Source organism: Diadema antillarum, unplaced genomic scaffold (assembly GCF_040938485.1).
Source record: "Diadema antillarum isolate AM-2024a unplaced genomic scaffold, OU_Dant_1.0 seq00001161_RagTag, whole genome shotgun sequence".
Classification (NCBI taxonomy): domain Eukaryota; kingdom Metazoa; phylum Echinodermata; class Echinoidea; order Diadematoida; family Diadematidae; genus Diadema; species Diadema antillarum.
In genome coordinates this window covers 638089-782267 of record NW_027271970.1, presented here as the reverse complement: position 1 = coordinate 782267, position 144179 = coordinate 638089, and the positions used below count along the sequence as shown (strand labels likewise).

At 38.0% G+C, this 144179-nt stretch overlaps 6 protein-coding genes across 6 annotated transcripts; 4 read left to right on the top strand and 2 right to left on the bottom strand.

Annotated features, from left to right (window-relative positions):
* Positions 1-21565: 21565 nt before the first annotated feature.
* LOC139744347 (NADH dehydrogenase [ubiquinone] iron-sulfur protein 5-like) lies at positions 21566-26428 on the top strand. The gene is made up of 3 exons (XM_071654789.1): positions 21566-21649; positions 23570-23775; positions 25420-26428. Exons 2-3 carry the CDS (start codon positions 23572-23574, stop codon positions 25501-25503), a joined length of 288 nt encoding a protein of 95 aa, XP_071510890.1. The 5' UTR covers positions 21566-21649; positions 23570-23571; the 3' UTR covers positions 25504-26428.
* Positions 26429-44330: 17902 nt separating this feature from the next.
* Positions 44331-73339, top strand: LOC139744346 (ras-related protein Rab-23-like). Its single transcript, XM_071654788.1, has 5 exons — positions 44331-44663; positions 46860-46945; positions 56225-56381; positions 70822-70988; positions 72089-73339. The coding sequence occupies exons 1-5, from the start codon at positions 44509-44511 to the stop codon at positions 72238-72240; spliced, it is 717 nt and encodes a 238-aa protein (XP_071510889.1). The 5' UTR covers positions 44331-44508; the 3' UTR covers positions 72241-73339.
* An 18333-nt stretch (positions 73340-91672) lies between these two features.
* On the bottom strand, positions 91673-94673 carry LOC139744330 (BAG family molecular chaperone regulator 2-like). Its single transcript, XM_071654771.1, has 2 exons — positions 94295-94673; positions 91673-93493 (listed from the first exon to the last, which is right to left on the bottom strand). Exons 1-2 carry the CDS (start codon positions 94671-94673, stop codon positions 93120-93122), a joined length of 753 nt encoding a protein of 250 aa, XP_071510872.1. The 3' UTR covers positions 91673-93119.
* A 2801-nt stretch (positions 94674-97474) lies between these two features.
* On the top strand, positions 97475-111293 carry LOC139744345 (ubiquitin carboxyl-terminal hydrolase 14-like). Its single transcript, XM_071654786.1, has 13 exons — positions 97475-97544; positions 100261-100436; positions 101504-101608; positions 103039-103142; positions 104112-104304; positions 105163-105308; positions 106110-106224; positions 106447-106512; positions 107421-107513; positions 108051-108176; positions 108873-108960; positions 110063-110170; positions 110937-111293. Exons 1-13 carry the CDS (start codon positions 97529-97531, stop codon positions 111095-111097), a joined length of 1497 nt encoding a protein of 498 aa, XP_071510887.1. The 5' UTR covers positions 97475-97528; the 3' UTR covers positions 111098-111293.
* Positions 111294-119451: 8158 nt separating this feature from the next.
* On the bottom strand, positions 119452-122506 carry LOC139744344 (ankyrin repeat domain-containing protein 66-like). Its single transcript, XM_071654785.1, has 3 exons — positions 122368-122506; positions 120610-120838; positions 119452-119623 (listed from the first exon to the last, which is right to left on the bottom strand). Exons 1-3 carry the CDS (start codon positions 122504-122506, stop codon positions 119452-119454), a joined length of 540 nt encoding a protein of 179 aa, XP_071510886.1.
* A 7712-nt stretch (positions 122507-130218) lies between these two features.
* On the top strand, positions 130219-141657 carry LOC139744343 (vacuolar protein sorting-associated protein 28 homolog). Its single transcript, XM_071654784.1, has 7 exons — positions 130219-130353; positions 134436-134470; positions 135083-135210; positions 136075-136177; positions 137406-137507; positions 138998-139143; positions 140609-141657. Exons 1-7 carry the CDS (start codon positions 130320-130322, stop codon positions 140733-140735), a joined length of 675 nt encoding a protein of 224 aa, XP_071510885.1. The 5' UTR covers positions 130219-130319; the 3' UTR covers positions 140736-141657.
* Positions 141658-144179: the final 2522 nt, after the last annotated feature.

The window sequence follows — 144179 nt, the reverse complement described above, 5'->3', positions numbered from 1 at the left end:
CGATTTTATCAAAAACTGAAAAAACCCCTCACAATTAGTGTATGAACATTATATACAGAAGTAACATGGTATCAGACACACCTCCGAAAGCTGGTGCCTGGTAAGAAAAAAAAATGATGATAGATAAGTGCTATCAATAATAATATGAAGATCAAAATACGACGAGATGCAAGTTACGCCATTAAAGCAAGATTGGTATGATATTTGAGTCATTGATCTAATATGCTGTAAAGTGAAATAATAATCTGTTTTTGCTCACCAAGGAAACCTGCGAAGAGCCGACAGACATCGAGTGCCGAGCGAAGTACACTCGGGTTCCCGCCAATGAAACAATGCAACTTCTCGCTGTCGCTTGCACGTTAGCGGGCGGACTTGCGTGCGTCAATTCCCAACAGAGTTCCGGTGATAATTTCACCTGTTTTGATTATGAAGTGCGACTACTGTGTCCACAAGGTAATTCTTTGCATTGCGGTGCCTCTAAAATTGAGATGTTTACTTAGCATATCAGACAGCTTTTACAGATTCCCGTTTTTTAGAGACACTTTCGAACATGTCTGAAAAATCATACGTAATAATGAAGGAAAAACCACCGAAATAACTTCATATGAATATGTCCAAAAAGATAAGCAACAGTTGATTGTCACTCACAAACACTGCTTACGTCATGTTGAACTCTGATATTATATCAATCGTATAGTTTACGTAATTCGCGGTCATCATTCAAAGCAGACTACCTAAAGTTACTCCCTTGAAATTTTGATTCCGAGTAATAGCGATCGGATAATCAACATTGACCAGCTCCACTATTGGGTCATAACTAATTGCTACATCTGTGTCATTAAAGTGTCTCATATTAACATTATGACATGATTATCAAGCGTAAATCACCATCATGGACTTTGATAGGATTAGTATTAAGATGATCAGAAAGTACTAGTATATCATGTTTTCCTAGTAAAGTCACGGACATTGAAATTATACAAGGAAAGCACAAAAACGTGTAGTGTTTGGATTAGAAGAATATGGCATTTGCTATGTTGAAATGTCGAAAGTTTAGTATGTTTACCACCAACACTTCAAATGTCAAAGTGTTTTTATTTTATTTTATTTTTTTTTAACTTCGAGCTACGGATTTTCATGATACGTGCATGGTAGCTGTGTCATGGTCTTTTTTAATTGACCCATAGGCTTCATTTCAGCGATACCTTCTGGAGTTCATGGTCAAACTGGTAACAAAATAATTCGTGCACACATTGACATAATATATCAAATTTGCGTGTGTGTGTGTGTGTGTGTGTGTGTGTGCGTGTGTGTGTGTGTATGTGTGTGTGCGTTTGTCTGTGTGCTTGTGTCTAAACTCGTATACAGAACCTTTGTACTGGACGGAATGGTTCGATGTGGACAAAAGTGCGAGTGACGGACAAAATGAGGAATTTTCAACTCACCTTCAACTCGTGAGTGTTTTGAATCATATCCTATGATTTTATGTTTAGATTTTTCCCTTTCTCGTATCCAATGTTAGTACATATTATACGTATGTAATAAATATACATATATATACAAATTATATACACGATATTTATAACATTCTGTGAAGAGTTTCATCGAAAAACAATTTAGACGCCATTTTAAGCATCTAACATCAGAGAGAGCAAAATTAAACCTTTTCAATGATACGTCACGTGTTACAGTAGTAGGAATACTCTTGCACTTATTATGATTACAATTTTCCCATGATTATTTCCTCATCTTATTTTTGTTTGTTTGTTTCTTTGTTTTTTTGGCAACTTTAATCTCAGATATATCACATTAAGAAGAATGGGGTTAACTCGCTATACCTATATATAGGCCTATAATGATATAAAATAAGAATGGGGTTAACTCGCTATACCTATTAGGCCTATAAGAATGGGGTTAACTCGCTATACCTATATATAGGCCTATAATGATATTATATATAATATATTATATATATATATATATATTTAATCCAGAATGAAGGTTTCTTTTTACACTATATTGAAGAAAAAACGAGTATGTGATAGATTTTAATAAGATATTAAATGTTGTACTTGAAAACTGGTAGTCTTCATGTTTTTGAAATTACATTATTTCTTTTTCCCAATAGTCATCTTAATGACTGATGAAAAAAAAAGTAAATCTTTTGAACAACACTTGCTTAGTGTAGCGGAATATGGGGTATCCAGCCATCTTCTAAGATGAGAAATGAACAGAACAAAACAAAACAGAACAAAACAAAACAGAAAACTTGTTATGCGACACACTTAATTTGCATAGATACGTGAGTGTGACCTGTATCACCGTTCATACGAAGGTACATTTCGATTTCAGCGATGGACTACGTAAATTTCGCCTGCATTGATGTGCGTCACACATTGCTCAGGCCAAGACCCCCGTCCAATACTGAACGAAAGCTGACACGCGTTTTGCAAGGCGCGCCCATTTCGATCTTGTTTTAGTTCACAGACAATGAAATTTTGATTTAAACCGTGAATTTGATCGAAATTGTCTTTATGAATTTGGAACATTTTGTCTCACTAAACTTAACTACAGAAGTGTTTAACGTAAAGAACAACAACAAAAACTGACGTGGGTGTCGTTAATCTCTATCTTCAGAGTAACACAAAGCTGTGCTCGGCTCCCCTCTTCGCCCAGTGTCGGGAAGTGGGGTCAAAGGTCATCTGGACGCCTACCTCAAATCGTCTCTCCTATCCGTACGTCTGTACGACCGACGGACTCGTGTGTCTTACGGCAGAGAACAGCGTTTGCCATGACTACGAGGTCCGCTATGCCTGTCCTTATAATGAAGGTGTGGATTTTTTAATTTGTTCTTCTATGCATTAGTACAATGATATACCTGGAGACAACATATATAACAACATAACTGTTCTTTGCAAAAGCTCATGAGAAACTTGATTGCACGAAGTACAAATACTATTCTATTTTGATTTTAGGGTATACAAGTATAATTAATTTGTAATTCATAATAGTGATTTATTCCAAAATTTGGGCGACGCGCATGCAAATGCGTTATCTCCTATTGATGACGATGAGGTTTGCAGGAATAATGTATCCAGGGAGCTACATTTAACGAGATGTAAGTCTTTACATTTCAGAAATGTAATTTGGGGCTTGAACTGTAATTGCTTTGTAAACGATCAGTTATGCTGTAAGAACTTTTCAGGGGACATTATTTTCAGGAGCATTATTTTGCTCTGACAGATTTGTTGGACAAATTTGCTCTCAGCCAATCAGTTGCAAGGATTTGAGTAGCTTATAACAGCTTGACAGAAAAAAAAAAACGCTTCATGAAATGCCCCCCCCCCCCCGTATACTAACGCCTATATTATCTTATGCAGATTACAATTAGCAACTCATATATCTACGTGTATATACAAAATCGTTTGTATAGGTCTATTCCATGAGTCATTGTGTCCTACGCACATTATCTTTTGGTTCTCCATATAATTGTTGATACGACTGTGGAGCAGTGAAGTCATCCGGTGAATACTGGGATCTCAGCGGCCGAACCTCTGTCGGCGGACCTGACCCTGCCGACTGCTCGATCCACACCACCAACCTGGTATACTCGAACACAGGGAGAGCTAATACGAGTAACCCCGGCTTGAGCTTCACTGACGCACCTGACCAGGTTCGGCCTTTCATTACCACTAGAAATCAAGCTATTTCAATGACAGTGTTCCTCAGAAGGAGTATACAACTTCTATTTAAAGCCGCTCTTTAACTTGACAGTCGTATGAGTTTCTTTTTGAATTTTTTTCTTCCTCATTTTTTCATTTTTTTTCATTCCTCGTCTGTTTTTCACCTCTTTGTAGTATTGAGTTTAGTTTTGTCTAGAATTATTCGTCATTTTCTTGCCTTTTTCATTACTCGCCTTGTGTTTAACACACTTGTCATTCCTCGTTCCTTTTTTCCTCAATTTTCCCTTTTTTATAAGGATTCTTCTAAATAGAATTAAATATCGTCATTTTGGAAGGTTTTTCTCCTTCATTGTTTTCTTCTTCTTGTCTATAAATGTCTTCCTCCTTTGTCTTTTAGTGAGGATGTCTGTCACATTATGTCTGCCTTTCTGTCGATCCTCAATCCTGCCCATCATCCCAGACTTTTTCTTTCCTCTTACAAGAAGTTTTAGATATTTTTTTTGAAAGGAGAGAACGAAGGAGGGTAAGTAGGTAGAAGAAGGAAAATGATAGGAAGGGAAGAAGGAATAAGAAATGAGAAGAAGAGGAATCGAAAATAGAAGGGAGGAAAGATACCAAATTTCAACCGTAAAATGTCTTTGCGTCTGCATCTATAACATTATTTCTTGAAGACAATGTATGGCGTGATACTCCTGCGATTGCGTTTTTGACCGTTATGCAGGTTAGCCAGAAATGCGCCGTGACAACCAGCGGCACGGCGGGCATCGACCTGGGGGATTTCTCCGGCGAGTGTTTGTCGAAGATCGGCTGGTGTCAGGATGGCATGACCGTATCCATGTGGCTACGGCAGTTCAGCGATGCCAGCGGAGGAGACGTCGTGCTCTTCGGCAGTGGCGGGGAAGGAATCTCGGCATCCGACTACGACGCGTCGAACGGATTTGTCTTCACTCAAATGAGTACGAAGGTGGGGTACACACTATCAAGTACGTCACTCTTTTTTCCTATTTTTTATTTATTGCAGTTAATGGTTAATGCAGGTATCGTACAAACTCCAGTTGGACCTATACCTGTGCTTTGATTACAACAGTTATAGGATAGAAAGAACTTCTTTTTTTCGGGGAGAAAAGGATAAACAATTTTGATACCTCTGCGACCGTTTGTGTCTCTACTGCTTCCACTGTGGTTAAACAACTTATCTGGAAATAGAGCGGGCTTGCTTGGATACCAAAGCTACAAGTGTGTGCCATGAACATGACCAATAACAAGATGGCTTAGTATTGAGTTCGTTATTCCGAAGTTGCGTTATTCCGAATGTTCCCTAATCCATTAAATAAAAAAATAAAGTTCGTGATTTTAAAGAAAAGTAAAGGTTCTTTATTCCGATTCATTTGTTCTCACTTTTTTTTTTCATTTTCAATTTTATGAACCTTATAATATTCGGATTAACGAATCAACTGACTGACGACCCTTATTTCAAGGAAGCAATAAATGTTTGTAGGGACAAACGGCTTGAGCCTAGGGTCATCCCACGAGACCCGACACCCACGAGTCATACAACCCACGAGTTCAACATTGAAAATAAATCCATAAGTCATACAGGCCACGAGTTATACAGCCCATGAATTCGACAACTATTATAGGTGAGCAAAACCCACGAGTACGACACTAGGCTAAAACGTCCGAGGAGACCGAAGTTGTATCACCGAGCTTAATGTGTCGATCTTGTTGACATTTTTTTTTTTTTTTGGGGGGGGGGGGGGGAGTAGTGTGGAACTCGTATAGGCTTTGTTTTCTAAGTGTCCTATATTACTCATGGGCTTGATAAATCGTGGGCTGTATGATTCGTGGTGTCGAACTCGTCACGTGCACCCTGCAGCCTCTCCCCACCCCCACCCCGAAGGACTTCATGCGATGATGATTAGGTGTCTTGCTTTAGCAAATTTTACCTTCCCAAGAGAAATAGATGGAAACTCAGAAAAATAAAACACATTGGAGAGCAAAAAAAAAAAAAAAAATCCACAATAAAACCACGCTGGGGTAGATCAACTTCTATCATTTTTACAAACATAAAAGAACACAAACAAGCAAAGGAGTGACAAAAGACAAATAATCTACCAGTAAATTTCTCTATCGACCTTTTATCTTTTTCCCTTTATCGACATATTCATCTATCCCTCTATCTTTATCTATCTATATATATCATCTGTCCATCTATCTATCTATCTATCTATCTGTCTATCTCTATCTATGTATCTAATCTATCTATCTTTCTATCATCTATCTATCTATCCATCTATCTATCTATCTTTCTATCATCTATCTATCTTTATAGATATATATACATATACATATATATATTATATATATATATATATATATATATATATATATATTCATCTTCCTATCTATCATCTATCAATCTTTATAATAACATGTCTTTCTATCTATCTACCTATCTACCTACCTACGGTGTAAGTCTGCTATCTTTCTCTCTATTCATCTCTTTCTTCCTTTTCTGTCCTCATGCCAATTTCTTCATAAATTGTTTCATGCTCTTGTACTTGGTATCGTAATTCCAGAATTACGTCGTGAACTTCAGGAGCGACAACCTTGTTAGGACCATACCCGAGTTCAGCGCCGAACTTTCGAACGGAGAATGGCACCACGTGACCCTCACTTTCGATGACGCCACAGGGGGCAACATTTACATCGACGGCGAACTTAAAGGTGAGCAGAAGATAGCCATTCATTTTGCCATATATAGTTGCTCGTAAAAATATGTTACGTGCATACCTCTTCATTTCAGTGCTTTGTCTATAGCTCTTTCATTGGATTATCATCCTAAGGTTGTTTAGCGTATCAGAGAGAAGAGAAATTTTACGGCCAAGAATATTACAGCAGAAAATGAAATGTGTGTCTTTATTTTCATCTTTATTTTCCATGCATTTTCATTCTATTCAAAGAAAAAAAGGAAAATAAACTGTTGGTAGAATAATTTAGATGAAATATCAAAGGATATAAAATTGCAGTAAGAATTTGACCGTCAATTGCAAGATGAAATTAATATAATTATATACCATTCTCTGTATGTACAACGTGGAAACATTGTTACACGCAAAATTCGCATGTGAGCTATGTTTCCTCTTAAGTAAAGAAGGATACTTGAAATGAACGTATAAGAAAATAATGACAGATGTAGGTAGAGACCTGCATGGTTTATTAAGTAAAGTAACATTTCGTCGTCATCAAAGTGATGCACTGAACAAAGAAAAGAGTATACTGTCTTACTATATAAGTTATTAAAACTTCTGAAACGTTTAACGGTGATGAGTATCCATGTGTTATCATTCGCTGTCGCAGGTAGCACGGATGCACCAGTGGAGGAGTTAAACGGTCAAGACAGTCTCAGTAGCTTCATTCTCGGTGCATCAAACAAAGATACAAACTTTGCCGACGCGGCCTACAGCGACGTGAAGTTCTTCTATACAACACTATCTGGGGACGAGGTTGCGTCACTCTATTACTGCGGCGTGACGAGTAAGACGTCACTACATTCTGCTGTGTAAAATATATCAAAATGGTATATTCGTGAAAAAGTTTGTGATTGGTTGCATTTCAACAAAGTGAAATTCACAGTCTGCATTTATGGCACAAAGCTGGCTACGAAAATATTGCGTAATCATGAATTATTGCATGAGAAACAATGTTACGAGCACACAGCTAGGTTACACAATGTATGTCCCATGAATAAAGAATTATCCTCCGCTCTGCCATGTAATATTGTCGAATTTTGAGCGTCTTACCCCTCATAAAGGGAGCACGGTTTTTGGAGAGATTTTTTTTAAAAGTTCATCTTGGCTAGTCAATTGGAAATCTACCACTAAATGTTTAAGTTGACTTTACGAAAACAAAGAAATACGGGGATTATTTTCCACACTGTTTGTTATTTTCAATTCTATCTATCATATCATAGAGTCGACTTTCAAGATGGAAAAGAAAACTTCACTTTGAACAATTATAATTTGGTATCGAGACTATACATTTTGTAAACAATAGTGAATCGTGTCATTACTCATGTTACTGGAAACGAGGTTATTAACTGTAGTGATATACGAAACGTCACGCGATGTATGTTACGTGATGTACGCAAAGTAAATCTATTGGGATCATCTTTTTACAGCTCACTGCTTGCTCACCTGTAGAAACAATTAGGAAAACACATATTAGAAATGATGACAGAGACACGCGCATAACGCGCATCAAGTTATTCCGGCTACATTTTGTTCGGGAATAGGTAATTCCCTGGCGTGAATATTTGGTAGAGTGGCTATACAGTTGGTATGTCGAGAGTGGGGTGGACAGAGGATTACAAGAAATCATAGTTCAAGAAATGATATCAGGAAGCAAAAATTTCATCAAAATCATGTTTGCCGTTCTTAACTTTACTTCTTTGTTGTTGTTGTTGTTGTTGTGTTCGTTTGTTGTCGTAATTTTGAATGTCAAGCCATGGAGCCCGAGGTTTTATCCATTACACGAATAAGCGGCTACTGCGACGCAGACCTAGTATTGACCTGTGATGTCAAAGGTCATCCCATAACTGACATCGTGTGGTCACGGACTCAGAGCATCACTCCGCCAATGACCGTCGAGGTTCTATCCAATAGCTCTGACGACATCGAGATAACCAATCAGAGGTCGGCTTGCGTCACAACCTCCAATCTACGCGTGACCGGATTCGCCCTTTGGCCAATGGCTAATGGGACCACGTTCATATGTTCTGGCCAATACCATGACAAATCGTCCATGAATACGACCGTCGTGCATTTGCGTATGTATTTTCAATTTCATGTCATACTTTGATCTCCCTAATGCTATTAATTATTGCATCATTACAGAAATTCAACTTTCTTTGCAGCTACATTTTTGTAAAGTTGTACGAAAAGAGCAAATAAAACGTTTTATAATTTTCCAAAAGAAAATCATGATCTTATTAATAATCTACTATATATATACATGTTGTATATATATATATATATATATATATATATATATATATATATATTATATGATTACATATAATACCAAACGCACAGCAAAATACTTGGTGAGGATTGGAGAAAGGACGTCACCAATTTTCAATGCAATTTTGTCCTTTGCCACGATAATTGTGCAATGATAAGACGGCGGGAGTAAAAACTGCGCTATTGATTTCTTATTTTGTATCTTACTTCAGAGGACGTACTGACAGAGCCTTATATCACGGGACACTACAATTTTACCCACCTTTTTTACTGGATGGAATGCGACCTCACTTTCACTGGTCTGGAGCCCAATGTCACGTGGGAAACACCGGAGGGCGCTTTTCTATCGGCGTCAGTGGATGAGTATGACATAATGACGGAAGTGCCAACGACAGGGAGTTTGGTGTCGACGTTAATCATCAATTCCACTGACTCTTCTCGCTTTGACGGAATGTACACCTGTACGGCGGCGTGTGGATACCAGCAGGTGTCGAACAGCACTAATGTCCAATACGGTAAAGGCATTATCTCTACATTTTTTTTTTATCTTACATTGTATTCCATGTTAAAGAGTCACAGTAGGAATAGTGGGAGTCTTAGTGCTCTCGTATTTTTTTTTTTTTTTTTTTGAGGGGGAAGGGGGTGTCAGCTTTGGGAAACTTTCTAGAGTTTGTCCGAATTAGAGATCTCGGTGGAGTGAAATCGAGGGAAAATGGGAAGAAACTGAGGACAGCGCTACGTTATAAAGCCTAGCTGTATGATTAGCGAAGATAACACTAGCATAGGGACTTCGGAACGAATTGTATTTGTGTCAGGAGGGGGGGGGGGGGGGGGTAATAAGAAGTGATGTCAAGGGGCAATGCTCAGAATCAGCAGTGAAACGCTGGAGACACTTATTAGTGTTCTGGGGTGTTTCAGCAATTTAGTCAGAGACTGACAAGTTTCAGCAATTTAGTCAGAGACTGACAAGTTGTCAGTCTCTGACAAATTCAGTAAAGTCCTTGGTTTTGATTGGCTGAGATGTTCTGGTCACTGACTGTTACCATGGTGATTGTCAGAGACTGACAACTTGTAAGCGCTGACAACTTTCATGAAACGGTACCCTGAGATATTGAAGGAAGGTCATCTATGTCTCATTTTATGCAGTGGACGCGTTTAATCTGACACACATCGTGGGATACTATGATACCACTCTCCTGTTTTACTGGATGGAATGCGCGTTGTCCTTCGTGGGTCCCATACCACATATCGTCTGGGTGAACCCGAATGGCGGTGAGATAGAGAATGGTGATGGGGACTACAACGTCACACTAACAGTGACCAATCAAAACTTGGTGGTGGGCATGACAATCGACTCAACAAACTACGCCCTCTACGATGGCACATACACATGTAAAGTGGTGTCGGGATATCGGAAGAAATATTATGCCGTCACCGTCGAGTATGGTAAATGTTAAATCATAACAATTATATCATGTAAATATTATTGAATTTTATGAGTATAACAGAGTACGAATCATGAGACATCGAATTTTCGAGTATCATACTTCACTACGTTTTGTGGTCTTGTTTATCCCACTTTAAAGAGGTTTTGAATAGGCCCTACCTATCTAAGAATATGAAGAGTTTGTTTGCAAAAACCGATGTCCATTTTTGAAGATTTTGAAGTACGGTCTCTGTCATAAAGTACAAAATAATACCTTTTTGAATGTAATATTGGTCACTACATATAAATGTACAATTTTGAAGTTATGGTCAAAAGAAGCAAAAATTTTCTTATTATTCTCCTTATTTTTCTTGACCTTTAATCGCAAATATCTCCATTTGGCAAATATGTACTTATCGGTTTTTGCAAACAAACTCTTCATATGTTACAAAAATATGTGCGAACTAGATTACACTTCTCTCGGAGCACAAACAAAATTTGAAGTTGCTCATTGCCACAATTTTGCAATAAATGTCATTGTGGATAGTGTGATGAAGACTAATTCGATATTGTTAAAGAATTTCAAGCTTCAACACTTCATTTCCGTTTGTCTCTTTCTGAACTCAGTTCACTCACTACCTGAGCCAAGCGTAGAGGGACACTACAACTTCACCCATCTGTTTTATTGGATGGAGTGCACACTCGCCTTCACAGATGTCCAGCCCACTGTCATGTGGATAACACCAGAAGGCGCTAACGTGACGACAAGTGCGGGCGACTACGACCTGACTCTCGACATGAAGAGCGACAGTTTTGTTTCCGTGTTGAAGATCCATTCGACGAACTATAGCCTCTATGATGGAACTTATACCTGTATGGCTGTACGAGGACTGCAGACAGTGGAAAGTGATGTCACCATAGAGTATGGTGAGTGTCTGGACCTTGCATCAGTTTGAAAAAAGAAATAGACATAAAAATTATGCAACTTTTTCTGTAGTATGATAATAACATTATTAACGCGATATTATCTACTGAAGTCAAAAATACATTAGCTATTGTGTATTTCATTGCCTTCATCTTCGGGTTTCAGTTTACATAAAGTATGTGGTGTTTCCAAACAATGGAAATCTTTAAAAATCATGACCTATTACCCCCTCATTTCACCATTGTATCGTCCTGTTCTGCCAATAGAAAAAACAACAACAACAAAGGAAAATATTGACATCGAATTCTTTGAATTATCATTATAAACTCTCCACATATTAATTTCTGTAATGTGAAAAAAAGGAAACCATTGACATGGAGAAAAACGATTATTTAGTATGAAAATGCTTTCCCCTGTGAATACAGCTTACACGGACGACCTGTTCATTAACGTAACACAAGGGTTTACTCTCGGTGATGACGTACGTGTCACGTGTTCAGCGCTCGACGGGGGGTCTGTGAGTGACATAACATGGACCAAGATGATCGACCAATGTGAGTATAATTTTATCATTTTCTTTTTAATTTTGTGTCTATCTTGCTTTCATAAATCAATATTATTGGTGCCTATGCGTGGCATAACAGACTATCAATAAATCGGACACTTTTATTGGCTGTAAATAGCATGCCTTCATCTCCTCATTATGAAAAGAAGTGGAGCGCTTTATTTAGGATGTAAACCCTCTTATCTTTGCAACTCTCTATAAATCAGAGTTCACAAGTCACTTAGCGAATAAACGACAGTCAGTTGACTTGTCGCCACAAACGGAAGTTAACATTTGAAAGGCAGTCAGTCCGCAGCGTGAGCGAAAACGCACGTATTTATTCAAGTCGTATGCACGGCTGAGCGGTGCTTGCATACGTAATGAGCAGATACATGGTCATGAATAAATCCGTGTAGAACGAGTATTTCTTGTCAGTTTTCGACGCTTTTAATATCGACTGAAAGAGAAACATTAGCAAATATGCTTATGATCAAAATAAAACGGAAAATAAGAATATAGAATATCAAAATCTCTCTCGAATTCGGTATTGTATTCAAAAATATTCCTTCACGTTTGACGCCAAAAAAATAACCTGAAATCTTTCATGCCCCTCTAAAGTATGGTGAAGACTATGTCCGCTAAAGTATATAGTATCACAATAAGGGCAAGTTTTCTCATCTTCATTTCAATACGGGTCAGGAACTAGCAAAATTCAGAGACATGTCTAGCGTCGAGTTTAAAAAGATTATCCTCGCGTTCGCACCGGAATTCCGGGTCTGTGATTGGTCGAAATCTGTCGCAAGACGCGGCGTGTCGCATTGCGTAGTATCCATTGGCTGCTGACTCAATGCTGTGAGTTCAAAAACTGTGTATCAGATAAAAGTGCCATTGATAGGAGTAATAGCTGAATAGTGTACAATTGAGTTGGAGGTAATTTGAAAATGAAAGCCTATATTAGTTTCATGAAATCCATGATTTTTTTAAATGTTAGTTTCCAGATTGTGATCGAATTTTCACTCTCTATACAAAACTTGAACTTTACACAGGAACCAATGATGTGTATGTGAGTGTGCACTTACAATGACCCTGAACAATAGACCTGGCTACCACCTGTCCCGAGCTCTGCTGCAAGGCACATGAATGCTTTATCAATTATTCATGTGGATTGCCCTGAGCACTGCTAGTCTGAATTCTTGACACAGGGCGAAATGCATGAACATGAAAGAAGTAAGCACATGTGTCCATGTGCTTGCACAAACCACATTTCAGAATGAAAAAAGACTAGCTGCGATAGTGGAATTCCTCATGAAGCATTCCAATCCTGGTTATTGTCCACGACCATTGTCTGGGTATCAACAACACACTCCACGCGCGTTCATTCACTACCCCACTTCCGGTAAGAAAACATAATTTGCCTTGTTTTCAACATGAAAATTCACAACCTAAAAAATGGTGCCCCTCTTCGTTTTTCAATTGATCATACTCGCTCAAGTTTCACGATTGTGAAATCGAAGAAATTACGGAGATCTATTTTCAATACCAGTCAGGAACTAGCAAAACATCAAACTATGATCTAAATGCTTCTTGAACACAGGCAAAATAATCGTTTACTTTGATGCTAAAATGGACTACTATATTGAGATCAAAAATAGGGAAATTAGGTATCAAATTAATGAGCATAATCAGCTCTATAACCTACCCAACCATCCTGGGTCAAACAATGCACTGCAAAAGCTATGAAAGCTGTTGTTGCGACCTCTGCAAAAACTCTCGCAAAGTATCGCGAAGTCTCGTCAGTCTCAAGGGCACAAACTGCGCAAACGTGATTCTGAATAAAATTGTCGTTCGTGCCTCATTATCGCACGCGCTGCGGACTGACTGAAGGCAATACTTTGAGGCCCAGTTTCCTGACCCTTATAAGCTCTTCTTCACACATCGAACTGACTGAAAAACACGTGACTAGGCTATAACAGGAAAAACTGCTGAAATCAAAATACAATAATTATACTATCGGATTCACTAAGAATTGTTCGGCATAAACCGAACTGACCCTCAACACATTATTCAAACAATAATGTAAAACAGCGAATCACCTTCATTCAGATTAAGTTGACACATTATACTTCTGTGTTATGGTCTGCTACACAAAGATCATAGCTCTTGGTCCCAATTTTGGCTCCAGTTTACTTGACGTCACAATCGTATAACAACCGGCTCTCTGAATGTATATACGATCTACCCTTCCCATCCAGTACTTGTTATGTTTCTTGCTTAATACAATTCAGCGCACTTCACTCCCGTCATACAAAATGACATCATCAAAGTGACCGAGGTCAGAGGTCAAGGGGATTTCACGAGTCATCTACACATCTCGCTGTTCTCCCGGCTGGACGAGGGGACGTACAGGTGCGCCGTGAACGGAGGGTCAAATGCGCGGCGGATAACGGTGGCTGCCCCCGCAGGTAAGATGACAGTCTATAGAGTGTGACGAGATGTACTTTCTTGTCATCTTCTGACATAATCGCATGACATGTCAGTCTGTGTGTATTTTGTAGTTGTTCAGAGTTGTCGTCGTCGTTGTTGTCGTCATCATTGTCGTTGTCGTCATTGTTGTTATTGTTGTTGTTGTTGTTGTTGTTGTTGTTGTTGTTGTTGTTGACGTTGTTTTGTATCAACGAGCCTGCAGCTAGAGTGCTGAAGGAAGACATGCAACGACGCGGCCAAATCACAGAAGGGTAATTCTACGTTAAACTAATCTTTTCATCACTTATTTTGTTCCCATGTGTGTGCATTCCCTTTAGAATTTTTGTCGTCAACTAAGAGGACAATTCGTTTGGCTTCGTAAATGCTCATTCCTTAGACTCTCAACTTTTGACTGCACTTGGACAGCGATTCGAGGAGTTGGTCTCTCCTTTGTCTTCTTCCTCATCTAGTGAAGGAGATCTACTATTATTGCGTTAGCAGGTTTATAGGCGATTAATTGCCCTCTTTATCTCTAGCCACAGCGGGAGAAGCAAATGGACCAGTTAAGTCTTTTTGACGTTCTAAAAGGCACTAACGCCAGCTATGACGATGAAAACATTTTTAGACGGCTAACTAGGTACTTGCGGTGTGTTCACATCTTAACCTGCTAACCTCAAGTCCCGTCTCTTATTACAGCTGAAAGGTTGCCTATATACTGGATGAGGCTAATCTTTACGCATAAATGACGTTCATAATATGTTGGCAGGTGATTGGTCGACCCACAATTAGCAGGTGCAGCATTATTCCAACGGAATTACGTCGTAAGTTGACGATAAAATTCCGCAAAGGCATACACGGCATTTTGTGTAGATAGATCAGTTTACTTTGTGTAGATAGATGCCAATCGCTGCATCAAGCTCTTCAATCTGATTGATGACGTAACTGTCAAACGACTGGTGACAAGATCGTAGGAAGAGAGACCACCGAGGGACCATTGGCGGCGTCTGTGTCAACTAGATGATATTCTAGTTCAATCTACAAACTGGTCAGCTGTTGGTGGCGCTTTCGCGTCGTGACGTTTACGGCGACGGCCGCGGCTGTGCCTCCACAATCTTTTCAAACAGAATGATGCCTCATCAGCACGACGTCATTCAACTTTCCGTGCAACAAAAGCTTTGGAAAACGTTTGGTAAGTGATTTATGCCACAATAGAAACATGGGGGGGGGGGGCATACTCAAATAAAGAAATTTTCGAGACTTTTTTCTTCTATTTCTATCTTTTCGGGCACGAAAATTATGATGTTGCCCCCTCCCCCAGGGTTCTCATTTGGGTGGGGCCAAAATACACAAAATTAGCTCACTTTCAATAAAGTCACATTTTCATCTCTTTAAGATAGGTACAGGTAGATTTTGACCAAATTTTAAAGGAATGGTACAGTACTGGTGGAGATGAGAATTGGGCTTTTAACTTTGTGCGAGATACCAAGAAAACACTTATGATATAGTACAGAGCATACCATTTTAAGAGGAATTCAAAGTTTATTTGATGAAAATCTGGTTTGGAATGACTGAAACATCCAAAACATCCAAAAACAAAGTAAAACAAAGCGATCGTGATAAAGTGTGGGTCCCACACTTTATTAGAATCGCTCTTTTTTGGATATCTCAGCCATTCAAAACCAATTTTTATCAAATAAACGTTGAATTCCTCATAGAATTACATGCTCTTTCATATTTCATAAGAGGTTTCTCATTATCTCACCAAAAAATAAAGTTAGAAACCCGAAATTAGGTCTCAACCACAACTATAAGATCCCTGCAGATATCATTACGGGGGGGGGGGGGGGTTCATAGTACTAGTATGTACAAAAGGCAATATTATTGTATTATGGTTTCCTATAGGGGGCCCTACGGTGGGGCACAACAATATCCCTGCACCAATAAAATAGTGAGCTAATCGTTTTCTTATCTTACATTGGGGTTTTAGCTTCTTTTTGAATAGAACTTTCTTGAGTTTGACCAAAGTTGGCAGGAATCAGTAGGGGGGGGGGGGGGGGTTCACGGTTTCACGGTATCACGGTTGAAAAGCTCCATCCGGAACATCACTCAACGTTGATAGCGGTCTGTGAGGGAACGGTATCTAATCGAGCTGCGTGCTCTTTAGCTTTTGTTTGAATATCATTGAGTTCTTGATGGAAATTAATGAGTGGGGGAGGGAGTTCCAATCTTTGGCAGATTTGGGGAAAAAAGACTGTTTGAAGCAGTTGGTCTTGCTAAAAGGAACCTCAAGGGAGAGCGGGTGAGATCTTCTTGGGGCTAGGAGGGTGTTGTCCAAGGGCCTGCAGCAATCCCGCATCCCAAGGTTTTAGAATTAACTTGCGTTTTGCATAATATAGGTTTTCCCGGTCAATTTCATACTTTTGTCACTCAAATTCATTAATGTGCATTCAAATTCACGCAGCGCACGCACGCGAAAATATTCGGGCATTCAAATTCAGAATCCGAGCGATCAATTTCATTTATGGGCGTTCTGTTTCGTTTTCGTGAAATCAAATTCACGATTGGGCATTCAATTTCAAAATGCGAGCACCGACTTTCCTACTCGGGCATTCAAATTCATGCGATTGTCACGTGCTAGTCCCAATGAGCTTGTTTGGAGCGTTCAAATTCATTTTTAGGCGATCAAGTTCCTACTTCGTGCAATCAATTTAACGAGGAAAATGGAGTAGACTTTTAAGAAAGGAAAAAGGGCCAACACAACCAATGAAGGCTTGCATATAGTGTAATTATGATTGTGTACGGGTTCTACATTGTTCTCTGTTCATGTACTCTTTGTTTTTTTATCTCAATAAATTTCAAATTGTGATGTCCAATTAGTAGTGCATCCAAACAACACAACGGCAATTCAATCATATTTCTTGATGATACTGCATGCTGTCAACGTCCCAACACCAATCCCATAATGACAATTCATCAAAGACAAACTGACACACAATGATCTCATATAATCCCGCAAAAGTGAATTAATAAGACAGCAATACACAACAAACAAGACGTATAAAATGTTCATGTATCAGTGTCAATAATTATAGTCGAAATTTTTTTTTTTCTTCGAAAGTGTCAACCAACCCTCCGTATCATGCTCGTCTGTAGGTCTATACAGTGCCTAATGTTTGTTTGTTTGTTTCATTTTCCATCAAAAAAGATGGCTGGATAACCCATATTCAGCAGTGCTGCAATAGCTGGTCTTCCAGGGGTCCAGTTGGATGTTCTGCTCTCTGCGGTGAATAAATGAAGTGGGATCTTTTACGTGCATGCGTTGTGACTCTCTCACACATGGAACCTCCATTTTATGTCCAATCCGAGGGACATGTGCCTGTATATTCCTTTTTGCTGAGCGCGAGTTAAAAATTGTCAATGAACAGGTTGACCTCTACTGCAAAATAAATAATCATCATAAATCCCAATATATTCAAAGCCAAATGAGAAACACGTGCATACACGGCCCCAAACTAAGTAAATTCAGGACTTCTTTTAAATTGAATGCAGTTATTTGGAACATGGTTGCCTATTCACGAATTTGAATGACCGACGAGATTCCGTCGCCAGCTTGACATGAATTTGAATGCTCATTGATGAAATGCGTGCTCCTCTCTTAAATTTGAATGCTCCGATAGTGAATTTGAATGTTCCGATAGTGAATTTGAATGCTCCGACAGTGAATTTGAATGCTCGGATAGTGAATTCGAATGACCGGATTTTGAATTTGATTGCTGATTCAGCGCTGCGAGCGTGGAATGCGTGAAATCGAATGCTCGGAATAGGAACTTGAATGACAAAAGTATGAAATTGACCGGGAAAACCTATACTAGTAGTTGTCATTTGTGTCATTAGAATAATGATCAATCGAACAGACCCCAATCGCACGACAGAAAAATAATACTAGAGTACGGTGCTATTAGGGGTCTAGGGCCCTGGACCCTTCCATGACCCTCACCCGTATCCTAATCCTGAACCTAATCCTAACCCTTACCCAAGTTAATACTCTAACCATGCGTAGTTAGACGGGGAGGGGGGGGGGGGGGGGAGAGCCGCGATTTAATATTATATACCTCATAAGTGAGATTCGTATCACTGATTGGTCAAAAGTATATCACATGACAAGGTGTAGTTCCGTCTATCTTGCCTTAGGGTTTTCATGTAAGTGATAGAAAGGCAAAACCCTCGTGATAGAAAGGCAAAACCCTCGTGATAGAATTCGTAAACCCTCCGCGACTTTTGTACACATAACAAGTACACTAGACTTCGCGCGCGGTGTCCGCAACCCCTCCACCCAAAGACGTTCACTACGCGCATCGTATAAACGCATGCAAAATCATCGCACAGCAGGCATGTTTCAACTTGGCATGGTGATCGAGCGCTCCTCCGTGATTTGAAGTGAGCTGGATCAAAGATCGTACACTTTGCAATTAGGATTTCTTAGGATCCCGAAGCAGAGACAAATCTCAGCATGTTGGAAATATCAAATTAAAACACGAGCGACGGGAAACTGGATGTATACTGTAATTTACTGCCATGATTTTATGCAGGAGCTCGCCGAAGGCCGTGTGAGTGTACCGTGCGTACTGGGTAGTCTACGAAACGCACGAAAACCATGCAAGCAAGCGCAGGCTGTGGCCTGGGGCCGTATTCTGAGAGCTAATCAAGTGTCTGATTAGCACTTAATTAGCGAATTGGTATTCTGAGAGCATGATTAAGTAGGGGGTTTATTAACTACCATGACAACAAGCGTTTTGGCGGGAAGGACCTACGCATTTGCGCGTATCAATGCGCGTGCACCTCTGAGAGGACTTAATCACAGAGTTAATTACGAATCGGTATTCTGAGGGTGTAATTAAGTATGAAAGTTAATGGAAAACTTAATGATACCAAAGAGTGTCATTAACTACTCCGATATCACGCATTACATCGTGTTTTCTCTGCCACAACGATGCTTACCGTCTTCGGTAACCGAGGAGCGGTTGAATCTTGTTTTCATGGTATCCGTAGAATTCAGAGAAAAAAAGAAATATAGCCGATCTTCGAGGAATTTTGTCATTTTATGTGAGCAAAGAGGTTGAGATCTTCGCGTGCGTAGGTGAGGGGTTGTAATCAAATACCGGAGTGTGCGCACGGAGCTTGGGTTGTAATTACAGGGGGCGTGCAGGAGCGCGCATTGAGGGCATAGTTGCGCGTGTAGTCATCATTTTGGCTTCTAACAACGCCTCTGATTGGATGGAATAACAATTAGATGGGAGGGACCTAAGATAATTACAGGGGACTTAATCATACCTTAATTACGTCCTCAGAATACCGATTTTGCCCATGATTAAGGGCCTATTAACTTCACGACTTAATCACGAAGTTAATTACAGACTTAATTACGACCTCAGAATACCACCCCTGATTTTTAGGGCTAACGTTTAGGCCAAATTTACAACTACTTCGTATTTGTCTAGCCCTAGATCTTGGTTAAGTCTTAAACGCGGATGAGGTATATAAAACAAATATTAACTGCTCTGTATTCGGATGGTGGAGGAAATTATCACTCCCTCGGTGCTTTTCATACCGACCCTTCCATCACCCCTCGGCTAATGCCTCGGGGTGATAGAAGGGTCGGTATGAAAAGCACCTCGGGAATGATAATTTCCACCATCATCCTCATGAGCAGTCAATATTTGTATACTAGTAACCTATGGTGGTATTCTGAAAATCTTCCTAAGTTTCTTCCTAAGTTTCTTCCTAAGTCAGAAACTTAGGAAGTGCCTAGGAAAGACAAAATTGGTATTCTGAAATTTCTTCCTAGGCACTTCTTAATGCAAATTAGGCCATCCTTATTCCCGCCCACGTCCTTTCCTAAGCCAATACGAAATGCCGTATCATAAGGAACTAACCGATGTCTGCCAATGACAATCGCATATTACTATGACGTAGGGTCAAATATACGAGTGCGCGGCATGTCCCCTTTCTCACGCTCATTTCGCGCATCAAAGTACATGTGCGCGCAATGACTGACAAGCGCGCCTATCACGATGCTGGCAGTTTGCTATTCTTAACAACGCACTTAGGACAGGGGTGGAGCTTTCCTAAATATTTTCCTAAATTTCTTTCCTAAGTGCATTTCAGAATACCAACTTCTTCCTAAGTCAGAAATTTGCATATTCCCTCCCCCTTCCTAAGTTTCTTCCTAAGTCTACTTAGGAAGAAACTTAGGAAGATTTTCAGAATACCACTTAGGAAAAAGTCCTGACTTAGGAAGAAATTTCTTCCTAGGAAGGATTTCAGAATACCACCCCTAGTACCAGTGCCGTATATTAAGAGAGTCTGGCCAACTCGGTTTTTGGCTTACGTGCTTTGAAGCCTGTGATTGGTCAAAAGCTGGTCCCGTGATCTACAGGCGCCATGTCGTTACTGAAGTGCGCTCATACGCAATGCCCATTGTTAACTGCCCCTTATTTGGCTTGGTTATTTTGTTACGTCTGAGCGTACACGCTAATCCTGTGACGCGTAATACGCGCGGTAACGACATGGCGTCCAAATTAGCAGTTGGCCAGACTCTCTTAAAGCCCAAACAAAGTTCTGGCAGGCCTGCAAAAGTTGTCAAATTTCGCTCCCAAATGTGAACGTATGCTTAGGAAATGTGCAGGATAACGATGTTGTTACAAGATATTCGATGGGTAACGACGAAAATGCGAAATATTAACCAAAAAGGTTCAGTCTCAGAACTTACCCGAACGGGGTCAGGCTAAACTCGGACTCGGGGATAACTCGGCTTCGCTTTGACGGCGGGATGAGTTGTAATGGTTGTCCCTCTAATGGGAGCCGCCTGTATAAACTAGCGCTTCGTGTTCTGGCTACTCGCAGTAATGGTCCGAGTTGCTACAACGCGCGCATCAAAAACCTCTTTTGCGCGCAAGCAAAATTAGTGTGCGCCTATCAATCAAAGGCCGTTGATAAACAACAACAAAAACTCCAACGACCGCGCGTCTCAGCAACTGAGGACCGCGCGCTGTCATTTTTGTTTCAAGTGTTTTGTACAGGATTACTAGTACGTTAGCACGCACTTTCCTGTCCATTCAGTTAGGCCTCATTTGGTACTTTGCAGTGGCCAGTAGAATGTGGCGATCACTTACTGCGTGTGAATTGTCTGAAGTAGGGTCGAATTTTTCCCGAGACCGAGTTAGTCTGGAGCCTTCTGGAATAAAAGTCGGTTTTCCTACTATTATTATTTTTCTCAAAATACTCCAAATCGACTCATCATTCCGACAAACCGCGTCAGCCAGGTAAGTTTCTTAGTGGACTCTTTCGATATATTGCAAGTAAAAATGAAATGGTGCTAGACGGGTTCTCCAGCACTTACCGAAACTTAGTTTTCACTTTAATATACGGCACTGCCTAGTACTAGATCAAAGTTGTATAGCGCCACCTTGTGCCTGCAGATCGGACATTCGAGATTGGCAAATTCGCAAAAACGGGAGCGGATTACGGAGATGAACTGAGCTGAGGGATCAAGTTTTCGACCGGAAACACATCTCTCGGGGAAAATCAGTAAGTCCTACTCGCTGGCAGCGTGTTTGAAATCTATTTAAACGCTGATGGTATCATTTAGCTGCTCGATAGGCTGTTTAGTTTTCATACCCACGACTTCATGAAGTTCATGTCCAAACTCATCCACACACAGAACCAGTGCAGTTCAGATTTTCATAGTCCCACATGTTCCTTCAGATGTCAGAATAGGATAGATCTGGAACGGTAACTGCGCGCTGCGTAGAGGCACGAAATCGACATGTCACACTCACAGATCTCAAGCAAGCAGATTCAGCTCAGTTCCACTTCCTCAGGTCGGGGCAGGCCACTTTGTTAATGTGAGACAATACACCAATATACACAATTTTGCACTGTATGAGCTCTTACACATGTACCCGAGATGTACGCACTTTGACTTATTTAGATCTGACTGGAGTAAAAGTAAAACCAATTTACCGGCAAATTGATAGCCCTTAGAAATTTCGGTCACCCTCAAGAATCCGACCTGGACACTTATCACTAATCACAAGCCAGCAAATTCTCTTGTCACAACACATCTATACCACATCATTTCACATACTGGCACTGTCGCTCACAACAGGAAAGTGTGTTATTCACCTCCAAAAATCCATCTAACGGTTAGATCTAAGTTGTAAGATCCCAAATTTAGCCATCAAAAATGCAGAATGCAGAATCGGCGCAACTTTTCTAAAGCTTGCATGACTTATTAAAGTCCTATCTTAAGAATCAGGGTTGCTGAAAAAGTGCCTAAAATGAAGAAATATTGCGTTCTGTTACAAGATTTTTTGCTTATCGCAATCTCAGGAACAGTGTGATGGTATCCTCAAAAACACAAAGAAAATCAAAATCTCTGTACGTGCCGATGCGGTGACTATTTGTAATATGTACAAGGGTTGAATGCAAGTGCTGACTTGCCAGAATTCGAACACCAACAGGGGCTTTAACATCCCCGCTGCAACCTTTCGCCAACAAGGTATGGTGTGGCGCATTTTTCAGCGGCCTTGAAAGCGTATAGTGCACGTCCAAATTCTGGAGAGGCCAGACGGATTCTGGTGGATTATTAAGGTGATGATATTTTGGGATTTTGTGAAATTTTATGATGTATTTAACAAAATCAACATTGAGCTAAAAATAGTTTGATATATTTAACATACATTGTTGTAGATGTGATTTTGTATAATTTATTATTTGAGTTGAACAAATATTGCAGAAAAGCTTCTAAAAGTGTCCGAAAACTGGTGGCTTTACTCTACACAGAGAGGAAATGAAACATGCACATTACAATCAAGACTTTTCTCAACTCAAGAAAAGGCCCCTCAAAAAAAAAAAAAAAGGCAAATAAAAGTAATATTATTGAAAAATGCACCCTAAATCAATGATGTAAGCTTACACGAGTTACATACATTTCTATCTACACTGTAACGTTAGTGTGGTAGGCAGATACAATGTGACTAATACTTCTGAACAACAACATACATTAGTAGATGTGTAAATCATAGATTTATTTAAGTAGACTGAAAATGATCTGCTCTAATGATCTGCACCCAGATGGATCAGATAAAGTAAGCGATCATGATATACAATCCACAATTATTGTCATCTGAGTGCTCTAAGTGTGAATTAGTTTGATAGGACTAGAATGAAGACTGTGTTCGTGCACTGTCAAAAACACAGCTTTGCTGTAAAAGACTCGGATAGGTAATGTGTAGCTGTGATTTTTCCCATGACATAATCCGCAGGTGCATGGGAAAGTATTGCAAGAGATGAAACAATTACCTTCTGTGACCATACATCTCCTCATGATTGCTTAAAAGCATGCATTTAAGGCAATACCGTGTACCATTGTATTTTCATATGCATTTACCCAAATTATTCTGTATTTTCTTTGCCTTGTTTCAAAATGTTCTTTTGTGTCCCAAGAAATGCCGCTGTTCAGGATTTACGAGTTTGACAAGTACTATACCACACATCAGGGTGTAGACTATGGAGGGCTGCCTGATCCCAAGTGCAAGAATTACGAAGCAGACTTCCTCAGGTGTGCGGCCAAAATCGGGGCGCTGCGGGCGGAGAAGGAGTGCAGTATAGAGATCGAAGACTTCAGAGAATGCGTGACGGGATCAAAGAGGGTAAGACCCTTACCAACGCTGTGTGGCATGGTATATCATGAGTAACGCTGGTTGTGTCCCTCGCTGAGGAAGAAGCTGTTACAGTTAAAAAACTGCAAAGAAAAGGAAGAAAACAAATATACCATAAGGATTTAGGCTAGCCCAGTGTTGTGTGAACATGAAAGCAGGGTTGTCAAATTGTGTCAAGACCCCGAGGCCCATGAAAATGGTGAAACAATACGTGTATGCTCTTTAAGAATGTTCTTCCAGAATGCCTCTAGCAACATAAGCAGTGAAGGACAGTAAATCAGTGGGACCAAAAAAGAAAAAAAGACAAAGATATAAGGGAACGATGGGTGATTACTGTCTACTTTCTTCCCTTTTTTTATTCATTGAAGAATCGATGATTTGACCAAACCCATTCATTTTACCAAAAGCGTATTGAAGGATGTACAATGAAATGAAAGCACCGTTTGCGTGGTCTTATACGCAAACACCTTCTTCTACCTGTTGAGGACGAGCTGATTTTGCTACAACACGCATTTTCCTTAGACACTTGCTCGAGTATACTCAGGACTCGTCCTCAACGTGTTAAAGATGAAAAATTGATCCTTCCTTCCATCGCACCGTCAGTATCAATGCATTTGAGCACTGGTTAAAGCAATATTTCACAAACCACTTCATTTTTATCACAGTGTATGCCTTATGGCATGCAAGCCTGAACAATACATGTGGCATTTTTTTTTTTTTTTTCAGAATTTTGTCACTGAAATTTAAATAACATGTACAATGTTTTCCTGATAGATATGAATGTATACTTGTATACAAGTGCACTCCTGTTATAAGGAACATGGTATAACTAAGTAGAAATTCAGGCCGCAACATTATCCACTCTTTGAATTTTCATTGTTTATTTGTTCAGTTATAACGAAATTTTGATTTAACGAAAAAAAAAATGTCAGTCCCGAGGACTTCGTTATAACGAGAGTCCACTGTAATTTTATTGTCTATACAGTCGACTTGTGATATCAGTCATAACTGAGAAGATTGCTTGATGCAGACTTCCTTAATATGTTAATATTTCTTGTTAGATTTGCAAAGAGGTATGTATTTAGAGTCTGAGGTTTGATTTCGATGAAGAAATCGTCTTTACCATTTGATGAATTAGCTAGAGACAAAAGACGTTCCCATATTTATTTGATGTGTCACAGCATTGTTTTCATGTGGATGTAGTTCAAAAACGAAAAGCAGTGTGAAGTACTAGTGAAGTAAGGTCAAAGGTCAACTGGATGTACATACATAAACACACACACACCACTACCACCACCACCTGTGATAATTACTGTATATTTTGCAAGTCTAAATTTTCGCGAATCGAGAATTCCCGACGATTTCGCGAGTGGTTAAATTCGCGATCGTGAAGTCCTGTACTGAACGGAGAAATGTTTACGCGTACATCACATTCATATCAGGATCAGAGTCAATATTTTCGTGTGTTTTTAATTTCGCGAATAGCAGCTGACACGCGAAATTCGGGAAAATAAAAACCTCGCGAAATATTCGGCGTATACAGTACATCAGTGCCCGAATAAGATTACACATCTGTCAGATTTCTAACCATTTCTTCTTCCCCTTTTTTCTCTTGACTATTCTTTGTACTTCCAGTTGGACAGGATAAGGACCATCATGAAACGTCGAGACCAGCTTGTCAAGGAAGGGAAATACACGCCGCCTCCAAAACAAAATTGATCATTGATTAGTTGCATATCTTAGATTAGACAAAGATTTTTATGATGTCCACCATCACTCCATCTCCTCTTCAATCATATTTATAAGTCCCGTAGAAAACCAGGGAATCCATGATAAGTGGAGATGAAGGAATGGAAATATAGAGTCGAGTGTGCTTTGCAGATGAGTTCCAAAAGGAAGGCATGTTTTTGGACATGGGGTGACTCGGCAAGCAAAGGCACAGACTCATACTGTCATAAGTTTATGTAAATACTTCGTTACAGTTGTGTGGAAGGTACAAATGCATCGAGTGCTTGGGGTTTCATGAACCTACTTCTAAAAAGCAAACAAATGCCTGGTTTCATTATGTCAAGAGCCATGCCATCATGAGATGTTGTGACTCAAACTTTATCTTGTCCAATTTTTTAAAAGTTGCCAATATTCGTTCTAATTATTCTTCCTTCTACAAAACTCTACCTGGAGTAATTCAGCCTTCAGCTGCAAGAATTCAACCTTTTCCCTCATTATCACAAGTTGGCATAATGTAAAATATAAACTGTATATTTCTGTGTACAGTGTATTTCAGTTCATTCAATATGATGGGATCATCTCTTCAAGTTGGTCAAATACCCATCTTTAAGAATATGATGTGACTCCGTGTATATGATGAGGACACTGTAGGTGTTCCTGTGCCAAGTGATATGTCTAATTGTGTTTCAACATGTGAAGTGTTCAATAATAGACATAAAGCACTGGAACTGTTTTTACCATTGTGAGTGATTTCATTGTAACTGTTCTATGAAGTGTCCCAATAAACTTTGTGCACTGGCATTTGAACAGTCATGCATACATGTCTGACAGAGGTCATCTCACTTTCAGTAGTTCGTCTGATTGAGAGTACCAAATTTTCCTTTAAAGGACAAGTTCACCTTCATAGACATGTGGATTGAGTGAAGGCAACAATATTAGTAGAACACATCAGTGAAAGTTTGGGGAAAATCCGACTATCTGTTCAAAAGTTATGAATTTTTAAAATATCTGTGCAATTGCTGCTGGAGGAGAAGACTACTACAGTGTATGATGTCACATGCGTACAACGATACAGTGTATAAGGAAAATAAAAAGAGAATTTCACAAAACTTGACTTTTTGAATAAAGTGCACATTTCTTCGACTTGTTACTGACTTATATGTTAGGGGTAATATTATTACCCCTGACTTCTGAAAGAGAGAAGTCGAATGTTCTTTTATTAAGTGAGAAAAGTGAGAGTATCTACTTTCTTTATATAGTTGTACTCATATGACATCACAAGCTATAGTAGTCTTCTCATTCAGCCGTGACTGAGCAGAAACTTCAAAAATTCATAACTTTTGAACGGATTGTTCGATTTTGCTCAAACTCTCATTGATGCGTTCTATTAATATTGCTGCATTCACTCAACCCACATGTCTATAAAGGTGAACTTGTCCTTTAAGTTTGAAAAGATGTAGCAAGCTTTTACTAAATGAATGTAGACTCCTTGATGTTCAGGTAATAGCTGTCCTAATCATGTCACATGTACTATCTAGCACATGATGATGTAAATGATCAGAAGCTAGTTCTCAAAAATCATCTTGTAATGCAATTCTAGTATTGCAGTGTACAAGGTCATGTTTGGGTTCTATCCAGCTACTTTAGTTCCAGTGCATGGATGAGTTTAAATGTGCAGGACTGGTATAGCGCATGGGAAGATAACAATGTCTTTATGTGTGTGTATGTGAGTGACATGTTAATATGAAACCCATGTCACTTTCAAGTAGTCTCCAGTGGAATAAAATCAAAGATGTGCTTTCCAGTACTGAAATTGGACAAAAAGCAAACTTATGGCAAATGCATCACATTTCTTTTTTCTCAGACAGAGACATATTCAGAATGGAGACAAATAGGGAATGGCCCATGGCCTCACAAACATTTGTTTCATTCCATAGAACTTCATTCAATTTCATATTTCTAAAATCTTTTACATGAATTCAAAATGATAACAACTGTGTATCCTTCAGAACATTCATTTGTTTAGGAGTTAAAACATTTCAGGAATGAGGACTGTAATGGGAAAGGGGATTATAGAGGATCAGTATTAAAGGGACTGTACACTACTGGTTGAAAGTGGGGAGTCATGTTTTGAACATTCCTTAGTGAGATAGTGAGAAACCTCTTATGAAATATGAAAGAGCATGTAATTTTAAGAAGGATTCAACGCTTATTTGATGAAAATTGGTTTTCAAATGGCTGAGATATAACAAAAGTTATAATAATAAAAGGCGACAGGCCATGCCTTTGATTAGGATCTCTTTGTTCCACCTTGTTTTTGGATATCTCGGCCATTTCAAAACCGATTTTCATCAAATAAACTTTTGATACCCCTTAGGATTGCATGCTCTTTGACATCTCGTAGAGTGGTTTCTGAATATCTCGCAAAACGTTAAAAGCTAAATCCTCACCTCAACCAGAACTGTACAAACCCTTTAAGACAAGAATTTACTGGGAATGACAATTACACGTATCACATGATGTGACAAAATATAACTGCTTACGCGCGTTGAACTTTAAAGCTCCATAACATCCTAAAGTTGTTGCTTTTTTTTTTGAGCTTTTATATCAATTTTTGCTATCCTGTATTTATTTTGACATCCCTCTTGCTAGGTCTAACACATTCTTACATGTGTAAAGCATACATATATAAAGCAAGTTTCCTGTACAAATAGTTCACACAAGTTATTTTCTTAATCAAGGGCTTATGAGATGTGTAAGAGGCAGAGAACTTCTCAAATGTGAAACCGGTGAATTGTGTATGTTGTTATGTGCTTATTGTTTTTTGCTTGTTTCTGTGTGTGGTTGTTTTGTTTTGTTTTTGTTTTTGTTTTTGTTTTTGGTTTTTGTTTTTTGTTTTTTGTTTTTTGTTTTGTTTTGTTTTGTTTTGTTTTGGTTTTTTTTTTTTGGTTTTTTTTGGTTTTTTTTTTTTTTTTTTTTTTTTTGGGGGGGGGGGGAGTTGTTGCTAATGGCTAGAATATGCATGTACAGGTGAAGTTCCCCCCCCCCATACATGTTGATTCAATGAATGTCGAAAGATTGGTGATATGCGTGGGTAAAGTTTGAGGAAAATCAGGCAACACATTCAAAAGTTAAGCTTTAGAATATTTGTTTTTAAATTATTTTTCATTCTTTCCTTCCTTTTGACATAATTTGCTTATATTCACAATACACAAAATAATAATATACTCACAAATGATTACATCATAGGGCGCATCATCATCGCTACAGAATACATTGAAAAATCTAATTTGTTGAAAATAGTCCCTCAGTATTTTACTCAATTCAATGTTTTCCCTCAATCATCAAAAACAAAAGAAGAGATATATCATTTTGTCAATGTCAACCAGCTTATATTTAAGTTGTATTCGAAATTAAAGAAGATACTTGAAATCATATCCCCATACCCCCCTAAAAGAGGCGTATCAGTGTTGGCCTACATATTCCTTTCATCAGTTTACCTAGACACTCCCAATGGACAAAAAACAAACAAAAAACAAACATATCTGCACAAACAAAAACAAAACAAAGATTTTATTCTTTTTTTGAATAAGAAAAGATTGAATGGTTTTGGCTCATTCCATAGGCTGCCCTCTGTTGACAGGAACCCAAACAATTTATGATGTCACTGTCAATGATACTAAAATAGAAAAAGATGATTGATGGCGGACATTGAAAGAGTACTTGATGCAGCTCTTCTAGAGCAAATAAATTTACATCTGTATGACAAATGGACGGAATGTGTACATTCCGTGAAAATTAATGCTTTTAAAGAGGAAATCCAGTCCAAATATAAGGTAGTCTGATAAAAAAGAGTAAAATTTCATGAGTTCAACAGTAAAAAATTGCGATTGAAATTGGATGAAAAATAAGGAAGTTATGGAATTTTGAAGTCTTAATAATTTCTCCGAAACAGTTCTTGTACAATTTTCCATTGATCGTCTCAAAAAAAAAGGAGAAAATGATGAAAATTCAATGTTTCTGTCATTGAAGTCTAAAACACGACGTTATTCCTGGTTGAATAACTTCAAAATAGTGATCGGTTAGATATATGAGGATTTGAGCCTCGGGCATAATTGCGTTTGATGAAAAACTGGAAATTTGAAAATTTTATATATAAACTATATGCAGGGCTCGACACTAACAGCGGCCTGGTGGCCTGGGGCCACCAAAAATGAACGTCGGGCCACCAAATTTCAGAAAAGGGCAAATTTGGTGGCCCACTTCGGGCCACCAGAATTTTTTGAAAAGTGTGTCAATAAATTTGTAACTTTTTGCGCCGGAAATGCATAAATGCATGCAGTGAGTGTGCGACTTATTTTAAAAAATGGGCTTTTATCAATTTTTTTTTTTTTTCGGGCCACCAAATTTTTCTCTCGGGCCACCAAAATTTTGAAATTGATGATTTTGGTGGCCCCATCGGGCCACCGAAAAATAAAGTTAGTGTCGAGCCCTGCTATATGGCAAGTTGTGAGGGAATGACACACTCACTTTGCCATTTGCATATTCATATTGACTGCTCAAGAACAGTTTCCCCCCAAAATAGCGAAACTTCAAAATGTCAAAACTTCCTTATTTTTCATCCGATCTCGATCAAATTTATACCATTGAACTCGTAATATTTTACTCTTTCTTATCAGACTCACTCATATTTGGACTGGATTTCCCCTTCAAGATCTTTTTCATTATATCAGAGTTATATTATTGCAGACCTTTCATCAAGCGAGAGCAGCACCTGGAATTGGAAACAATTTTCACAGACAGTTCAAACATTTTGACACAGTTTGAACAATTTTCATCAATCTAGCCTTTGCAGAACCTTTGACTAATTCTTGTACACTCTTGTACACCGAATCCACCTTAGGTAAACTCCCCTTTGAATTGTGTATTTTTAGGCACTTCATGTGATGAGTTGTTGCCAAGTGGGATGTTTGAAAAAAAAACACATTCATGAATTGTCATCAAAACAAAATAGAATGTGTTTCAATTCATATAACTCTTGAGAGAGACAAGAATGAAGGTGTGAAAGGCAGGAAAATTGGTTTGAAATATGAAAGAATTAATTGGGGTTTTTTTCCTCTCTCTCTCAGATGATATGCAGGTATCAAAGCCAACCTCCTGAAAGTAGAATGGGATGTATTCATGATTTTTCATCATTCCAGAACACAGCTGGAATCTTTTGAAGAGCAAAACACAAAGCCTAATCAGTCCATGTATTTAGGGCCGTACAAACTGGATCATACCGCTCCAGAAAAGTTACATAATTGCATACATCAATTTTAAGAACAAGTATGATTTGCAGCCTCCGTCTCTGACAACATTGAGAATTTTGTCATCGCATATTACTTTTCTCTTTTTTTGGGGGGGGGGGGGAGGGGGCTCTTTTGAAATGAAGACAAAGATTTCATTTACTTGTCCATGTTGTTCTGCTTTTGGATGAGTAATATACTACTAAATGTAATTTGTGAATGAGCAGTGAAGGAAGATGCAAAATTAATACAATACAATTATGAAGAAAATTAATGGGAAACCTCTCACCTGCTTGAGTTCCTGTTCATATTATATTTTCCCCTCCACCTCAATATTTCTTTGTCTTTATTATTATCATCATTATCAACATCATCATTTTCATTACACATTGACATAATAGAGTTGTGGACTTTTTTCTTGTTTATTTCTGGGGGAGGGGGTGGCAGTGCATAGAAGCGATACAAGATGATGCGATCGATTACTTGTTAACCGGCGATAGTCACGTGACAGATCATCGGAACGGAATGTCCGACTATCGGAGCAGTTGACTGAAGAGACGAGCCGCTTGGAAAAGTCGGGATTTTACGCTGTTCGTTGAGGTAATATCACTGAATTACTCTTGATTTGTGCTCTGTTTGATCCTTTGCATGACAACATAATCCTACATGCAGCTGTGATTATGACGAGGTCTGCATACCGAGTTGAAAATAGGCTGAGCAAGTATGGGCGGATTCGTTCGCCAGTAGGCAGTGGTATGCGTAAGCTGCAATCGGCAGCGCAAGTGGCTAAATTGCTAGTTGGGGCTCGTGTGGCCAGCAAGTGGAGTGAATTGAATGGAAGGTGGTATTCGCCCTGTGGCTTAGCTCTATGACGTGCATTGTGATTGTGAGCATGTGGAGGTGGTAGATCGCCCGTAAGTTTCTTCTTTCTGTGTTTCTAAACGATACAAATATGTCGAGGTAATAAAGTCCAAAATCACCTCGCTTAACTTTGTTACTCCACAACATGCCCTTAAAAACCACGTATTTCCTGAGTGTGTGTAGTGTATTTAGTGCGCGAGATAACGGTAATGGGTGGAAACATTTTGGCGTCGCCGTTCCATGACAACTCTCCAGCTGTGCTGTGTGTATGCGGCCAGGAGAGGGGCAGTGCAACGGACCGTGCCGTGCGTGCTATGTACAACCACACAGGTGCGGTAGGTAGTGCCGTGCCCAACTTGACCAAAGTTCGATCCTTGTTATTAAATTCTCATGAAGTTGTTGAATATACTGGAGCCTGTCATTATTGCTCAAGCTATTGTGAATCCATTTGATCTGTGTTTGTGTGTGTGAACACTTGTGCAGATATCCAAGTTAATCATGGAGATTTTGCAATAGACATCTACACATACACTTGAACTTGGCGGTTCTAGACGGAAAGTCTTGTCTGAAAGATCCGTCTGTGCGGAGGAGTCTTTTATTTTTTTGATGTTTTTGCTCTCCTCACGTACATTGTCGTTCTGTCTTTCAAATCATATTACCTCAACGCTTTTACAGTATTGACGTTGTGCATTTTAACTCTCAATGTTGCTTTTGAGCAGTTTGCCCAGGCCTCCCTTTGATTTTCCCTCTTTTGGAAAAATTCGCATTATGTTTTAATAATATTCATAAGCAAGATTGAAATACATGTAAACTTGAAATGAAGAAGAGAAAAAAAAGTCCATTGTTGATTCCATCACTAGTCATCTGTATTTTTTTTTTTGGGGGGGGGGGAAGTTATGTAAATTCAAGTACTTTCATTGAATTTGCACCATTTGTTGAGGTGTTGCTTTATGTTGGCTTGTTTTATTCTAACAGATGTTTCTTTAAAATACACTGTGTATGTACCAGGAAGGTGAAGTTCCTCTGTAATTGTTTATTTGTTTGTTTACCAGGCTAAATAGCAGTGTGAATGTGTGTGTGTGTGTGTGTGTGTGTGTGTGTGTTTGTGTTATGTGTTTTTTTTTTTTTTTTGGGGGGGGGGGGAGATAGAGCAATTCTTTATCAATGCTTTGTTCAAACAAGTGGACCTCTAAATTGGAATCCAAGTGATGGCAATGGTATATCGAGATAAATCTGTAGACACAAGGAAAAAGTTGGTCATTTTGTGTGTCCTGGTGCAGAACGCAATCTATTCAGTGTATTAAAGATATTGGCATACTTAAGAATGACATTGGCAACACTGTTTATCAAAGTAGCCTATAAATGACGTCTGGAAAACAATGATACACAATGTATAATGTACATACAGATGTACCGTAAAATGCATGCTGTTAAATTGATTCATTGTGTCAAGGAATAACTTAAACAGGAAAGGAAAACAGATCTTTTCTTTTCTTTTTTTCCACTGGCTTTAAAAAAACCACCTGGTGGTGGCATTTTGTCTTCATATATTAAAGGTAATGTGATTGGCACAAACTCCAGTTCTGCTCTGTTGTCAAGCTTCATGCCGATGAGCACAAATAGTCCTTGTACATGCATGCACAGTCTCATATTTCTGGGCTTTCATACCAAATTATATGTGGAAAAAAAAAGGAAAGGGAAATCAAGTCTGTCTGAATAAGGCCAGGTTCCAGCAGAGGTGGATAAAGTCATTGTTAAAGGAACCTTGATGTGTTGAGATACCCCATAAATGTTTCAGCAGAGCACAAAACACAAAAATGTAAATAAAAAAAACCAAACTAAATGTATTACATGTAGTGAACAACATGCTGCAAAATGTTTACTGGTATTTTGACAAGATTCCATGTTCTGTCAAAGTTTAATAGATCTGATGCTTGTAGAAACGTGATATTCTACTAATCGCAGGTCGGCATTCCAAGATCAGCCTTAATATTTGATCCTCTACATCATGCATGCCCTTTAATGTTACAGTAGCTTCCAAGAGTTCATGTGAAAGCCAATCCACTGTGTACACAAAGTGCATGGCTACTGCACATGCCACACAGACCGGTCTGTCGTATCAAGTTCCAAACAATCCGAACAACGATTAGGATTGATCAGCCTCTCAATTTTCTCTCTCAGTCTATTTTTCTCCCTCTCCCTCACTCTCTCTTTTCCCTTTTTGTCTGTCTGTCTGTCTGTCTCCCTCTCTATGTCTGTTTTAATCTTCTTCTCGATGTGTATCTTTAACTCAATCTCTTCATCTGTCTGTTTATTATCCCACTCTCCAATGTCTTCGCTCTTTCTGTCTTCGTCTCGCTTTGTCTTGATCTCTGCAACAACCTCTCAAGAGTATGATCTTTTTGTACCGTCTGGGCGCTGGCTGGGCTGGGATGTCTCCTGGGATTACTGATACAATGTAGTTTGTTGTAGCTTCAAAATGCACTTTCTCTTTTCAATTTCTTCATGGAAAGCATCCCCTTAAAGGTAGGGGATACCTTTTACAGACCTCCCGAAATGCAGCAAAACATTAAATATGAACCTCAGGGGACTTGCTTAGGCCACTGCTTAGAAATTTGGAAGTCAACAGTTATCTAAAATTTGAATAATGCACAAAACTCAACTTCTCAGTAGTTCTGTGTGTCAGCCACACTTAAGCCTTTTTGTTGCATTTTTCTGTATTTGTGATCTATACACAAATCTAAAAGTACAAGAGCTGGTGTAATAACATATAGAGTGCGTGGCAAGAATGTATATAGAAATGTTAGTAAGTGTTTATGAACTTTCTTCACAAAATATACATGATGGACACACATGCAGTACATGGGTCTGCAAAGGTAGCCTAGTAATGTACTGGAATTTACGGTGAGCCCCGAAAACAATTCAATTCAAAATCTAACGGTCAAAAAAATGTACTAAATGTTACCTTCCACTTTCAATACTTTATGGGAGTTTCTAATATGATACTCTCTTCAACATACCACTGTATTTATACAACTCTTCATTTAAGGCGTGCAAATGGGATTCCCTACCTTTAAGTTTCCATTTTGATATCTCCTATTATGGTCTTGTACTCTTTTTATTTATTGCACACTTTCCGATGTGCTTGGTTTATGAAGTCTGTTGCCATGGAGATGACTTCCAATCCTTCTTCCATTTTGAATGCAATTCAACTTCATTTGAAGTGTAATGTACCAAAATAGAGTCAAAGCCAGTGAAGGTGACAACAGAAAACAAACAGACAAACAGTGAACCTTGAATATTTGGACTGGAAGTTTATCCCAAACATCTTTGCTGATGATGATTGATAACCGCAAGACTGACTCTAATACTTGGGGTAACTAAATCCACCTTGTATCAGTACGTTCTATGTGTGTCACAGTGTAAAGCATCTAGCTTTTAACCCATTGATGGTTTGATTCGGCTACAATGCGCAATTTTGTGTGAGTTATCCTATTGTTTGTTACTAATTACTTATCTTAAAGGGGAAGGCTAGTAACTGATCAGTGGGAATCAGTGGAAATGCTGGGAGATGATTGTTCCAATCCTTATGGGATTCATTCCAGAGTTCATTGTCATTGTTGTGTGAAAATGATTTGCTTCAGAATGGTCTCATATTCAAGTAATGTGCAGTTTAATGCTTCCAGGTTAGTGTCCCTGGTCAGTGACGGAGCATTAATCTGCACATTACTTGAATATGGGACCGTTCTGAAGCAAATCATTTTCACAAAACAATAGATATACAATGAACTCTTGAATGAATCCCATAAGGATTGGAACAATCATCTCCCAGCATTTCCACTGATTCCCACTGATCAGTTACTAGCCTTCCCCTTTAAGATATTTATGTTTTTAAGTTTTAATGGAAATGTAATTTTATTTTTTGTAAATTGATAGTCTTGTTTATTTTGTGTCTTGCCTATAATTGATTTGTGTAGTTTTATGTAGTTTTTATATGCTTTGTATCTACAATGATGTATCATGTACACTTATTTTTATTGCACTGACTAACTGAAAAACAGCAGTGGCTGATGTTAGTACCGTGAGTAAATAAAATGAATGAATAAAAAAATGAATGATTTCCCGTAGACGCCTGCCCGAGTATACTCGGCCTGCCCGAGTATACTCGGGGACTCGTCCTCAACTCTTGAGCATTCTCTTTACTGAATGCGATACCTTACCACTGAGCTTTAGTACATGCATGTACAATGTAGGTTAAACATTCTCTACCATCTACATAGCGTGTGTATGTTTTAACATCTCTCTATCCATTGCCATTTTTTGCTGTGTGTTTTAAAGTCACTCCTCAGCTTTTCACTGTCCAATGTTATATCAAGTATGGTGCATTTATGCTATTTCAGGCAACAGCATGATATGCACACAAATACACTGTATACATGTCGTACATACAGTGTAATGTACAGTGTATGGTCTCTTTGGGTTGTGTGATGTCTACACATTTGTCCAGTGCATTCTCCCACTTGGTATCGTCTGTGAAACAATTACGGTACTGAGGAATCTATCAAATTCTACCAAAGATAGTCCTATCTTCAGAAAAGAAAGAAAAATAGGAATATTGAAAGTGGATTGCAAATTTATGCATATAATTGAGAATTTTTCTGTGGAAGCCAGCAAGTTCTCAAAAGCTGTCAGAAAATTTAAAAGACTTTAATAATGTTCACCTCATGTCCTATAAAACCTGTACATCAGCAAGTGAAAGTGTATACATGTAAAGAGCTGAATTGTGCAGTTTGTATCCTCTATTTGTTGCAATTACATGTATGAATATCACAGTGGACAATAGGGTTTGATTTAAAAAAAAAATAATATCATTGGTTTGGAAAGATATATTGTATTAAAGAGCGCTAATGACATAGGGTTAGTGTAGCCTTAATGCCATTATCTTCCTCAAATGACGATATGTTGATGTGACTTTGACCTCTGAAATATAGTTTCCGAGGACTCCTCACAAAACAAAGTCTAATCAATGTTGTCATCATGACATGGTACCAGGTATGCTTGTATGTTCTTCAAATGCTGGCAGCTGAAAATGAAACAAACCAAAAACAAACTACAATTTACACTTTGTACAGTGTATGTGTATCATTGTATTTTGTCTGACAGTGTGAAATAAATGCAAGTGTTATTGGTGAAAGAAAAATAAAAATAAAACAAAGCAATAACACACCAGCACATTTTGGATGAGCTTCATTCAGTAATCTGTATATGGATTAGAGAATAACCACCAAGTTTTAGTACCTCCCTGACCTCATCACAATCTACGTTTTGTAGTTCTCCATTTCCTGTCTTCGCCAAGATCATCTCGTTTTATTAGACCCAACTGCACATATTTCAGTCTTTGAGCCATCTCCCTTTCCACACTCTCTCCCTCTCTTTCTCTCCCTTTCTTGCTCTCTCTCCGGACTAATCAGTCTTGGAGTGCCGTAATCACTAGTGACCAGTTTAATATCAGTCATAGTGCCGCTGCCTTTGGCCTATTGTAGTAGGGGGGGGGGGGGGCAGTCTGGCCATGGGTAATGGGTTTCATGTCCAAAGCTGAAGTATGATTTGCTGCCACTTTATTTCAGAAAAGGGACTTGCATACAATGTATCTGTGAGGTACAGTAGACATTTGTAATGTACATTTTTGCTAGAAAGTGGGGGCTGGCCAAGTCCCATCGCTGCCAAAGATCATTGGGTTTTCCCCGTTCTTCATGAGAGGGGCCATATTAAAAGTCCTCGTGAGTGAAATGCAAAGTATAGGTACAGCATATTTCTGTAATGTTTAGTGAAAGATATGCTGTGAGATCTATAAAAAATTTACAATTGTATGTCTACCGTGAAATAATTATTGCACTTGGCCAGTTTACTTTTAAAAGGACATTTCTCCTGAGCACCTACATATGTAGTATTTAAGTTGTGCAGCTAAGTTGTTCCTGTTATAATTTAGGACATCCAGAATTCATTTTTAATGTATTCTACTAGGTAGTCACTGCCATGTTAGGCAAGCCATAGGAAAGCTCTTTGTTTGTCACCCAGACTTAGAGCAGTCTTCACTCCTGTACAATGTACACAGTATGTTTAAATGCACTATTGATAAAAGTTGTTTTTCTATTATGTTATGAAACCAAACTCTTGTGTTGAAGGGTAGATGACTTTTGTTATTTGAGCGGTTTTATGAAACATTCAGTGTACTGTAGAGATGGTTTTAAAGTTTCACTAAATATTATGTACAATAGACATTTTCATAACTGACATGTTGAGACACTGATCAGGTGTCATATATTTTTATTACTCATTGGCCTTGATTTGTCATAATTTGCAGAGTAATAATTGTTTATATTAAAATGTGGTATACGTGTAGCCCCAAATTCCGATCATTCCTTTTTTAACTCTTATTCTGTTTAATATACATGTACATGTACAAATGTATAAAACTCATTATATTTTTTCACTTCTGAATACTTCTGTGTGGGATATACATATTTTTCTATTTTGATAGTACAATGAGGGATGATTTTTGTTTGTGTTTTGTTTTGTTTTGTTTGTTTTTCTGTCAAGATAAAAATCCTCTAGACAGTCAGCCAAGTCAAAATGGATCGAAAAAAGATGCTACAAATGTACATGTAATACAGTGTATGTACTGCATGGTCATTCAGTAGAACGGCTTATTATGAGGTACAAGGTACTGTAGACTTAACGCTTTCGTAATCTTTACCTGATTATTAGGTTGCAGAAGGTGAGAGAAGGGAGTTTGACCAATTGCAATATTGTGTAGCATAGTGGTACATGTGTATACATGCAGCACTAAAAAAAGCTTGTGGGGTATAGATCTGTTTGATGACTGGTTGCATTTGTTCATCCGTCATCCCTGGTTTCACGTCAGTGATTCCAGGCAGGATTAATGGTTTGTCTTCTCCTGAGGTAGAGAAGGGTACTTGAATTCCAGCGTCTTTTGTGTTCCTTGGCCATCAGGGTGGTGCAGTGTGAGCACTTGTTATTCTTTGCTTTGTCCTTCCTTTTACCCCCCTCGGGTGTTGCGGAAGATGTCATAATATCACTTTATGCATACTGTAAAGTGTGGGGGGGGGGGGGAGGGGTGCAGGATAGTGATAGGGGACACTTGGGGAACAAACGGTAGTGACCTCGTAGCAGCCATGTGTAAGGGAGGAGGGATTGAGTGGGACCATGGACCTACAGTACGTGGATACGTAGGTCCATGGTGGGACTAATAAGGGACTGTGGTTGACTGGATGCTGTGTGATACTCTCAGCTTGCATTGCTTTGACAGTACTTCTTTTACCCCCCCCCCCCCCCCCCCCCCCCATATCCCTTTAAACTGACAGTTAAAACTTGTGATACTGTAAAACACTATATTTTTGCAGCATGAAATTTTCACGAATTGGAGCCGACGGCCTTCTCCACAGCGTGAAAATTTGGCGAGTTGCCTCTAACATTCAATGTGTTTATAGTGCAGACAAGAACTTGCATGTGCATTTTAGTTTCACAAATCTTGGCTCTCGTGAAATCTGCGAAATCAAAATGGCTGTGAATATTCCTCGTTTTACAGTATTCTGGATAGAAGATGTGACATACACTTGTTGTATTGGTGATAGTTGCTTGGCAACCTGTACGTACATGTACCTAAAACTACCTGAAATATGGCCAGAAATTCTGACTGCCTTGGAATTATTTCAAACCAAGTTCACACCAAGTATGCTGCCTTGATTTACAGATGACAATAGGCTTTTTTTAATATACACCCTACAGAAATTGTGATTTTATTTAAAAATTGTCTTCTGCTTTATCTTGTATACTGCAGCCAAGGTGGTAATGTACGCAGCTGTAGTTGCAATTTGGTGATTCTGGCATGAGCCAAACTCTGACTACATTTTAGGACTGGCATCATGGTAGGGCTATTCTTCATTGTAAGTGTAGTACCATCAATGTCAAAATGTTTTAAACCCTACCCTCAGAACACCGAGATAAAAGTCAGAAATGTAAACAAAATAAATTATGAACAGGAGATTGCATTTAGAATGGTCACCATTCAGATGAGAATGCATCAATGGCCCTTCCGTCACAGGGGTCGCATTTAACTTTTTTTTTAACTAGCCAGGCGGACTACTTAGAATCAAGTTTGATACTGAAGCGATTTTTTGGCTAGCCAGACGGACTAGTAACTTCAGAATTTTATGATTTTTAGCTAGTCCGATGTGATTTTGGGTGGCCAATGGCCAGGGGACCATCGCCAATTTCGAACCCTGCAAAAACTAAGTTTCACTCATCAGTAACATTGATTTTACAACAACAACAAAAAAAGAGGAAAAAGGAAATTTAAAATAATAGACCTCAGGGGAAAAAAAGCCATCAGTACAGTTCTTTTGCTGAACAGTTCACTCAGTCATTGCTTTGCTGTTGACTCATTGATTTAATGGACTTGTATGAAGTCACTTGAATGGGTGCATGTATACCTTTCCCTTTTGTTATAGAAAGAACATCTAGTGCAATTACTTTTAGAGTGCCAGAAGTGGAAATTTAGTTTGTCTCTAAGACAAAAAACAAAAATGAAAATGAAATGGGTATAGCCTGATTTCTGCAAAGCCATAAAAATTGGTTCCATGTACAGTGTACTATTAAATCACCATGCTATTGAGACAAAAACATATTACTATTCAAGTGCGGGAACATAATGGTTCGGTTCTGATAATTGCCTCGTCACAATCCTGCCCCCAAGAAGTTATTCAGGTCGAAAAAACAAGGTATTTGTCATCTACAGTGGTCATTGACACTCATCATACGCCGGGATAATGTAAATCGTCGTCTTAAAAACCATATTGATCGGACTAAAGGCTCTTCCTCCACCTATTCAAGTGGAGGGCCGGATCAATAGATGAGGGAAGTTCTAGCCATGCCTGGCGTGCTTATCCACCTTTTGGTGTGCAGAATACAATGGATGGCTACTTTTAGCTTCATTAGAATGGAAAAGTGCATTCTTTACACTAAATTGACTTTGTGGATTCCTTTCATCGACGAGCACTCCTCCCTCCAGAACTCATCACTCAATGGTTTTCACACTGGATGGAGAATGCAGTGTGTGTGATTCCTTCTCTCTCATATTAAAAAGAGGTTTTCACCAATATGAGAAGAGGTTTTCATCAGTCTGGTTTCCCATTAACATCAAGTGTCTTGTAGTGTACTTTACACCTTTATAATGAGAATGATAAAAACAGTAATGACAAAACACGCTTTTAAATGGTAATATTGAGTATTTTACGAGTTCAAATGAAGATGAATCTGTATGAAGCAAAAGTGCACTATTGGGCAAGCAGTACAATACAGTGTACAATTGTACATCTATACAATGATGTACATACGACCACACGGTTTTGGACTTTGTGCAAAGTCAACTTCAGACCATTTCCTCCACTCTTCATAGTTTATTTCTTTTCCTTATGAAGACACTCTTCCAAAATTTTCTACATATTTACAAAATTTGGAAAAACATTGTGAATATTTGAACCTCAAGTTACATGTATGGTGTATAAAACAATGAACCCCCTCAGGTGAAACAAAAAATGCGGTTAAGAGAAACCAACAAAATAAATCAGTCACCAGGTTGTATCTTACATTTCATGAAATAAAACATTGATATTTTTATAGAACCATGATGCTGTCTTAGAGGACTAGCTGCATGTATTATTATTATTATTTTTTTTAGTAGATCCTAAAGTTGTTATCCTTGTTACAGTAACAAATTTATGAAACTATCTGTGTAATACATGTAGGGAGATACCATTAGGAAAAAGTATTGATGAAAGAATCTTGGAATGCTTCAACCAAGAGGTGTCAAAGAGAGGAGATTATACACGTTGTACCTCGCCAAGGCTGATGTTGAGGAATTAGACCCATCCAAGATAACGTAATGAACCCCCTTGTAGGCATGGGTCAAGCATTCAGGAATACTCATGCTACCAAAGGCAACATCCATTGTGCTTTAAGGTGCAGTTCAAAAATTAACACACAGTGTTTTGAAGAAATGAAGGTAACCTTGCCTTCAATAGGCAAACAATCTCCAGAAAACACTATCTTTGCATCTTTGGTATTAAAAAGAAAATACTTGTTTTTGGTCTGTTGATGTTCTTGATTAGCAAAATGGATCTACTGTAGATTTATTCCTTCTTTTGAATAACAAATCTTCGGAGACCTTATAGAAAAAAAAATCAATTTACAGTCAAACCTGTCTATAGCGGCCACCCAAGGGATACGGGAAAAGTGGCCGTTATAGACAGGTGGCCGCTATAAACAGGTAATCCAACTTTGTGTGCATTGCCTACATGTACATGTATCATTGTTGTATATACATGTACATTTATGTGTGTACGTATGCACACGTGTGTATCATGCATAGAACAATGCCGGTGTTTATGAAATTGTTGCACAGTACACTAGATAGCCTGTGCACAGTCATGAATTAGTGCATTATTGTGACTGAATAAGTGATGAATGCAACGGTGGCGATCACTGAATGTTGCCCAGAAATGACTTGCACGGCTAAAAAGCAGAAAAACACCCTGAATTATCAGCTCGGCTACGGCTCCATTGGGTTTTTGGCCGCTATAGACAGGTTAAAATCTACCGCGGGAAACAAAATTTGTGGCCGCTGGCCGCGTTAGACAGGTGGCCGCTATACACAGGGTCTTTAACATGGCTTTTCTCTCGGGGGGATTTTTCAGTGGCCGCTATAGACAGGTGGCCGCTATAGAGAGGTGGCCGCTAAGGCAGGTTTGACTGTAGTTTAGAAAAAAATGAAAAAGATGTTGTCAGTTGTGACTTCACATTTAGTGTAAACCCTTGAAGTAAAAGGTCAGTAAATCTAAATGCCCATCTTGTGGTTTATTTTCTGTATAGCTATTGTACATGTACACATACACTGTATGTGTGTGCTCCAAAGTGATGTAGGAACTTATCTTCTTTTTTTTTATTCATTTTTTTTTTTTCAAAATAAGAAATTATGTCTCAACCCCAGTATCCTGTTCTTTACTGATAGAAGACATTGAAATCCACCCTTTTGTCTGTGTGTGTGTGTGTGTGTGTGTGTTTGTACTGTACATTGTATGTTTGTATGTGCAGTTGTGAATGTAAAGTCACTGTGTACACAAAGCAGCTGTAATGCATTACCGTTATGATGCAGTCTGCATTCTGTGTGAGGAGTGGAGTGAGGTGGCCGTAGATCGTTAGCACAAATAGTCTCAAAATTCTTGATCTTAGTGGCGAAAGTTTCCCCTAAAGAACACACAAGGGAGCTCGTGCAGCTTAATGGCGGCTGTCTTTGTCCTTGGTCAGGGCATAAATGAACATATGCAAAGTGGTACTTTACAACTTAGCTGAATTAGCGTGTGGTTCCTTTTTTTTTTCTTGCTGTTATTGTTGGTGTTGTTGGTTTTTTTGTTTTGTTTTGTTTTGTTTTTTTTTGCCTGCATTGTGTATACGGTGTACAAGTGGATGCAGGTGGGCAACATTGTTGTAATCTCAAGATTTCCCTGAAGAGATGATACCATTTCTTTTGCACAGAAAATGCATATCTCTGTATCTCTGTTATAAATGGATCTCTCTCAGTCCCTCTGGTATTAGCATACTACATGTATGTATTTGTATGAAGATTCCTTCTTATATTGTATGTATGCACAATTGGTATACACATGTACATTAGATTTATTTGAGCTGCAAAGCTGTTTCATATATATACTGCATTTCTATCAAACATTAGACAATGACAAGTGAAATATTAAGTAGCTACCATGGCAATAGCTAGGAGGAAACCAATGAGCCATGAACATTGTTGATGTGGCAGTGGTATAGCAGCAATGTAATGCACAAAATACACTATACTTGTACACTCACTGTATAAGACCATGATACAGTATATCTATGCATTCTTGTGCCATCTCTTCGTCAGGTATGTAGAATTAATTTGTGTTACAAAAATGCCACTTGAGGATAACCCATGTAATACGCATTTATCCAAACATAGCAAGGTCTACATTAATCAATTCTTACATTCTTTTTTATATTATCCAATGTACAAACTTGTACATAAAGCTACAGCACTTTACAGTGTAGTAATCTTCTCTTTGTTACTTTGCAGGTAAGAGAAGTCTACATTGTTTGAGCTGTTTAATACTGTCATTTGTAGTCAATACAGTTGTACAACAAATTCATTATGTTTGCTTGATACATGCACTTTTGCTTGATTATTGCTATCCTGTGTGTGCATAGTGTTTGTGTGTGTGTGTGTGCTTTGCCAATTTCAATGAACTTTTCTTGTTTGTTTATAAATTCTTTAACAGATAAGTTGCATTTTTATTTAAATGAAATTCAACTTGCCGGACAAAAAAAAAAAAAAAAAGACTGCAAAATGTTCCATGCTGACGTTGACCTTTCTAGATTCTGTACCTACAAAACTTGTGTAAAGAGTACTCAACAACTACAAGTACACTCAATTGCATGTATTGAGGAATGATTAGATAGTACATGATGGTTTGTTCATTTTTCACTGATGCTTTAAGTTATTTTTCCTTTATACAGACAATTTGGCCAAGAGCTAGACAGCAGCTTTAAAGTCACATGAGGAAGGGCAACCTGTTTGTTTGTGACAGGTGATATTCTCCACTGTGCAGCCCTTTGGAGAAAAAAGTACCTCACAGTGCTGGTAGACCAATCAGAGCGGAGCACGCTTGACCTCCCAGAAACTTTTAGCCAATCAGGGACTTGCCTGAACTGAACTGAAATATTAAACCAAATCACAATGAAGGAGGAGGACATAGAGATAGCCATCAAGGTGGTGATCGTCGGCAATGGAGCGGTGGGGAAGTCGAGCATGATCCAGAGGTACTGTAAAGGCATTTTCACAAAGGACTACAAGAAAACAATAGGTGTGGACTTCCTTGAAAGACAAATAGAGTGAGTATACCAGTGCATCAGTTGGAATTTTCCAGTCTGTGGCATAGAAAAGGGACTTGTATTTCCTATCTGCCTTTTTTCCCCAGTATCAGTCATGTATCATTTTTTTTGTGTGTGTGTATTTGATTCAGTTCAGTTTGTTCAATTCTAACAACCATAAATAATGTACAACTGCAAGTTGTTTGCCAAGACATTGCAAGTTTTCTTCTTTTTTTTTTGTATTAAAGGATGTGTATGGTATACATGTTTGCCCATGTCTATGAGGAAATCATAGAGTATTTCTTGGAAGATGCTTACCCTGAGCAGAAACTGCTTTTCTACAAATGAAAATGTGGGATATCAATCAGGAGAGAGTACATGAAAGAATACATTATCTCTCTTGTGATACCCTTTGTAGTCTCAGTTTACTACAAATTGTATACTTTGGGCAGAGCTGTAGTTCAGCTGCTGCTATTAAAAATGGGTATAAAACATTTCCTCAGTATTTTTTTTTTTTGGTTTCTTTTTATACACTGTATTTGATTTGACAAATACATGTATTGCTTCAAGCATTATGAAGTAATGATGATGAAGATGATGATGCTAGTACATATGTACATGTACAGTAGTAATTATGATAATGATGATGATAAAGATGATGATTACATATACTCAAAATCACAACAACTTTCTGCAATTTCCACACTGGTATATATATCAGGAAGCAGCTTCTGTTTTTGTTTTTGTTTTCACGTTTTGATTTGTCCATTCCTTCATATATTTGGTGTAGATCCAACATTTTTGTGGACAAATATGAATCTAACCTTCCCAGTCACTGTAAAGCTATATACCAGGGAGAAACCTGATGTGTACACAGCAAAGGGACCCTGCTGTAAGCCATAAAAGTTCTTGTTACATGCAAAGGTCAAAGGTCATTCTCTGTGACCTCACAACTCTCCACTGATCCTTCAATCATGTGTGGTGGTGGCAGGAAACAAATCCTGTTTGTGCTTCTAGAGTACACTGTAATTCTATACTGAGTAATATATCGTACTCTGGGTTTGGGAGTGGGCAGGTGTGAGTACACTAGTAAACCGGTATGGCGAGGGCTATCGTTCTGTATTAAATGAGGAAAACCTTTGAGTCAAGAAAAAAGCATACATTTAATTTCTTTTTTTATCAATGGTCTGTTATTAAACCATTAAAGTTGTGTCAAAATCAGAAGTCAATTTTTATTCCTATTTGAAGTTAAATGTCAACCACACAATCGCAGACCGATATAGCAACCTGCATCCTTATAGTATATCATCCCCTACAATGAAGAACAAACACAACCATCTGAAAGGCAGTCAAATACTGTATGCAAAAAATGAATAGTTGCATACATACTTGCAGTTTTATGATAGTAGAGTCTAGAAATGATATGCTTTTATGCCATGCCAGCAGGGAGTACACTGTCATCTGAAAGCAGTTCTGATGTTTGCAGACTACTGTGTAGATGAATAATGATCTGTCTCTGCTGTATCTCTTTTTATTTTCTCATACCACTTTCTTCCTCTCCCTACTCCCTCATCCGTCTTCCTCCTGCATGCATCCGTCTTCTTTCCTGTTAAAGGTATTGTTTGTCATTGGGAGCAGTGGTTTAAAAGATGTGACAAGTTATCACATTTGATCCATACTGTATGTGGGTGGGTCAGTTGTATCACAAAGCATCATAGATTTCGCCCGAGCAGTGGTTTAAAAGATGTGACAAGTTATCACATTTGATCCATACTGTATGTGGGTGGGTCAGTTGTATCACAAGGCATCATAGATTTCGCAATGAAGCCTAAGATTAAATAGGAGATTTCACTATTTTTCTCAATAAACCACAACTGTGTAGACAGTTTATTCTAGAAACAACTTTTGTTCACATTTTATGTTACAATATTCATCATTGATTATACTGATTAACAATTTAACTTTGGTTGTTTCTATCCCTAACTCACATTTTAGAACTATTTTGAAGCACTAAAGCCGGGTTTTTGTTTCATCTGCAAATGGTGAATGTTGCCTTTAAACTCCTCTCTGTGCCACCCTTTCCTCGCTCCATCTCGCAATACACATATTTATTGTCAAGTGTATCAGTTATTGGGCTCACGTCGTGACTGTATACGTTTAATATTCAAGACGGAGTGGAGTGTTGATCAACTTGATGCCTTAATTTCCCCTTCGCAGATTCAATGATGAGGATGTGAGACTGATGTTGTGGGATACAGCTGGTCAGGAGGAGTTTGATGCCATTACCAAATCATATTACCGAGGTGAGCTATCTCCCCCTCCCTACTCTCTTTTCTCCATCTCACTATCTACTTTAGAATATATCTCTCTCTCTCTCATCTCTTCATCTCTTCTCTCTATTCCTTCCATGTCTATCTTTTTCCTCTCTGTCCTAATATATACTTCCTCCCCTTTTCTTTCTTTTCTCTCTCTCTACCCCTCTCTCTCTCTTCTCCCTACATCTTTATTTGTTCTTCAATCTTTCCTTTCCTTTCTCTTCTGTCCATCTTTATTTTCTCTTTACTCTTCTTTCTATATCTCTTATTCTTTTTTTTTAATCTTTTTCTGCCTCTTCCCACTTCCTCTTTCCTTTTTTTCTCTTCACTCCTTCTCTGTCTTCTCTTCCTCTCTCTTCTTTCCTCTCTCTATATCTCCCATTCTATTCCTCTCTTTTTCTTTCTCTCTTCACTCTCCTTTCCTTGTTCTTCTCTCCATCTTTATCTTTCCTCCTGTCTTCTTTCTGAGATCTCCATATCTTTTTCTGTGTTTTTCTATCTCTCCTCACTTCCTCTCCATTTTTTTTAAATCTCCTCTTTGGCCCGAATTCGCAAAGGTGCTTTAAATTTAAACCATGGTTTATGTAAACCACTCTTCTGTGAAAGTACAAGTGACAGATTGTGTACACCAACATACTACATCCAGTAAACAAATGCATGTTTAAAATAAACGCATGTCAAAGGTATGCCTATTCCACACTTATTTTAGATCATGGTCTAAATTTATACCATGGTCTAAGTTTAAACCACCTTCGTGAATTCAGCCCTCTGTGCCTCTATCTTCTTCCTCCATCTCTCTCATTTTTTTCCATCTCTTCCTATATGATATCTCCTCTCCATCTCTTCCTGAGTACATGCTTCTCTCTCTTTTTCTGTTTCTCATTCTCTCTCTCTTCTCTTTCTATAATGCTCTCTCCCGTCTTTCTCTCTCCCTCTCCCTCATCTCGCATCTCTCTCTCCTCCTTCATCCTCCTGTTCCATTACCAGCGTTGACAGGTAGGCGGAAGATGAAGCCGAGTGTGGAGACTCTCCTATTTGGTTACCGATTCCAGCGAGGTAGAAATTTATTAAAGTGATGCGCAGTGACAAGATGTGTCTGAGCCACTGGCAGCTTCTTGTCATATTGAGTTTTGAGCTCGTGAAAAGAAGTTGATGTTTGATTTCATAACATCACAGTACATGCATGTTGGCTTCCAAGGCTGAATGTTAATGCCTTTGTAGTTGGGAAATTGTTTTCAGGGTTTGGTAGAATTGAGCGCTTTATTTATTTTGTTTTAAACTAATGCTCACATCAGATGGGCAAATTAGTTGCAGAGTTTTCATCACGTCCATATAAACTTTAAAAAGATGAATTTTAAAGATGAATTTTGCTCTAAAATTTTCACATTCACCATTTTTTCAGTGTATACTGTAGTATACAAAAAAAAAAAAAATCACATTTGAATTGTAACTTGTAGACAAAGATCTTAAAGGATTATGAATATTGAAGATGAAAGGTGAGCTCAGGCATGATAGAAAGGGAAGTAAGAAGGCAAGAATTAAACAATGTAATATTTCATTTCTATATGTTGTTTTTTTTCTTGGGGTACAAACATCTGAAAACAATGAAAATGTCACTTAGTATTTTACCATTTCCATAACAAGGCCTGAAACTTTAAGAGCAAATAATACCAACATGTCACTGATATCAAGGAAGGATTACTGTTTAGTCGATTGCACTATGATGGATGCCATTTGATGTTTTTGCTCAAATTGTTTTGAGATGGAAATATACCACAAAAGAAACATTTAAACTTCATCAGAGAATCTAACATTGTGGAAATCAATTAACTCAGTGATGAGATCAAATGTTTCTGCTTCAGTGGTTCCGTCTGTTGCCATGAATAATTTTTGTTTCCCACCGTAATTTGATTTCTTGCCTAGCGTTCTTGTCACGAAGAGTGTAAACACATTGTGGTCTCTTCTTGCATGTCACCACGCATCCCCAAATGTTTAAAGGTATGGCGCATATCACCATGCGTTCCCAAATGTTTATTAAAGGAATGGTATAGGTGTAGATGGTATAGGGTGCATCAGTGGCAAATTCATCATGTACCGGTATTCTAAAGCTGGATTTGAAACTTATGTGTACAGTAGAATCAGTGGAGTGAAATTATCAATTTTGCCCCATTTTTCCCCCAATTTTGCCCCATTTTTCAAAAGGGGCAATGAAGTCTTCTGCCTTGAGATAATTGACAGTGATACAGGCTTGGCTCAAAGCTGCAGGAAGAAAAACTCAATGAAAATTTGACTGGCCATCATCTGATTGATCAAAAATCATCTCTAACTGGACATGGTATTTGATTTAATGAAAAATGCAAAACCGTTCAAATTTCTCTCGCATCGATAGCCGTGCATGAAGTTCAGTTTCAGGGTATATGTGCAAGTTTAGACTTTAATCAGTAAAAGTCAGGGCGACAGGATGGATGAATTTCAGCAAAATTTGACTCAAAAATTATAATGAGGAAAGTTCAAGTTTGTTTTTGTTTTATTTGTTTTGTTTATTTTGTTTTGTTTTGTTTTGTTTTGTTTTGTTTTGTTTTGTTTTGTTTTGTTTTGTTTTGTTTTGTTTTGTTTTGTTTTAACCATAGGTTGGTATTGGTCACACCCACAATATTAGAATGCAAATTTGCGGAGGTGGATCCTGTCAACTCCTTGCTTTGTACACAGAGAGATCATCAAAATGATTGACATTTTGCTGAGTTTAATAGCACTTGCAATAATCTTTTTGCCTTTCAAGTCATACAAAGTTGTAATTGGTGGATTATTGAAAACATCTGAAAGGATTATTATGAAGGGTACAAGTTTTTCTTTAGGATTTCATGTCAAGAGAAGGGGATGTGTAGTGAAGATTTGTGGGTAAACAGTGAATCAGTGAGATTCTGTGGTCTTTATATTTGCATTTAGTTTGCTATGTACTGATTTATTGCTATTTTGTGAAAACGTGAAATCCTGGAACGACATACATATCTTTCTAAATTTTTTATCCAATTTTGATGAAATACAATATTTCATCAGGACCATTACTCCATTTGTTCTATTCATCAAGCCAACTGGAGTGTGGTATTGGATTGCAAATTAGCAGACTACATGTAGTTTATACAGTACCTGCAGAACTACACGTTGTACAGTGCAAGTGATTCTAATAGAAGAAGAGCAAAACAGCCAAAGTGCATAGACTCTCCATAGATCTTGAGGTAGAGCCCACAAAACCACATACGACAGCTGTGTGCACTATGCCTTTAATAACAATATTCATGCAACTGATCCAACAAAATGCTCGAAGTACAATGAAGCAAGGTTGGGAAATGTCATTGTACATGCACATTAGGTAGTGATGTTTTGGGGGTTTTTTATATTGATACATCGCACTAAATATCATTATCTTTTAGCGATCAAACTCAGTGCTGCCTAGCTAAACTGATAGTGCTTTTTTTTACTCACCACACTTTATTTTTACAAGTACAGACCTGGTGTACATGTATTCCTAGTGATCCAGAGTTTATTCTCCTTACTTGACACACAGCATTAATTCTGGGAGTTATCATTGCATAATGTCAAAGCATGCTTCAAATTTGATCACATGCTACAATGTTGTTGCGCTACTTGTTTCATCTCTAGTCCCTGGGGGAAAGAGAGAGAGAAAAAAAAAATGTTTAACCTTCAGTGCGTACATGTAGATTCTCATTTCACTTTTATCCATATTGCTACATCCATCTCCTCATCTCTGCTTTTTTGCCCTTCATGTTTTCCTTCTCTGGTCGTCTTTTTTTTGCCATCAATCACTCTTTCCTACCTTCCTGCCCACCAGTCATCATTCCTCTTTCTTTTTTCAATCATTTATCCTCAACAGACTCGGATATTCTTCGAATTGATACTGTTACGGTCCCAGAGTTAGGCAAATTGGGACTCCACTTGAAAGTTGGTAGGGCAAGTCTTATGGGCGGACACATTAACTGAGAACATTGTGGTTCTTCCTTTCCCCTTACCACGGACGAGCCCCCTAGAGTTTATCACCCCCAAGTAGACTCCCTGTCCCCAGACCAGACCACAAATGGTCGTTGGTAACGGTCACTGTAGAAGACAGTCATTGTATACAAGAAGGTGATGAATGATGCTTTGATAATGTAAGAAATTAAGAGTGAGTGTTGAGGAGTATGTCTTGGGACGCTGACTGGAGTAAAAGGCAGTCTAGGAATGAGCACTGGCGTGTGATAGTTATGTGATCTTGCGAGCTGGAATAAAACACTACTTTTGAGACATGAACCATGGAAATGACTAGTTGCCTGGTTTCTTCTTGTGTCCCTTAGAGTTTAACTCTAACTGTCTTGGGTACCAACTCGGCGGTCCCAACAATGGTGGCAGCGGTAAAGCAGTGATTATTTAATTTCGGGAAGACGCCATATCGAAGCGACATGGCAAGTTTGCATGTTGTGAGGAAGGGAAGAGCTAGGACAAGGCAATAGCCGGCGACTTGCTTGAACTATGATTACCAGTATGAGATTTGCTAAATAACTCTCAACTCAAGGACATTGAACACGATGAAGGCCCTAACTCTCATACTGTTGATGGCATCAGTAGCTCTTGTAGCAGCCCATGCCCACAAGCGAATGAAATTATCGGAAAAAGGATCAATGGTTATCGCAAGTGTTTTCTGTGACACTGTGATCAGAGAAAAGGAGATGGGGAGACATGGCCTTCTTGGGAAAACATTACCAAAGTCAACACAGAACTCTTCCTCTCTTGGAAGTCATTTGAAAGCATTTGGATACGATGGTAGCAAATTCAACTTCGTCATCAAGGATTTCATGATCCAAGGCGAGGACGTCAGTCATGGAGATAGCACTGATGGAGGCAAGCTAGTGGCGACGGGTTCGATGATGACAACAACTTCTGCTGAGCTACTTCAAGTCTGGTTGCTGAGTATGGCAGGCGCTGGCAGGAACATGGACGGATCATATCATAACTTCGTCATCGCGACTAAGGATACATCTTTGTTGGACAGGGAGCACATCGGATAGACCCGGCACATATCACCATGGCAACGAGGATGCAGCGACCATATACGACCATCCACATGACTAGCGACTATGAGTGCGACAGAGAATCAAGACAGCCAAGAATCGAACACTGGGGCCAAGAATATACCTCATACAGGCACATGAAGGTCTAACATTGGACTCGGAAACTGGTATTGTATGTGCTCATTCTCCGTCAATTATTGTTTGGACCAAAAAGTTATTGTCATTATGTTTCACATCATTATACACTCAACCCTGGTGTTGTAGCTTAACTGCACACATATCTTTAATGCAAGCAAACATTTGTGGAGTTCCTTTCGTTCTATGACTGTGTGCTATTGTCAGTTTATGTTAGTTTTCGATATTCTGTAGAAACTGCATGAAAGATTTTGCGCATAAGGTTAACAATGAAAAATGGTGAAATCGGCACGATGAAGATGAAATTGAAACCCACTTGTCAGGGTTGTCAATAAGATGATGATGAAGGTGCCTAAAATGAAGAATAAGAGGAATAATTCAATGATGCGCATTGTTGTTCAGATGTGTATGTTGTTAGTGGTAACTTGCCCTGCGACTCCGACAAAGTCGCCATAGCTGAAATTTTCAGGCAGCAATGATCCAACTTGTAACAGCATACATATAGGAATATAGCGACAGTTTATCGAAAACATAGCGAGAGGAGTGTTTACACAGTTTAAATGGAGGGTAAGTCTTTCATGTCGATCACACAAAACTCTGGAAGATACGCATTAATCGATCACCGTTGATCACGGTTTGGCAATAGTTGAAAACTTTTCCCGATTTTTAACGAATTTTGTGGGTGTAAGGAGGCTATATTGCCCTGCGTCTCAGAAAAAGACGTCTCGCTGGATTGAATTTCAGGCAGCAATTGGTCCCTGGTCGTACGAAATTTGTTAGATAGTGGCCGAAGTTGCTTTATTTGTCGTAACACGTAAACTGAACGATTTGTTACTAGAAAGATTTAAATGTTCAGCTGTTTGTGATTAGACAGATTAAGTCTCAGCCAAAAGTGGTTCACCACGATAGATTGAAGCCGTACCTTAGCAATAACTTTCCATATTGGGTTCCCAAAGTACAAGTACACGTAGAGGTTCGCATAGTATATCATTTGACTTAAGCTTATATTTGTGTGTATACTTGTAAATAGAGTTAAGATTATCAGTCGGCTCTGATAAACAACATTTTAACCTTGTTTTAGCTTTATCATGCCAAAGTACTGCAGAAAGACTATGAGTGATGGAGAACTGTAAGGAGAACTAACACGTTGGTTTTATTGGCTCTCCCTCCCTTCGCCCACTGCACACTTTTTTTTCTCTCTCTCAGTCAATGGACTGCAAAGGGTCACAGGGGCCATGGCAAATGTTTTACGATGTTTGGAGGATTTCTCTTTTTTTTTTCTTTCTTTCTTTCTGCCGCCTCTGATTGTTGTGACTGCCATTATCGTTGCGTTATGTGATTGTGGACGCTGTAAGAATGCATTTTTGTTTACTGCTTGATTAATGTCTTTTCGGTGACTAAGATACTGTAGTAGTATCGTAGTCATGATCGCTGTATGTGCCATGAGAACAGTAAGTCCTGTTCAAAATGTTTGTTGTGTAATTTTTTTTTATTACCTACAGCCAATAAGCGATGTATAATTCATGAGCCTACAGGAAAACGAACATGTATCCATTTTTTTTTTTTTGCTTTTGTTGCTGTTGAGGCAGTCTTTTCCCCTCTCTTCCCCCTTCCTCTCCCTTTCTATTTCTACCTCTGTCTCCCCCATTCTCTATGTAAATAGGTATTTCTTCCACTCGCTCATTAGCTGTGCCATTTTTTTCGCATTGTGATTATATGAATGTAATTTGACGTTTTTACCAATGCTGTGTTGTATGTTAAAAGAAATCGTCTTGCCTTTGTTTGATTATCCATCTTGTAAAATGGATGGTACAGGCATTCTAGTTTACAAACCCTGATGGAGGTGCTCCGTATTGTGTATTAGTACAGTCTTTTCTTTTAATTGTTTTTATTGCAAAGACGCTGCTCCCTTCCTTTCCTCGGATTTTTCAATGTATTCTTCACCAATTCATCTCACTCTGTTTGTATTTCTATCTCTCGTTCAGTTCTTCCACTTCTTTGCTCTCTTTGCTGAAAACCATCCTTTTCTTTATTGTAGCAGCACTATTATAATTTGCTGATGTGTTTCATTTTGTTTTAGCTTGGGCACGAGCGTTGTTACAATGTAGAGTTACTCGTTTTGTTGATGTACATACAAACTGTTGTTACTGATGCGCATGACACATGTTGGATACTTGGAGTTTTTATTTCGGAGAAATGGGTTTCCTCTTTAATTTTACCGCTCAGTTCCCTCCGCTTCTCTCCCTTCCTTTCCTCTAGCTCCCCTCCTCTGTTTCTCTCTCTCTCTCTCTTGTTCCTTTCTCAATGTTTTTCCTCTATTGAGCATTTGATTAGTCCACAAGGGGTGCGTTCACTGACCAATCAGATTAGCTAATTCCACTCTCCTTGGCATGAGCCTGCACAGTATAGGAGGTTACATGAGGTCAGACTTGAGGCATGTGCCTGCTCCATAAACTTGGGAAAGATAACTCTGAGATGTATTTTGATAATGTCCAGCTACATAATTCCGTCATCTGCATGGTTTGTGCCCGACTTCTGGTCTGAGTAATAAATAAGGAATTCTAGTAGGCGGGTGACCATAGACGGTCGGCACCTGTCTGCACTGTCTATCATGCATTTGGTGTGGTCATTATTATGTTGTTTTTAAAGTGATTTTGTTTCCTGTCTCCAATAGGGGAGATGCAATTCCGTGCCATTTTTTTTTCTTCAGCCGGTGTTAGTGCTCTTTGTTTCATTTTCCAGTTTGTTGTTAAATATCATGAAGTGTGAGTATGTGTAAGCTTATACATGTACGTAGAATAGTTAGTATAGATTTTCGTATCTGTTGTCAGAGTTAGCATAGATTTTTATGAAACATATGTCTCTCTTGTATTGGGGTCATTGTGTCTCGACTTCTTTTCTGTTCCCTTTTTTTCAAAACTTTTTGGAGTAGGTTCGTCAATGTTTAAAAAAAAAAACATATTTCGTTATGATTTGACATTTATTTACAATTTCATTTAATTGGAAGGTTCTTTGGGGTCAAAAATTTGATGTATCGTTAACACATTTCTCTCTCGCATTCTGGTATTGCGGACAATACCTCTTTTTCAAAGGGGGGAAGAGTGTTACGGTCCCAGAGTTAGGCAAATTGGGACTCCACTTGAAAGTTGGTAGGGCAAGTCTTATGGGCGGACACATTAACTGAGAACATTGTTTGTATCTGTGGTTCTTCCTTTCCCCTTACCACGGACGAGCCCCCTAGAGTTTATCACCCCCAAGTAGACTCCCTGTCCCCAGACCAGACCACAAATGGTCGTTGGTAACGGTCACTGTAGAAGACAGTCATTGTATACAAGAAGGTGATGAATGATGCTTTGATAATGTAAGAAATTAAGAGTGAGTGTTGAGGAGTATATCTTGGGACGCTGACTGGAGTAAAAGGCAGTCTAGGAATGAGCACTGGCGTGTGATAGTTATGTGATCTTGCGAGCTGGAATAAAACACTACTTTTGAGACATGAACCATGGAAATGACTAGTTGCCTGGTTTCTTCTTGTGTCCCTTAGAGTTTAACTCTAACTGTCTTGGGTACCAACTCGGCGGTCCCAACAATACATTTTTATCTGACCACCATCCCCACCCTTCATGGTACAATGTAGCTCTTTCATTGTACATTAAAATATTTCATACAAAGGAGCAACTTGTTCAGTATTATTTTGTTTGTTTGTTTGTTTGTTTGTTTGTTTGTTTTTTGCATATAAAAATGTAGACTCTTCTGCACAATAAATTGTGGAGTGTATCACAGAGTGGTCAAGTACCATGTAGTATGTTTACACCAGTCATGTAGTATAAAGACTTTTCTTTATCCAAAAAGTTAAGACAGTGTAGTTTTGAAATATTGCATAATCTGTTTATTTACCTAACTTGATTTTGCAGAAGTAATTTGTCCAACTTTCCTCATTTCTGAAACCCCACATATGAATTGTTGCCATCAGAATTTATTTTTTAGGGGGTTTCAGGGTCTGCAGAGTTTGGCAGCTCTGTTACAAAACCGTGATGATTTGATATCCCTCGATTTGTGTACATCGCAGGTGCCCAGGCCGGTGTATTAGTCTTCTCAACGGTGGACAGAGATTCATTCGAAGCCATCGACAAGTGGAGGGCAAAGGTCGAGGAAGAAGTTGGTAACATTCCATTGGTTCTCGTCCAGAACAAGATAGACCTTGTGGAGCAAGCCGTACTAGAACCGTGAGTAGATTTTATAGTCCTGGATGCAAGTAATATGAAAGTTCATGACGAAAGTCATTTATAGAGACAAGGTTAAAACATCTTTTTTTTTTTTCTCCCAATATGTACATTGTATGATTCATTGGCTCGCCCTGCATGTCTGCTTTTTTTATTCCAGTTTCTATGGCTGCATTTATCTAAAAATTTTCAGAGGCAGAATCACGATCCTAAACACGTTTGAGGCATTTTCGGGGGTTATATAAATGCAAACTGTGTTTTCAAACGCATTTAGAAACGCCATTTTTGAAATGCCATTCAAAGGGCGTTTTGAAATGCGTTTGAAACCATGATCGCCTTTCCTGCGATGCTGTTTTGAAATGCGTTTATATCTTAATGGTCAACTCCCAGCTGTTTCCACGGTTGTGTTTTCTACCCATTACTTGTGTGAATGATGAGGCATGTTTGGTGGTATGCAGTTGACCTTTACTTCCTGGGTCGGACGGCACAAAGCAGCTGCGCAGTGACAACACTTGATTCGCGATTGTATGATGGTTAGAAATGCTGCACCCTGAGGATCGCGTTTCAAACCACATTCGCAAACACCATTCCAAACACGTTTTGAAGCATGATTCTCTCTCTCAAGTTAGATTTTATAAACACAGCCTTTGAAAGGGACAGTGTGAGGCTATGTTTTGCTTCCATCCACATTGTGCAATAAGCTTGATCACAGTACGTGTGAATTTCATTTTGTTTGACAAATTAGCAAACTTTTATGAAGGAAGTTAAGGGAACAAAAGGTATTTTTCTGACGAAACCCATGAGCGGGCCCCTTAACTATAGGTTGTGATCAATGTGATACTACTGTGATGTGCATCTGTTCTTGTGTGTTTTATCTGATAGTCCTCTGGGCCTCTTAAATGAGGATGTCAGGTTCTTTTTGTTTTTGGTTGTCCGTCCATGTCGTCCTTCTACGCATCTGTCCATCTGTTCATCTTCCAACCAGCCTTCTATCTGCTATAGCATGTTTATATCTATCCAGCTTTAATTCTGCTGTTTACATCAAAGTCAATATACCATTGGCCAGAATGTCACCAAACTTGGAGTCATATCGTGGTACAAATTTTGTGTGTACGTCTATGATAGGCAGCCTCATGGATCTGATGAGATTTATGAAAACAATCCTCTGAACTGAAGGGGTCAAGGGTTAAGGGTCAAGGGTCAAGGCTAGATTAAGATCTCAACTATCAATGCAGTCCCTCAGGAAACATTTGATGTGAGGCTATCAAACACAGCTGCATAATGTAGTACTGCAGAGAGAAATAAGAAATTCTGAAGGGGGGGGGGGGAATTCATTCAAACAGGATACAGAATGCATACATGAGGCAAAGCATCTACTTAAAGATAGTGTTTCTCTCTTTCATATTTATTGTTACCTTTTTTCATTGGTATAGAAGTAGATCACTTAGAATATTATTGTGCCCATAATTTGTATGGAGCCACTGGTAAAAATTTAATTTAATGGCTCTTCTTAAACAGAAACCACACAAAACATACATTACATTGCTGTGACTTCTTTTTTAAGGCAGTCTAGAAAAAATTGCAATGGAGGGAAAAGGGAAAAAAATAGCGCTGAAGGAACAATTTCTTGTGGTTATGTCCATGCTCTGTATATTTAGTTTAATCTTGAAAATGTGGGACATGCAGAGTGCACTCTACTGATTTCCAATTGTCACTGACACAGATTGATACAATTTTAGTCAAAAAGGGAAGAGTCTGCAAATAGAGGCTGTAGACATACAATTCTCAGCTACTGCTCTCCGCCTCACTAGAAATTGTTGAAGCCTTCTTTCAAAAGAACTTTGCTCTGCAAAGGGTTCATGCGGAGATGAGCAAAGCTCAAACCCGACTTAAAGGGATGGTACAGTTTTGGTTGAGATGGGGCTTCAGGTTTTCAACGTTTCTTGATGTTTATTCTGAGATAATGAAAAACCTCTTCTGAAATACAAAAGAGCATGCAATTATAAGAGGAATTCAAGATTTATTTGATGAAAATTGGTTTTGAAATGGCTGAGATACCCAAAACAAAGCAATCCTAATAAAAGGTGGGACCCATATTTTATTAGGATCACTTTGTTATACTTTTTTTTTATATATCTCAGCCATTTCAAAACTGATTTTCATCAAATAATCTCTGAATTCCTCTTGATGGAATTGTATGCTCTTTAAAATTTCATAGAGGATTACGTAAAAGGTTAAAAGCTGAATACTCACCTCAACCAATACTCTACCATCCCTTTAAAGCTCAAACAAAACTGCTGAGGCTGGACAGTGTACAGGTGAATTTCTCTAATTAGAAATGACTCGTGCACAGCAAGTCCAGACTGGAGTATTGATTTGTTGTCCTCAGCTACGGCGAGGCCCGCCGCCGTCGTCTGTTTACTCTTCTTCCTCTCGTCGAGACATTGAATACCCCCGCCTTGTGGGGTTTGTGGGGGCGGAGCATTTCTCCGGTCTTGAGTCAGATGCAGCGACAGTTTGCTTACCAGTAGTGTATGTGATGTGACTTCAGCGCATATAATCATGAGTAGCATGGCATAATTAGATGATGTCACTAATGCACATTCAACTTTATTTATTTATTTATTTATATTCAGTTTTCTTTACCCAGGGTAGCCCCATCAAAGGTTTACACACTGTTATCCTAGGGGGCCCTGCAACAGAATGATGAAATATAACAGTTCAACAAACACAAAATAACAAATCAAGGACATTCCTTTTTACATCATAACATCAACACAATATCAATACTCTATATAAATGAAGAAATGCAAAATTTATCTTTGGCAATAATAATACACAAACTCACATTATTTGAACAAAAAAAATAATACCTTAACATTAAACAGGAATATCAAAAATACCCGAATTCTACCCCAAGTGAGGTATGTATGCTGTTACGTTACTTTGATATGTTATTACCTGTGGAGGAACAATATCTTTTCATGTACAACAAGAACGTGTACTACCATGATGTGTCAGGGTTTGGTGATATGACACTGACTATACAAAAAATTGTATATTATGCAAACTGAATGCTGTTGGTATTATTGAAATGTCTGTTTTATATGGAACACATGAATTTAATGGCTTTAATGTTTGGAGGTTTATGAGGTTCTGGAAAAAAAAAGACACTGTGAATTTGAATACAATGATTGATTGGCCTGTTTTGATCTCCAGTCGACTGTGCAGTGTTCTACATGGAGGTTTGCAATTATTGGAACTATTGCAAGTACAGGTAAATTGTACCTTGGCAAGAATAATGAAATGTGCACTGCTGATTAATAGTTTGATATTCAGCCGTTGTTATGGAAACCATGAGTCTGGTATTATTTGCAGGTGTCATTATAAAGAGCCTTTTGAAATGGGTCCCAGAAATTCATAGCATTATTAAACAGGGCAATAATGATTGTAATCTGTATAAATATAACATGTACAAGTGTTAAGCTTTAGAATGCAGTTTACAATATATTTGTTCTTTTTCCCTTCATTGTTTTGTTTTAAATTCACGTATTTTGATATTCACATGTGGCCATTTTTACAATCAGTGGTGTAAAACACAGTATTGGCACTAATTGGTGTATAACTTTCTTATACACTGACAGATATGCATTATTTTTTCTCATAAACTTACCACCCATAGTGTCTACCTTGGGTACCTTAATGAACTTTCCTCTCTTTTTCTTTCAGATGTGGCAGGCACTTACATGCTTGAAATCCAACACTTTTGGTGTACTCACTCTGACATAGTATTTTTGTCAGAGCTAGCAAATTAAATTGTTTATTCCTTTTCATTATTTTTGTTGCTGTTGTGATAGACAGGTATCCAACATTAAGAACTATTATGTTTACCAGGTTCTGCTTTGTCTTCTTTAAATACTGAAATTGTCCAAACTTTATGTTTCGGAGGTGACATTTTCCGTTAACAATTAACCCCTCTTTTGAGTTGGCTCTTGTTCACAATTATAAAATTCAACTTTGCTAATTTCCATCAAAACAGAATAGTAATCAATCTGACTTAACTTTGATCCAAAGATTATTTAATTCAAATAACTTATCATTTTTTGGTGAGCGTTTATAAATTTATGTAACTTTTCCGTTAACATTTCTGTCACCTCCGAGACATCAGATTTATGTATTTGATTTTTTTATTCTTGACATCAGTTATACATTACATTTGCAAAAATGTAACATATCCCCTCACATTATCTCTGAAGGAAGGTAGTAGAAATATAGCCTATTGTTTTCATTTCAGAGCAATTTAAAATTTTCCGTTAACACTTGTCACCTCCGAAACAATTGTCACCTCCGAAACAACAAGCATATTATATTTGATAATTTCTCGAAGACAAAGCAATTTTGTTTGATTCTGTCCAATTGACAGGAATCTCTTTTGGATGACAATAGTAATATGGCAACAGGAAGTGAGAATTTTCTAGAGATTGATAAAAGATCCAATAAAAACTAAAAATTACTGTTTCGGAGGTGACAAAACACTGTTAACAAGATTTTTTGTTCATTTCTGTTGAAGAGAAACCATATCATGTACACCAATGGTTTCATTTATTTTAGTAACATAAGTCTCAAAGTGGAGAAATCAACTACAACGCTCTCACTCTTTTTTTTATCACTAGACTGTACGTTTTAGGGCTAATTTACATTTTTTCACTTTTTTTAACAATGAGAATGCACAAAATACACCCATCTGTTGTATATATAATATTGTAATCAAGATCAATTCTCCTGCTTTAGTTAAGTAAACATATAGATGCTTTCATCTTAGAAGCTTGATTTCCAACAAGCAATTTAGTTGTGAAGATTTACCAATCACAGCTTTCCATGTAGGTTGCTTTTTCTTGTGTTTCGGAGGTGACATCGTTTGTTAACACCATATTGTTACGTGATAGTGAAAGGCAAGACTTCAGTTCCTTTTCACTACCTATTAACATTTTCTAATACATTTAATATCTACAAAATCATCACAACAGAAGTGACTTTTGTATACATAGCTCTCCAGAATTCCCTTGATACCAAAGTGATACATGTGGCAGTTCATGCATGCCCTAGTCCACAATTTAAAAAAAAAAAAGAATGTAAAAAAAAAATCATCAAATAATCAAACTCCACAAAAAGGCCACATGCCTATAGCTTGTGCACAACTTGTTCTTGAATTCTTAGTTGTTTTATTTCCATGTACAATATGGTAATCATAAAGAAAATTATGTGATTTTTTTTTTTTTTATATGACAATAGTTATTACATTTTCCAAGTTGAACCAACTGTTTATGACACTGTATATTTTAAGATTATTGAAGTTATGTGACAACTAAAGTGAACAGAGGAACAAGTCCCCAGGACTGGAAAGGGAAATATCAAAAAAACAAGATTTGTAGTTCTATTTCAGTATAATTTTGATGAGGTGTTTACCTTGTTTTGTTATTATGTTTTGTCTTAGAATTTGGCTTTAAGTACTGGAATTTCAAGGAAATGAAAATGGTTTCGGGCAAGTCCAAGCTATTTTGCACCAGTAACGCGTGGGACATCACAAGAAGATTTAGCCCTACATTGCACTGTTAAGATTGAAACTTCATATGTTGAGTTGCTTTTGATAGCTAGTAGGTATCTTCATTCAAAACAATAGAAATTATGAGAATAACGCGTTCAGTATTTAATTTATGCAAATTTATTCTCCAGTAACGCGTGGGACCACAAAAATTGTCCTTTTTTTCTTCTTTTACTTTTATCTCAATTATTGTGAAAATACTTGGTATACTATAAAATCATTACAAACATCTTTTTCTACAACAATTACTGTACCTGAAACAAAACATTTCAGAAAAAATCATGAAACTGTTTTCTCTCAAGGTCAATTATAAAAAGATAGGTATAGTAACGCGTGGGACAAGTAACGCGTGGGACATTTTTGTCACTATGAATATTGTGATGTGAATTGCACATTTGCTCAGAGAAACTTTAATATGGGGTACTAATTATCTAAATAGATGTATTTCTAATAAATTCTTGCAAATTCAAATGATTTAGACCCACCGGAACAATAGATATAATAAAAAATATGAAATGCCTGTGTTATTCTTTATTTTTTGACATTTGACTTTGAATGTGACCTTGAAAATAGCATGTAATGATCTTTTGTGAATTATTTATCCAAAGTGGTACTTTTCACCAAATTTCAAGTCAGAATTCAGAAAATTGCAAAAAATCCCTCAATAATGTACACATTTCCCATAGAAGACTAAGATTTAGTACACTTCCATTGACTTGTACACAAATTGTCCCACGCGTTACTAAATTTAATTGAAAATTGCAAGTATGAGATTTATCAGACTAACTTTTTATCTCTTGGATATGATTAGGTCCATTGTGAATTTGGTCTTTTGAAAGTTTCAGGTCAATCAAATCATTAACTTTTATGCAAATGAGAAATAATGACCTAAAAAAGTAACGCATGGGACATGCTAATTTTGGCCCATCCCTCATTTGCATATTTAATCAGTTGAGAAACTGAAAATCACAGTCATGATAACTTGTTAGTCAGACTTAAGGTCACCATACTTATTTTCATAAAAACTTGTAAAAATTGAAAGATATATTTTAAAATGCAGAATTTTTGAATGTCCCATGCGTTACTCTAAATTTTAATTTATGCAGAGTAATTGATTTATTGCTGGTTATGCAGAAGGATTTTTACTTTTTCTTTTTGAAATTCATGTATTTTAACTTCTTAGCTTTAAAATGATACCAAGTTTATGTAGATTGACCCATTTTGAATTTTCAGTCTTGTGTGATCAAATAGCTTGGACTTGCCCTTTCTTAAAGGACAAGTCCACTTCATATATATGTGGATTGAGTGAATGCAACAACATTAGTAGAACACATCATTGAAAGTTTGGGGGAAATTGGATAATCCATTCAAAAGTTATGGGTTTTTTAAGTATCTGCGCAATCACTGCTGGATGAGACGACTACGACAGTGTATGATGTCACATGCATACAACGATATAAGGAAAATATAAGTGAATTTCACAAAACTTTACTTTTTGAAAAAGTGCACATTTCTTCAACTTGCTACTGATGTATTTTAGGGCAATGTTATTTACTCTGCCTTCCAAAAGAGAGAAGTCATGTGTTCTTTTGTTATGCAAGAAAAGTGAAAATACAGTATGTTGAATTTTCTTGATACTTTCTCTATATCCTTGTACACATGTGACATCACAAGCTATAGAAGTCTTCTCATTCAGCTTTGACTGAGCAGAAACTTAAAAAATCCATAACTCTGGAACGGATTGCCTTACTTTCCTCAAACTCTCACTGATGTGTTTGACTAATATTGCTGTATCTACTCAACCCTCCTGTCTATTGAGGCGAGCTTGTCCTTTTCCAGTTTCGGTCTCTTATAGGTTTATTTGAGACCAGTTTGTGTCCGGGACCTTCTGTGAAGTTGATGGGGAAAATTACTGAACAAAAACAAATTTTCCCCTCAAGATCACAGAAAAGCATTATGCTGCTCTCTTCAGCTGGGAAACACAAACTGTTCTCTTTACCCAACTGTAAAAACCTGTTAAAGATTAGTATGAATTACAATCTCAAACAAAATATGAGCTGGTATCCATTATCATGAAAGAGAATTACCAAACAAAATAACATGTAAGAACTGAAAGAAAGACATGAAAATTAAAGCCACGACGAAAGACATGAATGTTCACTAAATAGTTAACACCTGAGGAAGTTGGGTTGTCTCTGTGTTGTGTCACCTCAAAAACAATAAAACGTTTTTTCTTATGTTATACTTTTTACTCTCAAAAGTGACTGTTAAATATGCATGATTTGCAGGTAATTTTCAATCAATTCAGAATGATACGTAAAATATATTTTAGTAATGTCAACAGTTTAAATGAATCTGGTGTATAGAAAATTTATCCCAGATGAACCAAACACCTTTCACCAGTATTATAACATTTGTATGGTGACTATCAAGGATGATGAATTCATGAACATCCTTGAATTAATCTATTTATAAAACTATGTGCAAACAAAAACGTACACAAGTCAAATAAGATTTTTTGCTTTTGGTATTCATACCGTATGTCCCCGCCAAAAAATTACAGTGGTACCCTCCGCAACGATAACTTTAAAGATAGTGAATCAATCTAAAATACAATTTGAGGGATTGAAACTATAACTCATTGCCCACACCTTACAGAAAACCCCATTCAATTTGCTTCAGAGGTCAAAGAGAATTGAGGATTTTTGTAGAGCATGTGAGGAATCCCTTCCCTCCAAGTTCTGCATGTGTTTACACATTAATATGCAGTTCCAAGAGCATCCAAGTGCTGAACTTGGAAGAATCAGACTCCTGACATCCTTTATAACAATCCACATTTCTTTGAGATCACTTAACCAAATTGACTGGGGCTTTCTGCAAAATAGAGCTAAGATGTTATAATTTAAGACCCCAAAGTAGAATTTAGCTGATTTAATCATATTGGGTGCTATCAATGCAAAAGTCTAATTGTAAATTTTTTGGGGGGGACATACTATATGAATACTTGAACACAATGTTAACATTGAATGTCACCTCCGAAACAAAGTTATTCTTCCCTGGTGTTGTGGACTAAAATGTGCAGAGAGCAAAGAAACATTACTAAAATGATCTTACACCCTCATTTCAATTTAAGGTAGAAAATGGAATGCCATGTTTCTTCAGGTTACAATATCTAGCTTATGTCCGTCATATTCTTACTGTAAATAAATATTTTAACACAATGTTAACATTGAATGTCACCTCCGAAACGAACTGATTATTCCCTGGTGTTGTGGAATAAAATATTCTGAGAGCAAAGAAACATTACTAAAATGATCTCACACCCTCATCTCAAGTTAAGGTAGAAAATGGAATGCCATGTTTCTTCAGATTACGGGCAAGTCCAAGATAACACGCGCGTTACGTATGGGACATTCAGAGACTTTTATGACCTGAAAAATAGTGTTAATGGCTTTTGACCATATTAAACTTTATCATGGTGATTGATATCTAGGAGAAGTATGATCATGCAAAAAATGGAGAAAAATGACCTTCACATTTATATTCTAGAAGAGAAAATATGTGCCGTTACGTATGGGACCAGAAAATTTTTGTTTTTTTGAACATTTTTTTCAACCTCAAAACTCTCTGAAAGTATTTCATTCTACAACTTGTAACTCACTGTGATGAAAGTCACAACACTCAAGATTATCACAGGTAAGTTTCGTGTCATTAGGTAAAAAGTTCTAATTACAGGTTCTAATTAAAGACAGACATGACGTGTTACGTATGGGACAGTTACGTATGGGACAGTTTGTCCCCCATTCATTTAGTGTGTGAAGAACCATGTTTATGGGTATTTTGCATAATTATTGAAGTAAAATCAGTTGAAACTACTCAAATACTGATCCAGATTGTCAAGGAAACAATATTTCCCAAATATTCACCATCCTAATCATATTCAATCATATTTTTATATTTTTATGACCAACCTGAGTATGCATGCCCCTTGTCCCCCATTCGTTTAGTGTGTAGAGAGACTTGTTTATGGGTATTTTGCAAAATAATTTTGCAAAATACCCATAAACAAATTTTTGCATAATTATTGAAATGGAATCAGTTGACACTACTCAAATACTGATCCAGATTGACAAGGGAACAATATTCCCCAAACATTTACCATCATAATCATATTTAATCATATTCTATATTTCTATGACCAACCTGAGTATGTATGCCCTATTTTTATCAGGATAGTTACTACTGAAAACTTGAATAGTTGAAGGTGTTTACTTCCATTGATGATGGGCAGTTTGCCATTTCGTTTCAATAAAAAACAACTTGACACAAGAAATATTAATTTTTATAAATAAGCAATACCTGCTGTATGGAACCCCAGTGATCGAGTAGATTACCCATGAATTTTGTCGTGGCTATTATTGAAACCTGAATAAGGACAATTTGTGTATCACTTGCAATAAAAAAAAAAATCATTTTACTTTATATTCTGTTTAAATATTTATATCACAACCATTTCAACTTGGATCTCCATCACTTAACTTTGAATTCCTCTAGTCTTAGGATTGTATGCTCTTTAGTAATTCATATAATTAGTTTCCAATCATCTCATTAAATGTTGAAAACTGAATCCCCATTTCCACAAAAAACTATACCATCCCTTTAATGCTGATTTTTCATTGTGTAATTTGCCATTTTCCCCTCCCCCTTTCTGAAAATTGTTCAGTCAAGTACATGTATTGTTTAAAGTGTCTATAACTCAAAAAGTAGCTACAATGTTGGGATGCTTTCTTCAGGATGATTGACCATTTGTGTACTGAGAGACCTTCCCAGCTAGCTACATGCATTCACATGCATTATGTATGAGGATGTCCCATACGTAACGCATTTGTCCCATACGTAACATTATTTCAATGCCTAATAAAAAATATTCCTTTTACTGTTTTTTCTTTTTTCTATGGTATTTAATTTCTCTAAACAATAAATTAGAACTTTCCAAAAGGGCATTAATATAACCTTAGCAATTTCAGAAAAAACCTAAAAAAATGACCTCAATTTGTTACGTATGGGACATGTCATGATAGGACACGAGCTAATTTGCATAATCATTTGCATAATCCCTAAATTTTCATACCAAGTTAAACTATTTGATGAACTTCTTATGTCCACATATTAATCAAATATCATTTGCTTTCCTTGGAATTAATATGAATTTTTATAAATGTCCCATACGTAACGCTGTGTTTCACATTTATGCAAATGAAGCCCTTGAAATTTGCATAAATTTACGTAATATAATTTTTTCCTCCATGGAAATCAAAACTTCAACTCATAAGCTTCAAAATGATACCAAACATGTCAATATTGAGCAAAGATGAAATTTTGCCTTCTGAGGGGACCTTATCTTGGACTTGCCCTTACAATATTTAGCTTACATCCTTCGTCCAAATGGAAGGCAAACTACCGGTACCCATGCTAATTAATGAACTGTAAAAAAACACTTGTTCTGTGTGGTTTATCTGCTTGAAACAGGAGTTGATTTCTTGTTCTCGAGTTATAATTATTAAAGACATTGATAAAAAGAAGAAGTTTTTGTGTTATTGTCACTTATTCTCAAAAAAAGTGAGTGTTAATATTAATGTCACCTCCGAAACATTCTAATATGTTAACTGTCACCTCCGAAACATCCATGTGTGAAAAATCCAAGTTTTAAAGAAATGATTGGAATTTCATTTAACCTACATAGGAAGGTAGCCCTTCTTAAAGACTTGTTATAGTAAGAGTTTGACCTGGCCTGCCCTCCAATAAATAGTTAAAATCTTAAAAATTGCATGTCAATTGGTATTTTTAGCAAAAATTTATAAATCTCATGTATTTTCTTAAAAATTCACTTTATATTCAACCCCAAATAGTTTTGATTCACAAACCATATATTGTTGTTAACCATATAAACTTTGCATGGTGAAGTTTGACTACAGAGTTTTGTCAATATGGTGCAATTCATGAAAGCAAAATTTTGCTTAAATTTACTTCAGGTGCCAGGGTTTTCCTTAAATTACACCAATAACCCTTCAGCTTTAAGGTCTGAAATGTTATTTTTTCAAAAATTTGAATATTTTCAAACAAGAATCAAACAGAATAATGAAAAAATATTTTGTTTGAAATTTTGACCCACCGAGTACAAAAGTTACACCACTGATTGTAAAAAAGGCCATGTAGCATGTTGCCAGAACTACCCATTTTGGTGAAATTATTGTGCAGGTTAGATGTGAATCACACATTTTATTTTCACACACTCTCTGATGTAAAGATAAAAAGCCATACTGCCCTCCACAAATCAAGAGAAAAAAATATGGAAGCTGAAGCATAAAGAATACAGATTTCACCTTGTTCGTTCTTTTGTGTCAGGGCGATCAAGCTGCATGCTTTTTTTGTTTCCCTAATGGGCATGCATGGAAACTCAAATTTGAATATCAACAAGCTATGGTCATATTTGGCATTTTATGCCATGACCAGCTTCAGGTTAATCAGATATATCTTGATTGATAGAAAGATGGAGACAAGATATGGAACTTGGGCAGCTTGATGAATTTGGAGGCATTTGAGAGCCTTTCCCTGAGTCCTGATAGGATTTATTGGATGAGGGTAGACAATGCCATGAAGCCGAGTCCATCAGACAGTGACTAGGTATAATACTCCGGAGTCTCTGAATCCACTCCTCCCACTCTGTGGCATTAGTTGTTGTTGTTTTTTTTTTTTTCTATCTTCTCTGGAGATAATTATTTCTCCCCAATACAGAGAAATTGCAGGCTTTGTAACTCATCATGCAGTGGCAATAAAGAGCACACCCCATCTCAGAGCTCATCACTCAGTAGCCTTCCTTCCAGGACCTTGTGCTGTTTTTTCCCCCTCTACTTCTACATACAAATAGTATTTTAATGTCAATAAATTCATGTTTCTGAAAGTTTTTTTTTTTTTTAATATCTATTGTGTGCAACAGACCAACTGTTTGGTTTCTATGAGAGGAAAGTAGCCTTTGATAGATTTAAGAAAAAAACAACAATCGACATTTAAAGGTAAAAATGAATTTCTGTGAAGAGAAAAACAACAACTTGCAGACAGGAAGCAAGACTAGTCACTGACTTCTGTTCACTAATGCTGTATAATCCTGATTGTCAATGATGATGGTATTCATTCTGCAATGAATCAATATAGGGACACTAATGTTTAATGAATGTAGTGCTTTGCAAGTGACAAGTCATGTCTACAATTGTATATCATAATTCATATCCCCTGAAGGTACAATTGTTGTAGTGTATAATGTTGTTACAGCTGTTCTTTCCACACATTACTGATGCAAGAGTGTATCATCCAAATCGTACAGCGTACAATAGCACATCAGTTGTTGCGCAGTATTCACACACACTTTATGTATCATGTACACGTGTGTTCATTCTGACATTGGATCTTCTGTGTCAATACATGCTGTTTGGATTGGTGTGAAATTACCAGAAAACATGCATGTTGACAATTACAATGCCAATCAAAATGCAATTGATGTTTCTGTTTTTTTGCGGGGGGTTGAAAATCAGCGGGTCTTCATCTGCAGTGTACAATGAAACTTCCAGTTTAGATACATTGTATTTATAGTACAAAGGTGACCCCCTTTTTGTCATAGTGCAGACTTCCCTATACACACAGATGTCTCCAAATTAATGAATTCATACATGTGTTGAGTTGCTTTTGTTACAACTGATTGACAAATTTCCCTACATCAATGAAAGGCAATTTGTCAGTCAGTTGTAATATACTGATGTGGTTTCTTGGTTGTCAATGGTATTGGTATGTGGTTGTCGATGGTGTAGCAGGTCAAAAATGATAAAGAACATGAGGGAAGAAATATATATGTAAAGATGAGGGGAGACTTGAAACATACTAGTTATTATCTTGGAGATGCATAAGATACTTTCATAATTTAATCATTTTTTCTTATGTACAGTTTGGTTTTACCAATAGTACAGCATTTTTCAAGAGAATGTCTTCATTATTGCTAGGACACTATAATTATCTAAACACAGCTACAAGATACTTCTTTTCATCAGCCTGTTTTTGAGTTGTTTAAATTTATGTATTAAAGCAAAGTGAGTCACTATAATTTTTAATTTGTCTCTGTCAGTTTTGTGAAATAAGTGAAGCAATTTTTTTTTTAATGAGAATTTGTTCTCCCAATTTTTTCTTTTTATGGAGCTGTTCGTGGCCCTGATTTCTAGCAATAAATCTTCAGAATTGATAACAGTCATGATCAATTGTGATTAGAGGTGGCTGATCTGTCATTTCCTGTGGTCGCCGGCCCAATGCAGTGATCGTTGGGATCCTCATCCATCAGCCAGTGTAGGGATGAAGAGAGATGAAAAGCTCCCTCTATAGTTCTAAGGGCCTTAGGGTATTGATGAATTTCAATTTTGATACATGTCATTGCTAGAACAGCAGACATGATGAAGCCTCCAGAGAGCTGTACAGAAACAGACACAGCCGACACAAGAATAAAGATGTGTGCCTCTCTAGGGATGTTTGTCCTTATGTCGCTGTGTGTATCGTTTGCCCTCATGTTAATGCTTACTATGTGTTTCAGTGTGTCTTTCTCTTTTTGTATTGTATGTTTGTGTTTTCCTCTTGTTTTGTGATATCAACATCAAGGACCTGTATGTTTTCATACTTCACTCTGCGAGGTGACTGTCATAATATTATCAATGTACAATGACTTCAGTATGTATTAACAGCGTCTCTTTCTTTTTGTCTTTCATCTCTCTCTCTCTTATTCTTTTGATGCAATGCTGTATGTAGGGAGGAGGCAGAGGCGTTGGCGAAGCGAATGAAGCTACGGTTCTACCGCACCTCCGTGAAGGAGAACCTGAACGTGGAAGACGTGTTCCGGTACCTGACGGAGAAGTACATCGAACGCACGCGGTCGGCGGAGCCGGAGGACAACGCGACGCTAAGCGCTAAGATCGGTGAGGCGCACTGAGATGGAGACATGTTTCACAGATTTCTTTGTAGTGTAGAGTTTCAATTCAATGCTGTGCTCGTCCAGACAGCTGCTTCACTAAGCTCAAATATTCTAAGTTCAATTTAATTGATCTTTGGGACTACATGGTATCAATCAGTCCTCAGAAGTTTAGGTGCTGGTTTACTGAGACATTTGGGAATCTTGCCACGTTTTGAAACACAGCTTAACCTGTTGAGGACAAGTCCCGAGTATACTCGGGCATTTGTCTATGGAAAATGCGTGTCTTAGCAAAATTAGTCTGTTCTCAACGGGTTAAATGTCTTGTCATATCCTTCCCAACTACATCTGTAGATCTGATCTCGGACTGAATCAGTCCCAACTTTGGGTTCATTGTTTGGTTTGATTTCCCATGTTAGTGAAACAGGGCCCAGGTCAGCAACCTATCATGGGTATTTTCTATAAGAACAGGGTCTTAGTTTTGTGATTAAAGTATTCCCCCCCCCCTCCCCCATGTGATGGTAATGCAGTAGCATGATTTTTTGTTGTTGTTTGCTCAAGGATGTTAAAGTGAAAAGCACAGAGAAGAAAGAGGGCTTATCACTAATGATGATCAGTGCATGACCATTTCAGAAAAGTTGAGGAGTCTGACCACAATAAAATCCAACTCCATTCTTGTTAATATGAGAAATTTGTGATTGAAACTGCTATAAAACAAAGAAAAATGATAAACAAAATAAGCTGTATCTTAATCATAACTTCAAGAATATTCCTTGTAAAATATTAAATGCAACAAGTGAAATATCACTGGATGGTTTTGTTTTACTTTATCTGATTGTGGATTGATTATCTGAATGATTAAAATTGATTAAAATGTTTGAAAATGGCACTTAACTTTTATCGCAATCAAATTCTTCATGTGGCTTGATTATTGTTGCATATGAATACAATTGCTTCACATCTGACAGAGTAGTACATTCTCGCTGCATTATTGATTAAAACTGCATTCTGGTACATCTGTTAGAGTAGTCTATATTCAAACTTTTATCTGTATTTTATGCTTTGAGTGAATTCTGGTTGTGTCGCTTTATTTCAATCAAATTCTAGGCATTTTCAACACCACCGGTCCGTCCGCAACCTCGCAGCAGACCGAAAGCAACGGTAACGACAATGGCAGTGCCAACCAGACGATACAACTGAAGCCCGTCAAGCAGCGAACAAAGGGAAAGAAAAATGCCTTCAGGTGTACGATACTGTGAATAGAGGGGCCAGGCGTAGCGTAGTGCAAAATTAGTGATTCGTTTTTATATCTATTGTCAGCCACAAAAGAGATGTACTTAAATAAAAGAGAAAAAAAAGTATAAGATTTAATAAACATATTTTGTATGTGAGGCTGAGATATTGGTACATCCCCAGGGATGGACAATAGAGGGCAGCCTTCATGTTTGAAGAAGAGAGCCCTTTGTTCTGGTAATGTGGCCAGCTTTAATAGGCAAAGGTGCCACGTAGTCACCCAAGTTGCACAGCCCCGCCCCATGGATGCACGGGGTTGCTATGGGATTTTCTGTGCCAATCAGCATTCACAGCACACGAAGGGTTAATCGAGTGCAGGCATGGAGATACAATGAGGAACTACATGTACTAGTCATAAAAATGCTAGCCATACTCTGAATGCAATGAAAGCTCTAGCACAGAATATTGAATGGTAAGGGATAGTTCTGAAATGTTTAACAACTTCCAATACACAGGAAGGTGCATTTTTTATTGTCATTATACTTTTTTATTTGCTTTTTTTTTCGTCACAGTGGTATGAAACCAAAGCTCAATATTTTTGTGATCTGATTAATGTACATGGCTGTGTGTGTCCTCATACCTCCTTGTTCTGTGCAGAGTAGATGACGAACAGTTTCTGAATTGAATCTCTTTCCAGTGATGTCCAACTCAAGGTAATAGACGATAAACCTATTAAACCAGTCGAGAGCTGAGCTGGGGAATGACTGTGTGTTGAAGTTCTGTAGCTGCGGGCAGAAACGTATGCATGGCCCCCAGCATAAAGAGCGCCCTCTACATGCTGTTCCCGTGCTCTTGTGCAGTGCTGCTCTTCACGTCAATAAAACTGAGAGCGTTTGATGTAGATGTTTTTTTTTTCTTTTTAACCACTGTCTCAACTCGTTCTACAGGTTTGCGAAGGTACAGCATGGGCCCATTTTGCTAGTTAGCCTGCATCAAACGATAGTTATGAATACTTTCTTTCTCATAATCCAGTTTGTGTATTCCCACCTACTGTTTGTTGTAGATATCGCCTAGTGTACAAAAGTTTGCAGTCTCAGAACTTTTTTAAGTTATTCTGGATTTGATCATGTCATAAATTTCAATGTCAATTTCATCTTAAGACCTAGAAATGGAAATGAATATTGCTTATTGCTTTACAATGTGCGTATGTAGGTGTCTGGTTCAAATCAGACTGGAATAGCCATGGCACTGGATACAATGTAGCACAGGCTTGGTGTTCTCCTTTTGTTGGGTATGCATTAATGTAATCATTTACACCGGAGGAACTTTACAAGATTTTTCATGCATTTTTTTTTTGTTTTGTTTGAAATCCCAGTATAAGAGAAGTCTGGTCTTGATCGGTGAAATATTTACACCAAAGTGGAATCAAGATTGTGCCATTTGGTCTCTTTACTTGTATGGAAGACAGTGCGAAACCATAATGTCATATGGAAAAAAAAAAATCTGTGTGTAATAATGTGGGATTCTATGCAGGTAGGCTGCATTTAGCATTGACAGAAAGATTTGATCGACAAGCTGGGTCCCTATAGCGTGTCCTGAGAACGTTAATTATATCAGTACTTTGAATGTGTGAGAGGTTACCCTTGTGGTGAATTTTCACACAAAGAATGTTGCAAGCACTTTAAAATGTTGGGATCCTGCCATGTTAAGTTCTCAGTCTGCCTTTTAGTAGTATTCTTGAGATCTACTACAGAAGTACTTTAGGAAACACCTTGATGAGCAAACCTTCAAATTGAACCTTGCATTTTGAATTAAGCATCAAAGCAACCTGTATTCTTTTGAACTGCCGAACATTGATTCATTGTACAGTATGTCCCCAAAAAAAATTACAATCGGATTTTCGCATTGATACCTTACAATATGATTGAACCATCTAAATGCTACATCAGGGTCTTAAAATATAATATCTGAGCTATATTATGCAGAAAACCCCATTCAATTTAGTTGAGTGGTCACAGAGATATGTGGATCATTGTAATGCATGTCATCTTCCAAGTTAGGCACTTGGATGCTCTTGGAACTGCATAATGTGTGAACACCATGGACGGAACTTGTGGAGGGAAGGGATTCCTGACATGCTCTACAAAATTCCTCATTTCTCTTTGACCACTGAAGCAAATCGGATGGGGTTTTCTGTAAGATGTGGGTAATAAGTTATAATTTCATACTCTCAAATTGTATTTGGATTGATTCACTATTTGTAGAGTATCATTGTGGAGAATCCCGCTGTAATTTTTTGGGGGGACATACGGTGGATGCTGCTGACTTGTGTCATAAATTAATTGACATTGAAAGTGGCATAGTGCGCTGAACATAATTATCCTCTGCCTGTCATCTGCAACATTTAAAGTTTCCTTGATGCATTAAACAACGACAAAAAAATGTGCCTGAAGAGATGTATTTGCTAAATCTCCCTTGATTAAGAGGGATTAATAAAAGTCCCTTTGTGTAAGAGTGGATTAATGGATAACTATTACCAGTAATAACTGGCAGATTTTTTTTTTTCATATTCCCCCTCCCCTCCCCCCCCCCCCCCCCCCCCCCAGTATTGTTATCTCCCTTCCATGCAATTCTGTTGTAGGGTTCTTGTTAAAAATTTAGATATGGACATGTGTGGTCTGAGCACACTATGAAATGATTGTACACTGTAGCTTTACATCAGTTTAGAGAAGACACATGTGGGTCACATTCTAAGTTACTGAACAATATATGGGTTGTTGCTGATCCATTTATCTACAAATGATCTAAATATTGGTACTTGAATGTTTTTATGTGAGGACATTCCTTAACTACTTTTGTAACATTGCACTATCCATGTCATTTGATTATTGTAGTTAATGAACTTACAGATACCATGAAGATGCTGAACTAACTTTTATATTGCTGTATTCAACGATTGATTTTGTATTCAAACTTTTTTGTCCTCCGCAAGCTTCTATGAAATAAATGCAGTTGATTGAATTTGAGATTTGTGGAGAGAAAAGAGTGCTCGGTATTCGCTTTTCAAACCGTCCATGTTTAATGTTACCAATTGAATGAGTCTAACCGTAGTCTAAGCAGTGGCATTGGTAGAAATGGTGTGAGTTTTATCTGAGCACTTTGGTTGAGAGTCTGTCCAAACTTTTATTTCCTCTGCTTATGCAAGCCGAGTGTGCAAAGCAGTTGGCGCTGTCAAAGTCGCTGGGACGTTAATTTTCCATTTTCCATGCTGAATTTCATCAGTAGAACTCACAAAATTAGAAGCATAACCATACTTTTCTCTTGGCCTTTCAACCATGTTGCATAGAATGTAGCTTACAGTAAAAGTAGACATTTTGGCACATTTCATGTGGCATAAAAGTGTAGCGGGGAAAAAAAAACCTCACACAAATATTTTTGCTTGTCATACATATGAACTATTGGATATATTGATTTTGCGGAATCAAAAACACGCAAAAGTCATCTTACCCGGCTTACATGAAGCACGAAATATTTTGCGAAAATTTCCACTTAGACAGTATTTGGTGATAAGTGTGTGTACTCCACGTACAGTATCCTTTAGTCTCCCTTGTGGTTCCACCTTTTGATTTGGCATAAAGCCCTAGTAGTTTCAGTAGGGCAGATTTATTTTACAATTGTCACAACTTATGATACAGTTACACAGTGCAACATGAAACATGCACTTTTTATTTGGAAATGTGTTTTTGGATATAGATACATTTATCAGTTGACAGAACCTCCCAAAAGAGGATGTTTTGGTGTTTCAGAAATGGAGTATATCAGGTCAAAGCATTTTCAGCAATTGGTCAATGTATTGTAAAAGCGGAAATTCTCGCGATGTTGAAATTTTTGTGCATTTCGCTTGACCAGAAGCCAGAGCGAAAATAAAAACACGCAAATATTTTTGCATGTCATATGTTCCACTTATACATGTCTTGATTCTGCGGAATTAAAAACATGCGAAAACTCATCTTACCCAGCAGAGAGCACAGAAAAATTACTTGTGTGAAAATAACGACTTTTACAGTAAGCGGTGAATCTCTCAAAGAAAATGATAGCCAGTGTATGTTAGCTTCTAGAACCCGTTAATTGATGGACGGGCGCGTTGTCTGCGAGACTGTTTGTAGGAGGACTTCTTGAGATGATGTAGGATTCTAACAATCAAATGAATGCACAAGGACTAATTTTGTTCTCCATATGACATGGTATATTAGTACATTTGATGCAGTTATTTAAATATGGAGTGTGCTGAGCTCCATATTATTGGTACAGAAATATCAAAATAAATATTTTTTTTATCCAAGTACCCCCCCCCCCCAAATTGTATTGACATTAACATGAATGAATTGTCAAGGAGTGGCATTCCTTTGTTGAATGAAGTAGATTTTGCTATTTATGTACATCTCTATATCCTACCCGTAGATTGTATGTATAGTATTTAGTCCTCCATTTAAACACGAAATACATCTGTACTGTATATCCAATATATCGTACATTATTATTACCAATTGTATCGCTCCCGGGTTTTTGATTTGCGCAGGTGTGTAAAGGACACGCGAGTGTTCGTGGTGGTGGGCTTTTTTTTTGTGTGTGTATTTTTTTGTGAGCCTGGTTAGCTCACCAAGGTTTTTTGTTTTTCGAGTTTTGTTCATCTTGAAAGGTGGAGATTGTTACTGTGTGGTCCTTGTAGATAGAGAGCATTAATATATGTATTTCATGCAGTAGCAAAGAAAACACACAAAATGAAAATGAAAGGGTAAAGAAAGGACAATTTTCTTGTATTTACAGCATTCAGGTTCAAAGTTCTGCACATCAGACATTCGCTTTAAAGAGGCACGAACAGTAGGCCTATGTTTTGACATGTATGTAAAAGGTCATAAGACTGACGGAAGTCCAGAATTTTTCTTGCTTAGTATCAAGAAGTGGAGTATCCAAAGCTGTTCAGCAATGGAGTTGCTCTCAGTTCATGATGGATTTCAAGCTTCTAGACCAGCTAGCAATGTCATGTCAATCAAAAGCAGGTAACTGGTTCACGGCCTTCTCTAACCAACCAATCAATTCATTTGATTGCTGACTTTGTGAATGTTTTGCCTGCATGCCCCTCTGTTGCACGAGTTTAGGAAGTGACAGTTTGAAATATGTGGTTGAGGGCTATGTTCCTGGTTGTTGAAACTTTGATGTCAAAAATGCTCTAACAAAGGCATTTTTAGCTCACCTGAGCCAAAGGCTCAAGTGAGCTATTGCGATCGCCCTTCGTCCGGCGTCCATCGTGGGTCGTCCGTCGTGCGTCGTGCGTCGTGCGTAAACTTTGTACATTTTCATCTTCTTCTTGAAAACCCCAAGACCGATTTTCATCAAACTTGGCAGGTAGCATCCCTAGGGAGTTAGAAACTCAATTTGTTAAAATGGGCACCATGCCCCACCCAGGGGGCCCCCCAGGGGGGCCCAAACCCCCCCAAAATTAAGGAATCTGTAAAAACCTTCTTCTCTAGAACCAGAAGTGATAGAGCTAAGTTAATACTATGAGTTAGTACATTGATGACTGTAGTTTCAAGTTTGTTCATGGCAGAATCAGGGGTGCCCCCCTTGGGACCCAGGGGAGGGGGGTGGGGAAGGGTTCTAATGGGGCCTAAATTGTACATTTTCATCTTCTTCTTGAGAACCCCATGACCCATTTTCACCAAACTTGGCAGGTAACATACCTAGGGGGTTAGGAACTCAATTTGTGAAAATGGGCACCATGCCCCACCCAGGGGGCCCCCAGGGGGCCCAAACCCCCCAAAATTAAGGAATCCGCAAAAATCTTCTTCTCTAGAACCAGAAGTGATAGAGCTAAGTTAATACTATGAGTTAGTACATTGATGACTGTAGTTTCAAGTTTGTTCATGGCAGAATCAGGGGTGCCCCTCTTGGGACCCAGGGGAGGGGGTGAGGAGGGGTCCTAATGGGGCCTTAATTGTACATTTTCATCTTCTTCTTGAGAACCCCATGACCCATTTTCACCAAACTTGGCAGGTAGCATCCCTAGGGGGTTAGGATCTCAATTTGTTAAAATGGGCACCATGCCCCACCCAGGGGGCCCCCAGGGGTCCCAAACCCCCTAAATGAAGGAATCTTTATAAATCTTCTCTAGAATCAGAAGTTATAGAGCTGAGATATTACTATGAGTGAGTACATTAATGACTGTAGTTTCAAGTTTGTTCATAGGAGATCCAGGGGTGCCCCTCTTGGGTAGGGGGGGGGGGGGGAGGTGGTTGGAAGGGTCCAAATGGGGGCCTGAATTGTACATTTTCATCTTCTTCCTGAAAACCTCATGATGGATTTTTGTCAAACTTGGCAGGTAGCATCCCTAGGGGGTCAGGATCTCAATTTATCAAAATGGGCACCATGCCCCACCCAGAGGGCCCCATGGGGCCCCAATCCCCCCAAATTAAGGAATCTTAAAAAAATTGGGCCCTTATTGTACATTTTCATCTTCTACTTGAGAATGCCTGGTCAAATTTTGGTAGAGCTGTGAATAATTTAGATTAGTGACTGCGTGAAAGGTGAACTTGCGATACTCAGGTGAGCGCTAGACCCGCGGGTCTCTTGTTCATTTGTGACAATTATCAGAGGAAGTATATGCCTGTAAAACTATGCTGGAATGGATAGCTATGATAACTAGCCATTGGTACCATGATGACTTGGTCCAGTTGAACTTAGCCTATAATTTAGGCAGAGGATGCAGCTATTGTCTTTGCTGTTATGCCAAATGTCTGATGCACAATACTATTGTCTTTGGTAAGCGATACATCTGATGCGGCGAGACTACAAACAGAGGAACCACCCACTGCCTATATCCACTCGTCTTGCTTTATTCGTTTTCTTGCTTTGTTCGCCTATGAATCAGTGGCAGTTTTCATTTGAAAAACTGCAACCGATTCATCTTCAATGGCAAGAAAACAATGGCTAAAGCAAGACGAGTGGATATAGGCAATGGATGCTTTACTCTTCGTAGTTTGCCGCATTAGACGTATCACTTAGCAAAGACAATAGTCTCTCCACATCAGACATTTAGAGTGACAGTAAAGACCACAGTTGCATCCTCCACCTAGATTATAGGCAAATGTGAACCGTGCTGAAAATTTGTGTCTTCTGAATCAAATGAAGATGAGTTATATTTTACAAAGGTGGACAAATAACAGGAAGTCCAGGAACAGTTGCAACAGTTTACTGTATGCCACATGGGCCAAAGATATGTGTAACATTGAATACTACCGTGTAAACGCAGGTTAAATGAGCTGCTGTCCGTCATGAAATTCTCAAAGTGCTACGCGTTTGGTTTCATTTGGAAGGTAGTTTCTAATTGAAACAAAGAAATGCAAATTGTCATATGTTAATTGGATCTAGGTGTGACAAGTTTACTCAGTGTCATAAGAAGTGATTGCTTTGCATACTGATCCACTACTGTAAAAGTGGAAATTTTCGCAGTGTTGAAATTTTTTCGCATTTTGGGCAACCAGAAACTAGCGCGAAAATAAAAGCACATGTCAAATTGAATATTTTTGCATGCCATGTGTTCGGTAGTTGATGTCTTGATTCCGCGGAATTAAAAACATGCGAAACTCTTCTTACCCGGCCGAATGCGAAAAATTAGTTGCGCGAGAATATCCACTTTTACAGTAACTGCTTCCTGTGCTCACTATAGGGAAAAATAATGAAAAATGATAAATGTATGCATAGATTTTTTTTTTCTTTATACAGGCAAACATTGTTACACTAAACATGGATTGCGATAGATTTCATTAGTACGAGATGAGATTGCCGGTAAAATTGTAATTTTTTTCCTAATGTACTTTGTCCATTTTAACAAGATTTTGTTTTATGAGAAAATTCTTGATGTGCCCAGTATCTCGCTATAATGGGGTATGCCCTTATTTTCTTATGTATTCAAGCAGCACAGTGAGGAAGGAATGGGTTTGTAAACCACATACAGTGTAGGAATGTCTAATGTTGGGAACAAATTTCTTTGCCTATTGACTTCAAAATTGTCCATCGCATTGACGTATGCACAATTATGTCTCTTTATGTGAGATCAAACTTCCATCAGTTTTTGACATTTTTCTTTTTATGATAGAAAAAAAAACAATTATAGAAAGAAATGAACTACTGTAGGAGAGTCAACCAGGCCCTATGAAAATATACACATTAATTTTTCCCCGCAAGAAATTTCATGTAGACCTTTAATACACATGACCAACTATTTCCGTATTAAATGTAATGGATTGTTTATGATGGTGAGGGTATTCGTGGACTTGTGATAAACCCTTATCGGAGGGTTTCATCCTATGAAATGCACCTTTGAATGAATTGTGTAAGTTAACTCGTATCAATCATATTATGTATGTTTCTTGTATAATTGAACACACCTTCTTTTGTATAAATACCAATTTTATTATTATGATCATTTACCAAAATTCTGTCGATATATACATTGTGTAAAATAAATGAAAATGGAGATACAATTCAAACAGAAAAATTTGTTTGCTTCGATCACTTCCATCACTGACCTTGCGTTATATTAATGGAAAAATGGAGAGAATGTTGACGTGTTGTTATGGATTAAGCTGCGTTTACACGAATCCAGCACGGGTCACGGAAGAAGGTTTTTTGCTATTGTGCGCCAAAAAGAACATGTCTGGTTATCATCTCCGATAATGATTTTGTCACAAAATTATTCTTCTATTGTTGATTTTATGCAATTTTGTTGCTTTTGATTTTGACATAAGAATAACATTTTGGGTGATTTTGTACCGAATTACTGATTTTTTTTTTTTACAGAACCAAACATGGCTCCTTTTGGCGTACCATAGCAAAAACCCGGCCTGTTGCCGTACCATGCTTGGTGTAAATGCGCGATTAATGTAAAGGGAAAATTTTTACAGTGTGGACATTTCCACCATGCTTGGTGTAAATGCGCGATTAATGTAAAGGGAAAATTTTTACAGTGTGGACATTTCAGTGCATTTCGGCACAACAGGAAACTAGTAAAAAAACATACAAACATAAAATTTGCTTGCTATATATAATAATACAAGTTTAAATTTTGATTCCGCAGAACTAAAAACATGCAAATTTTTTCATCTTACCTGGACAAGCGTGAAAAATCACTCACCTTGAAATTACCACTTTTACAGTAGATCATTTGTTTGATGTATGTTTGGTATGCAAGGAAGAAATACATTGTATATCAAAAGGAGCAGTAACCTGATCATGTTGTTGATCAGGCAAATTAGTGAAAAAAATGTTTTCTGTCAAAATCAAGTTTGGGTAAATTCAAGGGTAACAGAGACAGACGCTTAAAACAAGGGTCCTAGCTTTTCTTAAAGGACAAGTTCACCTTCATAAACATAAGAATTGAGAAAATGCAACAATATTAGTAGAACACATCAGTGAAAGTTTGAGGAAAATTGGACAATCGATGCAAAAGTTATGAATTTTTAAAAGTTTTGTGTTGGAACCGCTGGATGAGGAGACTACTACAGCTTGTGAGTCATATGCGTACAACAGTATAAAGAAAATGTAAAAGAAAATTCAACATATTTTCACTTTTTTCGCATAATTGAAGAGCACTTGACTTGCCTCTTTCTAAAGGCAGGGGGAATAATATTACCCATAACATTTTGTCGGTAACGAGTCAGGGGAATGTGTACTTTTTTCAAAAGATGGAATTTTGTGAAATTCTCTTTATATTTTCCTTATATAGTTGTACGCATGTGACATCTAAGTTATTCATACACTGCAGTAGTCTTCTCATCCAGCGGGTACTGCACAAAAACTTCAAAAATTCATAACTTTTGAACGGATTGTCTGATTTTCCTCAAACTTTCAATGATGTGTTCTACTAATATTGCTACATTCTCTCAATCCTTATGTTTATGAAGGTGAACTTGTCCTTTAAGCTATCACATCCTGTATACGCTGTTATTTTCGCGTACAAATATTTTCGTGAATGACAAGGTCATAGACTTTTTGCGAATCGACGCCGACGCTTATGTTAATGCTCTATTTACAAGGCGCACAGAGACATTTTTGCGTGTTGTTAAATTCGCGATCCAACTGTGATTCCCGAAATTCGCCGAAATTAAACCGTCACTAAAATAAGACCTTATACAGTGGATAGAAGATGACATCATTACTGGCAGTTTTAGAGAATGTAGAAAATAAAAACATGAAATAAAAGAACTCTGTTGATTTTCAACTATCCTCCTCATGACACATGGATGAAAATTAATACATTTATTTTGTAGTTTTTTTGTTCCCCTGATTGTCAGCCACTGCACACTCATATATCAAGATTTGCTTGAAGAGTTTGTTTGCAAAAACCGATAAGTCTATATTTGTCAAATGGAGATATTTGCCATTAAAGGTCAAGAAAAACAAAGAGAATAATAAGAAAATTTTTGCTTCTTTTGACCATAACTTTAAAAATGTACCTTTATATGTAGTGACCAATATATCATTTAAAAGGTATTATTTTGTACTTTATGACAGAGACCGTACTTCAAAATCTTCAAAAATGGATTTATTGGTTTTTGCAAACAAACTCTTCAATTATATGGAACATTAAACTTCTCCTTAACCAGAACACTGCCCATTAACTACCTACGTTTGTAGAATGTGACGTAGATAAAATATGACATAGATAAAATGTGACCTGCATCATACACACACACACACACACACACACACACACACACACACACATGCGTACTCGCACATCACTGCCAATATCTGGAGTACTGGTACCATGATGCTGCTACACTCACTGTATTTCTTGCAATCTCAAAAATGTGAGACTCACGCTGTTACAGCTTCATTCTTGTTGAAACATGTTTATTACTTTCACTGTGCATCGCTCTGCACCAAAATACTTTGACATATTAATACGATTCACAAATGCAACATTGCACACGAAAGACCAAGGTCCTGTCTGTATACATGAGATTCAAGCAAAGCAGAAGAGCAGTTTAGAATATCTCCTGAAGGCAAAGAGAGTTGGCTAGATATTTAACATCTCTGTCAGTCTGAGAACGAAAAAAAGAATGACTGAAAACTTTGAGATATGCTCAAAGCCACTGGCTCAAATTCAAAATGATATACATTGTATAAGACAAATGCATCAAATACTGTAAAACATGATATATTCGCGGCATGAATTTTTTGCGAATTGGAGCCGACGGCTTTTTTTGCGGAATGAAATTTTCGCGAAATGCCACTGGCATTCAATGCATATAGTGTAGACAAGAATTTTCGCGTGCATTTTAATTTCGCGAATCTTGGCGCTCGCGAAATTCGCGAAATTAAAATGCACGCGAACATTCCTCGTTTTACAGTATACTAACTTATTTGATGCATTTGTGTAGCCACTTATTGTTACTATCTACAAGAGCCTCACGATTCTCTGATTCAAGCATGAAGTAATTTTTGCAACTGAGTTTTCTTCAGAAGTTGTAACACAGATACAAAATATGTATATATCACACTCCAATTCTTACATTAATCAATAAAAAGCATTCAACCATGACAATATTCGCAGTAACTTACATTCACCTGCTGTACTAGCATACTGCACTAGCGATGGAGGTCATGAGATGGTCACATGGGCGGATTTCCCAACTTAACTGCACCATACGTCACAAAATCACATTCCCATGACAAAATCTTCCGAAAACAGTTAACAAAAAGCAGGATATAAAATGCTTTTGAAACATCTCTTCCATGGTTACAATGTATGCTATATAGCAGACATGTTTATGGGAAAAACAAGCAATTGAAACTTGTAACTCCCTTAACTCAGTAAATTCTTAAATTCTGCTCAGTGGTAGAAAGATCACAATGTTTGCACTATGAATTTTAGCACACAGCTGTTGGACACTAGCATGAAGGAAATGAAGAGCAGAGGGGACAGCTTACCCATTAGCACGGCGATTTCATGCTGTCACCATGGCAACAGCATCCCACCTCACTACAATCTCACAGGATTGAATTTATTAAAAGTACTCTGCATATTGACATAGCTTGACTCATGAGGTTACACTGAGAGTGTTTTAACATCAAGTGGTGGAAATTTGCACCTTAAATTCCAAGGCCAGTTTGATTACACAAAAAAAAAGAGAAAAAAAAAATCCATATCGAGGGAAAGAGAGAGAGGATGGCTAGAATAATAAGTTTGTTGTGAATGCAGACCTGTGTAGTTGCATACCCACATGTTGGCATTAAAAAGTCCTTAGAAATTTGTGACACATTCACATATAATGTAAAACCAGAAACACTCAAGGCATGTAATTTTCGCGAATTAGAGGCGATGGTCTTTTTCACTGCATGAAACTTGCACGCATTGCCACTGGCATTCAATGCATTGTGTTGACAAAACCTTTCACGGGTGCATTTAACATTCATAAATCTTGGCTCCTCACAAAACTTGTGACAGTTTCATGCTTACAAATATTTCTTGTTTTACAGTACATATCTCCTGAAGAGATTTCTGAATCAGAGTAACATCAGAAAGACGCCAATATCAAAATTCAAATCGGTTAAATTCATCACTTTTTATACTATCAGCAAATATGGCACTCAAAAGATAAGGTAAATGATTGGGATTAATACCAGAGGGTGCAAAGCAAGAAAGTGACCCTTTCTAGAAAAATCTGTCATAGCTCTGCAGAATACCTCAAAGAAAATACAGTCTTTGACAGCCACTGAACTGGCCTGATTTTTTTTTTTTCACGCTACATATTAATCATGGAGCTCTTGAGAAAGACTAGATGTACAAACTGTACAAAGTATGATCAGATTAATAAGCACACACAAACACAACCAAGCACACATGGTGCCAATACATTGATGGTTTCCTTTTAATAGAACTGGAGACAAAGGGCTGATTGGCTTATTAAAGAGGTTTCTGTCAACATCTTCTTCAATCACCTACCTAATATCTTAACATTCAGAACTACCCCCCCCCCCCCCCCCCCGCAAACACACACCCTCTCTCTACCTCTCTTCTTACTTTCTTTCTCTCTATCAAGGAATAAGAAAAGATACCTAAAACACTACTACAGGAATATTGCCTTCTCTTATTTTCTATTTATTTCTACGATATACGTGTAATATATAATGTATGCCAAAGGAAACCTCATGAAACAAGTTTCTTCCAAATCTAATGGTGTGTTCATCCTGTTCAAACTTATTTATTGGATTACTGCCCCACCCCCCCCCCCCCCAAAAAAAAAAAAAATAGTGCTAGGTATTATTTTAAGAAATTACATTTCAAAGGGTATTCAACATTATCATTGTACTGATCAAAATGTTTGTGCTGTTTTACCATGCAGCATTTTACTATGACACATTCAAACCCCTTTCAGATCTGCTTAAATTGTTTTGTAGGGCAAGTCTTGTTCACTTTATGTCCCGCCCCCCTTTCACAGAGTTGATGAAATCTGTATATTCTTCAGATACTGTAGATTCAGATTAAGTGAAATTCTCTAGCAAAATCCCCCCCCCCAAAAAAAATGTTGTTTAATAATCTTAAATCGCTGCAGTATTTATTAGTACAAAACTAAGTGCAAGCCCATATCATCCCCTCTCCTCCTTATGCCCCTACCCCTATAAAAATTCATTATTACATACATATGTAACATAAACTTTAACCTTTTTATGATTATGCTGTACATCTATATAACACATACCATAGTAAAGTTATTCTTGCCTATTGAAAAATATATTCTCAACTAATATCAACTCTCATCCAAATACATGTACATCAAATTGAATTTATAGATTTAAGACAAAACATATCCAGTACTGATGAAAGAGGGAAAAGGACAGAAAGATAGACGGCATGTTGCATATAACTGACTTCCACTCAATAATGCGTAAATGTTGGTTCTAAACTATGACATAGCCCATATCAAAGTTTTGGTCTTATTCAACTAAAAACATGGCTTTTTGACACCAAGGTGACTTTGATGGACAAAAATAATTCATAAAGCTCAATCAAAACAAACTGAATATTTCCTACACATGAGTTGCAATAATGAGGTAACATAAAAAAGAGTTATGTATATGCTATACATATGAAAGTTGATATCCTTTAACACTTGACCTTACTCATCTTACAGGTCTTGAATTCAGAGTTGGTTTGCAGATTAATCTACATGTTGTACCTTGTTACCAACTGCATAATTATGTACAGCACAATTTCTATGCTACTGTACAATGTATATTACATACACTCCTCGTACATTATATTGTACAAGTATGTACCATGTAGGTCAGTTTCTTCCTATCGTTTATCACATGTGTTACCTAGATGTTAATCAAGGCAAACTTTTTGATTGTATAATGTATGAATCACCACTGTTAAGATACCATTCTACATGTATGAACGCTGTATAGATTTAAGATACATACAATCAACCTAGACTGATGAAAAATCACCACCAAGTCGCCTCAAAATGCTAGTGATGAGTCTGAGAATCAAAACTTTGTAGTGCTTTGTTTGACTCCAGGTGGGTATATTCACAAGGAATTTTCAGAGGAAATCAATCTCTGGCAAAAAAAAAAAAGAAAAAGAAAGAAGAAAATAACAATTACTACCTTTCTGTGTATATCCAATGTCATAACTTGCTAAATACAGTCAACTTCGGATACCTCAAATTCGTCGGGACTGAAGAAAATGGTTTGAGGTACGCGAAATTCGAGGTACGCGTACATACGTCGAATTTTCTTCGACTTATCCGACGTTTATCGATGTTCAACATGGTATCTGTTATAGTGCCTACCGATTGTTTACATGCTTGTCAATTGGAATTGAATTAACTTTTATATGAATGAATTGAATGAAAATCGGAATTGAAATCAAAATTTCAGAAATGAAGATTTTGGTGGCCCTATCGTGCCACCAAAAAAAGTCGGATGTTTGCCTTTACGTTTGAAAATGAACAGTGGTAACAATCAACTCCGTACGATGGTAAGATAAGTGTCGGATGTTTCCTTATAAAGAAAAGAAGATGATGGGGCAGAGCGTAGTGCTATCGTAAGCACTCCATTGGCAAGAGTGCTATGTGCATACCGTGTACGTATGTAGGTAGGTGTTGGGAATTTTTCTTGTCAGCTGTGTACCTGGTATTTCTTTGGGCGCGCGATTGTTCTGGTCGGGAATATTTACAGTCAAGTGTGAATTAAAGATTTGTGACATGTCTTCTTCGCTGTCCACGCGCGCTTAATCGGAGATGCTGAGTGATGTTTGCAATTTTGATTCGAGCTACATGCTGGGAAAAACAATAAGTTAATTAAGATCGGGACAGTAGATTTCACTTCGAGGTAACCGAACTTCGAGTTATTTTCTTCGAGCTACGCGAATTTTAATACACGGAAACTCCATAGGAACAATCGGGACTTTCATTTTGCCCCCGAGGTAAGTGATATTCGGCTTATCCGACGTCGAGGTATCCGAAGTTGACTGTATACACAAAAACTCCTGTAACTTTTTAAAGCAGTACTGCATAATAATATCATGTCAAAGATAATTCAACCAAGAGTAAATGCATCCATTTGAGGAATATTCAAATCATGTGGGATAGAATTCAAGCAGATAAATATCAATTTGATTTTTGTTTAAAAACTGAGCACTGCTGGCACACTGGAAGAGACTGCTGGGGGAGACATGTATACTATTGTTACTTAAAGGGGCATAGTCCCGGTAGTGTAGAGGGCGCTGTTGATGATACTGCCGATCACCGTTAGCATTGATACGAAGATTACCGAAGTTGAGCTGTCATCAAGAGTAAAGTGCGTAGCTGTTGCCAAGTAACGTTGCCTTCGTTGTCTTCTCTGCGCATCGCGCAGTCTGCAGTAATGCCAGTGTGCATGCATAAGAGAATGTGCTTGTTATTATGACATCACAAATGAAGTTTGCTAAAGCTGTCATCCCCCTAAGCCGAATCATGAGCCGAACTGTGATCACAGGGTTCTTGTTAATAGCCGGTTACCGGTTATTTTTACCGGCTGTAACGCCGATCGTAACCGCCTGTGGCTTCATTGAAAAAAAAAAAAAAGAACAAGAAAAAAATACATAAAAATAAAAATAAAGAAAAAATAGTTTCAATTCGAAACTGCACGCGCGCGCAGTAGTGCACACTGCCACTACTGTGCCCGCTCGATTTGTACGCGAGTCGGTACGTACTCGTACGAGCTGGCATGAAACGAGCGCTATACTATCTGAAGCGGGAAGACTCGGAAACAAACATGTTTGAGTCCCGTCGTTATCCTTCTTTATCGCTTATTATCTGTGACGAATAACCGAGTACTGTTCCTCCCAATTTTCTTCTTTACCACATAACATAATCATAGTCATTCCATTTCCTTTTCGCGAGGTTCCATTTCTTGACTTGCCGCTTTCAAACACGCGACAAACGGAACATCAAAAACAAAATTAACGCTATCCATGTCTCGTTCCCGTTTTGCAGAGTAGTTCATGTTTTCTCCTAAACCACGCGATAGGAGGACACAGAAATACCTGCCGATGTTTCTACTAATTTATTGATAAAATCATTCGATTTTGTTTTTCGCGAGATACGCGTGCGTGATATTCATTTTAGCATCTTACGGAGCTGTATGTTTTCCTTATTCATTTCCGAATGTGAAAGCAAACATCCGCTATTTATTTTAGTATCTAACTGAGCCGATTGATACCGTTAATCATTTCCAAATGTAAAAGCATCAATCTGTTATTTATTTTAGCATCGTAAGGAGCAGAATATTACCGTTATTCATTTCTAAATTTAAAAGCAAACATCCGACATTTATTTCATTATCGTACGGAGCCGAAAATTACTGCTGTCCACTTCCGAAAGTGAAATGAATCATCTGACAATTAAGTATTGTATACGGAGCCGAATTTTACTGTTTTTCATTTTTGAACGTCAAGGCAGACATCAGACATTTACTTTACCATCAAACGCAGCTGAATGTTACTGTTATTCATTTCAAAATGTAAAAGCAAATAATAGACATTTATTTTAGCATCCTCCGGAGCCGAATGTTATTGCGTTTTACTTTCGAAAGAAAAAGCAAACATACGACATTTATTTAATCATCGTACGGAGTTGAATATTATTGTTATTCTTCCGAACGCCAAAGGGATCATTCGACATTTATTCTAGCATCTTCCGGAGCTGAATGTTATTGCTATTTACTTTCGAACGTAAAATCAAACATCCGGCATTAATTTTATCATCGTAGTACGGAGTTGTATACTATTGTTATTTATTTCCGAACGCCAAAACAAACATTCGACATTAATTTTAGCATCTTCCGGAGCTGAATGTTATTGCTATTTACTTTCGAACAAAAAAGCAAATAATAGACATTTATTCAATCATCGTACGGAGTTGAATATTCTTGTTATCCATTTCCGAACGTCAAAGGGATCATTCCACATTTATTTTAGCATCTTCCGGAGCTGAATGTTATTGCTATTTACTTTCGAACGTATAATAGCAAACATCCGGTATTTATTTTATCATCGTACGGAGTTGAATACTATTGTTATTCATTTCCGAACGTCAAAGAAAATATCCGACATTTATTTCAGCATCTTCCGGAGCTGAATGTTATTGCTATTTACATTCAAACATAAAAGCAAACATCAGACATTTATTTTATCATCGTACGAAGATGAATATTATTGTTATTCATTTCCGAACGTCAAGGGATCATTCGACATTATTTTTGCATCTTCCGTAGCTGAACGTTATTGCTATTTACTATCGAACGTAAAGGCAAACATCCGGCATTTATTTCATCATCGTACGGAGTTGTATACTATTGTTATTCATTTCCGAATGCCAAAGCAAACATTCGACATTAATTTCAGCATCTTCCAGAGCTGAATGTTATTGCTATTTACTTTCGAACATAAAAGCAAATATTTGACAATTATTTTATCATCGTAAGGAGTTGAATATTATTGTTATTCATTTCTGAATGTCAAGGGATCATTCGACATTTATTTTAGCATCCACCGTAGCTATTTATACTTACGAACGTAAAAGCAAACATCCGGCATTTATTTTAGCGTCGTACGGAGTTGAATACTATTGTTATTCATTTCTGAACGTCAAAGCAAACATCAAACACTAATTTTACCATCGAACGCAGTTAAACGTTACTGTTATTCATTTCGAAATTTAAAAGCAAACATCCGACAGTTATTTTAGCATTGTATGGAGCAGGATATTACTGCTATTCACTTCCGAACGTAAAAGCAATCATCTGACATTTATTTTAGCATCTTCCGGAGCCGCATGTTATTGCTATTTACTTTCGAAAGTAAGAGCAAACATCCGACATTTATGTCATCATCGTAAAGAGTTGAATGTTATTATTATCATTCATTTCCGAACGTCAAAGCAAACATTCGACATTTATTTCAGCATCTTCCGGAGCCGAATGTTATCCTTCTTCATTTCCGAACGCAAAATCAAACATCTGACATTAATTTTACCACCCTACGTAGCTGAGTCTTACCGTTATTCATTTCCAAAAGTATAAGCAAACATCCAACATTTATTTTAGTATCTTACGGGGTCGATTATTACCGTTATTCATTTCCAAAATTAAAAGCTACATCTGACATTTTATTTCAGCATCTTACGGAGTCGATTGATACAGCTGTTCATTTCCAAAAGTATAGACAAACATCCGACTTTTTTTTTTTGGTGGCCCGACGTTAGTGTCGAGCCCTGGCTGCGCGGACAAAAACAAATGTCAATTTCATGTTGATTTTTTCCAGTAAATATTCTGAATATAAGTCTAGATTGTGTAGTTATATATTATTCAGATTTATGTTCCATTTTGCACAGTTTTAAAATGTCCCTATGTTCATATTATGAAAGTACTGTACAGACTAGTTCATGTAGTCAGAAATCTAAAGCAATAGGAATAGGATGTAGGAGGCACATCATGTCATGGTCATTGGAGATTGTAACATTTTTTTTCCTGCAGTTCTCCTTCTAAACTTGTGGATTTTTGTATTTCTCACCGTCTGTAGAGAGTGTAATTCTGGTGTCATTTTAAGCCACTAATGGCCCTCCAGAATGCTATTTTCCTTTCAGCTTCAAGGGGGCGCTGCCCCCTTGAACCCCTGTCAGGGGCAATGCCCCTGAACCCCGCCAGGGGGCCTACATGGCCCCCTGGACCCCCGGCCAATTTGGTAACCGCCTGTGAATGACTAATTACCTGCTGTCAAAAAAATTAACAAGAACCCTGGATCAGACCACTGAATACAGTGAATCAGACTTCTTCGGACTCGGGGAAGTGGGCCAAAGCGTAAGCACTAGAGAGGAGTCGATAGCGTACAAGGTCTCTATAGGAAACTTGCGCCGTGCGCCCGCGTACGCATTTGACTAAAACACGGGGACCATGCACCTTTAAACAGTGTATGCATGGCTGCCAAGGTACTGCTGTGGTGCTAAAACATCCAGGAAACTACAGACTATAATATTTGACAGCATGTACATACACACAAAATGAGCTTCACCTAAAGTTACCTAACACACATACGCAGAAAGACAGACACACATCATGCTATAGAACACTATTTCCAAAGAAAAGCTAATTTTCGAACTACAAACAAGCAGCAGCAGCAAAAAAAAAAGAAGGGGGGGGGGGCAGCTAAACAAGAAATCAGTCACTGCTTTGTTGTCTGCAGGGATTATCACTCCAGCATGCAATTTAAAAATATCAAGCAATTAAACTGCATTACATGTTGCTGTTGCAGTTTCTTTTTCTCCAATCTCTACTGATTGCATAACTTTGTAAAATACAAACCGGTACACACACATGCACACTCACAAACAGCACACAGACAGCACATACACTGTAAACAGTTTGATTAAATTTTTTCATCGATACATAACAAACAATAGTAGTTGTGCCAACTTGTTTGTTCAATATCCACTATTGAACATTCTTTGAACAATTAAAAAACAAAAGGCTGTACAAAACACACTGAAAACATTTGAAACTGCACTTCATACTCTTTCCACAAAAGATGGAGACAATTACTGCAATTTGACTGTACAAAAAGGCAAGCTGTAAAATTGCAATGAATATAAATATCTTGTCTATGAGGAAGGAACATAAGACTGATTTTTTTTTTCTTTTTCTGAAACAGCCGTATAACAGTATGCTTAGATATCGATACAATAGACGGACGGGAACAACACATTACCACCCAAGTCAACAGAGTACACTTCACTGTATACAACCCCACCTCATTCTTGCATGCCAAAGGGATGGTAAAGGGATAACTTTTATCTGACCCCATTCTGCACTTTTCTCTTACTTTTCCATGGGTTCATGTCACAGCAGATATAAATCATTCATGTTGTGACTTCAATTTTGCACAGATATTCTCTGCAAACATGCATCTTGTATCAAAATAGTCCATCTCCTGTTTTAGCAGCATTTGAGCTGTAATCTCTTGAATACAATGTTCAGGAAGAACAGCGAGATGTATTTGTGTATCAGCATTCATTTTGTCATTGGTCTGGTAACTACATGTATCTGTACAAGCTACAATAAAGTTTGTTTGCTTGCTTCATTTTTGGCAACAAGATTATAACAAGTTTCTGTTTGTTCATATATTCCCAATAGATTTGCAAAATCTACGTGTATACTTGAGGGCTATGAGGAAACATGTTTTTGTTTTTGTTTTGTCATTTTTGTATTTCTTTTTTATAATTTTCACAGATGTAGATGGTCCAACAGTTAGAGGGCTGTAAAAGTCTATCAGAGATTGCTCTGTCTATCAGAGATTGCTCTACATGTCAAGGCTAATTGCCCTGAGTGTTGCAAGAAATGCGTCTGAATCAGCGAAAGCATCCCACAACTTCTGGAGTTTCTTCCGGATGAGTTTCTGGTCTTCCGCAGCGCATCCCAGCACGGCCCCCTGGAAGCGCTCGTCGATGGCCCCCGCCTCCGACCACGGGAGGCAACTGTTGAGGTAGAGCTGCAGCCGCTGCTTGCTCTTGGCGATGTCCTCCTTCAGCGTGTCGATGAGGTCACGCAAGAGGTCATTGACCTTCATCAAGGCCTGCTCCTGAGACGGACTGCGGATTGTCTGGATGTTGATGTCCACCGTCAGGCAGCGAGTGATGAGGCGGTCGATGAACAGCCCAAGCTCCTCCCTCTCAGCTGAATGAAAAGAAAAAACAATATTAAAAGTCTCCTTGAAAGCAGACATACATGTACATGGTGCACTTTGATTGCTTTAGAACAGAAATGAGTTAATGCCTTTCAAAAGTCCCTTTCATCCTGGACATCTATACTGAAAATACACATAAATATATGAAATGAATATATAAACAGGCAGTTCACAATTTACATTTCCATTTTATGAATCGATATCATCTGAAAAGCCACAAGTAATATAGTACTAATGAAAAACAAAATATCATCCTGGAGATTGCAATGATACTAGCATATGATTTTCCTTTCAAAAATCAAGACTTCCATGAGTTTCAAAAGTAAATATTCAGATGCGCAATGTAGACTCCAGACATAATAGAAATAAATCTCTACCCTAGCTAGTTAGTCTCATCTGTGTCAATGCATGCATGTCGTTTCACTTTATTTTGCTCAACCTGTCAAAAATATGAGTTTTCCCTGGGCACTGTCGTGCACTTTCTCATCTTTCCTTCAGACAAGAATGAGAGAGAAAATAAAATATATTCTCATTTCAATAAGTTCAAATGTGATTCCAACAAAAAGACACACACAGTCGCGAGTTGGCAACCATTCAATCAATAAATATTAAAATCATGTAGATATTGACAACATGGCTTGATTGATATTAAAAGATTGCACTTCACACTCCAAATAAAGCATGTTCTGTTTGTATGTTCATTAATTCCTGTAATTTTGCAGATGACAGAACAAAAATTCGATGAATAGCAAGTTTACAAGGACTGATAAATCGGTTAGAAATCAATTCACCTTCGGTGAGATGATCTATCGCTTCGCTTTGCATCATCGTATTCAGGGAGTCCAGCAATGACCTCTTTTCCTCGTCAATTGTTCTCGCCGCTTCACGCATCTTTTCTACTCTTACTTCAAGCTCATCAAGTGATCGCAGAAGGTAGTCACTAGGGTTTACATCATCTTCACTTCTCTCGGCAATAGACAAATCTTTGCAGACGGCAGCCGACAAATTTTTGCAGTCAACATGCTGATCATCGGACAGCCCTGCTGAAGCAACCATCGTCGATGCGTCATCTCCTGAGCCCTCGGTTACCGGGGTTAGCTCATCCCCGGGAGTTTCGGCGTATGCCTCTGCGACGTTGCCGTTCTCTGCAGCTTGAGAAGCAGCTGACATTGTTATTCTGGAAGTTTCCAAATCGGTTGCAGTCTGAGTCGCCGGTCGAACGCAAAGAGATGAGCTTTTACAGGCATCTAAACACAGTCTGAGTTGCTTGGAACCTTTAAATCTAGTGTTCTTGATGAAACGTTTCTATGTCTCGCAGAACTTTAGGTAGCTACGCTTTATTTCAGAAATTCATAATACATCTTCGCAACACCAAGCTAAGCTCGCTCCGCACCATGCTCGTGTGAGGTTAGTCGCAGCTAGATAGCTAGCTGTAGCAGACACGTTATACATACGCACGAAACGTAACACACACCACTCACACACACACACATGTAATGCAGTATGCAACATACATCAGCGTGTTACGCATTTATTATACGGTTCACGATGAGAGATAGTGAATGGAAGAACTAAGACAGCAAATTTCAATCACATTATTTGTGTTGCCAATTATTGCCAATTTGCAGTACACTTCACTGAACTGGGCACTGGTAGCAACCTTTCCCCTCCCGGCCGTGTTTTGTTTGTTTGTTTGTTTGTTTGTTTGTTTGTTTGTTTGTTTGTTTGTTTGTTTGTTTGTTTGTTTGTTTTTTAACCATAACCCGAGCTACTTAGTAGTTCTAAGGAGAAAATCCTATTGCAGTGTAGGGCTTACTATACGTCCTTTATAGCTCCATGCTAGTACACAGAGTTGTCGCTTTAAAAGAGGCAGCGAAACATGTGTTTCCTTCAACACCAATCATTTCATGAATCCATATACAATCAAAAAAAGGTGACACCAAAAAGCATGTGTAGGCTCCTATTGGACACACCTGCAATGACAATGTTAATTCACCATCGATACATGTACGTTCATTGTAGACAGCATGCACTGATCAAAAAGCAAACAACAACAACAAGTTAACTAAAACAAAATAGAAAAAGTGCAAAGAAAAAAAAACACTAATGCAAAATTGATATGTTTACTCATAGAGAAAATTACAAGCATGTAATGTATTTATTAATTGTATAGAAAATATAAGAACTGTAATGAGTAAGATAGTTTATAAACTGAAAGAAAAGGATTTTGAATGTCACCGTTATTCATATGATGCCCATCATAACAATTCATTTCATAGTTTAGGGCCGCTATACCGTGAATGGTTTGCCACAAGAAATGTATTTTATGTCTGGGAATGTGAATAGAATAATAACTATAATAACTATAACTATAACTATAACTATATCATAGTTACCTTGTAGGGCCTATTGTGCCTATTTGGATAGGTCCCTCCTTATCAATTAGAATTTGCTTTAAAGGGGAAATCCAGTCCAAAAATAAGTAAGTCTTATACAAAAGAGCAAAAGCTTACCAGTATAATGGTAAAAGATTGACTGAAATCGGAAGAATAGTAAGGAAGATATGGAATTTTTAGGTTTTGCTCATTTCTGCAAAACAGTTCTTGTACAGTGGATATGAATATGCAAATGAGTGAACTGACCGTGTAATACCCTCACAATTTTCCATTGATCATGTACAAAAAAATGACGAAAATTCAATGCTTCTGTCATTGAAGTCTGAAAAATGATGTTATTCGTGGTTGAATAACTTCAGAATAGTGATCAGTTAGATATACGAGGATTTGAGCCTCGGGCATAATTGCGTTTGAATGAAAAACTGGAAATTTCAAAATTCTATGTACAAACTATTAGTATGGTAAGTTGTGAGGGAATGACATGCTCACTTTTCCATTTGCATATTCATATTGACTGTTCAAGAACTGTTTCCCTCAAAATAGCGAAACGTCAAGATGTCATAACTTCCTTATTTTTCATCCAATTTCGATCAAAATTATACCGTTGAACTCGTAATATTTTACTCTTTCTTATTAGACTAAGTTATATTTGGACTGGAATATACATTTTCATTTATGCATTGACATGCAATATAGTGATATATTTATGTAACCCTATACTATTATCTCTCAACTTTAGCTCATGACATATCGGATCAGTATTGATGATGCCCACTGATACTATTTTGATTATTTGCATGCTATACACGTATAAAATCTCTCTCCCCCTTTCTCTCTCTCTATAAATAAATAAATAAATAAATATATATATATATATATATATATATATATGTATATATGTATTATATATTTATTTATGTATGTATGTATTTATTTATTCATTTATTTATTTATTTATTTATTTATTTATTTATAGACATACATGTCTGCCCCAGTACGAATACAGTTTGCGCTTCTTGGGTATAGGCCTCATCACCACGGATTCATATTGAGAAGCACAATATATAATCGGAAAACACTCGCCTCATTCAGTGAAAAGGAGCTAAGTCTAACAATACCTATAGGACACTACTTCTAGCAACTTTCGGCTGAATTCGACTTATTAGGCCCTATATACAGAAGACAATCATTCCGGCTGCTTACACCAAGATATTTTTGCAAATCATTGGTGCGGCTCTGATTCTATAGTTTGTGAATTCTCCAATTAAATAAGTATATGCTTCTTTTATTTAGTAATGATATACAGTAATATAGTTAAATTTGACCGAATTCATGGATTATTACTTTTTTTATTTTTTTTTTCAGTTGCGAATTGACCATAATATTATGCTGAGGTCTTGTCTTTATAGACTATGTAAAAAAAAACAAGACACACACTTTACGTAGTGATCAGTGATAGATATGAAGGGACCAGTTGAGAGTATGATGAATCACAAAATTGACAACATGCTATGCTGCTTATCAAAATGCGACGCCATCATCAGCTACTCGCTCGATGAATACGAATAATTTGAACAAGGCCGAATCACAACGAAGGAGACACTGCTCTGTGCCCAAACTTCTCTCAAAATGCCGGTGTACAACAGTAAGTCCCAAACATTTTCGGAAAATTTATGTCACCATTTACACTCACTTTGGGGCTGATTTAGTTGGTTATATCCGAAGTGGTTTCAGAATATCGATATTTTCTTTGTGGATTGTCTGCCAAGTCATGCAAAGGCACTGGTCTAGCGTGTGGTCCCATACATGACAAAGTTTGTGTGTAAATTTTGCTTGTGGCAAATATTTAAAAACAGACATTTCCATTGGCCATTGGGCATTAATAGGGAATGGTATGATTTTTGGTTGAGTTGGGGTTCAGCTTTTTTACTTTTAGTAAGATAATTTAAAACCCCTTATGAAATATTCAAGAGCATATCTGCAATTTTAACAGGAATTCAAAGTTTACTTTAAATTACAAATAGAATTTAACTTTACCGTGTTTACCTAGGCCCTAATTCACTCTGTAATCGAATCATTCATCCTGTTCATTCATTCATTCATTCTACGCCGTAGCGTAGCGTAGGGTAAGCCTTCCAGTATTCGGTCACCTACCGGAATTCGGTCACTTATCACTAATCATCAGCCAGTGAGTTCTACCGTCACAAACAACACGCAATTCCGCAAATCGCATCATTTCACAGACTGGCACACTCATTCACAACACTAACAGGAAAGTCCCTTTTTTTAGCCCCCTCCAAAAATCCATCGAAAACCCCAAATTCCACCGTCACGTCAAAAGTGCAGAATCGGCGCGACTTTTCCAAAGCGCGCGCAAATTAAGCTCTCCAAGCCCAAAAAGCGCTAAAAATCTAGAAATACGCCATTTTCTTGCGGGATTTTTTGCTTATCGCAAGCTCAGTGTGTGATAGTATCCGCAAAAACGCCAAAGAAAAGCAAAATTTCCGTACATGCCGATGCAGTGATTCAATGTACAAGGGTTGAATGCAAGTGCTGACTGCACCAGGTAGGCCTGTTCGGTCACCAATGAGCGCTGCAACGTCGCCGATGCAATTTTGCGCCAACAAGGTAGTGCGCGGCACATTTTCAGCGGCCTTGAAAGCGCATTGACTTTGAACGCGCATATCACCTGACCGAATTCTGATCGCGATGACCGTATTCTGGGCCAATTTTCAAGGTGATATATTTTGGGATTTTGTGAAATTCTGTGAAATATTTACCTGACAGGACTCTAACGGATACAAAATTCAGCCGCAAGGCTTGTGACACGCAAAAGGAAATTTGATCATATAACTCCCATTCTTCGTAGTCTTCATTGGTTGCCCATAAGAGCTCGTATCAGGTTTAAGATTTTGACCCTTGTATTGAAATATTTTCATGGAAATGCCCCTGCATATCTCAGTGAACTCATCAAGCCATATCATCCTGGTCGTAATCTGCGCTCAAAATAAAAAAATCTCCTCTCTGAAATAAGTGTCAAATCTAAGACATATGGTGATAGGTCTTTTGGAAAAATGGCACCCTCATTATGGAATAATCTCCCTCTCAGTGTTAGATGCATTACAGATTTTGATAAATTCAAATCTGTAAAAAACTTACCTTTTTGACAATTGTTGATTACATATTTGAATAAAGAAATATGTGATAGATTTTGTTTCATTAATTTTGTACACGCATGTGTGTAGAGACTATCTTATGGTATTACGCGTTTCTAAGAACTGACTATTATTATTATCATTATTAACAAAATGAAAATTGAGATTAAAGAAATTTGATATATTGCACATACATTGCGGAAGATATGATGTGTGTGTGTATTATTTGTAGTTTGAAAGATATTGCAGAAAAGCTTAAATGACCGAGTACTGGGGGTTTTACCCTAGCATAGAGATGATGCGATGGTTCGAGTCATGATCGGTGAAGAGTAACTATGCCTATGGCACAATGTGCTGTACGCACAATAAGAGGTTAGCTTGCTAGCGTGCGGTGAATGCATGGTCCGATATGCCATCTGATGCAAATCGGAACATGCATCCTCTATCGTAGCCCTGTTTGCAGCCTCCCCAAGAAACCCACAAGTGAAATCATTCATTTCACACATTTGGAGCGATCAGAAGCAGAAGGCCACTCTTGCTCTCTCCCATCAGCTCAAACTGATCTCCAAAACACAATATACAGTATTCATATGATATCAAGGCATACATTGTATCTTTACTATTTCCATAAGCCTTGAAGTACCGATTAATACCTTGCAAACTTTAACGGGCTTGAGAAGCTTCCTTTGGGATTGTTGTTTCTCAGCTAGAGAGCATCAGGTGTGCTTATAGTCCTGCTTGACAAAAGCGGTAGTTACTCGCATGTGTTATGATAAGTGAGAGGGCTCTCGCATCTAAAACCTACATGTAATTGGGCAGTTTCATCAAGGAACTAAACAATTCCTGCCACAAACAGGGATCTGTACTCTAAAAACTCCTCCAAACAGACATAATTTTCTGTCTAGGCATGGCCACGGTCTCATGAAATATACAACATATGTATACATGTAACTTATATGATTAGAATATACTGATTTATACTGTAAAACCAGAAAAATTGTAGGCATGGAACTATTGATTAGTACTGTTAATATATCACAAGTGTATAAGATGTCTTTAGACTGGATATCTAAAGTTTATGACTTCAAAGCTGAAATTGTACCTGTTTTTATGATGTTTTCTTTTTTATGATTTCTGTTCAGAAATAATTGTTTTGCTGGTACACAATGATTCTCTCTCCCACCTCCCCCCCCCCCCCCCCCTTAGTAAACATCAAATGGGGGAAGGAGAAGTTCACCGATGTCCCCTGTAACACCGACGAGCCCCCAATGGTGCTAAAGGCGCAGGTCTTCACCCTGTCTGGAGTCTATCCAGAGCGGCAGAAGATCATGCTAAAGGGGCAGGTACTCAAGGAGGAGTGGGGGAACTTCAAGCTCAAAGATGTGAGTGACATGAATTTGAAAGTTCAGAACAAACCGACACAGAATGCAAACATGTTGAACCCCACAATATGTCTCATACTGAAGCCCCTTTGCAGTCTGCAGACATATTAAATGGGAAACTCTTGTCCTGACGTATATTTTGAGTATTTTAAAAGAAGTGACCAAGAGCCAGATTGGTTGTTATGATATCTAATGAAAAGCTACGCAAGAAGTTCACTGTGATTTGCTATAGTACAAGAGGAAAAAAAATGGAATACCTGCAGAATGATTTGACATTAATAGTTTTGGGCAAGCATAGATTTCCCCAAGTTTAGTAGATGTGAAAAATGAGATAAAAGGAGTATTTTGTGGGATACGTACAGCTGAATGTTTGTATGTTGAACATACTCATTTATGTTCTGGTATTCACCCCCCCCCCCCCCCCCCACTCTGACTTTTTCTGATTTGTTTAACTTTACTCAAAGCCACAGTTGCCATTAAGGCATCTCCTTGCAGTTTGGTAACAAGTTTTAGATTTGTGAAATGTTGTGAGACAATAAGAGGCCCATAATTACAATCCTAGTGGTTACTTAAGATTTAGACAAGTCATATTGTTAAATGTTGTGGTTTTCAGAGATGCAACTTTGATATTGACCTTTCACCGTTTAGCAAGGTGATAGTTCCCTCGTTTCCATTTGGCTGCAAGATATTGCTAGGGAGTGATGTGGTCCTCTGTCTTTATGATTGGATCAGGTATACTCATATTGTATACATTGTATGATATACTGTATAAGTTGCTATTTTTGCGCACAGATGTTATTTTCATGAATGAGGAGGTCACAGACATTTACCCGAGATGTTGTTTTCGTGATTTGACACCGAGGCTATCATAAGTGCATCATTTTCTTAGTGTGTGCCAACATTTTTGTGTGTTGTTAAATGTGCGGTCCAACAGTACTTCACAAAATTCGTGAAAATTAAGCCCGTGTGAAAATAACAACTTATACAATACATGTTCATGATGTCAATGTTTTGACTTTTCACTCCTCTCTGAATCTGTGCACTCTCATCTGAATCTACATCCGTAGGGAATCACTCTGCTGATGATGGGGTCAGCTGACGCACTGCCCCAGGCTCCCGAGCAGAAGACAGTCTTCATGGAAGATATGACGGAAGAACAGCTGGCCAGTGCTGTAAGATGCTGCTTTAATTCCTGTGATTTATCTTTACTCTCCCCTCTCCCCTCTTTCTCCATCCCTCCCTCGCTTTCTCTCTTATCTCCTATCATTCCTCCATCCGTCGTCAGATGAGAGCCAGAAGGTCGCTATGGCATTCTATGAAGATTTGAGCATAAATCAAAATACAGAACAATCAATTTTCATGAAGTAGAAAAATTATTCAATCAAATGTGGGTAGATTTATAACCATTGTTTCAAATATCAGGTAAAATAGTACCCGCATGATTTTGATTTGTAACATTTTACTGAAAACAGATTAAAGTAATTTAGAATTGACACCATGATGTAGATGAGATGAAGCTCTTCAAAATGATACCACTAACTCAAGACCCCCCCCCCCCCAACAAAAAAAACCCAAAACTGATTACACCCTTCTGCTTCTCAGCCGACGATGTGTCTTATATCAATTGTAGAGTTGCATACGTATGCTTTCTCCCTCTATTCTATTCTGTCAATAATTTTCATGCTGTATCAGCCTATCTGACAACCAGTCTGCATTTCTTACAAAATAGATGCTGTTGTAAAGAGAAGAGCACTTTTGTGGTGAAGGGATGTAACAGAGTGGTAAAACCTTGTAGAGTTTGTTTGATAGCATGAGTGTATCATCAGAGAAGAGAAGAAAATTGAAGGTAGCAAAAAGGTTGATGCTTAACATCTTTGTTCATGATAGCAGTTTATATATATATATATATATATATATATATATATATATATATATATATATATTTCCCATTTTTTTAATCTTTTTTACATACAGTGTGTGATAGAGAAAAGAGAGAGAGAGAGGGGGAAAAAAGATATGTGTTTATTCACTTTTTGAAGAACTCAGCACCAGGCATGAATAGTAGGGAAAGAAACAGACTTAAAAGTTTGCTGATATACACACATTGTACCACATGATTACAGGCATGGATTCTGTCCACCATCTCAACATTTAAAAAAAAAAATAGTGGTATCACTTTTTCTTCTCAGTCTCTTTGTCTCTCTCTCCCTTTCTTGATTCCATGCTTGAAAGGTCTCTAGTCATTCTACAATGGCCAATTAACCTGTTCCATACTGAATTCTGGAATACCCATAGACTTATGTGCAGGTCACCAGGTTCCTGTATGGAACGGGTTAAATGCAGACAAAACTTGCCAGGTACATGTTGTATACTGTCTTCTCATACATGTATTGAGGGAACCAGACAATGTGTTACAATGTGTCATATTTCATATCTTTATGAACTCACTTTATGTACATGTATTTTCAAAATTGGCCAGCTTATTACCTCCAGGGTTATATATCAAAGGTGATAGAGCAAGAGAGAATGTGTGGTAACTTACAGCTACTGAATGCTGCAATGCCTCATCTGTGTTTTTGTTTTGTTTCTTTATCTTTAATAGATGGAATTGCCCTGTGGACTTAACAATCTAGGAAACACCTGTTACCTGAACGCTACCCTGCAGTGCCTCAGGAGTGTCCCAGAACTCAGAGAACAGCTCAAGTCGTGAGTGTGGCAAATTGTCTCCTGTCACCAATTGAATCAATCTCTTTTATAGAGTATTTGTCTTCTTCTTTCAGTAAAGAACAGGCTACCGTGTGGTGTTTCAGCGTACTGGTGTGGTGCAAGTGCAGTCATGCATGGACAGTTCATATTAAAAGTGTGCTGTGAGGGCACATGTACATGTATGCAGTGCTAATTTTTCAAAAACATGTGCTGCTGAAAAGTGTTCCTACCGTCGAAGGGAACTGTAGATGTTTCACCTCTTCCTTGAACATTAGAGGAGAGGTGCAATTGATGGTCTGGTCTGGTAGGCTGTTCCATAGTCTTGGAGTGTCGAGAATAAAACTTCTCTGATAGATGAGGGTACGTGCATGTAGAATGTTCAGCATCTGGGAGTGGCCTCTGCGAATCCTGGGATTTGGAGATAGAATGTTGGATGATATGTCTACAACAGAGTTCATGATACAATACATCATATAGACTTTCGCTTGAGCTCAACGGTTCTGGAGTGAGGGCCAGCCCAATTTATGAAGCCCTTTTTTTTTCACTTAATATCATCCGAACAATTGTTATACATTGTATATACAGCTGATTATTACACTCTACCTACATTTGTAGATTGTTGTGAAGAAAAAAACACTTCTTAAAAACAAAATGGGAAAGTGCCAAAATGGAAATGAATTTCTGGACAATCATTTTATTTCTTCCATTGCAAAGTTCCCAGAAAAGTTGATTTGGAAATGGTAGTGTGAGACCAACCATTGCATTTTAATCCAGTCTTTGGGCTTCATTGGGATATGGGGATGGTGTTGTGATATAATGCGATATGATAGCAACATAATGTTGTAGAAACACCATAGTTTGACATTGTCTCCCCATTATGTCCATGATTGAACTTAAATGAGTCGAGACATAAACATGTAACCAAAATGCACATGATAGGGTACTACAAACTTGCCATTCTCCCACCAGATTCGATGGCAAGATCAACCCGGGCCTCGCCTCCGCTGCCCCCGCGGAGTCGCTGACGGCAGCCATCAGGGACCTCTACAGGGCGATGGACAAGACGTCGGAAGCCTTCCCTCCCATCCTACTCCTCCAGCTTCTGCATCTTGCCTTCCCCCACTTCGCGGAGAAGACGGAGCAGGGCGTCTTCCAGCAGCAGGTGCGATGGTATCCATGGCAACTTGAGACCCCACCCCTGCCCATTTCTTTGAATATTTTTTTTTTTTTAATCTTTACCTATTTGGCATGAAATTTGATATGCAGATGGCAGGAGCAAGTTATGAATGCTCAATGAAAAGTCATTTCCTAAGTTCTTAACAACTAGAGATTATGGGTGGAATTATTGAAATGCAGTGTTGCAATGCACCTGCTAGTTGTTCTGCATTAACTGTTTCTTCATATGGGTTCACTCAGTGTATCCATATATCATATTATATATTTCAGTATTTCTGAAGGAAAGCAACTTTGACTGAATGCAGGAAAACAAAATTTGAAAGCTGCATAATTTATTTGAAAGTTTAGAACTATGTGTCTTCAGGTGCAATATTCTTAATACTGTGTTTAATATTAGCCATGCTTTCATGTTGGTTTATTTTATCTACTTGTAGAAGAGGGACTTTTCATTGATTGATTTAGAAGTGTGTGTATGCATTTCTGTGTAGCACACTCTACAAAGATCGTTATCCAAGAGCTCAAAATGACCTGAAAATTTGTCATTTTTGCAGAAGAAACCACTCAAATCATGATTGTAATAATTTCTCATCACCAAAATGCCTGCGATTTTCCCTAATTTTTTTGAAGATGTAGATTTTGCCTTAACGTTTGATTTTTGCCTTGTGTTGTATGTAAGAGAGTATTTGACTTCACTTTTAATAGGAATGTGCTGGTATGGGACTGTTAAAACTGCCCATAGTCCATTCTGTTACTCTTTCCAGTTTGTACAAACCAGTACATATTAACAAGATATATTGCCAAACTTATCCTTTGAAATCCTCTAAACCCACACCGTGAACCCAAGGATGCCAACGAATGCTGGCTGCAACTCGTCCGAATGCTCCAACAAAAGCTGCCGGGGAGACCGGCCAGAGATGCACCAACTCCAGAGGCCAGCGACTCAGCCAAGTCCTTCATAGATCAGTACTTTGGTGCCAAGTTTGACAGCACGTATCCTTTCCAACCATTACTTTCACTCTGAGAAGTCTGCTGTAGCAACGGGTTCCATGACATTTGCTCCTGCGACACTTGCCCCCATGGAATATAGACACGCTAAGCCAAATATAAATTCTACCTTCAAATATAACCCTAAGTCTAATCCTAATCCTCACATCAAACTAAACCTAAAACCCTAGCACAACCCTAACCCTAATCCTAAGTCCTTCTGATTTTTCTACATAATTTTACTACACACTCCTGTGGGAACTGTACTTTTGAGTCAAATCATCTCTATTTTTCAGCTAGATCTGTATCAGTTTATATCTTGCTTCATATGACCTTGTTATGTTGAGGTTCAACTGTATCAAGATACATGTAACACACAGTTATTACCCTGAAAGCTGTGTGAAATTTCTTTGATTTGATGCACAAAACTTTGCAGCCCTGTTATGTATGTACATATGAGATTGTATAAATGTATTGTAATTATATTTACTCAAAAAGCTGCATCACTTCAGTGATCCCTCGCATTTAACCCCAAGTTGAATTATCTTTCGGGTTTATGCCAGGTTTAAGTGTGTGCGTGTGTGTGTGTCACACACAAACACACTGCTATAGTTTCTGACCATCCGAGCATTGAGAATCTAGGGTTTTTGGGACGAACACTGAACTAGGGCTTTCTATAGCTCAGTCCGTAGAGCACCGGGCTAGCATCCGGAGGTCTCGGGTTTGATCCCGGTGGAATCCCATTTTCTTTGCTCATTTTTCCACTAATGATTATATTTCCTTAGCGTTGATCTTGGACTGCTTCAGGTTAAAGTGCATAGAGTCGGAAGATGAGCCACCTGTCAAGTCCCAGGAGACAATATATCAAATGAGCTGCTTTATATCTCAAGAAGTCAAATACCTTCACACGGGTCTCAAATTGGTAAGACATAGTATTTGTTATGATGTTTTTTACAGTATGTAAGAATGCAGTAAAAAAAAATAATGATAACAAAATAAAAACAGAAAAAATTGTATACATGTGTATATACCCGCATTAGCTTGGATATGTTCCTTCGTGATATTAAGTATTGTTTATTCTCAAACGTAACGCAAGTGCATAATGCTCTTTTGACATCTTTTGTTGTTTCTTTTGTTTTGGCAGAGATTGCAGGAAGAAATAGAGAAGAATTCACCAACTCTCAACAGGAATGCCCACTACCTGAAAGAGGTAAAACATTATACTGATATTTCCTTTTTGGAGGTGGAATATAGCACTTGACTTCCTTATGGGAGTCATTTCCCAAGGAGACTGTATTTTCGTGGAAGATACCAGCACTGAGGAAAAATATTGTCTCAAGAGGAAAATGCAACTCCTGGGAGGGCGCCTGAGAGAATATTACGATACTGTAAAAGTGGAAATTTTTGCAGTGTTGAAATTTTCGCGCATTTCACACAACCAGAAACTAGCGCGAAAATAAAAGCACGCGAATATTTTTGCTTGCCATATGTTCCTGTGCGTGATGTCTTGATTCCGCGGAATTAGAAACATGCGAAACTCTTCTTACCGGGCCAAGCACGAAAAATTAGTCGCGCGAAAATATCCACTTTTACAGTAGACGAGGCAATATTCGTTATATTTTATGGTCTGCATAAATGCCTATCATTTCATTCTGTACCCCATCAGCTGACAGTTTTCGCGACAGGGATGTTCAAAGGGAAAAAACCTGGTCTGAGCATGCGCAGAATCGCGTATCAAAGTCAATCTATTTATAGCTCGCGCGCCTGAGTTTTCACTATGCGTTCTGGGCTCAATTCACGACGTAGAGAGCTACTTCATTCACTGATCATATTTTAATTTTTATATGTTGCGTCTCAGCGTAATCTAAAGCTGTTTTTCAGCACAACACAGGGAAGAGGAGAATGTCCAGCTCAAGCGTTGTCTCAAACGTCCACGCAGCAAATCTAAAGCTCCCTAAAATCTGATGTCACGTCAGTGTTCTCAATACAACAATATCAATCCCCACTTCGTCAGTCACATGATGGCATTATGACCAATCACCGTCCGGATAATGTTGTCATGCAGTGACATGCATAAATGCCGCAACTTGTGATTTTCTGTGATTGTTATGTTTGCAGTCCAAAATCAGTAGGTTACCAGGGTACATGACAGTCCAGTTTGTGAGGTTCTACTACAAGGAAAAGGAGGGCATCAATGCCAAAGTTCTGAAGGTGAGTGCCAGGATTTCTCTGAAGTTACCAAGTTGCTTGTATTGTGAAGTCTCTATAAATTTCTTTCTATCTTTGTTCTCTGAACATCAGTCTGTCTCACCTTGTTTTGATTACTCACTGTTCTTATCATTGCTACTATTGCTAGCTTACAATATACAAAATGCCATAATCATAATTTGCAGTGTGTGTGTGTGTGTGTGTGTGTATGTTTACATGTACACTTGTACATGTGTTTGTTTTGAATACTATCTTCTAAAACTTGTTTTTCAGAGAATAACAATTGCAATGATGCAAAGAATGAATATTAAGAATTCTAATAAACAAAAAATTGTAAGAGATTTGGCATGTTTGCCATTCATGCCTGTAAACTCTGACATAAACACATGTATATAATTTGAAGTAATGAGATGTTATGATATACAAGAAACAAGTAATGCTTTGATCATGAAAAAACTTGGAATTCAATTTTACAAGAAGACTTACTCTCTATTTTTGCTTTTTCTATCTGTTTGTATTCCACACATTTTTGTTTTTCAGGATATAAAGTACCCGATGACGTTAGACATGTTTGACCTCTGCACCCCAGAGCTCCAAGAAAAGCTTGTTCCAGCCAGGGAGAAGTTCAAAGCCCTGGAGGACAAGAAAGTGGAAGAAGCTCAGCAGGTGGGAGGAGTTTAGGTTGTCAGGGGTTGGAATACTCGTCTGTGATTGGTTGACTGATGGTTGTTTGCTCTGGGAGTCAAGAAACAGCTTCTGCTTTGATTGTGTGTTTGTTTGTTGGTTGTTTGGTTGGTTGGTTTATTTTGGTAATTTTTCAGTCCTTTTCTTTTGTGTGTGTTTTGTTGAATTGATAGTATTTATACATTTACACATGATGATGATGATTATTAGTATTATTATTTATCTGTTTATTTATGTGTTTTACTTTGTTTCATTTTATTTTGAGTTTGTTTGTTTGTTTGTTTTGAGATGATGCTGTTATGTGGAGGAAGATCCCCAGAACTTTTGAAAGAATATATAGATAGATAAAGCTTCAAGAAGGCAGACCATAAGATGTTCTTTGAACAGGAATAATAAACTCAAAACCGGCTGCTTTGCTAGTGTTTTAATATTCAGATTCTGCCATAATCTTGTACTGATGCCTCATTGGCTCAATGCAAAGAGATGAATAAAACAAAGAGCAAATGGGGAAACCCAAAACAGAGCCTTTTAATACAAATATCGATTTGAACATTCACCCATTTTAAAGATTTTGTAGTTCCCAAACTTCTTATTTTTAAAGAATTGCATCTACTGTGTCATCTACTGAAAAGTGTTGTTAATTTTTATTTGTGTGCATAATGGTGTACATTTATTCAGGCTAAACAAGCAGGCAAGACAGCAAAGCAAGCCCAAGACTATAGTGCAAAGAAGAATGTGAAGTATCTGCCATTTGACTTCCCTGATGGTGAGTTCACATGTGTTATTTCCTTTCCTGAGAGTAATTTGACTTTCTGTGCTGACTCCACATGACATTGTAAAAGTTATTCACTCAGTTAGTGAAATAATTTAAATGGAGGAAAATTCAAACAAAGTGTGACAACTCAAGTATAAAAGATTGTTTGAATGCCAGTATTAAACAGTCAAGCACTTTCAATGTTTTGATACTTCACAGTGATCACCTTAGTAGTATAATGTGAAACCTGACTAGAATAGTGCAACTCACAGTGATGTTCCCCCCTCCCCCCCCCACCCCCCCCCACCCCATATCAATGAAATCGTGCTTTCCAATGGGATTTGAATGAGGGGCTACACATGGTTGTGCAAAGCTTTGAGAAAAATGCAGACATTTTCATATTACCCTTCACAACATTTAGAACCTTTGTAATGACAGGAAATGTAAATTCAGAGAAATATTCAACTTAAGATCAATATAACTACCGAAGATGCTCTTTGGAATCTAGCCACACCAGAGGGGCATGCAAACGGTCAAGAAGCATGTGTTTGCTGAGATATAAAAGTGGACATTAAGGAAATTGGTAGAAAGCATGATTAATGTTGTCATGAGTTTCTGCTTTCAGAATATGATGACATAAATGGCATCCCGGGATACCAAATGAAAATCAGCCATTTTGTTGAATTATTTATTTTTTTAAAAAGGTTGTACCCTGGGTTGCCAAAAAGTGGACATTATTTTGGTGCTGGACCGAGCGGCGCTAGCCACTACACTGCAGTGCACTGAAGCACACACTATTGCTAGCACTGCATGCCGTGCATGCATCGTATAACATGCAGTGGCATGGGAGTGACTTTGTACACGCACACACAGTGCATGCATTTCTCTGCGGCTGTACTCGAGTGGACGTGAGGTGGCGCTACACAATGCGGTAACCTGGGGTACTACGGTACCCTGGGGCAACGCGTGATGCATCATATCACACAGTCATGTTAGATACCTAATTCTGTGATATTATATTCTTTCAAAACTGCTTCATTATTTATTTATTAAACTGTACTGTGTGAATCCACCTATGATTCCTTAGTCTCCTTTGTGTCTCTATGTTGGACAGACATCGGCAGCAACAACAGCGGCTACTATGAGCTCCAGGCTGTGCTGACCCACCAGGGGAGGTCAAGTTCCTCTGGTCACTACGTGGCGTGGGTCCGGAGAAAAGAAGGTCAGTAGCACCTGCTTAAAATTGGACATAATGATACAAATTTTTTGTATGGGGCACATCACTCAAATTGTCTCTTTGCACTCGGTCACCTCCCACCGCAAAGCCGGGGGAATGAGTTCCCTTTACTTCTTAAATTCAGAATGTGTGTGTGGGTTTTCTTAAGAAACCCTGGAAAGTGGATGTAAAATCAGCCCTTGAAATTGACGTTCATGTGATTTGCAAGAGAATCACCTCTTTTAAAGGTACCAGCAAAGAACACAGCTTTGCCAGCTTTTGATGGCTTCACAGAATGATATTCAAATCAGATTTCATTATAATATGCATGTACGTATCTATTTACAACTATGCGTACATCTAATGCAAGCTTGTATGATTCTATTTGTGTGATGTATTTTTCAGATCAAGATTGAACAGACCATGAATACTCATCATATCATATTCTTCATTCAATTCATTCAGAAATGAAAAAAAAAAAATGCCAAGACAATTCAATGTAAAACATGATATATTCGCAGCATAAAAATTTTGCGAATTGGAGCTGATGGCCTTTTTCGGGGCATGAAATTTTTGCGAATTGCCACTGGCATTCAGTCCGTATAGTGTAGACGAGAACTTGCGTGTAAATTAATTTTGCGAATTTTGGCTCTCACAAAATTTGCAAAATCAAAATGCACGCGAACATTCCTCGTTTTACAGTATCTCCCACATAAACACCTCATCAAAGAATCATGTCATTTACTTTGTATGCCTTGTGATATTTTTTCAGAGGAGTGGATGAAGTTCGACGATGACACGGTAACAGGAATCCACAGCGAGGACATCTTGAAGCTGTCCGGAGGTGGAGACTGGCACTGCGCCTACGTCCTGATCTACGGACCCCGCAGACTGCCCGAGGAAGAGGCGCCTGCCGAAGAACCGATGGCATAGGACGCAGAGCTGACACTGCATTCCATTCTTGTGTGACATAGTTACCGTATATGCCATATATTTCAGCAAGTCTATTTTTTTTCGCAAATGGGCACTTGCTGACAATGTCGCAAGTGGTTAGATTCACAAATTGTGGAGTTACAGTAATGAACAGAGAAATGTATGTTTGCATGTGGCATTGTGGTTGGATCAGAATGAATATGTGGTGTGGTGTTGAATTCACAAGGAGCATCCCAGCCGCGAAATTGAAAATAAAAACCCTGCGAAAAATATGTGGCATATACAGTAGGGGAAATTATGGTTGGATGAAAGAAAAGATCAGGGTTGGGATTGTTTTTTAAAAATGCGGGGAATGATGTAGCAAACATGGTCGATCCACATAGATTTATGCCAGAACAATGCGAGTATAAAACTCATGCTATACTTATAGGGAAAGGAAAAGGAAAAGTTCCTTGCATGCATGAAGCACAGTCTGCCTTTTCTGACGTAGGTAAAACTCCATCAGTTTAATACACTCGCGTCCCCTTTGATGCCACACTAGTTTATGCAAATTAAGCCTCATTATGTTGGGGTGATTTTTCAGTTTGTACATGCAAGAACATGTGCAAAATTCAGGAAATGAGCATTCTTTTTATTTTTCTGTGAGATGAGAAAGATTGTGTTCTCATGTCACATTGATTGTGTACAAAATCTACCGTATGACAGGGCGAGATGATTCATTTGCATACCTCTGTCATGTTGCCTGGCATTCCATGATTGCATGGCGATTTATTTATACCAAGTAGTCCTCCCTCTATAGCTTACATATCCGCATATGTCAACCAGATATATCCCACTGCCTTTCACTTTTTGGAGGGTTCAGTGATGAGTTGATGAATGAATGATTCGGGGGTGGATGGGACACGATGTTAGCTTATTACAAATAAATTGTGTTAATCAGACGCCTCGCCTCGTTCCATCCCTTCCGACTTTTTGTTGAAATTCAGTGATGAGCGGATGGACGAGAGAAAGAATGGAGCGGGATGGTCTACGAGAACGTTAGAAAATGTTCAGACGCCCACGAGACATTTAATTGCTTTTCAGCCCTTATGATGCTTTGAAGAAGTTTAACGATTTGTGAATGCAAATTGACGATATGTGCATGTATGTATGTGTGTGAGAGAGTGTATGATGGGGGGGGGTAGTTTGGTTGCTAAGTGACACATGATGTTGCAAATGATAATTGTGGAAGAAGTATATCATGCCATCTCAAGAGGCAGCCTCTGCATGTAATGTACATGTGTCTCTATTCCTGAGTGTCATCAACTTGTTGACCACAGGTGACATGCATCGTCAAGGCTGAGTTGTACATGTGAGTGCTCTACTGTAACTGAAAGGGTATGAGGTTTACAATGGGATTGGAAGATGAGAAGATCACTTTGTTTAAGATCTTGGGAATTTCAGAAAATGATTGAAGGAATTATTAAATGGGATTAATTTGAAACGTTTGTCAAAACCATTGTCAAGATTCTGTTTAGATGAACAGACAGGAATCTTAACATATTTTGGCCTGTTTGCCTTCCAGTTTTTGCCTCCAGTCCCCACAAATACACTCTGTGCAGGCCAAAAGGAATATTCACCAATATCGATTCATTGCCATAATTACCTGACGCAATGCATCTTTAGGTCACTCCTTTTCTCCAGAGTTTACTTGAGTTGATTCTTAGAGTAGCAGATACAACTGTCAACATAGTAGGCTAAAAATGGTCTGTACGTGGAATATCTATTGCATACAGATCCCGTCAATGGGGTATGCAACGCAGACAGGTATAAACTTGCATACTACATGGGAAACCTTTTAATAATGAGGTTGCTGGGACCGCCAATTTTCACATTGTTATAACTTGGTCGCCTGAACCGCAGATTTTACGTTGTGATAACCAGGTCACATGGACCATGGATGTTACTTTGTTATAGCCCGTACCTCGTAAATACACTAAAAGGAGGCCAGCTTAATACAGTAAAAGGAACTTTGGACCACCGAATTCATCTTGTGAAAAGCGGTACCACTTTGTAAGCAAGCTTGTTATATTGAGGTTTCCCTGCATTAGATATACAATTGTACATCTAATGTAAGAGACATGTAATCATATCCTTCTGTGTGTTATAAAAACTTCAAGAGGTATACTACAGTTTGGAGCTAATGGAATAAGAAGTTTTCCATAATACAGATACTTGGGCCAGACACTCATAACCGTGTGTAAACTGTAACTTAATATATACTTATAGATGCAATCTGTATCCTGTGGTGATTAACGTCACAAATTACATTGTTTCATAAATGTAATATGAATGTGCTTGTTCTTTCAAATGTCATATGCCTAATTCTCTCTGCAGCTTAATGATATATTTCAATGTTATAAACACTAGTAATACATGACAGGCTTTCTTCAATCTGGTTGCATGGTCGTGAAGCAAGAATATACTGTATTGTCCAATGTTCTGAAGTCAGATTTAATGAGTTAAAACTCACATTACTGGCTTGAATTATTAAATGTCTGCGGTAAACTGTAAGATATACTGTATACGCCATATATTTCGCGAGTCTAAATTTTCGCGAATCGGGAATTCCTGACGATTTCGCAAGTGGTTAAATTCGCGATCGTGGAGTCCTGTACTGAACGGAGATAATGTACATCCGTACGTCACATCCACATCGGGATCAGAGTCAATATTTTCGCGTGTCTTTAATTTCGTGAATATCAACTGACTCGCGAAATTCGCGAAAATAAAAACCTCGCGAAATATTTGGCATATACAGTAGTGAAAAGTATATTCAGTAATGAAAAAGGTATTTTTCCATAAGTGAGAAAAGTTACCTGAACGGATATTTATTATGAAAAAAGAATTGGGTTTTCATGAAGGTTATACAGCCTTATTTAAATGCTCAGCTCATGTTTTGAAAATATAGAGTCATAAATATTGTGCAGATGTAGCCACAATTAAGATGTAATCTGTCAAGTCCTGAGTAAAATTTGCTCCAGAAGTTACAATCTTGTCCATCTCCATTACATCAGCTCCCCTGAATTTCACTGTTTATCTTTTATCGGAGAAAGATTATGTAGAACTGGTTAGAGTCACTGCAGTCCACACAAAATCAGAAAGAAATTGACAAATTTGAGAGCGAAACCGGACCTTCAATGTTTCAGAATATGTTGCTAATTTTAAGGATCAGCTGTAGATCTAGTAATGAAGAGGTTTCTGAAAATTCCACAAGTGAACCAATCATAACCGGCAAAGGGATTAGTACAGGAAGATGATTTTTAACTCAAACAAAGAAAAGTGCAAATTATGATAAAAAAATACATGGCACCAAACCACAGAAGTGGAGTGTTTGAGACTTGATGGCATACTGTAAATCTCGATTTCAGGGATACAGGCTTTTTAACTTCAAAGATATCACACAACTCTTAGATTTCTATCAAGAAACAAGGCATGCAGTAAATGTGGCTGATGTGTCGGGCATGTCACTTGCTATCTCGTGACAAGCTGAACATTATTGTGTCCATTACTATCTGGCGATAGATTGGTATACCAGTACCCTCTTCTTTTCACAAACTTGTCAGAGGTTTTCTCCTGCTTTAAATCTTGTTTTTCTGTCATTTATTTTAGCGGGCCAGCACAGCAGCAGCATGTCCTATGAGAGGCATTCACTTAACAGTATACAGTAATTGTTCAGCAGACTGTTGAAAGTAGATTGTTTTAATAATGAAGAAATGTATGGGAACCTCGTTATAACAAGGTGCTTGGGATAGCTTAAACTTCCTGGTTATATCAGGTATCTCGTTATATCAGGGATGAAAAGAGAAGAATATAAAAGGAATGGGACCTCCAAAATTACCTTGTTATTTTCAGGTATCTCACTATATCCGACCTCATTATGATGAGGCTCCACTGTAGTAAGTAGTCAACCTTGCCACGATTGTCGGGGAAAAGAGGCTGGACCAGTTACACAAGGATTATATTCACTTCTGCCTCAGGTTGATGCTAGTATGTCTTTACCTTCATCACTAAAAGAGCGATAGAATTTTTGTTTTTTTCTCTCTTTTTTTCCTTTTTTTTTTTTTTTTACTGTCAATGTGGGCGCGAACATTGTACATACAATATATGAGCTCATTGTGTCATATTCTGACGTCACCTTGCGAGAACATGCAAAACAAAAATTGAAATTTTTATGGATTTTGTGGAGAACAAAATGGGCAGCAGGAACGGTAAACCTTGATTTAGTAATTGTGGAACCAGTTTGCAGTACAGTAATATGTGTATTGTCTCAAGCTGTGAGGAATATTTATAAAATTTGTGACACTGCATGGCCATTTCTTTGATGCCTGCATTCGTGTAATCAAAAACTAAGGAAATATTCATACAGTGAATTTTGAACTACAAAAGGAAGATTTCAGCTTATGATATACTACATGTAATGATATTTGTCAAAATATTTCCTCCTCCCCCTTCTCTGTAACATGATATGATATATGAATATGAATTAAGTAATAAACTGTATCATCAGATGCAGAACTTTCGTCAAGACCTGGTTGAAATATGTGCCCAGTATTTTTAATTTTCACTAAAATTGTAATTTCTGTCATTTTGATGCCAGTTCAGATTTATATTACTGGGTGTATGTGCCCAGTTTTTTGGTTGTTTTTTTTTTTCCAGGTAGTACCTAACCTGTGCCCTGTTTTATGAAGAGTTATAATTGATTATATAGTTGATTTCTATCATAGTTCTTAAGGCAGCCTGTGTGGTAAGGAAACTTATAAATAATCGATTATATCTTTTGATAAAAACGGGGCCCAGTAATGTCATGTGGTCATTACTGAGCTGAAGCTGCCATGTATTTTCTTTGAAAATGTACATTTCTCAAGCACATCTTATGACTTTGCATCTACTGTGTTTGAACTGTAAAGCCGACTGAAGCGAGCATCGAAGATGTACATTAAAGTTCTTTAACTTCCAGCCACCTATGTACAATGAAATATCCCGTGTTCACATTGTGATATTTTTCTGCTGTACCATTTCATCAGATTTTCCCCAAACTGCACTTGTTATATTTCCTTCAACAAAGAAAGAGGTTTTCATTTCATAATTAGCGGGACAACCAGCATTCTTTTAACCCGATTTATAATACACACATGGGCATGAAGAGTTACTTTGGGCCGAGAGGTTAAAGGGATAGTATAGCTTTGGTTGAGACCTGGCTTTAGGTTTCTTACATTTTTCAGTGAGATAATGAGAAATTGCTTATGAAATATGAAAGAGCATGCAATTCCAAGAGGAATATAATGTTTATTTGATGAAAATTGGTTTGAAATGGCTGAGATATCCAAAAAACAAAGCAATCCTAATAAAGGGTGGGACCCACCTATTATTAGGATTGCTTTGTTTACATGTACTTTGTTTTTGGATATCTCATTCATTTTAAAACAGACTTTCATCAGATAAACTTTGGATTCCTCTTAGAATACTATGCTCTGTAACATCTCATAAGTGGTTTCGTAGTTTCTCGCAAAAAGTTAAAAGCTCATAATATCCTTATCTCAACCAATACTATACCATCCCTTTAGTGTCATTCATGAAATCCACTGAATATATACGTTGAATTTTGTCTATGGATCAGTGTCCATTTTAATCAGTATCAATATGAGCGACAATGGCAAATATATATTGCATTACAAACAAGACAATGGTCCTTTCCAAAGCAGACACAATTTCGGAGTGATTGCACTGAATCTGATAATTAGAATCAATCCTCATTTTAAAAATGTAGGTCAGATCTGTTCATTTTGATCTGTGGAGACATTTGGCTTCTTACTCATGGTAATGATTTGTGCATAATTGTATAGTCCATACCTGTACTTTACATGCTTGGTAGCCATGAGCCTTTTGGTTCTCGCTGTCACTATTATTGTCTGTCTCTGTCCCTCTCTTGCTGTCTGTCTGTTTGCCTATCAGTCTTTCTGTCTGTCTTCTTATCTCCTCTTTTCTCTGTACTTTCCCGTCTTTCAATATCTGCCTGTGTGTCTTTTTTTCTCTCTCTTCCTTTCTCTTTCTCTGTATTGAGTGTCACTATGTCTGTGTAGGCCTATGTGTGTGAAAGTCTGTATCTCCCTCTCTCCATCTATCTGTTTCTATCTCTATCTCTATTCTTGATTTATCTCTACCTCTCTCTCCATCTGTTTCTATCTTTCTCTCTCTCTCTCCATCTATCTGTTTTTATCTCTCTCTCTCTATTCTTGATTTATCTCTACCTCTCTCTCCATCTATCTGTTTCTATATCTCTATCTCTCCATCTATCTGTTTCTATCTCTCTCTCTCCCTCTCTATTCTCAATCTATCTCTACCTCTCTCTCCGTCTATCTGTTTCTATATCTCCATCTCTACCTCTCCATCTATCTGTTTCTATATCTCTACCTCTATCTCTCCATCTATCTGTTTCTATCTCTCATTCTCTCTCTATTCTCGATCTATCTCTACCTCTCTCTTCATCTATCTGTTTCTATATCTCCCTCTCTCTCTCTATCTCTCCCTCTATTCTCAATCTATGGTGTATCTCTCTCCCTCTCTTCCCCTCTGTCTTTTGGCATATCCCCTTTACCTCTAACATTGAGAAAACAGGTACCATGTAGGATGGCAGTACAATACAATGATGGCGACGCCATACAGCAGCAGTACCCGTGGCAACCGACTGATGACACTTTTTGCAACAAGCTTTGTTCTGCTGAAAATCAACATTTGCGCCTTATCTTCAACATGCCATTCTTGCCCACTGTTGGGCTCTAAGACTGATAAGATGAACTATTCATGAAGAGGAGACCTTAAAGTTACAGCATTTCTTTTTCTTTTCAAGCTGGCTGGCAACAGAAATGCTCATGGACAATTCAAGTTCATGTTTATCAGACCTTTTCAATTTCTCTAGTTAATCCATCAAATCAATTCATTCATACGGCACAGTTATCATTAACTACAAAGGTGTATGGCAAATCAACTTCTATGTAGCTGTCATACGCTCCTACGCCTGTAATGTGATACCGATTTCTAAAGTTTCATGACATTCAGCTGCATTGTTTCCTCTACAAATCATCCTGTGTGGAATTAAAGAAGGCCTTCATCATTGCGACTCCAGTCTTATCTATCTATCATTCATTCATTCATTCATTCATCTCCAACACAAATATAATTATAATTATAAAACAGATTATGGTTGCAAAAATATGAGTGCATACATACATATACATCTATACGTATTAATACTACAATGTACAATCAACAAAATTCATACGTAGTGATATGCAATTGATATGGTTAAAAAAAAAATGAGTACATAAAAATTCTGAAAATGGGGAGGAATGCTTAAGATATGATTCAAGTACAGTGTACTCTAAATGAATGCATGAGTCCTGTAAGATGCCAAACTGATCATCGCATAGTCTTTGGAGAAGGCCTTGAATGTAGACTAAGTTGTTGTTTTGGTTTTGGTTTTAATGCCATGTATCATTCGGAATTGAGTATTTACGCAAGGCCCCTTTTTATTGTATTTTTTTATAACTCTCCTTTTTTTTTTTAGTCAATTGGTGTGTTACATTACTTTCCTCATACACTTAAATATAAATTTGATGCCCTTTGTTTGGTCGGCTATTTGGTCCCCTGATTGTTTGCTGACAAGATACTAGTACCTTCTGCATCGAGCAGTCTTCTCAGCAGAAAATCAATCTGCCCTCCGGTACACAAACAATGGTCCAATGCTCTCCAAGTGTGCCATCACGATTAGTCTTGATTAGTCTTGATTCAGACACACTTGGGATATAAGCCCAGACCGTATTGATTAAAAGCTAATCATTGCAGAATATGCAGATATTGGCATACACTATAGATCCACTATCACTCACCAACCTTATGCTGATGAATTTCACAGATCCTCAGCTTTTTATACAGTGACTCTCAGTATGACTTCCCCAAACTTGCCCATACAATCTCAAACAGCAGAGTAATGACACATACATTGTAGCAGCAATTAGTTGATGATTTCATCAAATCCTGGATAAATCTTTTTGACTACCTATGTATTAATAAACTAATTCATACAGTGCACTCCTGTTGTATTGCATCATACGACAGAAGAAAAAGCATCCATATCAACTATTTGCGGCAACTCTATTCAGATAAAATGAGTACAACCTTTCCCCTCTTGAAGCACTCATAGAACCCTTTGCAGTCGATACACAGTAGAATGGATATCTCACATTGCAGACAGTCCCAAGTATACACTCCATGGAGAATGCCCAGAGTGCAATGCAAGCTCCTCAGTCTCACCATCACCTCTTCCCTTTCTTCCACCTCGATGCCACTTTCTTCTCTTTCTTCTCCGTCAGCTGCTTCAGGAACTTGGTCTGCTTGGCCTTTTCCTCCGCGATGCGCTGCCTCTCAGCCTCCTTCTTCGCCTCGATCTCCGCCTGACGTTTCTTCTCGGCGAGCTCGATCAAGGCCCTGCGAAAACGTGCGGCAACCACAATTTGGAAACTGGCATTTCGCTTCACTTTGGTAACATCATAAACATGCATAATTTGTGAAATACATGAGATACCACATTAATTCCATTGCCACAAATGTTGTGCACACATAGATTTATATCTGCACCTTGTGAGTGAAGCATGGTGGTGGCTTTCTCAACACAATTTTGTGGGTAAGGCTGAAAGCTTCCAGAAACTTTCATAGATATCAATGTACAAAATTGTATGTCGATCAATCCAAAAGTATAACATACAACCTACAAGGGTAAAGGGGAAATTTGCATTTTAACTGGCAGATAATTGCACTACACCTCTTATCATATTAAAGTACATCATTGTCTACATAAGGCATTTTAGAGGTGCATTAAAAACAAATTTTTGTTCATTTGATTTACATGATATCAAGTCATATTCAATGCAACACTAAATTCCCCACATTATGGATGGGCTAGTACTGTATTATTAAAAGTGGTCATCCAACAATACACCAGGGGCCCGTTTCATAAAACTTGTCATCAGTGACAAACTGTCATAGATGTGACAAGCTACTGAAATCCTTGCATCTGATTGGCTGAGAGCAAATTTGTCACAGAAATGTGGCAGTTGGGATCACTGATGACAAGTTTTATGAAACGGGCCCCAGATTTTGTCCCATTTGTTGCACCAATGCTTGCTAAAAAGTGCTCAAACTCTCCCTACAAGTGTAAGTCACAGCTATAGTGCAGAGTCTACTTCAAGTTCTAGTAAAAACTTTTCATAGATTATGCCTTCACCAATTCTCTAGATAATGACTATAGATATTATTAATTACATTGGATGGCTATATTTCATAACATATATACCAGGGAAAATTGCACTTGTTAGGGCCAATATTTCATGGTATCATATTCATTGCCAGTCAATGAAATCACCTATTCATCTAATAAAGAAGAAACATAAGAGTGCATGGCAGGTAAGACCTACTCAGAGATAAAGGCGATGCAGTCATGGTATCCATAGATCTCTGCAATTCTCTGTGGTGTGTCGCCATAATTGTCCTGGAGGTCGATGGGGGCGCCAGACTTGTACAGCGCCTTCAGTGCCAAGATTTTTCCTTGCTCGCAGGCAAAATGGGCAGCAGTCCACCCAGTGTCCGTCACTGCATCCAATCTGGCCCCGTAACTGGCCAGAAGCCGGATGCTCTCTGAGTGACCTGAGCAAAAATCATATAGAAACATTTTCAAGATTTCTACGATAGGAAATACTTCAACATTTCTCTTTTAGAGAATATATTTATAATTATTTATTTATGGTTAAACTAGCTTTGGTATAAATGTATGTATGTGTCTGTACCAATTATTGAAATACAGATCAATTAATTGAAGAAATAATTAATGAATTATTCATGCATTCATCTACCATTCGCTTAATATGAATTAATCATTTATCATCATTATCATTAGACCCCTTTTGGTATGCACTTCTGTCTGTGTCTGTACCAATTATAGATCAATTAATTAGATAATTAATGAATTTATTCATGTATTCATCTACACATGTATTCATTTATTTGCTTACGATTCTATCATTCACTCATGTATGTTCATTCATGTGATGCAAATCTAGAGCTGCAAAATCTTGTGACCTTTGTCAAAAAAAGTGTCAGTGACCATCAGTACCAAAAAGGGTTGTACATCTCTCTGGAGATTACATGTAGATGAGATCCTTTGTTTATCAAGTGCTGCAAAATATTGCATAAAATGTGACAGATACAGCACAGATATAATACCGTAGAAAAGGCACATTTAGAATGCAATCATATTTGCTCAAAGGTAGCAAAATTCTGGGTCTGCTATTAGTCACAAATTAATACAACCTCTGCCAATACAGACTGAATACACACCCAGAAAGTTTACATGGTGGATACAAGAAAATAAGGTAGATAATTGTGACCCGCTACAACATAAGGATCCTAAAGTCGCTGACGGGCGAGCCAATCATGGCCCAGAAAAATGCTATTTTCAGGCCTTCCTTTTATCATTTAGCTTCGAAATTTCGGCAGATGATAGAAGATACATTAGACTACAAAACTATGTTAAAAACAGAAATCCAAACGTTTTGACAGATTTTGGTGATCTGACTTCAAAATCGATTTTCTCGGCTCACCCGTCAGCGACTTTAGGATCCTTTTGTTGTAGCAGCCGGCCGGGTCACAATTATGAAGAAGAAAGGGCATAGCAAAACAAAAGAATTCCAACTGTTACAGTGACAACAACAACAACAAAAGTTCTAAGCAAGGAATGTGGACTTTGTAATCAGAGTCAACCTCATCTAATTTACATCCACAAGGACTGGAGAAAAACTTAATTTTGACTGACACATTGGAATTGACACTGGTTTCTCTTCCACCAATTAAGTCAATTCTTCCACTTGAGCGAGATGGGCTTGGGACTGCTCAGGTTAACTGTACAATTCAACTGATGATGGTTAGTTGCATAGTAGCAGGGCCAGTGCAACTGATGGGGGTGGGGGGGGGGGGGGGGGAGGGGAGAGCTCAGGACTTGTCAGCTGATGAAACCCGGAAGTGGCATCACAAATATAAACTGCCCCCCACCCCACACACACACACACACACTTTTAAAATCACAGCGCCGGCGCCATGTAAGATGATTTCACACATGGAGGGTGAAAAAAAAAAAATGAAAAAAGAAGAAGATGAAAAATATGATCACTCCTAGCTACCTCTTATGGCAGCCCAGTGAAGGGGACATCTTGAATTCCACTCCAAGTCAGGTCCATTGATGTCGTACTTCCCCGTAGCCAGGAGCGACTCAATGTGATCGCTGTCTCCCGATGCTGCTGCTTCATGTAGTTCCGTCATGACATCAGTCACTGATGATTCTCCAGTACAATGTAGGTCTAACACTCAACAGGTCTGACAGCTAGCTCATAATACATATCTGCAAATACAATGTAGAAACATTTTGTGTTGCATTTTGTACACGGTCTACATCACATGTTACCACAGTGCAATGTGAGGTATGACTTTTGTTGTCATAGCGTTTCTACCTGAAACATGATGAGCCAACAAGGGGGGAAAAAAGGGTCCTCAGCTCATCTCTCCCCTTCCACCACTTCTGGGTTTCTCCTGCTGACAAGCCGTTCCACCGGCCATGCATATAAGTATAACTCTATATGTGACAGTGCACCTCAAAACGAACATAAAGTCGCACACACTGATTTTGCGTGAGGACTAAAAATAAGTGAAATGGGTCAACCTAGCCGAACTTGACTTTTTCATATTTTCTGAAAGAGCGAGTCTTCTTTTACATTATGTTAAAATTTGGTATCATAAAACGGCCAGGAAAGTGTGTTTTTTTAGCAGTTTATCTTGAACATTTTTGGTAGAATAGTGTGATTAGGTGTGTCTTTAGAATCCCTTTTTCATTTCTGAAAAACCTTGTCCACACTCTTCACTTTCAACTCTAATAACTTTTGAAAGGATAGTGCTACTGCATTGAAAGTTGGCATTAATTATGGACAGAATGTGTTAATGAGGGATGCTCAATTTCAGTTTAATCTGATAATCCATTCATTGTTGTTACTCTGGTGGTTTACTTCCTGTTTTTTGTCCCATTCATCGCACAGCCAGCATGGTTTGGTAAAGATTAAGCGCTTGAATAGACACTGTACTTCAGAGCCTCTTTTCTCAGTTCACACTTTTCCTGAGTTTGTGCTTTCTTTCCAATATTTAGATAGGTTTAATAGGAGAGTCCATTTAATTTGAGTTATACATCATTTTAAAGCTTAAAGTCTGCTCTTTCAGAATATGGTCTTAACTGAAAATTCATGTCTGGCGACTTTTTTGTTTGTTTTGAGGTGCAGAGTCACATATGCTACCAAGTCTCACGCATTTCTGCGTGAGACTCAAGCATTTAGGGGCCATCTCACAATCTCACGCATGGCACCCATTTTTCTCACACATCGGGCGAAGTCTGCAACTTGGGCCTATAATAATGAGCATAGCTCAAAAGATTAAAATGATAGGTGTAATTGAAGGTATATTTTCATTTTGCCTTTCAAAATAAGCAGAAAATAGTCACTTAAGTATGCACCTGGTCGCATCATTAAGAGCTAAAAATTGAAAAAGCTCCCTACCGTGGGAGGCCACAGGGGGAGAAAACCCCTCCCACACCCTCGCTCGCGCGCACATTCGCTCGCCGAGTTGCCGAGTCATGAAAATCTCACTCATAAAACTTTTTAACTTGGCATCCCTGCTATACACAGCCCAGTTGCTGTACACTATAAATCAAGCCGTGCTTCGCATTGCGTCTGGTCAGGCTAGTACAAGTGAAATGTTACTTATTAACACAGCCTGCAATTACTACAGTATTTGCTATTTGTCTCTAGACTCTTCTTCTTCCGTTAGGTGCAGCTTTGTGCCTGAAGATTACACACTGTAATGTGTGAGAGTGTGCAGCCGTATGTGTGCTCCACCAGTCAAATTCCACAAGTAGTGTATTTACAAAAGATATACATGGAGTGCACGTAAAAACCCATAATTTCTCATATGAGATTGAGTTACATCTCCCTCACGAAGGACTTAAATGCCTCGAGGGAAGGTGAGTCAGCCAGGTCTGCTGGTAGATGGTTCCAGTCTCTGCTCTGGAAGTTCTGGGGAAGAATGATGAGCTACAACTGTATTCATAGATCTACACCAGATTGGTGCATAATGGTGTTCTGAAGCGGGAATCATGCCCCTTTGTATTGTAAAAGATGTTGATTTCTGAAGGTATTGCTGCCAGTCAATGTCTAGCTATTACATAATTGTTATCTATTTCTATATTTTGAAAAAAAAAAACCCTGACATTATGCAGACATGGTAATATTGCATTGGCATGGCCAATGGGGTTTATGCCATGTCATATTTCGACAGTACTGTAAAAGTGGAAATTTTCGTGAAAATAAAGCACGCGAATATTTTTGCTTGCCATATGTTCCTGTACGTGATGTCTTGATTCCGCGGAATTAAAAACACGCGAAACTCTTCTCACCCGGCCAAGCGCGAAAAATTAGTCGCGCAAAAATATCTACTTTTACAGTACCTGGTACCATACCTAACGGTAGTTTAGTTCGGAAAGACCTGCTTCATATATCCACCAGCATCAGGGATTATCTCATCAAGGTTCAAGATCTACATCATGATCATGATGTGTACTACTACTAGACACTAGCAGTAGCAAATGACTAGACAGTGTGAAAGGTCTAGAACCTAGCAGCGCAACGTTAGTTAGAATTCAGAACAGTGTTCTACCTCTTCATGCATATACCGTTTATTTAAACGTTATACTCACTATTGAGCGCAACACCAGGGATCTAGAGGTGGGAAGAGAATATCCCACCTCCGGCCTCCCCGGCAATACTCTTTAGCTTATGGCAGTGCGGTACGACACAACGTAGAATCTACAGCAATTTACATTACTACACACATAGATTCTACATCTTGATCATGGACCTATAGACTAGTTAACCCCGTCGCGGGGCGCTGTAACACAGTAACAGCGCCCCGAAGCAACCCATGCAATTTTAGGAAGCACTCAAATGCACTGCAACACGTAAACAACTCACCGCTCAAAAGGACACTTGGATTCGCAACAAATAGCCACATGATATAAAACCATTATTGTTGAACAATAGAAACGACTATGTATTTCTCACCATTACCTCCGAAAACAAGATAAATAGTCATCTTTGAGACCGTCTACTCGAGATACTGTCCGTTCGCCGTCTTGAACGTATCACGTAAATATACTGATCTGCGCATGCGCAAATGAATATTCATATTTTACGTCATCTGCCATATGTACAATGTTGCTCGTATTTGGTTCTCGGTCTCATTTAATAAAGGACACCTGTTCGTACCAATACCATAGGTATCATGGAGTTCAAAGATGCTCTAAGTGAAGTAGAGGAGGATGTAAAAAGAATTAAGTTCAAAGTGGAGCAAATAGAAATTATCGAGAACGCAGTGAAACAGAATGACACCTTCCTAATGTTGCCAACTGAGTTTGGCAAGAGTGCTTGCTTTGGTTTCATCACCAAATCTTGGAAGTTGGATAAAGCAGGGCTGCACACTAACCCATTTTTTTTTTTTTTTTTTTTTTTTTTTTTTTGCCGGTCCAACCTGTCTCTGTCGGATCAGTAAATATCCATTTTTCCTCCCCATTTTTGTACTGGTCGGAACAGAAAATTTACTGGTCAACAACAACCTGAAAAAGCATTAACTGGCTTGCAAATTTATTTTCATGTTTTTGTCGACAATAATATTACCCCCCCCCCCCAAAAAAAAAAAGAAAATACATTTTGCAAATAAATATTTGGTAAACTCAAGTGCCTTGTTTATGGATCATTTCCTTGAGAAGGAACAAAAAGGAATCATTTGTGAATTGATTTGTTGATACGAAAAGGGAGTAAAAAAAAAAAAAAAGAAGGGACTGAAATGCGGTTTTTAACTTTCCTCCGAAAATTTCTTCCCGTATCTCACAAGTATGCGTTCTTGAAAGTACACTGTAGGGTCGAATTTGTGATGCTTTGTACTCCTATCTCTTCTTCGTGTATAGAACCATTTTAAAAGAATTGAATGTTTGTGAATTAAAGTGTTAAATGATTATGAACAAAATCAGATTGTATCAAATGCGTTTGTGACTTTCTGTCAACATCGGCGCACGTAGAACACGCGTTACTTAAGTTGCTGCGCTTTTCACATTTTTGGTGCTCAGCTGGATTGTAATGATTATATGAATTAGTTTTGCTGTATAGTATTTTCTGATGCATGTGCCAGAAGGGGTTCTTTATTTTTCTCCCGATAATCTGTTCGCATTTGTGCATGCGCTCTTGAAAGGTATATACGGCAGCATACGGCATCAGGGTCGAATTCACGATCCTTTTTGCGCTTATTTCTACCTCATCAGCGGGATTGTGACGATTTTATGAACTTTACTTCGGATCACTGTTCGGATGTAATCTGTTGTGATGAACACACCAGAATGGTTGACAATGCGCCCTGTATTTTGCTCCGATAATCTTTTCGCATTTCGTAAATGCGTCCTCTCGGATTAGAAGAAATGATACGCCCGAATTCATGATTCTTTTTGCACCTCTTGTTCTCCTCAAACTTCAACGGGATTGTGATGATTTCATGAATCATTTTGGCTGTAATTTTTATAATGCACGCGCCAAAAGAGGTTTAAAATGTGTCTTATTTTTCTCCCGAATTTCTGCATGCGGTATAATGCGTTTTTGAAAGATACACAGCATGCAGGGCCAAATTCACGATCCTTTTTGCGCCTATTGTTTCTCAAATTTCAACGGGACTGCCATGATTTCATGGATTATTATTCGGCTATAATCTTAATGATTCACGTGCCAAGAGGGGTTGAAAATGTGTTCTTTATTTTTCCCCGATAAAATCTTCGAATTTCGTAAATGCGTTCTTGAAAGATCATAACACGGCCGAATTCATGATCCTGTTTGCGCCTATCAATTTAATATCAGCGGGATTGTGACGATTTCATGAATTCCTACAGCTGTAATCTTTTACTTTGCACACACCAAAAGGGGTTGAAAATGTGTCCTTTTATACTTTTTACCGATAATCTCTCCCATTTCGTAAATGCGCGTCCTCTCGGATTAGAAGGTATCCACGGCCGAATTTATGATTCGTTTTGCGCCTATATTGTCTCCTCAAACTTTAACGGCACCGCGATGATTTTATGAATTATTTCGGCTCTAATCTTTTGTAATGCACACACCAGAAGGGTTGAAAAAACATTCTTTATTTTTCTCCCGAAAATCTCTTCGGAATTATTCATGCGTTTTTTGAAAGACAGTATTCAGGGCCGAATTCGATATCCTTCTTGCGCCTATATTTCAACGGGATTGCCATGATTTGATATTCGGCTGTAATCTTTATGATGCACCACCAGAAGGGGTTGAAAATGTGTCTTTTATTTTTCCCCCAATAATCTCTTCGCACTATTCGAATATCACGATTTTTTTGCGCCTATTTCTATACCTCAGATTTCAGCAAGATTGCGATGATTTCGTGAATTCTTTCGGCTGTAATCTGTTGTGATGCACGCACAAGAAGGATTGAAAGTAGTTTTTTTTTTCCCGATAATTTCTTCACATTTGTGCATGCGTTTTTGGTAACCAACATGGCATGCAGGACCGAATTCAAGATCCTTTTCGCGCCTACTGTTTCCGCAAATTTCAACGGAACTGCGATGATTTTATGATTTTTTTTTTAAATTTTTTTCTCGTCACATTTTGTGCATGCGTTCTTAAAAGGTACACAACAGGACAAATTTCGTTATCCCTTTTGTGCCTATCTTCATTATGAGACCATTCTGAAGGAATGAAATGAAAACAAACGCAATCAGATCTTTATACTGCTGTAATTTTTTCAATTTTTCTAAAAATCTGCACAAGTAAACTCGTTCTAACATGTCATCTGCCACGCTGCTGCAAAGCCGGGATCAGATCATGGGTTAAAAAAAGGCATGAGTGAAATGACCACAGAAATGCGTGCGCCCCTACGAATACATACTCCTTGTCTGATGGCATGACCGCCGATCGCGAGCAAACGAACGATGTAAACGCGTTGGGGAATACCGGCATGCATTTCAGCAGTATTGTACATACACGTATAAGGCTTAAAAGGGTATTGATCAAGCAAGACAACATCCAAAAAAAAAAAAAAAAAAAAAAAGCCATGGGGAGCAATGGAATACAATCCCAATGACCATGTGGATGGATCTGAAAGGGTTAATTTCTAGTTTTTCATCAACCTATCCATTATGCCTTTAAGATGAAAGCCAATCTAAAATGTTATCAATTTCACGACAATGATAAAAAAAAAAAATCCAGCAGAACAGTGCAAAAATGATAAAATCGGATAAAAAATAAGGAAGTTATGACATTTGAAATTTCAAAAATTTTCAGAAGACACTTCTTGTCCCATTGCTATGAATGAATGAATGAATGAATGAAAATGAATGAATACTCAAGAGTCAATTTTATTGATCTGTATGTCACAGTACATAGAAATTTAGCTTCCAATTCTTCCAACTTGTTACACACAATAATTATGAAACACACACGCACGCGGACACACACACACACATACACACAATCAAACAGAAAGTGACAAGCCTGACAGAAAAAGAAAGACAGGAAGGATCTCCTCTCATACGGTAGTAAGTCTTTGAAAAAAAAAAGGTCTCTCAATAAATAATCAAACAATTCTCAACTATTGGAAATAAACAAAACATGTATGTAACAGAAGTGTATTCAATTCAAATCACAGTAGAAAATAAACATGAAGCAAAAATGAATATGAGTCCCCAAGAAGCAGAGCTTGTGAGTGGAGCCCATTGTGAATGTACAACATTAAAACTATAATGTACAGTGTGAAAGGAAACTTGATCTATAGATGAGACATCTGGGACATTGCCTCTGCAGACTGGGGGAAAAAAAAAAAACATACCCTCTATCATGAAAATCACCTGTTATTTTCTTAATCCTTCACATCTCCAGATGTTCATTATGTGTGCACTTCCTTTATTGCAAATAAATAATGAACCACACATTCGAAATGTGCTTTAAAAACGAAATAAATAAGTGCCGGTAGGCCCGATAGTAAATCATCGCCCAGCATGCATTCTATTTGTTACGTCTCATGAATATTCATTTCAGTTCTCAGCGAGCTGTCCGTTTTTTTTTTTCCACACGCATACATTGCGTATTACAGTATGTGCTACGTTTTATCCATATTAGCGCATGCGCTGTGTAAGTCGTACTACAATACGAAATGCGGTAGGACTATAAAAACCTCGGATAAACTCTTTCACAGGGCTCTCAAAACAGATCATATTGTAAATCGACTTCGCCTGCCGTGATTGTAAGTATCTTATCTAAGAGTAAGGCTACTGATTTCAGTATAAAACCCTCTATTTTGGTCTCTGGTCACATAAATGCTTAGCCATATCAGGTGCTTCCGTGACAGGTATAGGTTTGCTGTGCGACCCCTTTACGGTACGTATTTGTCCGTATGGGGTCGCTGCTGCGGTAATAGACTAGTATGATTACATGGAGAGGGTCTAACAATAGTGATGACGTTTGCCAAGGGATTGCACATATAGTTTGCAGCTAACAGTTAAAAGAAAAAAAAAAGTTACAAATTAATAGATCTAACGTTAGACCATCTTAGCAAAATCTAAGTTACAAACAGGTTCTCACCTCAGGTTGATGTATCCATGACTCGCTTGTATACAAGTTTATGCTAATAAATGCTAGAATGTATTCCAGTCAGTATAAGATATTTTTAAAAATATTTTCTATAAAAATGACGCAATTGAAAATAAAATTGAAAAAAATTAAAATTAATTTACTGTTAAAACATTGAATTTGATTTGAAGAGTATATTTGTAATAAAAAGCAATTATATTGACAAAAATAAAGATGAAAGCTGTCACATGAGGTTAGTTAAATTGTAGTTGCGCTCTCAGTTTTTACAAATGACGTCATCGACGAAACTGGTCTACGTTTTATGAGAATCAGAAGACCAAACCAGCAGACAAATTCGAGCAAGTTTTGTTTTTGATTCACCCAAACCAAAGAAAAGCGGCAAAAATATGTTTGCAGGAGTACCGGTTACACAGAATTCAAGTGAGTTGGTTTCTTTCGTCTAAAATATCAGTAACAATGAGATGGTCTGTTGTAACGTTAATGTGCGGGCCCATTAGTTCAGTCCCACACCTTGTAATTTTTGCTAGTGTACAAAACTCTGCTCATCTATATGTGACCCGCTACAACAAAATGGTCCTAAAGTCGCGCACAGTCAAAGACGTGAAAATCGAGTTTGAAGTCAGAGCATCAAAATTGGTCAAAACTTACGATTTTCTGAATTTGACATATTATTAGAGTCTGACATGTCTTCTATCATCTGTCGAAATTTTGAAGCAAAATGATGAAAGGAAAGACCAAAAAATAGCGTTTTTCTGGGCCATGTTTTTTGGCGTTTCAACGAAGCAGAAACTGGTTCGAACATTTGGATTGAGCGCCACAGATAGGCTCCGCCCCTAACAACGACCAGAGTGATCTCATTGGTCAGTTTGCTGCTTGCCGCTAACCGAAGTGTGAAGCTCGCACACTCCCCAGTCCACTGGTGCGTGGTGGCGGGTGCGCCTATGCCCAGCCGCTTCTCCTGGAATCCTGGTCACTGATTGGTCGGTGAGGAGACCGCCGACGCTGTGTTTGAATGAGCATTGTGGGGGTTGCTAGGGCTTACCTTCTATTGTCCGGAGGTGAATACTGACTTGCGTGTCCCTTGGTCGCGATTGCATCGCAAGGAGAACTTTTAGGGCGCTTTTCTCGAAACAGTGATTTCCCAGACGTCTCGACATGCTCTCTTTTAAACATCGATATCTCCGCAGCCGATTATCTTTGTAAGATGTGTTATATATCAATTTAAAGCAGAAAGATTAGGGAATTGTGTCATGCAATTTTCGAATAATCGACCTCGCCCGACTTTAGGATCATTTTGTTGTAGCGGGTCACATATGGGTATACTGTAGAGTAACTGCGTCAGTAAGCGACCGTGCAGCCGTTCGCGGCAGGTACAACATACACGGTAATATACCGCTAAATACAGCACTGCACTGTTACATGCACACTACACATATACTAACACACTAGCAATCAACAAAAACCAACCGATAAAATGGGCACAATCTCTGACGAAAGTGAAATTTTCTCACCGAAATGACAACATATCGCATCCAAAATGAAATTTTCGGTACTTCTTAACATAACAGTTAAGAAACAATGGTCCAAGAAACTGGATTTTTTGTCGTTTTTTCGATGTTCATGGATTTTGAAAACACATCCTCACGTAAAATAGAACTTTCGCGAGCCGATGTGGGTCGCCATTTTTTTCGGAAAGTGGATGTTACCATCGAAAAAAAACGGGAAAAACACGAGAAAGACATCAACAACACCGCCAGAATTGCGATCTTGTTTGCGGCCAATGCATGTGCGCACGCTATTTTCACGTGCTTTCGCAGTGGGAATTGGCGCTTACGCAATGTTCGCGAGACATGTGAAGGCGTTTCAGCTAAAGATCGCGGAGCACGCGCGTATTGCATAGGGATTGTACATCGTGCCGCAAGCAGAAATACTACGTCGCATATCGCCCTTATCGGCGAAAATTGTGCCGGGTTTTTCCCTGGTAAATCATGAAAACTGCGTTGGTCAATGGTTAATTTCTTTTACGAAAACAATTGCGTTAATGAATAATCTTGTCTATGATATATGAAATGGTTGAAAATAATTTGCCTGATTTGTTTACAAGTTGGAAAAACCCTTAATAATGCTTAAACTGCCGCAAACAGGATATTTTACTCTAGTCTAGGCTCTAGTCCGTGCTGCGCTAAGGCTACTCCATATTAACTCTAACGTTATGCACTTGTCAATTGTAGTCCCGGCCCCTGGGTACCCGGGGATGGCCGGAACTTGCATCACACTTGCAATTTTGGGATGTTACACCACCCAGCCAAGTCCCGGCCAAGTGAAGTCTCCGACCGGTCGGGCAAAATTTTCACGGAAATCCCCCGCTAAGTCCCCGGCAGGCCGGGCAAAATTGAAGTTGAAATCTCCGGCCAATTCCCTGACAGTCCGGGCAATATTTGTGCCGAAATCCCCGGCCAAGTCCCCGACAAGCCGGGTATATTTGCATAGAAATCCCCGGCCAAGTCCCGACCCTCAAGGCCCGGTCACACTGCCCAAAAGTCGCGTAAGTTTGCATGAATCACGCAAGAAGTGCGTGCTTGTCCGTTGAGAATTTTCGCTGATTTACGCGATGAAAATCACCGATGAATTGTGGAAATATCACTCAAAAATCACTAAACCACGCACTTTCAGCGCATAGGCAGGCAATAAAGGCCCCATAAAGGGCAAATTCGTGGTTGTGCGCGATGACTGAGGTCCACGGAAAATCATGCATAATCTGCGCTTCATCACAATGAATTATATGATATATTATTCCACGCATATTTCGCGCGTTTTTCGCGTAAGACCAACGCAAACTACGCAAAAATTACGTACATTGTCAGCCGATGTGCGCCGGATCGGCACTTTACGCAATTCCGGGTTTGGAGGAGCTCAAAACTCGGCTTCGCGTAAAAGTTTACGCATTATTGCGCTGTTTTACGTAATTTTTGCATAGTTTGCGTGGTTCTTACGTGAACAATGTGCGAAATATGCGTGGAATATCAGCGATTGTTCGCGAAAATGTTGCCGCTATCGCGTTCACCAACGACTCTCCACTGACGATTAGCAGACATAAATAATGACGCATGTTTTGCGCTTGTAACACCTATGTATCACTGAAAATCACTGAAAAAAAATATTGGCGTAGGCCTATGTATCTCTAACAGAACACGCACATAAACGCATGTAATACTTACGAAATACTGATCGATGAATCACTAATGTATCACTATTATAACAACTCACGTATGATTGTGGCGCTATATTTTTGCATGATCTTTCCGTAGTTCTTGCGTGATCTTTCCGTAGTTCTTGCGCAATTCATCGGTGATTTTTCATTGCGTAAATCAGCAAAAATGGTCAAATTCTCGACGGCCAAGCACGCAAAACCAAATTTCTTACATGATTTATGCGATTACGCAACTTTTGCGCATGGAATCGTGTAAAGCGCCGATCCGGCGCACATCCGCGGACAATACGATCGAAGGTTCCACGTCAGAAAAATGCATGAAATGCGCAAATCGCGCTAGGCTCTATTTTCTTACGTGATTCATGCGTTTACGCGACTTTTGGGCAATGTTACCAAGTCCTCAATAGCGGGGAATTGTTAGTCAAGCGAAATAATTCATGGTCACATTACCGTACTGGAAATGGTAGAAGTCATGGTCAACTCTCAAGCAGAATCTGGCTCAATCCCGGCGAAAATTCCTGCCCCAAATGCCTGCCATTTGGTTGGAGCGAATTTCCCCTGACAAGCCCCGGTTTATTCCCCACCCACCGGGGCAAAATAAGTGAATCTTCCCCGACACTGCCCGCCCCATTCCCCTACCCACCGGGGCAAAATAATTGAATTTCCCGCGACAACACCCCGGTACATCCCCGGCCCACCGGGGCAAATTAAGTGAATTTCCCCCTACAAAGCCCGGTGACCCACCCGGGCGAAAAAAATGCTGAAATCCCCACTCAACTTGGTTGCAAGTCCCGGCCATCCCCGGGTACCCATGGGCCGGGACTACAATTGACAAGTGCATTAGGCCTAATACTGTGATAAAACTGCCATAGTATAATGGAGTGCGGTCACGATCGAGGCCTACGGCTAACTGTACCTGTATCGGCACTCACTCCCCTGTATAAAATTTTGTACTTGAATTACATGTAAAGTTGTGTAGACAAATTCTGTATGCATGAAAGTACAAAGGTTCCTCTACTGACGGCTCTAGATTCTATGCTAAATAGTAAATTACATCACATGTTCATGCCAATATCATGGCTATGAATTTACACTTTGTTATTATTATTTCTTTAAATTAATGATGAAATCAAAGAAATTCTAAATGTAATATTCAGTTTATATTCAGTTGCCATAAAATAAAAGAAACTTTGTGTGTGTGTGTTGTGCCTGTTATTTTATGACAAGGTATAATTTCAGTCAGTCAAGTGTCTTCAAATTTACAAGACATTTTCCCTTTTCTTCTTTCCAGGTGCAGCCCCAAGCCATCGGCCAGAACTGTATGAGGTAAGAGTGTAATAATTTGTCTATGAAGAGTTTAGAGCTCTTATCTTAAATACACTGTATATGAGAGTCATATTCATCTCATGTTTCATCTTGTATGGCTTTTGCAAACATAGTGCTTACTTGAATGCTACTACTTTACTACATTTATTGAAGTCTAGTAATCTGAAGACTTTCCAAGGATCAAGTGAATTAAGATCTGTTTTACTTTCAATGAGCAGTATTTACGAATTTATTAATTGAATTGAATTTCTTAAATTTAGTCATTGAATCATTCTGAAACTGTTGATGTCATTGCATGGAAATATTCTGTGAATAATGAAGCCTTTCCCAACCACCCATGATCAGTATTTTCAAAGGATTTGTTAAAAAAGGAGTAAACTATACATTCATACATACAATATTACACATATTTTGGAACAAAGAGCCTCTGTATGATGTTATCCCAAAGTTTGTAATTCAGTCACCAGTCTACAAATAAATGTATGTTTTTCGCATTTTTGACATGGACTTTGATACTGAACAAAACTGTAAAGATAATCACAGAGAGATAATGGATGGGGTTTTTTTGTTGTTGTTTTTTATACATTGTATATCTCATTGTTTGTTTGGCAGGAGGTGAAGCTGTTTCGAAATGTGAGAGAAAGAGAGAAATATGACAACATGGCGGAGCTGTTTGCTGTCATCAATACTTTGGAGTGGCTGGAGAAGGCATATATCAGAGATGCAGTACCAGCCAAAGAGTAAGTCGTAAACGCAAACCTTACCGAGGTGTTGCTAAATATTGAAGTATACTGTAGCTCATGAATACCTACCTACATGTAGATATGTCTACATGTATGATTTGTAGAATATATTATCTTCTCTTTTGTAATTATTTCATTTGTATGGTCTGTTCATAGTTGTTCACTGTTCTCATTGTCCTCAGTCACTCTGTGTCAAGTGTTTTCCTCTCTAGCGCTAAATGCATACTGAGCATCTTTGCGTGATGTAATGTGCACTCTTGGTAGGAAGCCACTCCTGATTGATATTACTATTATGTTGCAATTATTCTGTTAATCCTTCTTCTGCACTCGGTCTTGCAATTTCTCTGCAAATTGTAGAAGTAATCACAGTGGCGAATATTTGCATGAAGGATTGTACAACATCAGCCGATTTAAGAATGGTCCATGGTAGATGGTTTTGTTTTGTTTTTGTTTGCTTGTTTGTTTGTTTGGGTTTTGTTTTTGTTTTATGGGTTTTGGGGGGTTTTTTTTTTTGGTTTTTTGGTTCGTTGATTTTGTTGTTGTTTTTTTTTTTGCTTTAGTGTTTTTTGTTGTTGTTTTTGTACTTTGTTAGTTGCTACATTATACAATGTACTGTAAAACCAGAAATTTTGGCATGTATTCTAATTTTGCTGGAGCCAAGATTCTCAAAGTTATTAAGATGCCCGCAAAAGTTCTTGTCAACACCATAATGTTATGTAAATAAATAGAATGCCAGTGGCAGTTTGTGAAGATATCATGCTGCAGATATTTCTGATTTTACAGTTTACACCCTCATCACTGCAAAATGTACTGAAACATGATTCTTATACTTGCTTTCATGTGTTATTATCTTGAATGCAGATACACAGGGTCCTGTTCCAAGCTCCTCATGCAATACAAGGCAGCCTTCAGACACGTGAAGGGAGAATTCTCAACAGTAGAAGACTTTATGAAGAAATACAGGGTAAGTTGTCGGCCCCACATTCATGGATGACTTCAATTCCAAAAACTTTTCATGCCATTGCATTAGGCACATTTTGCATATTTTGCTGCCCAGTGTGTTCCTCATCATGTTTCATCTATAAGTAATATCTTGCACATAACATTTTGCTTTCCCTTATACAGTCAACCTTAAGTCAACCTCACAGAAGTCAAATAATCGCCTGAGTTGAAGGTCTTTTGGAGTCCTCTTCTCTTTATATTTTATTGAGTTTAATCCCTCTAAGTCGAAGTTAATTTCTTCAGTCCAAATAGATTCAACTTATAGGCAAGGTTGACTGTACCTGAATTACTAAGTGATACCCAAGATGGCACCCAGCAAGTCAAATACTGAGAGGACCATTCAACAGGTTTAATCCTGAGCCTGAAAAGTTCAGTGTGATGTATCCTCGCACCATGGGTTGGTCAGTTTATGCAATCTGGATTAAATCTAGTACTGTATACGCCATATATTTTGCTAGTCTAAATTTTTGCGAATCAGGAATTCCCCGACGATTTTGCGAATGGTTAAATTCGTGATCGCGGAGTCCTGTACTGAACAGAGAAATGTACACGCATACGTCACATCCACATGGGGATCAGAGTCAATATTTTCGTGTGTCTTCAATTTCACGAATAGCACCTGCCTCGTGAAATTTGTGAAAATAAACACCTCGCGAAATATTCGGCGTATACAGTACCGGGTATGCTTCTGTTTCCACTGGTCATGGAGTTGAGACTTAAAGGGGATGGCTAGTATCTGATCAGTGGAAATCAGTGGGAACGCTTAGGGATGATTGTTCCAATCCTTGTGGGATTCATTTAAGAGTACATTTAATGTATATCTATCGTTGTGTGAAAATTATTTGCTTCAGAATGATCTCATATTCAAGTTATGTGCAGTTTAATGTTTCCAGGTTAGCATGCCTGTATACAGTGACGGGGCGATCATTAACGATCACCCCATCACACAACAATAGACATATAATGTACTCTTAAATGAATCCCACAAGGATTGGAACAATCATTCCCCAGCATTCCCACTGATTCCCACTGATCAGTTACTACATGTAGCCATCCCCTTGAACTGATGATGCCTGAACAGTACACTGTAGGAGACCTACCATCAAAAGGCTTTGATAAATGTCTTTATCATGTCATTTGCTTTTTGACTTGTATAGTACATTATTTCTGAATTCTCCTTGTGCTCATAGATGAACTGCCCAGCAGCAATAGAAAGAATACAGGATGACCGACCAATCACAATCAAGAAGGATGACGGGAACACAAGTGAATGCATAGCACAGATTGTTTCAGTAAGTCGAACCAGCATGTAATGTCTTTGTGTTCCTACATCAGAATGTACAGTTTTCAACAATTGAAAACTGTTTTCATGTTATCAAGATTTTTGTAGCAAAAAAAGCTGCTGAAAACTGCTTATCCAATAGTGGCGAGCCAATGGAGTAAAATGGAGTCAAAAGGGGCCTGAGCTTTCGATCCAAGCAGAATCTTCATCAGAGGCAAAATGACAAGCAGGCAGGGAAAGCAATCACATGTAAGGACTACACACAACAAGAACAGTCAGGGGAGGGCTAGGAACACAGAACAAAGAAAACAAAAGGGGAGGGTTGGAAGTCATGGGCAAGGAGCCCAACAGGTACAGGGAGGGGGATTAAAGGAGGGTGGACAGACAAATGGCAGAGGAGGGTCAGTAATGACCCTGAGGACCATGGGGGCAACCTTTTGAAGGATAAGGAAGAATAGGGAGGCAGCATCAAACAAAATGAGGAACAACAGAGGGATAAAGAAAAGAAAAGAGTGAAATAGCAACAGCAAGAGTGGGGGTGGGGGGGGGGAGGGGGAGTCTGAGCAGGCAGAGAGCCCTAATCTGGTGTACCAAGAAGAGGCAACAAACTGAAAGTAAGAGTCAACCAACAAATGAAAGTTATCGAACATATCAAAGTGTATATAAAATCTAGATAAATCTAGATTTTTGTTTTTCTGCGTAGGCCTTCATTTGTAGAGTGCATTGGGAGATATTTTGTACTACAATGCGAGCACCTGTGATGATCGTGATGATGAAATGAAGTACAGCAATGACAATATGTTGCATGAACTAATGTGAAGAATAGAAATGATGATAGTTTTAACAAAAGCAAAAACTGTCATTAATATCATTATTGTTATTGGTCACATTATGCAAGTTAGCTGCCAAATGTGATTACAATTGAGTTCCTGCAATAGCTAAATATGAATTCAATTTTCTGATTCTAGCAGTCATGAAAATCATGCAAAATTTCAACTGAAAATCTACTGTAAAAGTACAAATTTTTGCGGTACTCTAATTTCCCACATTTCATGCTTCTTTTGGCTAGCGCGAATTCTAAAACCTGTGAAAATATCTTCACAATTTTCTCTGCACATTTTGAATGGGTTGACAATTGTGCAGCGCGAATTCAAGAACCCGCAAATATATTTTTGAGCCACTCAGCGCAAAAGATTAATCATGTGAAAATATGGAGGTTTACTATAGTTTGCTAATATCATCTTTGGATTCAGGTGTGTTTAGTGTGGTGATGAGTAGTACATGTATCAGTGTTGATGACAGATTCAGGGGAACTTCATGATAACATGGATGAAAAAGGGTAAAAACAACCAAAGAAATATAAAGAGGTGAGGCACGTTTGCAAAATCACCTTCATATAAGAGCTTTTTGTCATATTCGACCTCTTTACGACGAGAATACACTGTATCACTGTTGATGACAACAAATGTGTAATGAGTGGACGTGTCCCTCCCATTTCAGTTGTTCATCACAGTGATGGACAAGCTGCGTCTGGACATGAAGGCGGTGGACGAGGTCGAACCAGAGGTCAGGGAACTCATGGAGACGATGAGCAGGATGGGGTCGCTGCCCGCCGAATACGATGGGAAGGACAAGATCAATAACTGGTATGTGATGACAATGAGATATTGTGCAGATATTGGCTTTTCAGAGATGGAATGTAACATTTGAAATCCCAGCAGGAGTTATATTTTCCCCAAGAGATTATATTTTCTCTGAAGTGCACAGTATTAGGGAAAATATCTTTGCAAGAGGGTAGTATAACTCCCAAGGAACTGTCAAGTGTTGTATTACGATGGTAGGCAGGGCATGGATCTTATAGTTTTGGTCGAGACCTAAATTTAGGTTTCTAACATTTTTTGGTGAGATAACGAGAAACCTCTTATCAAATATGAAAGAGCATGTAATTCCATGAGGAATTCAACGTTGATTTATTGGTTTTGAAGTGGCTGAGATATCCAAAACAGAGCGATTCTAATAAAGTGTGGAACGCACCTTTTATTACGATTGCTTTGTTTTATTTTGTTTTTGGATGTTTCAGTCATTCCAAAACCGATTTTCATCAAATAAACTTTGAATTCCTGTTAGAATGGTATGCTCTGTACTATTTCATAAGTGTTTTCTTGGTATCTCGCAAAAAGTTAAAAGCCCAATTCTCATCTCCACCAATACTGTGCCATCTCTTTATGGTCGACATAAATGCACAACATGTCATTCGAGCCCTGTTTGGCAGCCAGTCAAAATTATAATATTTTACCTGATGTGATGTTACCGGTGGCAATGTAACAAGTTTTTATCCTTGTTGTGTTAGTCACATGATCGTGTTATGACCTCTACTAGTATGTGTGGTGTGTAGACCATTTGATAATATCATTTAGTATTCTGACATCCTAGTCCTACACACCCACCCACACCTTTTCTCCTGGTATACAATGCTTGGCCCTTGGGAGGACACTTTACCATTGGAAGAAGGGGATGTGGAATGAAAACAGCCAGGTGTACAAGTAGTTGAAGAAACATCTGAGTTATATGGCTAACTATAACAAAGATCATGTTGTCCCATTTGATGTAAATGAAAGGATTGACCTGCAAGAATTATTCATAGATTTCTCCCAATGTTTGACCCGAAAGTCAACCTTGCTTAAGTTGACCCCTATCAAAGTTGAATAATTGCCTAAGTCTTTTGTCTTTTGAAGTCCTCTTCTCTTTATATTCACCCCTATTCATACTTATCCTTCATACGTCAAATTTTCTCTATAAAAGTGGAAGCTATTTCTTCAGTCCAAATAGATTCGACATAGGCAAGGTTAACTGTGTAACAGCTTGCATAGAGTACATGTATTTAAAGATTTCTTTTACACAAAATCCAACTGTAAATGCGTGTATTTGTGTGTCATTTTGTTTGATTATCTTTCAATTTTTTACCAGGGCCTTGATTTGTTGAAGATCTCTTTTTTAATTCAATTATATAAAATCTTGTTTTTTTCCTTTGAATACTGTAAAAATACAAATTCCATGTCAACAGAAGCCTTGCAATTGTCCTAACTTATTTGAATCAATGTGATGATGCAGGTTGAAGACGATGAGCGCCATGAGGGCAGCAGACGAACTTTCGGAAGAGCAAATCAGACAGCTCCTCTACGACCTTGACTCCGCCTACAACAGTTTCATGAGAACGCTGAGTGGCTCAGGGCAGTGAGGAAAATACTGGATTTTATCATATTTCTTGTTCCTGTTGTCTGTATGCAGAAATAAAGTGCAGGTTCAGATCTCTCAGCTGCACTTGTACATATTTTGGAACAGTGAAGACACCATATGAAAATTGTGAATACAGAACTTGCTCCAGTCATTGTTTAATAATACCTCTTTATTTTTGATAAACATTGTATTTACCACTTTTTCGCAGAAATCTATAATACCACTAAAAATTCATAGCCTAACATTCTGCTTTGCCACATGTCTGAGAGAGGTTTGTTCATTGTTAATCAGTTCTTCGGTTATATCATCTGTATTTCTGTCTGTCAACTTTCAAACTCTTTTTACACAATTTTTTGAGACTTTTCAAATTTTGTGTAAGATACCCCTTCAAAGAATATATCAGTCCCCTCAAAAGAAAATATGAGTCAACCACAATGAGTAGCATAAGAAACACAAATGTTTCATCTGTATAATTTGATGAATTTGTTGCTACTCAATTCGTATCTACCAGCCTTAAAGACAGGCAATAAGAATTTTACAGAATGATTTAATTTGCTTTCCATTAAACACTATAGAAATCATTGAGTCACAAGTAGATACTGTCTGTACACAAAACGAAGAAATTATTTGTCTTCCATAAATAATCTCTGATTAGAAATATCAATGTTAAGAAGATGCAAAAAAAAAAAAAAATCTGATATGTAATCTTGCTGTCTGTCTGAATATTCATACATTCAATGAACATATGTAAATATGGCTCCGTACCGTGTGAGCCTCATAGAGTAAGTAACAACAATTTCTTGATTTCGAAATTCATCAGACTCTTCAGTGACGTATGATGTGTTCAGCTTTGTTCAGAGAAATCTGTCACAAGAACAGTATGAAAGCTTGCCATTAGATTAACACTGTTGCGTTAAAATGGGCTTTAAATATTAAATACACATGTAAACAGACAGGATATTGGGCAATCAAGCGCCATAGGCAATAGCAACATGCTGTAGGTAAACAAATCATTGTATAATTATTAGAAACATTTCTTCGACATTAAAATTTTGATGTGGAGTAGTAATGATGCCATATTTGTTCTCTTAAATCTTTATATCAAAATTTTCCACCATGATCACCCTACTTACATTCCTCTCAGCCATAGGGTCTACAACTTTTTTTCTTTTTTTTTCTTTTTTTTTGGGGGGGGGGGGGAGACAGTGACTGGTCGTGTATACATGTACAAGTATAATGATGTAATTTCTAAGGGGTTCGAGACTAGACTGAAAGTGAATTAAATTCTGTGTAGTTTGAATTTATGAATTGCTCTGTGGACTTCTTACAAGTTCAGTTCAAGGTCTGATAATAACAGCATGTACATGGAAACCATTTTGTTTCTTGATGATGTATAGTTATGTTCAGTGGCCATTATAGACACTCTGGAGTAGATAGAAGGAAATTGAAGGAATTCTGTCATCTTCAGTGCTCATTTTGAAGAATGATTTGATGCCAACTTTAACAAATGCCATGATCTTAATTTTATCATGCATTCTTGAGATGATCCTTATTAGATGTATGGGGAATGACGGCATGGTAAGCTTTAACGATCATAAGATTAATCAGTAATATGTGAACAGAAATTGCAAACCCAGACCACCCAACAGTTCTGAATTCGGAGGAATACAGAAATAAAAAATCTGAATTTTGATCATTCCCAGATCTTGTTTTTGTAGGATTTTTTTTTAAGATTTTTTTTTTCCATGATGATTTTATTGTACATGCTCTTGTGCTTGCTTTCCTACTTATTCGCCGAATCATCCCCATTTCTCAGATAGAAAGGTTGTGTGGTTGGCAACCCTGTACCAATTACATCAGATCTTCAAATAAAGATGCACACATTCATTTTGCACATTGATGCAGGTTGAAACTGTTTAACTGTAGTGATAATTGCTACTGCATAAAACACCAATGGAAAAGTACACTGCTGTTTACTCTCTCAACACTTTCCTAATTGAGTCATGTGGGAGATATCCCATTACTGTTGTTGATTCATTTGTGAATTCTGAAACTGTTCATTCTTGTCAAAGTAGACCTCCAGATGATTTTCAGACCTTTACATATGAACAACTGTAAATTGGAATACACTGGGTGTAGAGTTTCAGAATGTGCAGTGATTGGGATAAGGAATATGAGTTTTTTTCAAAAATTATAATAAATCACAATGAACAAGGATGCTGACATGACAGCCTCACAACAAGAATGCACAAGTTTGGGCTCAAGGAAACAGAACAAAAGAAGAAGGTACATGTATTAAATTCTACACAGGTGAACTGTTTAAGCATGTGGTATTGTAATGGAATTACACTGCTACATTTCTCAAATATGTGAGGCTCCTATGTCCTCATCTTTGTTCAGTGTAATTTGTTTTGGGTTTTCAGAGTATTGATTTCACAACTCTAAGGACCACAATAAGTTCCACAAATCTATACTTAGCACTGTTGATTTATGTACTCCGGGATGTGAAATTATGAAAATTGCCAGGAATGCCCCTTTGACAAAGCTGAAGCCTTTCAACAACTGGATTGAATGAAATACAGTTCTTTGTGAATGTTAATAATGGGCTGCATATTTATTTTGATAATTTTGTATAGGCTTTATATTTTAATCATGAATAGCTGATGTACATGTATCCATTTCCATGCCATATATCATTTAAAGTTCTGTAGCATTCTAGTGCAATTTGTAAAATAAAACTTACGTATCATCACAACAAGATAGTGGTTGTGCAGGTTATTTATTTAGGTACTCTTCATAATCACTTAAATTGGTTCAGTGTCTTAGCTGATCCACAAATATGACATTGTGTTGCTTTAACCCTAACCAGGCCGGGCTTTTTTGGGTGTTCTGTGGCCGGGGAGGGGTTGATTAACCCCCCCCCCCCCCCCCCCCCCTGAGATCTTGGCCGTCGATCACGCAATCGCCATGAAATTTGGCATGTGCATTACCTGTGGCGTAATCTACCAAGCTATACATAAAGAAATGGAAATTTTCGTCATAATAATTAATTATGCTAATATATGTATAAAATCATACATTTTGCTCTAAATCAGAAATTAAAGCTCCTAGAATCCTAATTTTTGGTGAAAACATTCTTTGTAGCGTTCCTAGCAATGTACTTGAGAAAAAAATTTGGTATCAAAATCAATTTCTTATGTATTTTCTTGTTTTATGAATTTCTTATGTATTTCTTTGTTTTTTTCGACCTTTTGTTTTATCATTTTTTTTCCGCGAAATTTATGACAGAACCTATTTCGAGCATAATTATGCTAAAATTAATTAGTTTCAGCTTAAAAAAGTGAAAATAATCATATCTTTATGAATAAGAAGAAAAAACTCCATTTGCATAGACTTTATACACAAAATCACGTTTTTGAGCCATTTTCGGTCTGACAGGCATATA

Bases quoted from the DNA above. Each gene is read 5' to 3' on its own strand.
- LOC139744330 (XM_071654771.1), bottom strand. From the start codon at position 94,673: ATGTCAGCTGCTTCTCAAGCTGCAGAGAACGGCAACGTCGCAGAGGCA. The intron at 93,494-94,294 runs GTGAATTGATTT...CTTTTCATTCAG, and splicing joins GATAGATCATCTCACCGAAG to CTGAGAGGGAGGAGCTTGGG.
- LOC139744345 (XM_071654786.1), top strand. The intron at 103,143-104,111 runs GTGAGTGTGGCA...TTCTCCCACCAG, and splicing joins CTCAGAGAACAGCTCAAGTC to ATTCGATGGCAAGATCAACC. The intron at 107,514-108,050 runs GTGAGTGCCAGG...TTTGTTTTTCAG, and splicing joins TCAATGCCAAAGTTCTGAAG to GATATAAAGTACCCGATGAC.
- LOC139744347 (XM_071654789.1), top strand. From the start codon at position 23,572: ATGCCGCTGTTCAGGATTTACGAGTTTGACAAGTACTATACCACACAT. The intron at 23,776-25,419 runs GTAAGACCCTTA...TTGTACTTCCAG, and splicing joins GCGTGACGGGATCAAAGAGG to TTGGACAGGATAAGGACCAT.
- LOC139744346 (XM_071654788.1), top strand. From the start codon at position 44,509: ATGAAGGAGGAGGACATAGAGATAGCCATCAAGGTGGTGATCGTCGGC. The intron at 46,946-56,224 runs GTGAGCTATCTC...TGTACATCGCAG, and splicing joins TACCAAATCATATTACCGAG to GTGCCCAGGCCGGTGTATTA. The intron at 56,382-70,821 runs GTGAGTAGATTT...TGCTGTATGTAG, and splicing joins GAGCAAGCCGTACTAGAACC to GGAGGAGGCAGAGGCGTTGG.
- LOC139744344 (XM_071654785.1), bottom strand. From the start codon at position 122,506: ATGACGGAACTACATGAAGCAGCAGCATCGGGAGACAGCGATCACATT. The intron at 120,839-122,367 runs GTAGCTAGGAGT...ATTTTTGCTCAG, and splicing joins TCACTGGGCTGCCATAAGAG to GTCACTCAGAGAGCATCCGG. The intron at 119,624-120,609 runs GTAGGTCTTACC...ACGTTTTCGCAG, and splicing joins TGCATCGCCTTTATCTCTGA to GGCCTTGATCGAGCTCGCCG.
- LOC139744343 (XM_071654784.1), top strand. From the start codon at position 130,320: ATGTTTGCAGGAGTACCGGTTACACAGAATTCAA. The intron at 130,354-134,435 runs GTGAGTTGGTTT...TCTTCTTTCCAG, and splicing joins ACCGGTTACACAGAATTCAA to GTGCAGCCCCAAGCCATCGG. The intron at 135,211-136,074 runs GTAAGTCGTAAA...TCTTGAATGCAG, and splicing joins GATGCAGTACCAGCCAAAGA to ATACACAGGGTCCTGTTCCA.